Here is a 144,179-nt window from a genome sequence, read left to right on the forward strand (position 1 = left end):
AAATCACGTGAAAGATTCATAAAGCTTCAAAGCAGTGTTTTGAAATCGGCCATCATTAGATATTGTTGAAAAGTCGTTATTATAATATTAAGATTGAGTACCTTGAGTTTAGTACCTTTCTGGATCTTCAGAGGTTCAGTGACATTGCTGGAAATAGAGGCCTCACTGAGCCATCAGATTTCATCAAAAATGTCTTAATTTGTGTTCCGAAGATGAACGAATGTCTTATGGGTTTGGAATGACATGAGGGTGAGTAATTAATGACAGAATTTTCATTGTTGGGTGAACTAACACTTTTAAATAAATAAAAGCTACATAGAAATATTTAAGAAAAACCTAAAACTAATAAAATGACAAAAGCACATAACAAAATTACTAAAACTTGAAATAAAATTGAAAACTGAAAATTTAAGCTAATTCAAAATATTAATAAATACTATAATAGTATATACAGTGCTCAGCGTAAATGAGTACACCCCCTTTGAAAAGTTGAGAATCACTCTCCATCCAGCATCCAGTCTCTAAAAGAGGTCATTCTTGAGGAATGTAAAAAGACAGATGTTGCAAAATGTCGCCAACTTGTTCATTCCATGCGTAGAAGACTTGGTGCTGTCATTAAAAATCATGGAGGCCATACAAAGTACTAGATGTAGTAGTTTTTGTTGTGGGGTGTACTCATTTGAGTAAAATTTGAGTAAAACTGAAAAATGTGTAATCTAAGTTAAAGGTGCTAAAGAAGAAGAAGAAGACGAAGTTTTATTTATATAGCGCCTTTCCATAGCTCAAGGTCGCTTAGACGCTTAGAAGAGGATCTTTTCGTCGACTGAGAAACCAAAGACTGTTACTGAGTTTTTGAAATGAGCGCATGCGTAAGAACAACCCCCCTCCTTCGAAGGAACGCCTCCCAAAACTCGTAAACACTCGTATTGGAACACGAGTGTTTACCACCGGCATTCGCTGTGTTGTGTTAGTGGATTCATTATGTCGGACTCACCGCAGGTAACTCATAATCTGCAGTTGTTACTCCTGTCTCCGGACAAAAACACTGCATGCGGAGCCTGTGGAGTGTGGAAAGTTCCTGGAGTGCGCAGCCGCGCTCGTCTCTCACAAGGAACGTCATGGCAGTGATTGACAAGCCAGAGGGCCAATCCGCGCACGTCTCTCACAAGGAACGTCATGGCAGTGATTGACAAGTCAGAGGGCCAATCGTTTACACGATGATCGCGTAAACGATTGGCTGATGTTTTTAAGGCCCTACCTGGTGCACAGATGATGTATATTAATATTATTCCTTTCAGTGCACCTAATAAATAGTCTTTTATCAGTTAGTAAAGACAGTTTCAAGTAATATTGCAAAAATGTATAAAACAAAACATCCTCTTTAGCACCTTTAAATTATTAACCTTACTTTCATGTTAATATAAGTTAAACAGATGTTATATTAAACTTAGTCTTGTCAACATTTTGGAAATTGTTTTTGTGTTCATTGAGATATTGTTTAAAATGTTACTTTTCAAAGGGGGTGTACTCATTTACACTGAGCACTGTAATTAGAATAATAACACTACACCATATGGACAAAAAACACAGACATTTTTTAAAATAACTTATTTTGTTTTCCACAGAAGAAAGAAAGTCATAAAGAGTGTAAGGTAAATGATGAGAGAATTTCATTTTTGGATGAACTAACCCAATAAATATCTACAGTTCATGTTAAAAAAGCTTCAGTAGTTTTGTTAGAATTATTTGTATCATAGCAAATGGATTTCAAATTTAGCCACTGAGGCTGAATAACTGACGAGCGAGTAGAGCGTCTGTGCCGAGCTGGTGGATAAGTTTTGACTTATTGTCTCCCTTCACTTGTGTGCTGTCTGATTCTTTAACTCCTTTTTAAGCTGAGCGGATGTCAGCTGTGCCTCCAGGTGTCCCTGCTCTCTCTCACTCCGTCTCATTAAGAGCCTGTAAAAAAGTTGGGGGGTGGCATCATAAAATCCGCACTATAATGAGTGTTTAAGTGCAAACAAACAAACGCGAGAGAGCTCAAGGGCAGCTGAAACACAACACCCGTAGTGGCCTGGCAGAAAAACTGCAGACGTTCACACACCAGGGTGACCGTTCCCCAATCCTCTCTGACATGTCCAGGGCAGAGAGTGATTACTGCAGGACAATAGGGCAGCCTGGGACAGACAGACCACCTGTCAGGAGGTGGGGAGGAACCTTAATCAAAATGAAAGACTCTAACGGCATCATGCTGATTAATATAAACCACCAGACCCTTTATAGACAGCCGATCCCCTCACTCGGAACGGCCCAGGTTGGCTCACGGGTTGCTCGGCAACAGCGAGACTGAATGAAGTGTTGGAACTGCCGTGATTAAAGCTCTAGAGCGCCGTCGGTTCGACTCCGCTGTACCGAGCAGCTGTCTCGCCACAGGAATTCAGCAGCCTGCAAATCCCACTCAAGTCTGCGTATGTTGTAGGCTTTGCTCAATCTGTTGTCTCAGATTAGATCGATTTCAAAGAGCTTTCACACTTTTATTAGGTACATATGTTTCATGTGGCAGCGGTCAGGCTTAAAGAAGCAGTGCACCATACACTGATCCATGAGCGAGACTGTTTATTTCGATTTTAGGCAGTTCTGGCCCTGTTAAAATGTCTATAAGTCAGGGTTGTGAACTGAAGAATTGACTTCTTTTCGATTCATAAGTGTGAAACTGAATTGGCCACATCTCAAAGGAAGTTGAGCCAGAATTGAAATTCATTGAATTGCAATTCAAATAAATTCAACATGTATATATACAGTGGTGGAACAGTGGTGAACCGGCGACAGGGTCATGGGCGGCCAAGGCTCATTGATGCATGCGAAGGCTGGTCCATGTGGTCTGATCCAACAGATGAGCTACTGTAGCTCAAACTGCTCAAGAAGTTAATGCTGGTTCAGATAGAAATGTGTCAGAATACACAGTGCATCACAGTTTGTTGTGTATGGGTAGCCGCAGACCAGTCAGGGTGCCCATGCTGACCCCTGTCCACCGCTGAAAGCGCCAACAGTGGGCACTTGAGCATCAGAACTGGACCACAGAGCAATGGAAGAAGGTGGCCTGGTCTGATGAATCACATTTTCTTTTACATCACATGGATGCCCAGGTGCGTGTGCGTCACTTACCTGGTCAACACACGCCACCAGGATGCTCTATGGGAAGAAGGCAAGCCGGCGGAGGCAGTGTGATGCTTTGGGCAATGTTCTGCTGAGAAACCTTGGGTCCTGCCATCCATGTGGATGTAACTTTGACATGTACCACCTACCTAAGCATTGCTCCAGACCATGTACACCCTTTCATGGAAACGGTATTCCCTGGTGGCTGTGGCCTCTTTCAGCAGGATAATGCGCCTTGCCACACAGCAAAGGGGTTCAGGAATGGTTTGTGGAGCACAACATCAAGTTTGAGGTGTTGACTTGGCCTCCAAATTCCCCAGATCTCAATCCAATCAGGCATCTGTGGGATGTGCTGAACAAACAAGTCCAATCCATGGAGGCCCCAGCTCACAGTTTACAGGACTTAAAGGATCTGCTGCTAACATCTTGGTGCCAGATAATACAGCACACCTTCAGGGGTCTAGTGGAGTCCATGCCATGACGGGTCAGGGCTGTTTTGGCAGCAAAATTGGGGACTTGGTCATAATGCAATGCCTGATCAGTCTATATTGCTAATACCGGTATATTGCTACACCCCTAATTAACACGATAACGATATTTCATTTTTGTAAATATCACGGTTATCATCAACACCAATATATCGCGACATATATAAGCCTAGATTAAATTATTAAAATATTTGATTCATTAAACATTAAATTATTAAATATATTGATTCATGTAATCTATCTATATAGGCCTTTGCTTTTTTAGTTAAAATTTTTTATATGAATTTCTTTGAATTTAAATTTATTTCCATTCTACTTCTTCACATTCAAATTCAAATTGCAATTCTGCATCCTTTTTTTTTTTTTTACTTCAGTTTAAATCATATTAAGAATTTAAAAGGCATTCTTCTCAATTCTGAGATATGCACAACTCTGCTGTTTGGAACTTCTGTCAGAAGTCCTTAATTCTGCTGAGGATTTCGGGGAGCAGGTGAAAGTGAGACCACAGCACACATGTACACGTGACTGTGCACGTCACTCACCACTTCCCGGTGTTTAAGTTTTGCTTATGCAGCTGACAGACCCAAACCCTTGTTTATCAGTCCTTAGCACATGGCAGAATCTTCATCTTCTCCTGTCTCCTTCCCGCTTCAGTGCCACAAACTACCTTGTGCACTGCTGTTTTAATCCTCTCCACTCCAAATAAGAGTATTTCATGACGCAACCGCCTGCTTATAGGTCAGCTCTGCACAATAGCACATCACACCATTGCCTGCACTGGGATCTATCGTCTGTGAGGTTTATGGGTGGAGAATGTGATGGGATCAGGATGGATGAGAGTACATGGAGCCATGTGGTCCACTCTGTAATGCCTCTTGGAGCAATAAGGTCCTGTAATAAAAATATACTGTGTCTGGTCTTCTTAAATACTCCAGTGTCAGGATTAGACAAAAGTAGCGCAGTTAGCATCCATGCAGCCATTTACGCTGACTACTTCCATGTGTGATATTGCAGGCCTCACACATTTTCAGTTACCTTTGCTCCTTGTCGGCGTGGTGCACCTGCCCGGCTTCATTTCAGGCTGCTGACGGCTTCTCTCATCGGCCGTCGCATAGAGTGACCAAATGACCTCACCTCCTCTTCCCCGCTCCCCGTTAGAGCTTGTCGCTGGGACTAATTTATCAGAGGAGTAGGGGGCACAAAGAGGGGCTTTATTCTGTCCCCCCTTCCCATATGAAGATCAACTCCCTTGGAATGTCCACCCCCCACATCGACAACCACAGACTAAACCATGTTTTATCCCTTGCAGCCGAATTTACCAAAGACTACTCATTAATGAATAATCAAGAACAAAAAACGGCTGTTAAATCCCTCTAATCTGAAAAGCGACCTCCCTCTCCAGCAATACTGGGCACGAAAAACTGCACTTTACTAGAAGGAGTCCTCCAAAATTTATGGCATTTTTCCCCTCTGCACCCATTGTGATTGATGGAGCAGCCACAACAGGGGAAACATTGGTCCACCTCATATTCTTATAAACATCAACACGCTGGTTAAGAAAAGCAGGCCTCCCCATCCCACTGCCAGACGTGTAAATAAGCTTCCCTGTGGGAGAAGAGGGAACCACTGCACTGTGCAGCGCTCTCACGTACACCAGTGATCACCACCATTGTTTATGCTCCACAGCACACACACACACACAAAAAAAATTCAAGGATTTGTCTTTATGTGGCCATGGCATGCATATCAACTGAAAATGCATCTCAGACGTGCTAAAACAAAAGACACGCAGTTTATTTGCCCATATGCATGTGGCTCTTATAGCACTGACTCCCTCTAGAGGATCACAATGGAACTTCCTCTATTATCGCAAACACGTATAGCCAGCCTGTTAATATTATTGAGATGTATTTGAATATAAAATTAATATCTGAAAAATATGAAACCTGAGAAAATTATATAGTGTAATGTATTCCAAATACAAGTAAAAAAGCCTTAACTAACCTAATAAATACAAAGGTTACAGAAATGAATTTGTAATTGATTAATTTCTATCTATCTATCTATCTATCTATCTATCTATCTATCTATCTATCTATCTATCTATCTGTCTGTCTGTCTGTCTGTCTGTCTGTCTGTCTGCTTTTTCCATTCAAGTTCTCGAGTTTTGGAAAACGTGATATAATGAAAAAAGCGAGTGTTGGTAGCCCGTGGGGTGTCTGACGTGGGGGGCTCGCCCTCTAAATAAACTTTGGAGTTCAGAGGGGGGAAAGAGACGGCAGAGAGCTGAAGTCATCAGTTACCAGACGAGCATACGAGCTGGGAGCAGGCGAGAGAAAGGGAGAGATAGTGAATTGCTCAACCGTGAAACTGTGAGCTATAGAGATTGAACAGAGAAAAGCGAAGTTTCGGCGACTATTTACAAATCAAGCGCCAAAGTTTCACTGAAAGTTCCTCGAGATGATGAGGATGACGCGAGGACCTCCTACATGCCAGGCTCAATAAATAAAGTAACCTTCACACCTGGACGTGTCGTGCTGGATCACAGAGGGGAATACATACAGTCATTAAGGAAGACAATCCAAATTTATCACCATGTCAATCTAATTTGATTCCCTTCTCCCCGTTTTGCTTACAGTGCGCTGGATGGAGAACTAACACTTTCATTGTTTCCATGGAATGAGTGGCTCTCTCTTTGGATATCTCACAGTGGCACATATGTGGATTGCCTCCAATATGTTACTGCCGAATCGGCCCAGGTGCATTTGGGCCATTGAAAATTCTGTTCCTCTTGCGCGTGAGCAGAGCTGGGGCTTCTGCCCAATTTAGGAATAACATATTGAGTTTTGCACAGATCAAAGTGCGAAAAGGGACATTGAAATTGACAAGACAAGCATCATTCCCCTGATTACTATGCAATTACAACTGATCTCCATTGTTTTGATCTTGCATTGTATGGAATACACAAACTGTCAGCATCACGGCTCCAGGCACCGGCAACACAAACGTAAGTTCTGCGCGCGGCTGATCTGATGCTTTGCGCACACCTGCACCGTGACTTGTACTGGCTGTTTGTGTCAATCGCTTTTTTTGTGGTCATCATGTTTTAAAACATATGTCATACTTTTTCTCATTTTAAAAGACTTTAAAAAGTCAAATTATTGTTTAGCTGTAAGTTCGCTTATGGGAGAATATTGATATGGCAAAATGATCAGGTGATAGGAAACTGATTAGAGTAAAGGTTTACTACGAGAAAGAAACATTTTTTTTTATTTATTTTTTTATTTCTTGTCAATGAAGACGCGCCATTGCAAAAAATAAATAAATGAAAAATAATAATCTAAAACTCAAAAGCTAAAAGGAAAACCAGCGGAATCTCTTTTGTGGTTCGGCATATAGGCAGCTGATAACTAAAGCAGTTAAATATTTCCAGCCAGCTGGACGGACTGTGTTTGAGTTATTGTTATCGAAATAGATATGCTATTTTTGTTCTTATGACAACAGGAGTATATCGCTGTTTTCTCCGTTTGTATTTTGTGACAAACTGCCTGGGTTGCCAAATGCGCTGTTTCCCGCAGAAATACTTCACATTTGTGGTAGTGGGTTGATTTTATTGAATTTTTTTTTTTTTTTTTTTTTTTTTTTGTGGTGTGAGGGTTAAATGGAAAGAGTGTTTTGTTCAACCAGCCAACAACAAGTTAAATTAATTATATTTTATGTAGATATAGGCAGACCATCTGTGATTAAGAAATAATTACAGTGAATGTAGTGAAACAGTAAGTAGGCTATACCTTACTCAGGGTAGATGCCGTATGTTATTTTATGCTATTCACTAGTAGTCTTATAGGTCATGTATTGTCTAATTTTATTTTCTTCTTCCTTTGGCGGGGAAATGTATTTTTCTCAATGTTGCACCACTGAACAGTCTGTATACGTCTATCTCCCACAGCCTCGTTTTCATTCGGGAAAAATTCAATATGGTCTCTACTCTGAATGAGGTCCATATGAAGTAATAGCAGCACTGTGTACATTATCCAAGCAACCCTATGCCCGGTTACATTTTTATTGCAAACTTCGAAAATAGTCAAATAAACTTAATGTTTTAATATGTTGTTTCAATGTTTCAATACTGCGTATAATACTGTAGTTTGCTATCGGTTTGTTTTTAAGGGGTTTGGTCTTATAATTAGGATGGTTTTAGAATAGTTTGTTACAAAGACCTGGCAACCCTGCCAACTGTTGCTTGAGATGAGCCCGTCTCTCAGTGAAACTGCGCCTGTCACTAAAGAGTGTCTGTGTTCCTCGTGGTTTCGTTTTGATGGCTTCATTAAGTGCTATTTCACATTTGTGTCACTACAGTCCGTTTTGGAAGGGAGAAAACAGCTAGGCTACTTAGACGTCCTAGATAAACCTCTGATGGGAAATGTTGCGCTGAGGTAAAAGTCGAGTTAGAAGATAACAGCGCAAGTCACGACAGATGTTTTCTAGTAGACGCTTGTCTGGTTTGATTTGGACACATAGCTTAGCCTACATCGGCGAGGAACAGACCGCTGGTTTTACAATGTGATTTAAATCATGTATTTGGCTATGATGCAAATGTTCTTAAGTTAGCCTAACTTCCGTTGACAAATAACGTTTTGCTTTACAGTCTCGTGCTGTTATTTTAGTTAGCACAGCGAACATGAAAGCATGAATTTGTTCACTATTATTATTATACTTTCGTTGTGAACTGTTAGTCTAGTATCTGGCCAGTCCAATTTCTTGTTTGGATCGCTCTCTAGCGGCCACTGCATTACGCTGAAAACCCTTTGTAGCGCGCTTGGTCCGTTTTACGCATTTGTTGACTGTTCCTGCTCGCGGAGACGCGACATGTAGGCCTATCACTAAGTTCAGTATTGATAAAAAAAAAACTGCGCTTCCAGATTCTTCCAGTTTGTCACAATGTTGAATAGCCTTCACAAATTTTTAAATTTAGTTACACATTTTCTGTCCCGAACCTCTCTCACGCCTTCACATGGCCATTGGGGCATCTTTGTAGTTGAGGACATAAAAGACCTGCTTCTGGTACATGTTTTATCATTTATAGCACAAAGTTTAATAGTTTTAGTTGAAGGCAACATAAGAAATTCTTTCAAAAGGCCATTTTAATCAGAAGCATTAAGTCAAGGTTGTAACCAAACACTCAGGATTGTGGCAGACTAAGTGTAATTTGGAGGTCATGGCCCCCCTCACTGTCTATGGTGGTTATGACCCTGGATGAAGTGTTTATATTAACATTTTTGGTTTATATGGGAGAAAAAAACGTAATTTTGGGAAAACTCGGCTTTGAAATAAGCAATGCATGCATGACAGGCTTCAGGACTGTGGAACTGAGTATGATTTTTATTTTAATAAGAAAAAGTAATTTGCAAATATGGCTTTAAATGCTAGATTATAGAATGATTGTATAAACATGTGGTCCAAATTAGCAGTGACAAAGCCAGTTAGAGCAAGAGAATAACTTTTGGTATCAGGGAGCCACAAAAATGCCATCATGGCTATGTGGTGTTCACTGGGTTATTTCAAGTCTGATAGAAGAAAATAATATTATGGAATTCAAAATACAAAACCCTTAGGCATATTTTCTGTTTAAAACTGAGATGATGCCAGAATTGTGGGCTGTGGTCAGGACATTGTATTTGGCATACTAAGTATGTGCTCTTATGTGGCATATAAGAAAAATATGTGTCTAATCTGACTTTGACAGCTATTTAGTTAAGCACACAACTGTCATTTTGAATTTAAAGAGGAAACAATTTTGGGTTATCCTTAAAGAGCAGAATCTTTTTTCATAATTTTGGCAATATTTGAACTGTTAAATGAGTGATCTTGAGATGAGTCCCTTTAGTCATCCAATTTGACTCTCATATGCTGATGTAATATATATTATAAACTTGACGTGATTTTTCTAAAATGTAGTTTCATCACCGTCTTCTCAGTTGTTTAAAAGATTAAGGCAGTTATCAAAGTTTAATAAAAAAAATATAGTTTAATTTTCCAATAAAATACATATTTACATGATTTATTACATTTAATTACCCCTAATTAGATTTTGACTAATATATCAAAATATTCCAAAGTGATGTTATTAATAGATACAGGTGTGCAGGGTGATGAATCTTTAAATGCAAGGTCAAATCTTTGCTGTATAACACTTTGACAGTGAAGTGTGACAAACATGATGACCGCTGTCCTCTTGTATGCACCAGCCATCATCAGGGCTGCTAATTAAGAGACTTTGAAATGTCTGTGATGGACAGAAACCTGGGTGAATGACCAAGACTAATTTATCAGTTTACAGCGAGTGACCAAACGGTCATCTGACCTCAAACACTTCCTGTGTTCTGCGTGTGCATTTCTGTGTCTCTGCAAGTAGAAGCCACAAGGCTTTGATTTTCATGTAAAATAGACACCTTTTAATGCCAAAGTATTTGTAACATCTGATACTTATAATGTCAGAATGTCTTCTATGCATATGACTGCTTTGCAAGAGTATTTATTTTTAATGTGAGTGTATTTGTGGTACAGGAATACACTTTTTTCTAGGTCACAGATGATATGAAAGGTGAGGTCACCATTTAAGTTTAAAAAGAAGCCTTACAAATAACGTCCCACACAGCTTTGTCAATGACAGTATGTGGTAATTAATTTCCTTGTGAATCAAAGCATGGCTGTGTTTTTTAGTAAATTATCTCTGCTTGTGTGTGGCCTCCCCATGTTGTAAATATCCCAGGAAATTAATTGTGTCGGCTTGCCTCACCAACTCAGACCACAAGTCTTTGGGCAATAAGCAAATGCTTTTGTTTAATGTTGATGTCTGACATTTTGTTATTTAATTAGGTTTTAACTCTGCCGCTTTACCATTAGATTCTGGGAATGCTTGCTTTTGTGGTCGTCGAGTTTGAACCGTGGCAAAGCGATTTCGAACGTTCGGATTTCAGGAGTGCTCGTGTGGTTGTTATGCAAGATGACCCAGGGGCTGTGGCAGTGCAAGGGCAGGCAGAATTCCTCTGTGTAAAGGGTTCTGTGAATTAGAGAGCTTTGGCAGGAACACATGTGGGCAAATGGACAGCAGTTGTAAAGATTGCTTAGATATGTCAAACAGAATATCCTTGATCTATGGCAATCTGGCAGCCAAGACCGAACTCTGAAAAATCAGGGGAGGGAGACAGGAAAAAAAACAACAATGATGCCCAAGTTCAGTAGTATGGAATGTAAGAGCAGGTTGAAAACAGCTCTATCTATCTATCTATCTATCTATCTATCTATCTATCTATCTATCTATCTATCTGTCTGTCAGCATCGACATATGGAATTGATCAAACTTGACAGTAAAGACATTTTAATGTTAAAAAATGTATATTTCAAATGTTATTTTGAATTTTCGATTCATCAAAGGCCCTGTTTTCACCTGTTATTAAAGGATTAGTCCACTTTTAAATACACTTTTCCTGATAAATTTACTCACCCCCATGTCATCCAAGATGTTTATGTCTTTCTTTCATCAGTCGAAAAGAAATGAAGGTTTTTGAGGAAAACATTCCAGGATTATTACTACTTACGGAACGAACGTGGTGCCAGTTTCGTTTTTTTCCGTAAGTTGAATAGGGAAGGCGTAGGACATTCAACGTAAGCGTTATGAAGAATGCGGAAGCGGAGAGTACGTTCAAGGCGATATATTGTTTATAAAGCATAAATGGTTGTATTTTTTTCGAAAATGACCGATCGATTCGCTAGAAAAGACCCTTATTACTCATTTGGTATCGTTTAAAGCCCTTGAAGCTGCACTGAAACTGTGATTTTGACCTTCAACCTGTTGGTAGCCATTGAAATCCACTGTAAGGACAATAATCCTGGAATGTTTTCCTCAAAAACCTTCATTTCTTTTCGACTGAAGAGAGAAAGACATGAACATCTTGGATGACATGGGGGTGAGTAAATTTATCAGGAAAAGTGTATTTAAAAGTGGACTAATCCTTTAAGGTGCATTTTGGTCAATCGGATCACAAGTGGACAACGCTAAATACAGGTGTAAATGGGGTGTAAAACATTTTGAGCTTGTCCACTTTCGACCACTTCCAGAGGTAGTTGAATACGCATTCGACCGGATTGCCTTCGTAGTGTAGACGCTCATGTGGTTGAATGTGTTCAAACTACAGCCACTAAATACCGCCTACTCTCTGCCTAATGACCTAACATGTAAACATTATGAGAAGCGCACAATCCAGATGAGATTTAAATTTTACCGGCTGGAGACCCAAGTTTGGTTTGAAGACGAAAAATGTACCAAGCACAATGTTCTCTAACCATAACGTTTGGCGTGGCTATCAGAGCAGAAATGAAAGTTGGTGCTCTCTGTATGTTTTTTCGTCATCTCTGGGCGCGTTCATATGTAAATTGCGTGAGCTTATTTTGTCCATTAGGTTGAAACATTTAAAAAAAAAAACATACATTTACCCGCCCATAGACCATCCCCTCAAAATATCAGGACAGAAGTGGTTGAAAGTAGACAAAAGTGATGGATTACAGTTTTTCTCCATTGGTTTGGCTCATTTCTTGAAACAGAAATTACATTCTCAAAACTCTAAGATCATTTGGCAAAACAGTCTTACAGTTCAGCACAACACTATAGCTCACTTGCAAAAGCTCATATCTCTCCCAAAACTGTTCACTCATGTGTCAAAACTAAATTTCCTTCTCATTTAAACAGTCAGTGCCCCCAAAATGCTTTGTCCCTTTGGCATTGTGTAAGCACTGCAAGTCAAAATGTTTAGATGTTTTATCACTATGGCAGAGGACCATTAAAATATCCCTCACGTCTTAGCCCAGTCCTTCATTGACAATGGTTACTACTGTTTTTTTGTCTAGCTAACAGAATACAATTGTGTATAAAACTAAAAAAAGAAATAGGATTTTAGGGTAAGAGTAGCCTCCAAGGTTTGACATCACACATTGCACTCATACTGCCAAGGAAATTGTAACCATTATCATTCACACACATAAAGTAACTTCCATACATCGGAGTAAAAAGAAAATGTATACAGCATAATATACTGTAATATAAACACACAAACAAAAACAATGAAAATTATATACAGCCTACAGTGCAGTAAATAAAGCTCCTTCGTTAGTCAACTTCTAGTTTCACCTGACTGTTAATTGCTGTAATAAATTTATCAAATGTTCCAAGGATTCATATATGGTATTCATGGTATTATGTTCTTGACTAATTTTGACAATTGAACAGACTATTGTGCATGTGATGACTTATACAATGAAATGACGCTGACATGTTTTGGAGCGAACAACCATTAGACTGAGAATCAACAATCAGTTTAAATCAACAAGATCTATTCTCTTGGAAATTGTGATAAATGTAGGCTACCTGTACTTAATCATTTGCAAAGATGTACTGAGACATTGAGACATGTACTTAGACATTTGCAATCTGATGAAATTAATGAGAAAATCAATTCTGTTGTGAACAATTGCCAAGTGGTTTGGAGGTTTGTCCATGTTGTTTTGAGAATGTAATTTCTGTTTCAAGAAATGAGCCAAACTAATGGAGAAAAACTGTAAAATACCAGGTGGAAACGGTATGTGTCTCCCTCGTCTACTTGTGATCCGATTGACCAAAACGCATCTTAATACCAAGTGGAAACGGCCTCAGTTTCCACAAAAAAACACTGCAACTGTTTTCATCATTGATAATATAAAATGTTACTTGAGCACTAAATCAGAATATTAGAATGATTTCTGAAGGATCACTGAAGACTGTTGAGAATTTTGCTTTTTATTTTTATTGTATTTTTGATCAAATAAATGCGGCCTTGATGAACTAAAATACTTTAAATCATTTGAACAGTAGTATGTGTATGTATAAATATACTGCCTACAGTTATAATTAGCTTTTACTTGGTGAAATAAGTGTTTATTCAGATTTTTAATTCTAAATGTCACAATTTGTTGAACATGTCTTTTATCATATTGTATATTGAATTTTTTACAAGCAAAAAGACTCTTTGTGAGCCTGTGTGTTACAGTGATGTTGGGGAGCATAATTTCCTGCTGCCTTATTGTTTAGATTTACTGATGGTTGTAGAAATCCTCACTATGTAACATCCTTTCAAGCCATATCATTTCAAATTACATAAGTGAAAGTAGAAGCAGAAGCTATTTTTTGCCTCTCTTAAGTTGAGCTAGACCAATCTATGTTTTGCCCCTACCTCACCCTCATCCAGATGCTGAGACCGGGTCAGTCCCTTCTAAAATGCAGAGCCTTTAACCATCTGAGACTGACCTTTCAGGGACACCTGGAACCGATTGACTTTAATCAGAGATGCTCCCTGAAGCACCTTCCTTTTTTTTACCTTGCCGAATTCAGTGAGGTACTGCACTGTACTTTACAGTATGATGCGATTAGTTCAGTGAACGTCTGTTCTTCTCACAGTAACTGTGAACTCGATCACTTTTACTTCTTCAGTTCCCGAGCCAAAACAATGAGGCCATAGTGCATGGACATTATTCACAATCCCTGGAGGAAAAAGCTGAAGAAAACGTTCTCTTAATCCCCTTGAACACAGTCAAGACTATTTCTCAGAAATATCATCTCTCTTTCTTTCAGATCCGTTCTGTCCAGAAGGTTGTCAGGTCGTATAACAGGTCAGCGATCGACTCTATAATTTAAGGGTAGATCTTAAGGGATTTGTGAGTGAGAGTGTTTTCTAAATATGTCACTAGGACATTGAGAAAGCTCTTCGTCATGCTTTTGTGGTGGGCTGCTTCAGCACGAATTCGCAGCTGTAGGTCTCCAGTGGAGACGAGTTGATTCTGTCTGGGGTTTTGTCACAGTGAGGCCGCTCTGTTTGTGCGCTTATGAACACAAAGGCTACTGTGCTGCCATTTGCGTGCAAACCCCGGTATGCAACGTGTCTCTGTTGATTAGTTTCTCTGCTGGGAGAATCCACAGATGACTGTGCTTCCTGTCGTGTTTATTATTACACTACATTATGGTCACTGTTGTAGCCTTAATTGATGGCTCTGTTCTTTCCTCGGAGAACCTGGAACCATTTAGTTGTACCCACCATTCCTGTTTGCTCTTATAAATGTTGAGAATGTCCAAGTAAATGCCAAGTATGTTTTGTTATAACTAGGTGCTGGCAGGAGAAACAAGGTTTTCTGTTCGGTTTTCTAGACTCCCAAAAAAATTTGATTCCTACACATTATATCTTGAAATGTGAAACTGTTTACTAAAGTGTCGTTTTATTGCAAATATATTTCTAACATTTTTTAGAGGAAGTGGACAGAGGACAGGAAATTATGAGAAGGGGGTGGGGTTGCATTGTAATTGTCTTTGCTGTCACTTTTGATCAATTGACCGTTCGCAAAGACCCGCCCTCTTTAGTTACTGTTGCTACATCCGACAAGCTGTGCCGCTCTCAAGCCACACACCATGTTCTCACGCAGTGGCAAATACATCGGAAAGCAAAGAGGACACTGACAACTCGTCGACAGACAAGACAGAGCAGGTTACTTTTGATATTAAACAAAGTCTTGAATTTCAAATTTTGTAATTTTTTTGAAAGAAATTTAAACAAAAAATACCGTTTTGTGCCTCTTTAGTGTTTCGTGACAGATCGCTGTAGCGTAGGCTCGTGAACCGATCATCTCTTCCTACTAGTTAATTTATAGCATCAAATAAACATGAATGAACATCAGAAGGAATGTTGTTTCAACCGCGGAAAGACGTCAGTACACACCATTTTTCAAGTTCAAGTCCACCGACGTTAATCTACTTACTCATGAATCTACCCCGAGTGCTTTGTCGGACAAAATGGCGGATTCGGCGTTATGATTGGTTAGATCCCCTGTCAATCAAACTCCCGGCGAATGGTGAATTTATCGCATTATTTTCTTTTTAAAAATCGTATTGACCCCAAACTTTTAATTGATAAGCCATGGCATTAAATGTGAATTGATATAACACGCTATACACATTCAAACAAAACTTTAAATAGCTTTCAAATATCTGATGCCACTAGTCAAACTTTAGCAGTAATACAGTGATTATGTAGTCCTCAAAAGCATCTTGAATCAGTGACATTATTTACAGGCAGTTGGATAAAAAATAAAAAAAAATCCCTTGTGCCATTTACTCTTGGAAAGTTGCGTAAAAGCAGCCAATCAGGTTAGAAGTAGCCAGAATGAGAAAACAGGCTAGTGAGACTATTAACACTAACATGAAAACTTTTTGTGCAACTATTGGTGGTGCAACAAAGTTAAGTAAAGTTGAACTTTAAAGGTTCTCTAAGCGATCCTGAGCGGAGTAACTTCCTGTTGACGTTCGAAGTGTTGTCAGACAAAACAGAGGCTAGCTAGACCCTCCCTCCGCCTCCTCCTCCCCTCCCATCCGTGCTTCCTGAAACAGTCATGAACGCGCATTTAAAATCATTCTTGTCGGTTATTGGCTGGAGCATGTTTATTATGTTTCGTGGTCCAGGCTGCACCAGTTTGTTTTTGTTGCCGTATTTGGAGCTTGTGGCGACTATAGAGACCGTTTTTTTACAGTGTGTTCAGGGGACAGGCAGCTAGCGGATAGTGAGGAGATGTTTGCTGTATGTGACAAAAAATGTTTTGGCCTAAAAACGCGTGACATCGCTTAGAGGACCTTTAAAAGAAATAAGCTGTGATGATGCAGCAACTACTGCTTGATAAGAGAAAACTTTAAAATAGACAAACATATAATATACATTACACACAGTAACAGAATAAACATGCTAGATTTACTAACATCTAAATATGCTAGATTTTAAAATAATATTGTTTGTCTTTTTTTGCATCTGTCCACATCCAGATTTTTGCTTTAATTTGCAATGATGACAAGCTGACTGCACATTTTCTCTTACATAATATATAACTAAGTAATATAGCTGTGCAAAAGTATGTTTTCCAAAACTTTAAAATAAAAGAAAAGGCCTAGACTGACACCAGTGACTCCATAAAATACATATATTATGTGTATCCATTACACATCTCAGATCTTTACATTTTCAATTTTGAGCACACCTGTTATTTGATCCTAATGTTTCTACCACAGAGGGTTCAGGCGTGAGCACCCAGGGATGCCAGGGAGGCTGTCAGACCTGCTCCGTTTACAATGGCTGTCTGACGTGCAAACCCAAGCTTTTTATTCACCTGGAGAGGGACGGGATGAGGCAGATCGGAGTGTGTCTGGCCTCCTGCCCCAATGGTTTCTACGGCACCCGTTCCCCCGACAGGAACGACTGCATAAGTAAGACACGTTTCACCTCAGCTTCTCCTTGAAATATTTACACTACAGACGACTTTGTCTTAGTTACGGTAATGAAGCTGTGGGCATTGACATTCATGCTACAGCATTCTCTTCTCAGTTCAGGCAATGTGGTAATGAGTGCATAACCTGTCTTTCAGAGTGTGGGTCAGAGTGCGACTCATGCTTTAACAGGAACTTCTGCCTGCGCTGCAGAGCGGGATCCTACTTGCACAAGGGCAAGTGCATGGAGAGCTGTCCAGATGGGCTGGTGCCCAGCGATACCAAGAAAGAGTGTGTCCCTGGTGAGTTCTCAGTTGATAACCACAGATGTGATAGATCGTTTTTAGCTTCCTTTTTGTGTGGTCATCAGTATTGTGGAAGCTACTTTGAAACTGTAGCTTTCCAAGCTACAAATCTAATCATGATTTGAAGCAGTAAAACTACAGTCAAGCTACTGTTTTGCTACACAACAAGCTATAAACAAAAAGTAGCTATATACATTGATGTTACTTGTTGTAAGGGTAAATCTGGTCTGTCCAATGTTATAATTGATCATTTAATTAGAGCTGTAGCTGGCACAAAAACAATTAGGTGTTTCGCATAAGTGAAATGAAATTATAATGAAATTTAATAAAACCCTCATTTACACAACTGAGGTGAAAATATACTATATAGTGTATGGATATTCATTGGTGAATAATTTTGATTTCTTCAACCTTCGATTTATTTTCGTGGATAATCCAAATGAACTTATCCACTAGAATAAATAAAATGATTAAACACTACATATTAGAGAAAGAACCTTCTGAATGAACGGATTCACTAAAATGAATCAGATTTTCAAAAGGTACATATTAGAGAGAGGACTATCCGAATGAACTGATTCACAAGAATGAATCTGACATGGAAAACTACATATGAAATAGAGGACAGTCTGAATAAACTATTTGTTAATCTCTTTATTTACATGGACAACCATTACATGGAGTTTCAAAATCTACATATTAGAGAGAGAACCATCTGAATGAACGGACTCACTAGAATTAATCTGACATTGAAAACTACATATGAGAGAGAGGGCCATCCAAGTTAACCGCTTTACTAGAATGAATGCAATTATTAAAAGCTACAAAACATCGCTGTCGGGTGGAAACCTTGCATGTATCTCCAAAAATGCTACTTTTCAGAAATGTTGTATTTTTTAAATAATTAAATACCACGTTGTCAAAGTTGATATTGTGGTTTATATATGGTCAGACATCTGCATTTATCATTATTATATTATTAACATTTTACCAAAATCAAGCTCAAATGGAGTTACAACGTTTTTGACCACCAAATTTCTGAGAATTTCAGAAGTGTTTTGTCCATCATTAGAATGGCCGCATTGGCCTCATTTCTGCCCGACAGCAATGATATTAAAGAGAGGATCATCTGAATGAACCGATTCACTAGAATGAATGAGACTTTCCACTGCTACATATAAGACAGAGGACCGTATAAAAACAGCCATGTGCACTGTAAAACCGAACAGTGAAATTAATTAAATTAAATGAGTTTGTTTCACTCAAATAATAATGAAAGTTCATTGTACCAAATAGAAAAAAGTTGCATGAACTCAAAATTTCATTGTAGTAAGCTGAACTTAATATGATTGAGTTGAGCTGCAGCAGATTTCTAATTAGCATGCTTTGCGTCAGACCATATAAATAACTGTTGAAATTAAGTGTTATTTTGTGCGTTTTTGCACAAGATTAACATATGGAGATATAAGTTAATGTTTAATGTTGTGTTATGTTGGGATTCAGGGGGTTCTGTTATGTTAGTTTTGTAGGGTTACCACTGTGGTGAAGAGTAGAGCCTGTGGTTAGGTTGAGGATGAGCTGCAAAACATTTAAGACCACATATGTTGTTTGATTACATATATGCAAGTATGTAATGATAGTTATAATAGCATGTGTTATTTGCTATGTAACATTTAACCAAGATCTGAATGTGATGTTTATGTAAATTAACTGTATGTAATTAACATTATGATGAGTTGGGAAAGGGATGCTGGTGACGGGATTGTTAGTGAGAGACACCTGTGCACCACACTGGCCTTGATCCGCTTCCATGGCTCTCAGCCCCGCCCCACTTGTCACAAAAATTTTAAGTTCTACCAACTTTAAAAAAATGAGTTAGTTTACTTAAATGTTTTGAGGTAATAAGTTTCCTCAAATGTTTTGAGTATTCTGAACTTATTGGGTTTTACAGTGTGGAGTTTAGATGTGCAACACCATTACTTGTTGGAAAAAGTAGTTTAAAGTACTAAAACTACATGTCATGAAAATAGCTTAACTATTTAATAGCTTTTTTGAAAAAAAAAATTGTGTAGAATCATTTTCGCACAGGCATTTCTAGCAAATTTTACAAATAATTACAAAGAAACTTCAAGTAACACATAGTATTAAATGTGAAATTTTGAAGTAGTAAGACTGAAATAGTTTATTTCTTGTAAAATATGCTCCATTAATCTGTTTTATAAGTTCGAAAATTCATTTTTTACAGTGTACTGAAAAATGTTGTCCATTTAGTAGTACCACTACATTTAGTTAGTTACTCCCCAATAATTCTAGTGAATTTAATTGTGTGTGTGTGTGTGTGTATGTGATGGTTTCACAGCATGTCCTGTGGACTGCGACTCCTGTCAGAACAGTGACACGTGTACGAGGTGTGTGCCGGGACACTTCCTCCTGCATGGGCAATGTTATCATGTCTGCCCGGATGAGTTTGAGCCCAACAACTCAATGGAGTGCATCCCAAAAGGTCAGTCTTTGACATACTGTACACCTGCTGTAAGACCCAGTGCTGTGTGTGTGTTATGTGGCTTCACTGACTTGTTAACTGTGTTTTAGCGCACTGTGAAGTGGGCGAATGGGGCGAGTGGAGCCCCTGCTCACGCTTAGGGAAAACCTGCGGCTTCAAATGGGGTGAAGAAACAAGGACCAGGAAAGTCCTACAGAATCCCTCTCCAATGGGGAGCCAGTGCCCGCAGACTTCTGAAAAGAGGGATTGCTATGTCAAAAGAAGAAGATGTAAGTGGCCAGTGTAATTATTTACAAATAGACCCAATTGTTCCCTGAAAAGTCTGATCACTTAGAAAAGTAAAAAGAAGCATCCTTTGATGTATCATTCATGTTTGTAGAACTAACAGAATGGCATGAGGTTTACACCAAAATGTAATACTAAGAACAAACCCTTAACTCTATGCATAAGAAATAATAATAGTGATGCCTGACTTAAATTGACTTTGGAATTACTAGTAGGCTGTTATCCAATTTCCACATCTTTAGTACAAAAAACATTGACTCTGCTCATTTTATTATCATATAAAAGCTTGTTTTGTGTCGTCTGGATTATAATTCTAAATGAAAGAGACAGAAATATTTCCCAACCGATGAAAAACAAATACATGAAGCAGATTCAAGGATCTGTGCAGTTGTAAGCTTAACCATATTTGGCCAGTTATGTTTTGAATGTTTATTTGTGTTGTGGTATTTGTGGGACATTGCTGCTTTATGACAGACAGCAGGCCAACTCGACGCGCCATCGCTCTCCACCTCATAAACGCTCAGGGCCTCAGCACAGAGAGAGGGAAGAGAGGAAAAAATAAAGGAGGTGGAGATTTACATGTGAACTTCTCTGACTCCAAAGAACAATGAAAAACACGAAAAAACACGTCACACTTAAAGGGTTAGTTCACTTCAGAATTCAAATTTCCTGATAATTTACTCACCCCCATGTCATACGAGATGTTCATGTCTTTCCTTCTGCAGTTGAAAAGAAATGATGCTTTTTGAGGAAAACATTCCAGGATTTTTCTACATATAGTGAACTTCAACAGCTACCAATGGATTGAAGGTCCAAAGTTTCAATGCCATTTCACTTGACTTAGTCTTTGCATGTTTGCTTTGTAGACACTGGATTGGTACTTTTGCCTACATCACTCTTGACCTTTCCAACGTGATTACGTAATGTGTGGCGCATCGCAGAGCAGTGCAAGATGAGCATTTCTGGTTGAAAAGTATATCATTTTTTAATTTTTTTTAGAAAATGACTGATCGTTTCGCTAGATAAGACCCTTATTCATCGGCTGGCGTCATGTAGAGCTCGATGAAGCTGCATTTAAACTGCAATTTGTATCTTCAACCCATTTTACCAGTGAAGTCCACTATTTGGAGAAAAATCCTGGAATGTTTTCCTCAAAAACCTTAATTTCTTTTCGAATGAAGAAAGAAACACATAAACATCTTGGATGACATGGGAGTGAGTAAATCATCAGGACATTTTAATTCTGAAGTGAACTAATCCTTTAAAGGCCTGTTCACACCAAGGATGATAGCTATAACTATAACAATAAAGATCAATTCCAAAAATCATTTTAAATGTAAAAGAATACCAGAGTCCACACCACAACTATAACAGCAATGGCACAGAGAAACGGTATTGTTGGAATTAACCCTTGCATTTAAAGCGCTAGATGACATAGCGCACACTTAGAATAAAAAGAATGATATCATCTGCTGGTGTGGACACTAATATGGTTATCTCATATATATATACAGTGGGTACGGAAAGTATTCAGACCCCCTTAAATTTTTCACTCTTTTTTATATTGCAGCCATTTGCTAAAATCATTTAAGTTCATTTTTTTCCTCATTAATGTACACACAGCACCCCATATTGACAGAAAAACACAGACTTGTTGACATTTTTGCAGATTTATTAAAAAAGAAAAACTGAAATATCACATGGTCCTAAGTATTCAGGCCCCTGGGAAAGATGCAACAAGTTTTTCACACCTGGATTTGGGGATCCTCTGCCATTCCTCCTTGCAGATCCTCTCCAGTTCTGTCAGGTTGGATGGTAAACGTTGGTGGACAGCCATTTTTAGGTCTCTCCAGAGATGCTCAATTGGGTTTAAGTCAGGGCTCTGGCTGGGCCATTCAAGAACAGTCACAGAGTTGTTGTGAAGCCACTCCTTCATTATTTTAGCTGTGTGCTTAGGGTCATTGTCTTGTTGGAAGGTAAACCTTCGGCCCAGTCTGAGGTCCTGAGCACTCTGGAGAAGGTTTTCGTCCAGGATATCCCTGCACTTGGCCGCATTCATCTTTCCCTCAATTGCAACCAGTCGTCCTGTCCCTGCAGCTGAAAAGCACCCCCACAGCATGATGCTGCCACCACCATGCTTCACTGTTGGGACTGTATTGGACAGGTGATGAGCAGTGCCTGGTTTTCTCCACACATACGGCTTAGAATTAAGGCCAAAAAGTTCTATCTTGGTCTCATCAGACCAGAGAATCTTATTTCTCACCATCTTGGAGTCCTTCAGGTGTTTTTTAGCAAACTCCATGCAGGCTTTCATGTATCTTGCACTGAGGAGAGGCTTCTGTCGGGCCACTCTGCCATAAAGCCCCGACTGGTGGAGGGCTGCAGTGATGGTTGACTTTCTACAACATTCTCCCATCTCCCGACTGCATCTCTGGAGCTCAGCCACAGTGATCTTTGGGTTCTTCTTTACCTCTCTCACCAAGGCTCTTCTCCCCCGATAGCTCAGTTTGGCCGGACGGCCAGCTCTAGGAAGGGTTCTGGTCGTCCCAAACGTCTTCCATTTAAGGATTATGGAGGCCACTGTGCTCTTAGGAACCTTAAGTGCAGCAGAAATTTTTTTGTAACCTTGGCCAGATCTGTGCTTGCCACAATTCTGTCTCTGAGCTCTTCAGGCAGTTCCTTTGACCTCATGATTCTCATTTGCTCTGACATGCACTGTGAGCTGTAAGGTCTTATATAGACAGGTGTGTGGCTTTCCTAATGTCCAATCAGTATAATCAAACACAGCTGGACTCAAATGAAGGTGTAGAACCATCTCAAGGATGATCAGAAGAAATGGACAGCACCTGAGTTAAATATATGAGTGTCACAGCAAAGCGTCTGAATACTTAGGACCATGTGATATTTCAGTTTTTCTTTTTTAATAAATCTGCAAAAATGTCAACAATTCTGTGTTTTTCTGTCAATATGGGGTGCTGTGTGTACATTAATGAGGGGAAAACAAATGGCTGCAATATAACAAAGAGTGAAAAATTTAAGGGGGTCTGAATACTTTCCGTACCTGTACTGTACTATATATATATACATATATGATATAATGCAAAAAGAAGAAAGTCTTGATAAAGAAATCTGGTTGTTTTTAGTATAATAAATTCAGTATAATTAATAACCAACAGAACTGTTTTACCCAGAATATATTTATGCATATTAAATTGTCAAGTCACCTGTATGTTATTTTGTGAGTTCCAAATCAGTCACTTATGCATTTCCTTTCTATGTAGGAACAAAGCTTACATCTCATCTTAGACGGTTGTTCCCTCTTTCATCGCAACCTTTGCTTGTGCACAAAAAGGCTTTTTGTTCCATGTTAAATCAAAGTGAGGAGTCAGTGCAGTGTTGATCCGCCGGGGGCCACGGCTGAGGGGTGCGTTTTATACATTGCAGGCTCGGTTATCGACCTCGCCCCCGCTTGTGATTACCCAGCTGCCCCAACTCCTGGAACATCAACTGCACGCTAATTATCTGCCGGGGTTCTGTCCTGTCCGTGTTTATGTTCCACATACACCAGCAGGGTCAGTGGTCCGACCCCCGCCAGCTCAAAGTAATCCCAAGCCGCCCTCTGACACTGATACATCCTCCTTGTCCGCCCCCCACTCCCGATACACACACACACATGCAACTGCTTTACTTGTTGTTGCCCCAGCCAAATCCATTCTTCTCCCGTTACTTGTCATTTGTTTTTCTTTCGTGTTCTCCCCCTGACTAATCCTGACCTTTTTCTTACACAGCTTGTCCAAACGCAACCCTGCGTCTGGCCCCTGTCCTTTCCCTTTCAGGCTTTACGACTCTAGACTCAATTCCTAGTGTCAACATGTGCTCATTGAGATTTTTAATATCGAGATACAGACAGACAGACAGGCAGATAGATAGATAGATAGATAGATAGATAGATAGATAGATAGATAGATAGATAGATAATTGAAATCCACCATTGTTGTTTTGTGTGTGTGTGTGTGTGTGTATGTGTGTGTATCTCAATCGTCCACTGAACTCTTAGCCTCTGTATGAAGCCATGCGCGCCTCTGCCCTGCACACTAGCATCAACCTCCCTAAGAGAGAGCAGCTATACTGGGCCTTCAAAGCCCGGGCATTCCTCCTGTGGGACAAGCCAGAGCCCTTAATCCCCGCCTGGCTCCTGCCAAAAGCCCCCGGACGACAACACGCCTTCCTCCACCCTACCCCTCCCCATCCCTAGGGTTCATTAATGAAAATGTGCCCCACTGCACCCGACATCATATCCTATTTCAACCACCTCTACCTCTGTGTCCTTAACAGCAGCAGACTGGATGAATTGGGTTGTCAGGGTTGATTTTAGAACATTTCACGTTTTACTGACTGTGCAACAGTTACACCCCCACTCTTCCATCTGTCCTGACACACTTTTCACCCTCTCATCTTCCTCCTCCTTTCAGATCTCCTCCTTTTCTCCCCTCTCAATCACTCTTTCAAGAATATTGTATAATCAGAGCCAGATGACTCCTCGTTTCACCTATGTTGAAACATCTAGATAGACACAACTATGATAGACACAAAAAACTTGTTCCAAACCATTCTTGCAACATCATATCTTAGAGGAGGATGGAACTGCAATCCATTGATTCATCCAGAAATGATGAATAGACACATTATCATATGGCTATTTTCAGCTGTAGATATAGCACCTGTAAACTTATACTCAGAAACAACTTTATGGAACTTAATGGAAGCTCTTTGCTGTCACAAAGTAAAACAAACATTTTTTTTTTAAAGAAATTAATATTTTTTTAATTCAGCAAGGATGCATTAAATTGATCAAAAGTGACAATAAAGACATTTATAATGGCGCAAAAGATATATCAAATAAATTCTGTTTTGTCTAACTTTCTATTCATCAAAAAATCCTGAAAAATATGTCTAACACAGTTCGTATGTAAGGGAAGAAGGAGGAGGGAACCGGCGAACATTCAACAAAACTTTAATTCAAAATAAACGAATACAAAACGAAAGTAATGCCGGCAGACCCTCGTGGACGTCTGCCGGCCACACAAACATAATAAAACATAAAATAATATCCAGGCCTGGTCCTCTCTCATCCTTCACTGTTGTCGCTCCTCCTTTTATGCTTCCGGAGCTCCTCCGTGAGAGACTCGATCCGGTGCGCCTCACAGGTGAAGAACGTTAACACTCGCGTCACCGGCCTCGAGCCGTTCCCTCACGGCTCTCACCCGCCCTGCTCGTCACAATATGTATTCAAAAAAATATTAAGCAGCACAACTGTTTTTAACATTGATTAAAAAAAAGAAATGTTTCTTGAGAACTAGATCAGCATATTAGAATGATTACGGAAGGAAGGAAGGAAGGAAGGAAGAGCATATGACTTAAGACTGGAGTAAATCTCACTTTTAATTCTTATTTTGAACTTTATATTTTTTACATTTTAAATGTACTTGTTTTTACCCTAAGGCACAAACAGGCTTTCATAACTAAAGAAGTATCCCATAGGAAAGGAAATTCACAAAAGAATCTCTTTAATATCTCAATAGTTTCTCCAGATAACAATGAGATTAAATGGAGACTTTTCCAATGAGAACAACATCTCAAACTCTTCTCAATGTCCTCAAGATAAAGTCAAAACTTTCGATATATCATATATTTTTCATCAAATTTCTTCAAGAACAAATTAACTGAGCTAAGCTTCCCATTTAAATAGTATATGACACTGTATTTATACTGTATGACATAAATTGTTTAATTTGTGTCAAAATTGATACGTAAATGTAACCATGAACTAACTCAATTAGGTCTCTTGCATGAGCTTTGAAAGAGCAATCTCTGAACCATGACATTTTCCTCTGGGATTGCATCTGCTACTGCAGTGGTGACCAGATGCTCAAGAACATGGTCCATCCCTGAGGAAATCACTTGTATTCAGATCATCGCTTGACAGTTTATTGAAAAACTTAACAGCCTTCCAGATCTGAAAGGGTGGCAATAAACATCTCCATAAAAATATCGCCACAGCGCTCTGGTCATGTTACGCCTTGGTTTATGGGAAAGGCAGAGGATTACGCCTAATCCACTGATCTCCCAATCATTACGACAAAGACAACAGTGTGCGTGGAGGGAACTTCCTGTGTTTAAAGAGACGGCGAGAGGGGAGGTGACGACAGCGGGTGAAATGTGTGTGCGCACGTGAATGTTTTGATCGGTCAGACACCGTACATGAGTCAGCCCGTTGAGAATGCACAGTACAATCACAACATCCTCAAGCCCACGAGAGGTTGGGGGGGAATTTCACTTCATCCTCCTGAACTTGTTTCAGTAACAAAACAAGAGTCATCATCCTCATGGGTGAGTTTATTTCGACAGCCGGGGCTGCGGTGGCCCCCACTAGCCCTGGCTGGACCCCAGGAATGTGTGGGTTGCAGTGGGCAGGGAGTCCGGAGAGAGTCCGGCTGATTGATAGAGCCTGCTTTAGGGGGTGGGGGGAGCAGAACGGTGAGGCTGTCCACCTCAGCACTTTTCCAATCCTCATCTGTGCCCCACCGATAAGCCTCTGACAATTGGCTAGCCGTGAGTGTTGAGCAATGGCGAGATAAAGTAATATTAACAGAATTTGTATTTTAAGTCTTTCTATTTATGATGTGGTTATCGGTTGTTAGCTTATTCTGGTGTCAAACATTCAGCTGGGCGGCTTCATCTCAGTTGCTCATCTTGACAGGTTTATTCCAAAGAGACGTACTGTACGCTGATTGCAGGATTCGTGTTCCTGGAAGAAACCGGACTGGTTGCTCAAGAGCACAATGGTGATAAAATTCTCTGACTCTGCAATTGATGGGTCACCGCCTACCTTTTTGCATTTCCAGTGTCTAATTTTTCCAAGAAATGAAAATGCTGTCATCATTTATTTAACCTCAAACCTTCTGAAACAATATGCTGTTATTTTTTGTTAAAGGTAGGGTAAGTAATTTTGGAGAGGCTAGCAATAGCAAGCTAGCTTTGAAAGCATAAGATCCCACCCTCCCATCAGCCACGCCTCCTCCAAAACACATGGGGCCCTATAATACACCCGGCGCAATGCGACGCAAGGCGCAGCGCAAGTGTGTTTGCTAGTTTGCGTCCGGCGCCGTTCGCGTTTTCCCGTTCAGCGCCACGTCCTTAAATTAGTAAATGCATTTGCGCCAGTTAGTGCGCCCATGGGCGTGCTGGTCTAAAAAAGAGGTGTGTTCAGGCGCATTGCCGGCGCATTGCTATTTTAAGGAGCTGAAAATAGACTGCGCCATAGACCAACTCAAACCTGGTCTAAAGTCTAAAGTCAATAACGCAATATTTTTTTGTTAGAGCGCGTTGGTAGAAACTGCGCCTCTGGGCGCGTCCACAGTGCGCGTTGACTTTGCTTATTACACACAGGGATGCGCATCACACAAACATGCCAAATATTAAAAACAAAAGGATTACAGTGTAAAAGAATATTATTGTGTAGGCTACATAAATATAAAAATGTAATGATGAATAGTCATTGCGTGTATTAGAATTAGGCTACCTATTTTCAATTCAGCCTATTACTACTTATAATGATGGCTAATTAATTGAACAATCGTGCCAATACACACACATATATATTAACTGACATGTAAATAGCAATCCGCCATGGCGCGAGCGCATCTCGCTCTTAAAGGGAATGGGAGATGACACTCTGATTGGTTTATTGAATGTTACGCCCATTACTTATTAAGAGAATAGGGACAACCCATTTTAAAAATGCGCCCCGGCGCACGGACCGTTTTTCCGTCGTTAAAATAGCAAAAGTGGATATGGACACGCCCTGAGTGCACCTGCGCCGTGCGCTTTACACTTTGCGTTTAGATCGTTAAAATAGGGCCCATGAACGCGCACAGCCAGAGCAGAGTCTGCAAAACGTTACATTATATCATGTCTCAGAACACATAACATTACAATAATAATGAACATAACTTATGGTGCTTTTCCACTACAGGGTACGGCTCACTTTAGGGGGGGTTTACACTGTGTACAGTACCTAGTACCTGGTACTTTTTTTAGTACAACCTCGGTTGAGGTTCCAAGCAAGCCGTACCGATACTAAAATGTGATGTGTAAACACTGCAGATCACTGATTGGTCAGAGAATATCGTCACTATCAGCGTCATTGGATTTGCGACACAAGACACCAAACCCGCTAGATTTAAATAGTCAGCAACAGCCACCGCAATATCATTTGTTCGCATTACTTTTTAAAATGACTTTCCTTAAATGACTGTTGCACGCAATTTGAAAAAAAAAAAATGTCTGTATCGTGGTCAGTAGAGGAGGTGGCGACCCAACTGTAATGATCAATCTATAATCCCACCCACTTTGAAGCGGTACTAAACTGTAGTGGAAAAGCAAACCGAGCCATAGTCGTGTCGAGCAGCGTCGTACCATGCAGTGGAAAAGCAGCTTTAACGAGCGCTGTCTTGTATACTACCTGCCTACTGCAGTTTCATTTTGGAGTCTGAGGACTTGAACCACTATGAATAGAATGTCACGGGCTTCCATCTCGTAATTACAGTAGTTATGCAATGGACTCAGCATAAGTTTGTTGTTTTAGTTCAGGAGGAACTGTAAAAGGTGGCTGCTGTTTGTTTGAGGTGCTCGGTGACTGTCTGTCTACAACTCTGCATAGCCTCATGGAACGCGCTGATGACGTGATGTCTGCGCAGGTATGGAAATACATAGGTCGACAGGCAGGACATTCTATCATTGCATTCAGACTGAATGTAAACTGAATGTTTAGACCACTACTTCTATTATTGATTGCTATCAGGATGTGAAGAGAGTTTCAACCAGGATAACAAAAAGTGTTTCTGAAAAACATTGCCTACTTTACCTTAAAGAAGAATCTTTGAAGATCTTCACTTCTCTGTACAACAATGTTCATAGTGACCAGATTTAGTGACCAGATTGGTCCAAAAAGGGCCAAAAACACAAGAAGAATCGCCATAAACATAGAGCACACAACATTTGCACTATATTCTTTCTGAAGGAATAAGTAGCTGTGTGAGAAACTGAAATGTATGATTGTTCATATCCCCATAAACACTCGACACCAGGACTGATGTTGTTTTCATTTTTAGTATTATTCTTGTATTATATATATATATATATATATATATATATATATATATATATATATATATATATATATATATATATATATATATATACTTGCTTTCATTTATTTTTATTTCAGTTTTAGTTTTAAAGTAATGGTGAGAAAATAATAGCAGAATGTTCATTTTTCAGTAAACTATCCCTTCAAAACACTGATCAAGCATTCATTAACAGTGTTAAAGAAAGAAGAATTAAATGGAAAAGGATTTTGTACAAGACTGTCATCTTGTGGTAGACCGGACACAACCCACCAGATGGTTCTGCTGTTTCACAACTTTATAAATGGGTCTTCATCCTGGATTCACTCAAACTCTTAATAATCTATAAAAAATACTTTTAAATAGAAGTGATGATTGCTGAAGGGATGTCTCCCAACTAAAACAGCCTAAAATGAAGAACAATGGTCATCTTAGGTTGAATGAGTAATGCCATCTGGAGCCGGAGAGAAATGAGGGATGATGGGAAAATCACTAAAGCCTGATTAATAGAATGATAGAATGATTCAACATGCCTGAATGGGAAATAAATCAGCCCAGATGCCTGCCAAACTCTGACTCTTCATATTATGTGTGCACTTTTTCTGGTTACAATACTTTCTCGTATCCCAGATTAATGTGCAAAGACATTGTAAGTCATTTTCCTGTAAACTGTAAACACTGCGGTGCTTAAAAACATCGTGATTGTTACTTTTGAACACACTCCAAACCGTAAGTGGTAACGTGTAACTTGTTTGTGCTGCGGACATGAATGATACACTACCGTTCAAAAGTTCGGGATCGGTTAAGATTTTGTGATGTTTTTGAAAGTTTGTTATGCTCACCAAGACTGCATTTATTTGATACAGATAAAACGATAATATTGTGAAATATTATTACAACCTTAATAGAACTGTTTTCCATTTTAATATATTTTAAAATGTAATTTATTCCTTTGATGGCAAAGCTGAATTTTCAGCATCATTACTCCAGTCTTCAGTGTCACATGATCCTTCAGAAATCATTCTAATATGCTAATTTTGTGTTCAAGAAACATGTTAAAAACAGCTGTGGTGTTTAATATTTTTGTGGAAACCATAGTAATTTTCAGGATTCTTTGAACAGAATGATTAAAATAACAGCATTTATTAAATATATATCTTTTGTAATGTTATAAATGTCTTTACTGTCACTTTTGATTAATTTGATGCATCCTTGTTGAATAAAAGTGTTCATTTCTTTAAAAATAAATAAAATAAATTACTGTCCCCAAACTTTTGAACTGTAGTGTAGGCATCAGATCATGTAGTTTTTTTAGGAGAGGTGTACTATTACTTCTCTAAGTGATCAGATTTTTACCTGGCAGATGATAAAATACATAGAATTATATTTTATTTAAATGTTTAAAATGGCTCACACTGTCACCGATGGTTCTTGCAGGTAAGCCAGCGAAAGGCCAGCGGCGGGGAGAGAAGAAAAAACGCTTTAACCTGCAGGAGAAAGAGAACTCCGAGGCCCGCCGAGAAAGGAAGAGAGAACGAGAGAAGGAGACGATCAACCGAGAAGATTCGGAAAGCCGGAACAAAACTGAGCACCGTCGCCGGAGGGATCAGAGCAGGGACGCTGGAACAGTATAAAGAGATGCTGCTCCTCGCTGCTCCTCTGCCTTTCTTTCCCCTATCAGTCCGTGTCACCCCCTCACCCTCTTAACCCCTCGCCGAGGGGGTGTTGCTGCTACCTGTATAATTTAAACGTATACTGTATTATGCACATGAGAGAGGGGGCGCTCGTCATCCCACAAATGCAGACAGTCAGGACGCCCCTCGAACTTCTCCTTCAGAGGGCACCCTTCACCCCCCTTGGGCCCGGTCTGGTGCTGGATTGAGGCTGAACTGTGTAGCGTGGGGCTGGGCATGTCCGATGATCCGTGGAATGGTTTTTTAAAGGGGGTCCAGGTACAGCACTGTATCATGGTTTGAATGTAGGTTTTTGTGACATTAAAGTAGAGTTGTTGTATAAACTTCTGTATTTTTGGGGGGCTGAGTAAATTAAAAATGAGCATGCTTACTGCCACCGTGGACATTGCCTGCCGCCAGAGGCTGAGACTGCATGTTGATTGGTGTAAATGGCTAATGAACTGGCTTTCTTCATACTGGATGAGCAACAACACTCTCGCTGCAACGTTTTAACTTCAGTTTTCTCCGAACAAAGTGTTGATTTGCCTGTCTGTATAAACAGGATCTGAGCTTTCCATTGAAGCCATCTGACCAGAAATCAAAAGCACCTGTATGTCAAATAAACAATACTGAGTTTGTATTTGTTTGTAATTTATTTATTGTCTCAACAAGCATAAATATACATCACACACAACAGTAGCTTAGCCATAAATGTTTGGTGAAGCATAACACTTTTTAAAGATGCAAATATGTGATTTTTTTTTTACATCATTTATTATTTATCCACATTTAAATTTCTCTGTGAATATTAATACACAGATAGATAGATAGATAGATAGATAGATAGATAGATAGATAGATAGATAGATAGATAGATAGATAGATAGATAGATAGATAGATAGATAGATCTACATAGATCCACATCCTTTGTTCTAGGATGCCACAAAATTACTTTAACAATAACAATAGGCTATTAAGAATAATATTCAAGTTTGTAAGAGTTTCAACTGTATAAATACATAAATTAAAAATAAAACACACATACATGTAATTAGAGAAATTGATACTTTTAATGAAAAAGATTTTTTAACCATTTTTGTTATACATTTCTGCTCTAAAATAAAGTTTTCTAAACTATCCTCCATCGTTATAATAGCTGAAATCTGGCCGAACATATCACAGTAGTTAATACCAGTAAATACAGCGTTTTTATAATAGACCCTTTTCACATTTCCGGGTTTCTCAGAAGTGGAAGTCGCCATAGTTGGGTAAAATTCAATTGTGGTGAATTAGAGATTACATGAAATATATTTTTATGTTTCCATTTGCTCAAATAGCAAAAGAAAAACACCACAATGGTGTTTTCACAACTTTCAAAAAGAGGAAAAAATAGAGAGAGATTGATAACGGCAGTCAGAAGAGAGAAAGATGTCATTTTACTGTCACTCCCATAGCTGCTATATTAGAAACACCTTCACAGCAGCGTTAACTAGTTTTTTAATTTAGTTTAAGTTAATTTGATGCAAAGGTAATAATACTAAGTATAGTGTTATTTAAGTATAGTGTTTTTTTTTTTAATGAAACTATTAAAAACTGCAAGATTTACGATATTGATGACCGTTAAAACGCGGGTTTTAGGGTCCATTTTCACAAGATTGGCTAAAAGGTCAACAAGGTCGTTGTGCGCGTCTCATCCAGTCCAGTAGGTGGCGGTGACGGTCTTGATCATGATCCTTCATCACCGCCGGAGCATTTGCGCGAGTAAGAGAGATGTCTCTAGTCTAGTAGATGACAGCATTCGTCGTTTTCAATCCGTGAACTTTAGTTTTACGTAGATAAACATACCAATATTTTTACTCTAATCATTTAGCTCGCTAAATGTATCGGTAATTAAAGTACATGTAAGTATTTGAAACTAGTTAACTTTGTGTGCGTTTTTTTTTTTATTGAGATGGCTGCGTATAACTTTTTTATTAACGTGCTGTGACTTTTATGGTATAACTTCACAGCGTCCGATTTTAAGTCGTTGCCTCGGTTTTAATGATAAAGATCAGGAGCTCAAACGATCATGTCAGTGACAGGTGAGTTAGACTCGCGCCATCAGTCCACTGATCTGACTGAAAGGACACTGACACCAGAAGAGATGGAGAAACTCAGAAATGACCGGGTTTTTGTGTCAGACTTCAAGCAGCAGAAACTCGAAACGGATGCTCAGAAAAACTGGGACTTATTTTATAAAAGAAACACGACGAACTTTTTCAAAGACAGACACTGGACCACCAGAGAGTTTGATGAACTGAAAAACTGCAGAGAGGTAAAAGATTTCGCACGCATTGGTGTAACATGTTTGAGTTTGTACGGATGATTGTAACTTTCTATTCTTTCAGTCTGAGGGACAGAAGCTGGTGTTGTTGGAGGCTGGCTGTGGGGTTGGAAACTGCATTTTCCCCCTTCTAGAAGAGGATCTCAATATCTTCATCTATGCCTGTGACTTCTCTCCACGAGCTGTTGAGTTTGTGAAGGTAAAAGAGGCGGAATTGCGTTTCCTTTCACTTTAAAACCCATATCTGGTAACTTTTTCCAACCTTATAATGTCACGCATTCATATGCTAATTAATTATGTTGTGTGTACTCTGTCTTTATTGATGATTATTCATTATTATTGCAGCAAAATGCCTTGTATTGCACCGAGCGATGCCTTGCGTTTCAGTGTGACCTCACTAAGGATGATCTTCAGGCTACCATACAAGTGGAAACAGTGGATGTAGCCACATTGATATTTGTTTTGTCTGCTATTCATCCTGAAAAGATGCAGAAAGCCCTGGAACAGATTTTTAAGGTACTGTTGTTCACATTTTGGAAGACTGGAACTCTATCACAATGCATCAATGTGTCTTATAACTGATGGTGATATTTCATAATCATTCATAATTTCTGCTTCCTAAACAAACTCACAGGTATTAAGACCAGGAGGTATTGTCCTCTTCAGGGACTATGGACTGTATGATCATGCCATGTTGAGGTTTAAGTCAGGCAATAAGCTGGGGGAGAATTTCTACGTAAGACAGGACGGGACCCGTTCCTTTTTCTTCTCAAGAGGTCAGTGTAGACTTTGATTTTGATTATCTGTATTACTGCATTGATGTTAACGTGTTGTTTTCTTTTTTTCTTTCTTCCATCTGTTCTTCTCATAGAGCACTTGGCTGGTTTGTTCCAACAGGCAGGATTTGAGACTCTTGTGAACGAGTATGTGTTGAGAGAAACGGTGAATAAAAAAGAGGGTCTGTGTGTTCCCCGAGTGTTCCTGCAGAGTAAATTTCGCAAACCCGTTCCCTCATAATGATCAGCATAAATAAGCCACATTTTTGTACATTTTTTTCCAAAGTCTTGTGTATTAATTTATTGACTTTCTGCAGCAAATGTTTTTTACTATCTCATAATGAAATAAAATCTTCAAATTGTTCAGTTATTTGGATTTCTTAATTTAAGACTTGGGTATAGTCAAGTCACCTTTGTACAATATAGATTGTTTTAAAGCAGCTTCACAGAAATAAACATGAAAATAACAGTATCGATGCAAACGGAGTTCAATTTAGCTGTAAAGCAGCTCTAAAAAGAAAATGATGTTATTCTGCTGGGGTCCGCTCAGTGTTTTTTCAGTTCCATTCAGTAACTTTGTAAAGATCATCAAATATGAAATGAATTCAATTCAACTAAAAGCAGCGCTGTACAAAACAGTGATGTCATCGTTCGGTTGTCATCCGATAGTGTCAGTACAGTCAGATCAATAATATTGATGGATATTATATGTATTATTGTGTAATATACAAAGATAGTGTATGGTGTGCTGGACAAACTTTGCAAATGTGTCTTCATGAAGTCCCTGGTGGTCTAGTGGTTAGGATTCGGCGCTCTCACCGCCGCGGCCCGGGTTCGATTCCCGGTCAGGGAACGATAACTTTTGCACTTGCGAATACTTTTAATAAAATAAATAAAAGTCATATAATTTCAACATCACCACAATTGTGCTTCCTTCAAGTGGAAAGTTCCTACATGCCGCATCTAAAGTCGCGATTAAGTACTTGTCGCGTTCAAGTAACGTTACTTTGTTGTCGGAAAGAACATGACTCATGGAGGGCACCGAGTATATTCTTGCCTATTTTGGGGGGCAATCGGATCTATGCTCTACTTTTACGAAAATACAAGGCAGTGTTGGTGTTGTGGGGAAAAAACTAATGAAGAACAGGCTACACTCACAGCAGCGACCGCTCTCTCCTCCGCCATGTTTAAAGATGGGTACAATAATGTTTAGTACTAGCGTTTTCACACTAAAACAAGCCTTTTTAATAGATAAATATAATGTACTTATTTGCATAATAAAGGACCTTATGGTAAGGTTCAGGTCTGCAAAGATTTCAGGAGGGAAAATCATTTCATCAGCAGCCAGGAGGGGGCAGCATTGATTAGGCAGTTTGTTCTTTATCACAGATATTCTTACTGCCTCACGAGTCCTTTAGCCCTTGTTTTTGTACAGCATTAGCATGTCGATCAATGATTTTTTGGTCATCATGACGACACCCTCTTACAGACAGCTTTATTAAATGTTGGACTGATAAAGAAACACTTCAACACAAAGGGTTCAACAACGCAACATGCCACCTTTTTGTGCAAACCCCGTTTTCTCCCCCAGTCAACCACGGTCATTGTGTTAGAAAACTAAAATGGGTACAAGAAACACGTTGGAACATGTAGCACGCGTTTCCACACTAAAACTTCTAAACAGATAAAGATAATGTACTCTTTTCCTCAGCACCGCAAAAAAGTATCAAGTTGTCGTGGCCGAGTGGTTAAGGCGATGGACTAGAAATCCATTGGGGTCTCCCCGCGCAGGTTCGAATCCTGCCGACAACGTTACGTTTTCGGTTCTACTAGCACCAACCACCAAACCGGAAGCGTCATGTCCGCATGGAGAACAGCAATAGTTTTAGTTTTATTTCATTTTTGTAAGCATTTCGTGAAGTAATTCAGTAATGACAGATTTACTTACATTTGATTTATTTGACTATAATTATGTAACAGGAATTATGTAATTTATGACTATAATCTGTAACAGGAACTGTCTTTTTTTTTTTTGAAGGGCCTGCAACTGCTTAAAGGTGCTACAGAAGATGTTTCGTTTTATACATTTTTGCAATATTACTTGAAACTGTCTTTACTAACTGAAAAAGACTATTTATTAGGTGCACTGAAAGGAATAATATTAATATACATCACCTGTGCACGAGGTAGGGCCTTAAAAACATCAGCCAATCGTTTACCCTCTGGCTTGTCAATCACTGCCATTACGTTCCTTGTGAGAGACGTGCGCGGCTGCGACATAATGAATCCACTAACACGACACAGCAAATGCCGGTGGTAAACAAACACTCGTGTTCCAATACTCGTGCATGAGTTTTGGGAGGCGTTCCCTCGAAATGAGCTGTGAAGGAGGGGGTTGTTCTTACGCATGCGCTCATTTAAAAAACTCAGTAACAGTCTTTGGTTTCTCAGTCGACGAAAAGATCCTCTGTAGCACCTTTAAGTAACCTAGTCTTGACCTAGTCTTGACTAGTGTACTTATGTTTGACGATCACGAGTGGGACTACAAACGTCCTACAAACGTATCTACAAAAATATCAGGAGGGAACATCATTTCATCAGGATGGGGCAGATGTTTTACTTAAAGGATTAGTTCACTTTCAAATTAAAATTTCATGATAATTTACTCACCCACATGTCATCCAAGATGTTTATGTCTTTCTTTCTTCAGTAGAAAAGAAATTAAGGTTTTTGATGAAAACATTCCAGGATTTTTCTCCATATAGTGGAACCCGGGCTCCATTAAAGTCCACTATATGGAGAAAAATCCTGGAATGTTTTCATCAAAAACCTTAATTTCTTGACATGGGGGTGAGTAAATTATCATGAAATTTTAATTTGAAAATGAACTAATCCTTTAACATCTATGTGGTGTTTTATGTGTGTCACATAACCCCTGATTGGTAAAACATGTAAATCTATGTGAGTTGTCGGACAGCTAAACTATTCCTAACGATTGTCACAAGTCCTAACACACTCTAAATAAGTCCTAACAAATTACAAATAATTCCTAACACAAGTCCTAACAATCCTAACACTTTGATATCACCGTTTTGTCACGTCAAAATCAAACTTGAAATGGCCTGAAAACACGTTGACTGGTTTTTAGTGAGCAAATGTATAGTTTAAATTGTTGCTGCCAATAGTTGTTATTTTGAAATATGTAAAAAAACAAACAAAAACAAAAAACACAAACTTTATGAAATACGTAGTGTAAAAATAGAAAATAGAGTTTGTATTTGGTCTCTATCATGTAATGTTTATTTAGCCAGGAAAATTAACCTCAACAGGGACATAAATTTACATTTGATATTTAAATAAAAAAATGGACTTTGCCTCATTTTAAAACACCACCGCACATCACTGGCAAAACTATCAGGAGGGGGCAGCATTGATCCGTGTATCCCACTGTAGCAGATGAGGCATTTTTAGACTGCCCCACATCCTTTCACAGCATCAGCATGTCAGTTAATGATGTCTGTTGAAGTCCTCATGTCGACCTCTTACAGATATGTTTTATTAAAAGTTTAGACGGGCTGTTAAAGAAACACTTTTGTTTTCCTGTTTTCCCTGTTCACTCCTAGTTCGCCACAGTCATTGTGTTAGATAATGGCTACAAGAGAACACGCTGGAAAATTTTTAGTAAATATATTAATTTGCTTCGCAGTTTATGTGACTTTTTTTCCCCGATTTGTAAAACAGTGACCGACTGCATCAATGTTCTTACGTATGAGTTGTCGTGGCCGAGTGGTTAAGGCGATGGACTAGAAATCCATTGGGGTCTCCCCGCGCAGGTTCGAATCCTGCCGACAACGTTACGTTTTCCTTTCTAGAACTTACACCAACCAGCAATCCGGAAGCGTCGCATCTGCACGGAGAACTCGTTAGTAAGATGTTTACCAGACATTAAAGTTGATTTTGTAAAATGTAACCAGTTATATGAAGCTTTTCTGAGCGGACAACAAATAAATAGTCCACACGTTTCTATGGTAACAAACGTGGCGTTCTCCACCAAATAATCATGGCGGATGATTTGGACGATTTACTTGATGAAGTCGAATCAAAGTTTTGTTGTAGCACGTCGGCGTCTAAACAGTCAAGTTATGTTTCAAAACAAATGGACCAAATGTGTACGAATCTCAAGGACAAACAGCAGTCAAGGTAGTAGGCTAGCGGGATTAGCACCCGAGCTAACGTAGCTAAGACTAATGCAAATAATATAAAAGTAAAACCTTTATGTATACAGTATAGCTAAACATTTTTAATGCGTTGTAGATGTGCACTGTTTTATGTTACCAATCGGACTTAAATGCTAAAAAAATATTTGTTATGAGGCAAACAAAACTGTTACATTACTATAATGTATAATTATCATACAAGTCTTATCAATACATCCTTAACATCGTCTCAAAGATCTAAACAAAATCAGATTCTTCCGAGTCAAACTTGTAACATTTCGATTTTTTCAGAAAAAAAGAGCTGCACATGAGAATGAAAAGAGCTGAACATGAGAATGATGATATTGACGCTATGCTACAGGAAATTCTGGATGATGATGATGATGTTTATCAGCCCATCAGCACACATGTAAGTCAACAAAACCTTGCCATGATCAGTGAACAAAGTAATACTTTTTTATTTTTCAAATAACACTGAAGAACATTAATATTGCTAATGATTTTTAACAGTGCACATTAATCATCTGTAAAAAATCTCTTTTATGATCTGAACAGGAACCCATTTCAGCAAAGACTTCCACAAGTGATTCATGTTCTCAGACTATGCTCAAGAAGTAAGTTTTTGGTTTCATTGGGCCTGAAAAAATCCAAACATGCATGTAGAAGTTGTACAGGAGAAACTGAGCATTTCAAACATGAAACATCTAGATTCAATATATATAAGATGTGTTGTCAAATGATTAACTCTTGTCAAATTTTCCTCAAACAGATGTTGCCCTGTGTTTCTTGGTGGAAGCTCTGTACTACATGGCATTGGAACCAGCATTTCTCAAAGGTGGAAATAACATCAGAATCCATCTTGCCTGGACTTGTGGGCCACATGCATATTTTAATTATGTTCTAATGAGCACAATAATAACAACAACAACAACAACCAGTAACACAATGCATATAGGCATTTTCCCCATTGAGAAAGCACTTCTGACCAAGTAATTCAGTCATGACAGATTTACTTAGATGTGCAAACGTATTCTGACTGTGGTCTGTAACAAGAACTATCTTGTTTTTGAAGGGCCTGCGACCGATTAAGATGTACGTCTTGTGACTTCAGCGTACTCATGTTTGAGGATCACGAGTGGGACTCGTCCTGCAACTATTTATTTTTCAGGTAAGGTATCAGCAAAACTATCAGGAGGGGGCAGCATTGATCCGATGAGGCATTTTTAGACTGCCCCACACATCCTTAACCTTCGTTTTTGCACAGCATCAGCATGTCAGTTAATGATGCCTTTGTTGAAGTCATCATGTCACCCTCTTACAGATAAGCTTTATTAAATGTTTGGACGGGCTGATAAAGAAATACTTTTCAACACAAGCGTTCAACAACGCAACACGCAAACCCTGTTTTCCGCCGGACTGCGTCATTTCCTTATTATCTTCAGCACAGTGTCTTGCAGCGTCTCACTCAACTTTAGCATCAAACAGACAGTGAATCATTCGTACCATGTCTTTTATGTACTTATCTTCCATATTTAGGCCATGATGCACTTTGCTACATGCTCAGACAGTCGAGCTCTTAAGTTGAAGGGCCTTTGTGTTTTAATGATCTGCTTTTTCGAGATGTTCAAGCCTGTAACTTATTAATTAGGAGAGCATGTGGTTGAATTTGTCAATGAAGCTTTAAAATCTTCAACTTACGGCTTCCCCTTTTAAACAGGTGATGTAAAGGCTCATCAAGAAACCATGTGTTCAGGATTATTGCTTCATTTTACATTGCTTACATTACATGGTGTAGTTTAAAATAAATGATAGAATAGTATGAAAAGAACCCTTTATACTTCTGAAGTATAATCTCTTCAAAATACTTAATGGGTGACAGTCCATATCTGGAGTTAACCACTTAAATAGATGCAGATTAAAAACTGAGGATATTTGGATAGCTTGAAATTTTTTAAACCCTATGTTTATAATGTCTTCATACTAATAGTTCTTGTTTTTAAGATCCAGGTATATAGAAGAAAATAAAATAGTCTTTAAAGGGATAGTTCACCCAAAAATGTAAATTATCCCATAATTTACTCACCCTTAAGCCATCCTAGGTGTATATGACTTTCGTCTTTCAGCCAAACACAATCAGAGTTATTTAAAAAAAAAAAATACCCTATTTGTTTGAACCACAAGAGGCGTCTACTCTCATCTAAGCTTACGCTACTCCTACGTCATGCTTCGGGTCAGAGGTCACTCTTCGGCTGAAATTAGACTTGCATACGGCCGTTACCGAAAGCCAGTGATTATAGTTTATAAATAGATATTTTTCTTACAAAAACACCTCATGTCACTTCAGAAGGCCTTAATAACCCCCTGGAGCCGTATGGATTACTTTTATGATGGATGGATGGATGCACTTTTTTGGGCTTCAAACAAAAAAAGGTACCATTTACTCCCATTATAAAGTCATATACACCTAGGATGGCTTGAGGGTGAGTAAATTATGGGATGGTTTTCATTTTTGGGTGAACTAACCTTTAAAAAGGTCAAGTATGTATGATTTTTTATTTTAAAATACATTCTTTAAACCCAGTTTATTGTTCATTGACTATTATTAGTATGCCATTCATGGGTTTAAATAAAACCCCCAGGCACCATCAAAACATTGAGAGCGGTCCGCTCAGATCTGTCAGTCTCTATCCAGCTCAATCATTAGCGTGAGTTTGGGGCTTGGCTACTGTAGCAGGGACCATGGCTGGGTTTGCACAGGAAAAGACATTCAGCTTTGGGGTACATTTACACAACAACGATGTACTAAAAACAGAAAACCTTTTCCTTTGTGTTTTTCACGTACAGACGACAGTTGTCAAAATGATTTGAGAACAAGATTAAAAACACTGTAATATGCATGTCAGGCCAGTAGTTGGCGATGCCACTTTGCAAAGAAACTATGCGCTTATAGACTGAATAGGTAATAAGAACGGCCAAAATGCATAAAAAGTTTTCAGTTTTTAATTGAAAACGGTGTTGTGTAAACGGCCAGAGTTTTTGCTTATGTAATCAGTGTTGGGGTAACGCATTGCAAGTAACTTGAGTTACGTAAGCAGATTATTTTTTCAGGTAACTAGTAAAGTAACGCATTACTTTTTCAATTTACAACAAAATATCTGTTACTTTTTCAAAAAAGTAACGCAAGATCATATTTATTGACTGACAGCTCTCCTGTCCCCATGTTGAGAGAAATAAAGTGCAGAGGCATTGTGTGCGCTGTGTAAACATGCTGGTTATTGTAGTTCTAGACTAAATGCGAGCGTTTAGTTATCTCACTTGCATGAAAACATTCGCTATTCCTCAAAATGAATAAAAACAGTGAAATGAAAACTCAGAATTTTACAAACCTGTAATAATTAACTATATTAAATTACACAAATATATTTTATGTATTTAATCTCACTTTATTAACCAGTGTCTTTGCAGCTTAAATGATCTAATTCAACCACTAATAAGCAAAAATTACTTAAATATGAGTGTTGAACTTCCTTCTCTTCTATCCTATTCTTCTTTAATCCAGAATGGCAGCACAGCTGAAAGGTTTGTTTGAGCTGCGCCCTCTACTTTACAGGTGTAAATATGCATTTCCTTCAGCCTGAGGCTTATTCATTTCACTTTTGGTGTGAAAGAGCCTTTACATTTGCCAAAAATAGAACTTTTTTTGTTATTTAAAAAAAAAAAAAAAAAAACAAGCCCAGGTGAGAAAAAGTAACGCAAAAGTATGCATTGCAGTAATCCATTGCTTGTCATAAAAAGTAACTAACGCAATAAATTACTTTTTTAAAGAGTAACGCAATATTGTAGTGCATTACTTTTAAAAGTAACTATCCCCAACACTGGTCATAACACATAGCAACACAGCTAAAGGTATTCCTAATATGTTGGAACCTTTATTGAAAGTAGCCTAATTTTACCTGTTGAGACACGCCTTGACAAACACTGGTAAGAGCTGTATTTGTGTTTGAGTTGCAATAAAGTGGCCTTTTCAAGGTTGTTTGAAAATATGCTTCACTTTTGTAATTGCCCTTAGGTGCCACTAGTGTCGCACTAGTGTCACAATAACTTTATTTTATATACAGTCGTGCTCAAAATTATTCATACTCTTGGTAAATATGACCAAAGAAGGCTGTGAAAATAAATCTGCATCATTAATACTTTTGATCTTTTATTTAAAAACTCTAAAAAAATCCAACCATGGGAGGAGAATTATTTTAAATGGGGGGAAAATCTTACCAGAGAGAAATGTTTTTCTCTAATACACACTGCTCACGATTAATCGTACCCTTTTATTCAATACTTTTTGCAACCTCCTTTTCCCAAGATAACAGCTCTGAGTCTTCACCTATATTTTTTTTATATTGATTTTTTTATCTGTTGGTATTTGATAGAATCCGTGATACCATGTAACTGAACAAGATGTCCAGGACCTCCAGGAGAAAAATAAGCCCACAACATTAAAGATCCAGCAGTATATTTCATTGTACACATGGGGTACTTTTTACCCCTGTGTGCACCAAACCCATCTTAAGTGTTTGCTGCTAAAAAAGCAATTTTCTTCCTTCATCTGACTATATAAAACACCCCGTTTGAATTTCCAGTAGTGTCAGTTACTTTTCAAATGTTCTATGGTCAGATGAAGAAAAAAAATTGCTTTTTTAGCAGCAATTATTGGATTCTATCAAATACAAACAGATAAAAAATTAAAACCTGACTGTCCCTGTTAGAAGTCATATAATGGGCTGTGATTGGATCTTCCATCAGGACAATGATCCAAAACAAACATCAAAACTAACACAAAAATGTGTCTCTGAGCACAAAATTAAGCTTCTGCCATGACCGTCCCAGTCCCCTGACCTGAACCCTAAAGAAAATGAGTGGAGTGAACTGAAGAGAAGAAGCACCAGCATGGAGCTGGAATCTGAAGGATCTGGAGAGATTCTGCATGAAGGAATGGTCTCTGATCTCTTGTCAGGTGTTCTCCAAACTCATCAGGCACTATAGAAGACGACTCAGAGCAGATATCTTGGGAAAAGGAGGTTGCAAAGAGTATTGAATAAAAGGGTATGATTATTTGTGAACATAATGAGATGAGAAATTATTATTCTCCAATGAAAGGTTGGATTTTTGTGGATTTTTGTAGATTTTTAAATAAAAGATCAAAAGTATTAATGATGCAGATTCATTTTCACAGCCTTCTTTGGTCATATTTAAGAAGGGTATGGATAATTTTGAGCACAACTGTGTATATATATATATATATATATATAATATATGTGTGTGTGTGTATTGCTTATATTGCTTTTGCTTTTATTATTATTATTTTTATTATTATTATTATGTTTCTGGGGTGAAATGAGACCTGGACAAAAAGTCTGGGGTAACTACTCAACTTTTGTTCAAAACAGCCAGTTCTTAAAATGTGTTCTACAATATGGGATGTGAATGTACAAAAAAAAAGGTTTGCAGTCAGTGATAAAGTTCCAGAGATAACCTGAAGCATTGAGCCAATTGTCTGACTGGGTTAAATTGGTAATCTGTGAACTACAAACACAGAAATATATTCAAATCCTCACAAAGCTTCTGCTCTTTTCCCTTTCTTTAGAAACAACATGCCAGACTATCACAAACTAAAAGGCAAACTGAAGAAGAGAAAGGGTGGGTGTGCATATGCCTGCCAGTGTAGCTGGCACTCTGCCCTGTCCCTCTCAGACCTGAGGGAGCAACAACAGCTAAAGTGGGTTTGTGGAAAACACAAAGCATGAACTCGAGTCTGCAACTGTTCTCCCTCGGAAATCTTATCTGTGTCCACCAGCAAGTGTTGTGTGCTCTCCTCCTCCTCACAAAAGAGAATGCTGGCCATTTTCAAAATTGTGTTTTGTGCAAAATATTTTCTGTTTTCTTCTATAAGTGTAGTTTTTTTTTTTTTTTATGTGTGAAGTAAGTGTGAGTCTCGTTGTCTACACTACATTCTCCCTTAGAATGAAGCACAGTGGATGGTTTATATTATGTGGACTCTATTATTTTGAATAATTAAAGGATGTAATGTGTTGTAATATTGTAAATACTCATGCAAATTTTTTAGACATTTTGCACAATTGAGAATTATAAAAGAATAATGAGATTGGATCCATCTACAAAGGTTAATAATAGAATGCTTGATCATTGTTTAGAATGTTTATTATAATATAGATGAACAATGTTGATTTATTTTTCTGTTCTTCCAGTATATTTCTTAAGAAACACTCAGGTATTGCAAGGGCCCATTTGTGTTACATTCCACGGTTTTCAGGGAGAATCATCTGTCCAAAATGATAAATGCACAACATTGTCCACAGAATAAAGAGAATAAAAAATAAGGAGAATGATCTGTGCTTTTTGAAGTTTTTTTTATACTTTACCTGCTGAGAAAAATCTCTTGCAGTTATTGTGCTGAATTCACCAGGTTCCAGTGTCATCATAGTCATTATCGGAAGATGCAGCAGAATTGTCCTCCATATCATTTTTAGATGGTACATTCACGTACGATGCCTCTGATGCTGTACTACTACTATCTGTTTCTAAAATAAAAAAGTCAGTGTTAGTATTTTTGTTTTACCAACAAATTGAGTCTGCTTGCTTTAAGGCTCAAGGTTGATGTACAAAAGATCCAGGTTCAAAAGAGCTAGGGGATTTCAGAAAGGAAGCTCTGTGAAAAAGAAACACTGTCACATGGTTAAGTACAAGAGGTACCTTGACTGAGGTTTCTAGGTACGTGCTGGTCTTCGTAATCGTCAGTACTTTCTGTCATCTGTGCAATGTGGGGATTCTGAAAAGACACCTCAGGAAGTGATGGGCTTTCCTCACCTTCCAAAAACAAGAGAGGCGAATTACTGTAACATGTTTTTAGATGTTTTTGTAACTATTAAGCTGTTTAAAAAGTGCAACTAGCATTATGTAAATAAGTCAAATATACAGTGGTTTCCAGATCTATTAAAAAGAGTTTAAAATATATATTGAAAATGAACAAGTTTGGGGTCGGTTTTACATGAAGCCTCTTATGTTTGATAAAAACTACAGTAAAGACAGTAATATTGTGAAATATTATAATTTAAAATAACTGCTTGAATATATCCTAAAATATTAGTTATTCCTGTGATGGTAAATTACTCCAGTTTTCAGTGTCACATTCAGAAATTATTACAATATGCTGATTTAGTGCACAAAAAAAAAAAGTTTTTGTGAAAAATGATCATTTTTTTAAGGATACATTGATGAATAAAAAGTTCAAAAGAACAGCATTTATTTGAACTTTTTAATATTATATAAAAATATTATAAATGTTTTTAGGGCCTATTTTGATCAATTTAATGCATCCTTGCTGAGTAAAAGTATTAATTTCTTTTCAAAAACAGAAAAACCTTTTGAAAAGTTGTGTAATTTAAACAGGGAAATAACCAGGGTTTTTAGGATATTGATAATTGTATTTAAAACAAAGAAACAATGACAAAATGACAATAAAATATTAAAAATTCTGCACTATTTCTAGGGCAAATACAAATTTACAGATTTCATGTTTTGAATTTCTCTCTCAACTTTACTCAAAGTGTTTTGCTGATAATAAAATTATATTAAATTAGAAAAACTGTTTGTTTATTGTAATATGGTTCATTCATACCATAATAAAGAAGGGCGTTTTCACCAATCTCTGTGTTCTGATAGCACTCTTCAGATGAAGTACTGTCTGAATCATTCCCATCTGCAAGGCAGAGAAGAATTTACATGCTTCCTTATCAAAATACACTGTTGTCAATATTGTTGCTTTGTTAAATCAAAAAAGGGACCTCGACTGTGGGCACGAGGTACATGACAGCTGCTGTAACCAGCAGAGTTTCCTGTCATCTGAGTGCTGTGGGATGTCTGTAGTGATTTCTCAAGAAGCGATGGGCTTTCCTCGTCTTCTGCAGAAATCAGATGCCTAAGGTTTAGCTGACGGAAGCCTCATTGAACACAGCGATCAAGCTTCAATATAAATTGTTTTACATAAGCCTACCACAGTGGAGAACATTGTCCATGTCAGTCTCTGCTGTGTTTTGATAGTACTCGCCAGAAGATGTACTGTCTGAATCATTCATGTCTACCGCTGAAGACAAAGAGAATTCATGAATCTGAAATGTATTTCCCGACTACTACAAGATACTGTTTACCCTTAAAGGTTACACTGATAATCAGGGCTTTACCTTGACTGGCACTATAAGACAGAGGTGCAAACTGTGAATTTTCATGCAATGATGGCACTTCTTCACCTTCACGAGGGGGAAAAGAGATCAAACATTAGTAAATACACCTAGACGCATTCTCTCTGGATTAAATGATTCAAATTAAACCAATGTATGATTTATTTTTGCATACGTGACTTGAAGTAGTTGTCTGTGTCGGTCTCTGTGTTTTGATAGAACTCTCCAGAAGATGTACTGCTTGAATCATTCACATCTACTGCTGGAAACAAAAAGGGGTTCATCAATTTGAATTTTTTTTCCCCCTACAAAAATACAATTTTCCCTGTAATGCAATTTCTCACAGGAGAAATATTTCAAATCTGAGGTTTCAATCAGCTTTACCTTTACTTTCAGTTCCTGGTGAGGTATGGTCATCAAAAGACAGGAGTGTGAATGGTGATTTTTCATGAAGTAATGGTGTTTCCGCACCTTCACGAAGGAAAAAAGTTCAAATGTTAGTATTTTATGAATATTCACACTAATAATAATACAAATCATACTATTTTATTATTATGATACATACATCTAGACACGTTCTCTTTGGATTAATCAAATGAAGGTGCATCAAAATATCAAATTAACCCGAAATATGATTTATTTGTACGTACGTGACTTGGTAATGTCGGTGTCAGTCTTGGTGTTTTGATAGAACTCTCCAGAAGATGTACTGCTTGAATCATCTGTGTATAGAGCAAAGAAAAATATATGCATTCCAGATTTATTTCCTTACTATAAGCTGAATAAATACGGTCACATTAGATCAGTGTACCTTGACTGTAGATGTGAGGGGCAACAAAAGACAGTGGAGCCAGTGGGGGTTTATCACCTTCAAAACAAATAATGATAAAATATTGGTTGATTAAAAAAAGATGATCAATTTTAGGTAAGAGTAAAATATTGAGTGAATCCAATTATGATTTATTTGTGCATACCGGACTTGATGGTGCCCATGTTGATTTGCACGTTGTGTTTACATCTTTCTCCAGAGCTTGTACTGTCTACGTCATTCATGTCTCCTGCTGGACAGAGTGGAGAAGAAGAGGTTCTTCACAAGTCACTGTTTACCCTTTAATGCTCTTTAACTTTAACAAGAATATGTGATATGAAAACAGGAAAACTAGTGAACTATTTTGCTCTATACTACAGTTCAAGTTTGGCGTAAAGATTTTTATTTTTTTTAAAGAAAGAAATTAATAGCCTACTTATATTCAGCAAGGACACCTGAAATTGCAAACAACGGTTTTCAACAATGATAATAAGAAATGTTTCTTGAGCACCAAATCAATATATTAGAATGATTTCTGAAGGATCAGGTGACACTGAAGACTGGAGTAATGATGCTGAAAATTCAGCTTTGTCATCACAAGAGTAAATTACATTTTAAAATATGTTAATATAGAAAACAGGTATTTTGAATTGTAATAATGTTGTTTTTAAAGTATTTTGAATCAAATGGTAAGCATTAGAGACTACCAACTCCAAACTTTTGTATTTGTAATAGTGTACATCTAGTTAATTTACTATTAATTACATTTTTCACCATTTCTCTTCACATTCGAAATGTTAAGCTGCAAGCAACCATGTCGGCTAAATTATTTCCTGTTTTGTCTCTTTATAGTACTGAAATGAAAGTGTTCCACTGAATTGAATAGTATCTTGAATACTGAATTGTTTATGTGTGAAAAGTAAAAATAGGAGCATATTTCTGATACCATATAGCCTAGCAGGGGTCCTCAAATAGCAAACCGTGCTCTGGTTCCAGACCCTGGCTTGGTTCCAACTTCCAACCCCGACCGCGAGACAAAATGACAACGGTAACAGCATTTTACAGTTTCTATAGTTTAAACTTTAAAGCGAGCAGCGCGTCAAAACAACGCAATAGTACACACCACAAGGTATAATGATCTTTCGGCGCTGATATTTTTATCTAGAGCCAAACGCGTTTCATTCAAGCCTTTTTCCGTTCCATGTGCGATGCTTCTCTCTGCCGCTAAAGACGGAAAGCGCCATATTTAGAGCTGCAGCAAACGCGGTTATTTTAACAACAGTAGAAAACAGTAATAGTAAACAGCAAAATAGATTGATACTTACACTAAAGTTGCAGAAAACGAGAATGTAGCAAATACAATTATTTTGATCTGTCATACGTTTGACTGTTCAATTAAAGACCTTTTTATCTATACATTTAGCATCATTAATCAGCATGTTAAGAGCATGAAAAATATTATAGTAATTTATAGTAAATATAGGCTACTATAGTGTTTTTGAACCATACTATACTAAATTGTAGTATACTGTATATATTATAGTATTTACAACACTTTGTTAATGAATGCTACAGCAAACTGTAATATTAACTTTAGTGAACTGATAAACTGTAATAAATACTGTATAGTAAACTTTAGTTTTTACTACAATAAACTAGTGTATTGTAGTATATAGAAAGTTTAGTACAGTATTGGGTAATTAGCAACAATAGACCACAAATTAATTAATTCAAGTACTTTACTAGAGTATTGTTCAAAAATACTATTGTATTTACTGTCGTATTTTTTCATGTGGCTCATAATAAACAATGTTATAATTGGGGAAATTATTTGTAGATGGCGAGGAAAGACAACTAAAACTTTGAAGTGACTTGTCAGAAGCAGAAGTCGTGCACAACAGTTGCACTGACAGTGGTTCAGTAGTTTAATGTGAACCAAAGTACAGAGAGAAACTATTTTCCATCACCGACCCGCACAGACTCTTTTTTATGTAAAAATGACTTATTCCAGTAATATATGTTAGCTGATACTCTGTAAAGAGACTTTTCTTGATGTAATTTTAAATAAGGACTGACTATATATTTGTGGTCATTTGCAGTAGAAGTGTTGTCTGCTAAAGCAGCATACTTGGTAAGTTGTTTAGATGCAGTCTTTGCGGTCGATTGCTGTTGTGATGTTCATGCTCCGAATCAGTGTCAGAGTTGTGAGTGGGTTGATTTGATCTCTTGCTGAATTTACGGCCATAGTTTGAGCTCATTCTCGGGCCAAGACTTTCTGAAGAATGATAAACAGAAAGTGCACATTTGTGCAAAATTGAAAGTTTGACCATTACAGAAATTACAAAACATTTCATGTTTATGACATGATATAAAAGTTGTGTAATTTTATGTATATTAATCATTACAGATCCAATGCATAAAAATGGAATCACTTGTTTACAGAAATTGAAAAATAATGCAGTTTAACCCATATATTGTGAATTAAAAAAAAAAAAAAAAAAAATCAGAAAATCAGAAAATATAGGTTAAAACTAGGACTGGTTATTGACACAAAATTCACAATTCCAATTCAATTAACAAATTTTTTATTCGATTCAATTCCGATTTTGCTTCAATATTGATTAATTTGGATATATCAGGTAAAGTATATGGCAAAAAAATCTCTCAAATGCTGTAAACTATAGAGGGAACCCTGTCAGTTGGTACATTACTATAATATTAAAGGTTAAAATTAACTTAAGTGTATACAAACATTTAAATTAGCGGTTTTATTGAAGTCTTTCCATGGTTGAAACACTGATTGAGCATATGAGACATGAAACCAATTCAGTAAGTTGTACTGTATCGTTCAACATACCTTGTGATGTTATTCATGTTTATTTTGTGCTATAATTAGCTGTAAAGTGGAAGAGATGATCAATTCACATGCTCTCCACGCATCTCTTGAACGAATAAAAAAGCGATCCGTCATGCCACATTAAAGAGCTCCAAAAGAGGTATTTATTGATTGAATTGCGTAATTAAATTAACAACATTTTCAGTTCATCAAAATGAGAATGGATTCAAATCGACAAATCGATATGTACAAAATACTAATAATAGATATAATCATTTATGAGGATGTAGAAATAAAAAAAAAAATTATAATACAAACCATACTGATGCCCCCTGGCAGCCGGGACAATTTGTGTGTTATAGATTCCTATCTGTTCATTGGACTGGTCCTCCAGGCTCCTGTAGGAACTACTGTGATGTTGGTTAATCACACATGCTGTCGGCAAAGAGGACAAAAAAGAACAGCTTAAACTCCCCCATGCAGCACTAAGCCTCTGCCTTAAGCTTTTGTATTGCTGTAGTAGCTAATATCAAAAGAAATATTTCACAAAAGGTTTGACTCTCTTCATGTTCTATGAAAAAGCATTTCCTGTTATTTGAATGGAATGCACTGAATGCATACAGAAATTGGCCAAGAAGTGAGTACATTCATTTGAAGTTTATGCATAATAACAATAAAATATTTTTTAAAAACCCAAGTGTTGTACTACTACTACTCAGAGATGTTCTCGAAGCTAAGCAATGATAAAAATAACTACAAGTCTGTTTGTTGTAGCTCAGCTCTATTTGCTCATTTCCATTTCATTTAGTTCTAAGAAAACTTATACGTTATTTCTTTCTTATTAGATTTTTTAATGTGAGTAAACTGTCTAAAATAGTCTGAATATTTTTTGGTGGATATATTAGAACCATATTAGAACATTTCAATGGCACCGATTCCAACAAAAGAAATGACCGATGAGTGCTTTTGAATATAAAAAGTGCTTATACTGTACTTGCCCTTTGCTCTTTTAAAATGCACATAGAAAGCAGAATTTATTATAATACACATAAGCAGCGCAATAGATAAGATGATGCAGCCAATCACTCCTGCTGAAACTCCACTGCTGCGTTCTGTTGCTGCCACTGCGGTTGACACTAAAATAAACAGAGAAGGTGTTATTAACAGAAATCATGTCACCATTTTTTTTAATTTTTTATTTTCTCTTTTAAAAAACTGAAGCATCACCTGCCACCGGTGTTGTTGACTCGATTGTGCAGCCTGTGGTTGCGATCGCAACACTTTCTGTATGAAAGAGAATTAATCCATTGGATACAAAGGAATACAAATAACGAAGACCTGTCACTCTGGATTTCACAACAAGACACTTACAAGCTGAAGCTTATAAAGTGTGCTTTGACATTTCAAAAATACTGTTGTAAGCCTGCCCTTCTTTTAACCTATTTTCAGGCCAACTGATGTGGAAATACGTCCCACCACCCCAAAAAGTTAAATTTGACCTACAACTGAGACTAAGAGCTGAAACAAATTATGTTAATGTTCCACCTCAAGAGGTCACATACAACCTCAAATACACACAGGAAATTCAGTTATTAAGCAATACATTTGGCATAAAAAGTTAGTTCCTGTGTCCCAGTTTGCATACTATCCATCCTAAATAGTATTCGAAATTATAATTAGTGTCTAAAAATCATAGTATATTGAAATGAGTATTCCAGAGATACCTGGATGGTCTATTATTTCCGAAGTACAGATTGCACATTGGACGAGGATTCGATTAGAACTACAAACACAAATAAACTGTGGCGGAATTGCGAGACAGATGGTTGAGTAGAGGTTTAGATAAAGGATTTGAGTGATTAATAATCAGCATCTAACCTAGTGAAAAAATATTTACTCATTGTTATCCATATTTCATCAGCAACAGCATTTTGAACTTTTATAAATATAGATTTGGACATTATCTTTTAAATGCATCATTATGCAAACACACAAGAAGAGTTCTCTGCATGTAAGACACATAACTGGCAGATCAAAGTGCTTCTACATTTCTTTCCGTAATGGTAGAAAATTAAATCAAACTGAATGTGGAGGATTTTAACCGTGACAAGATGATTGACAGGGCAGTTTAAATGGTGACAGGATGAAACAGAGTGGTCCGTTAAAATTATGACAAAGTAGTATGTCCCAAAACTTGCCTACTATTCTGCTATGTACTCAAAACTATGTACTTTTTCTTCCAAAAAGCAGAACATACTTTTAAGACATAGTATAAGTAGGCGAACTGAGATCATGTCTACACATTGAAATGTTATGATGCTAAAGTCAACATGAAGATGAAATTGCCCCTTTTTACTGCGAATGCATGTTATTCCAAACAAATTCGTCCCCTTGGAATTATAAGGTTCTATCTGCATTCTGAGCAGTTTTGAGATATTAAGCTTCAAAGTTTTTGCATTCCATTGGACTTTGTAGATACAACCTTTTTGTTTTCTAAATAAAAAGTCTCTAAATGTACTCAACATTACCAAAAACATCACATAATGTAAAGAAGCTGTCACAGAATAAGAATATGTGAATAACTCAATTTTGACAAAAAATGTCAGATAGAACCTTATAATTCCAAGGGGACGAAATGTCTTTGTAATCTTTAATCTGTAATGTTAATTCAGGCCATATGGACTGCATCAATAATGTTAAACAATTGCCAAATGGCTATTTATTATTGTTTAAACAAACTTGCATTCTACATTCTGGTATGTAAGGTCCACGTTTCAGCATCCAAACAAATTCCTGATGAGTAAAAATTCCCACCCTACATATTTTCTCATTGAAAATCCTGTGTCACTCTGAAATATGCCACATTACGGCAGTAAAATGTGTTGCAAACTTTAATTCACCTTGACTTCAATGTTTTTTGTGTAGAAAAGAGTACATGTGTATAGTACCTGAACACACAATGCCAGCGTCTTCCTTATGTCCACAGTAACCGGCAGTGTTGTTGATGGGGCCGCACTCCCATAAGTTTCTCTCTGTGCCATTACATTTGATTGATCTGATGTGAATGTCTCCACGGCCGGCCCCAAAAAAGTCCACTCTTTTTGCACTGCCACATCTCAGCTGGGCACATACTACTTGTCCACTTATGATGTTAAAATCATCATCACACACCGTTCCCCATTGCCCAGAATGCAGCAGCTCCACCCGTCCAGCACAGCGATCATGTCCTCCGACCAATCTGACCATCTGGTGCTCTGGAGGACAGAAGCCCAGTCAATTCACAATTAAAGCAAAGACAAAAGTAAGGCGCTTATCAAAACATCTCTGAGAAGATCTCAGATGACTCACCGCAAATTACTTCAGTTGCATCTGTGCAGTCGCCTTCTGCGGCTGTATTGCAGTGCAGTTTTGAGTTGTTCAAGGTGCAGTCTGCAAGACAAGTGCCATTGTGCACTGTTGCAGTCTTGCTGAAGTTAAAAATGTGGCCACAATTAAAATGTTCACAGATTTGGGTTGGATCTTCATTTGTCTGGGTGAGGATCACGTTGACTGTAGTGTTCTGGTGAAGAGCCCTGAGTGCGCCAGAGCAGCCATTGGACAGACTTAGTGTGGAGAGCTCAACTAGTTCTGAAGGAAAAACAGGTCATAATTGATTTCATTTAATCAACTACCTGAACTCTACCTTAACTGTAGTCACATTTTTATCTTCACAGCATGCTGGGTTGAGTCAAACTTTTCCAGCATCGCATCCTTGCGATCTTATCTGACTGTTAATTCTATTCTCAGTGTGTATTTCTAGCAAATCAGATACTAGACTTTTATTTAGACCAAAACACCAAAGTGAATGTGTAAACTGTGGGGCATTGTTTTGTGTTGCAAAGCGTTGTAGCAGTACACTGCAACAGAGCCACATCCCGTGAGTCACTTCCTGTGGAAATGTCATATTGTAGCATGGAGGACACTGGGGAAAGAACTTTTTTTTTTAGAAAGTTTATGACATTGCCTCCGCAGTGTGGTTTAAGTGCATGAAGTTCTCCCGATTTATGATTACAGGATGCAGACTGTGTCTGTTTGTGGAATTATGACTCATTCTGAAGGTCTTTCTTTGGGGTGATTTCTGAAAAGGGTCAGAGGTCACCGGTCTGATGTTCCACACTGTTGGAGGTGAAACACACTACAATTCAAACGTTTGTTTGTTTGTTTTTTATTCCGAAGGGACATATTAAAATTAAATAAAAGTGACAGTTAAGTAGTTAAAAAAAAAAAAATCTATTTCATATAAATGCTGTTCTTTCTATTCATCCAAGAATTCTGAAAAAACGTATCAAGGTTTCCACAAACTGTTTTCAACAGTGTTATTAATAAGACATGCTTCTTGAGCACCAAATCAACATCTAAAAATGATTTCTGAAGGATCGTGGGTCACTGAAGTCTGGAGAATTTTTTCATTACAGGAATAATTGCATTTTAAAACAGTTATTTTAAATTGTAATAATATTTTACAGTATTACATTTATTTTTTGCTGTGTTTTTAATCAAATAAATGCAGCCTTGGTCAGCATAAAAGACAGCTTCAACAAAACAATAAAAAATTTAACAGACCCCAAACTTTTTGTAGTGTAGTTGATGACGAATCATAGATATCTGTCACATTTCACAAATAGGCTACAAAATAGGGTCTGACACTCAAAAAAAGTCTTCTAGTTTTTTGTTTGTTTGTTTTTTCAACAAACGGACGATGACAGGACGTGCTTAATCTGTCAAAAATGTTAATACATACTCATCAACCTTAGGAGAGGTTAAATATTAAATATTATATGAGCGTCTTTTATTTTCTGTTCATTTTCTCAAAGGTTTGCAACTTTTACAACCATGTTAGCAATTTAGGGTGTGTATAAATAAAGCAATAAGTCCCAAGAAGCCTTGGTTTACAGTGAATTTAGAACAGCTAAGAGGTGTTGTTAGGCACAATGTGTAGTGGAATAATACTGTATAAAGTAATACTGATGTATTGAGGTTTTAGAGTAATTTACAACAGCTTTGAACGCGGCTCAACCAATCAAAAATCAAGAACCGGAACTATCCGTTTTATAATACTAATTAAACCTTGATTTATTTAAACATTAAATAACCATCAACATGAAATAGGCACAATGTATAAAATAAATAATAAAAAAATAAATACTTAATAGGGGCTTGCTAGTTTGGAAGCAAATGTTGGTTTGTAAATAAAATTACACTTTTAAAAAGATAAAAGAAAAATATAATTTTTCACAACTTTAATAACAAGGTTGATGAAAACCACAAACACAGCAATATTTGAACAAATTGGGAAAATGGAATGAGATTATTTACTTGTCTTCCCATAATGGTGTAGAAATTGTCAAAATTGTGTTAAATATTATATAAAATTACATTTTTTGTAATTCATTTTAATTAGTAATTACATAAATTCAACAGATTATCAAAATTATGACATTGTTATGTTTAATTGTTGGATACGGTCGAGAGACAAGGGTCTCCCAATTAAGCGTAAGGACTTTCTGTGGGACTCCAGCTTTTCTTTACCTTCTTTATGTCTGAGGTCTATGCGATTCTGTACAACATGCAATGCAAAAAAAAAAAAATGAAGCGGCTGTCTCTGGGGTGGTAGATTGCTCTCACAGCTTTGTGCAATCTTGCTGATCTCTTGCTCTGTTTGATGATAGTGGCTTGGTCTCAGCAGGCCTACCCCAAACAATGTTATCATGCATATTGTTCAACATCTTGATTAACTGCTTGATTCCTCTGTGGCCCACTTTTGAATAAGTGAGCTTTGATCATCGTGAGATTGCTGGTAACTGCACCCACTGATAACACTGATCTAGACGTGATAATTTCAAAGGAAAGGCATGAGTTTTCTTAAGAGTAGTAGAAATCATTCAACTCACTCTGTTTGTCAGCATGCATCTGTCGGGCATCTGTACCATTGAGCCCTGAAGATGAAAAAATGAACATCGTGAGTTTTTCTGAGAATATGTTGCTTAAGGCCAGAGGCCAAAAACTGTCACTTCAGTCTAAAGTGTAAAAGTAGAACAGAGTGCTCAAATCTACGGTCTTGCAATCTGCTGTAAGTCTTCACAGTCTACAAAAACAATTATCATCAAAGACAACAGCAATCAGACACTGTTGAACAAGATGCATTAAAAGAGCTCAGCTCAACAGAAATACAACAAAAAATCATGTTCCGCAAAACTACGCTAATGTTTGCGTTGGGTTACAAAAATGTCTGAATTTAGTTCGCATCTGAAGATTTTGTCAAGGTATGAAAAATTAAAACACATAACATGGATTAAGTTTGAATATCCAGTGGTGTGAAGAAAACATGTAGATATTTGACAGTTTTACACAATATGAATGAGACTGTGAGATGAAATATGTACAAGCTATCTAATAATAATAATAATAATGTTACGTCATTGTAGTTATTAAGTCAATGCAGGACTATTTATTGAAACCCTGCTGTGTTAAAGAAGACTAAAACGGCTGCTGATTGCGTATTTTAACAGCATGGTCCTCTAAATTTGTTTCTCCATATGTCTTACATGAAGTAGTTACAAACAGTGCAAACTCGGAGCTGATGCTCGTCTTGGTCATTAACACATACTCAAAAAAGTCACAGAAAGAAACTGAGTCAGAAAAAAAAAAAAAAAGATAATTGCATTTGTGAATAGTATGTTCTCAGCGAATCCCCCCCAAAAAAATTTTCTTACAAAAATAGCTTGATGTCTATGTCCGCTTTTGGTACTTTATTTAGGGGGAAAAATGACTCTCACAGGATAAAATAAATGTAATAAATAAGTTTAAGTTTACAATTAATAATTTAATATGCTCTATGATACTAGATTTGTTGTATTACAAAAGGAGAGAATTATTCATTAAAAATTAACAAAATGAAAAAAATAATTTGTGAGATTTTTTTCTCAGATTAACAGTTATTTTATATAGACCAATCTTTTTTTTTTGGATCCTATCTGCACTATGCATTCTTTACAGCAAAACACTTCAGAAAAATATAACATTTGCCTTATTCTATTATTGAAACACTTTTATATAAATGTAAGGCCTTGTAAATGTCTATTTGTCATGTTAATAACATCTGCAGCTTGTTGTACGCAATCTAAATGGACTCCATATAATCTAAAACGGGCTATTAGGAAAATTCAGCTATATGATTTTTTTTTTTTTTAGCCATCTTATGCATTTGACTTACAAATAAAGTCATCTTTCTTCATTCAATCTCCTGTGAAGTTAATCTTATTTACTTACCAATGTGTCATGGTGCACTGAAGTGCATAAACGAATCTCTGGTTGCACTTTGTGCAAACAGCGCTTTGGAAAAGCGTCGTAATGAGCCGAGGCATCTGTGTACTTTCTTTTGTAACTTTAAAAAAAAAAAGCCTTCAGATTGCATAGTGCTGCATTAGTTAAACTGAGCTTTGTTTTAACCACAAAGCATGTCTTACAACAAGTCTTGAAAGTGCACATTTGATTTTCCATCTATGATAGTGATTGTCTCTCAAGAGCTAGTTAGATGGATTGTGCAATAGCCTCTGAGAATTGTACAACCTCTCTACTCAATTTAATAGACTTTTTAAATTAAATATTAAAATATGTTTTAAACATTTTTTTAGAATATAAAATATAACACATTGCAGTTAAACTCAAGCTCTTTAGATGAAAGACCCGGCCTGCCAACACAAAGCATACATCAGAACCATTTTACCTTGAGACACGGACAAAGCCTGAAGAACAACACACAGCAGCAGAAGCGGCATCTCTCAGTCAGTCAGCCTAACAGCCAAAGATTTCTGTTCGTCCCTGACGGAGAGTTACTCTGACTGATGAACGTGACCCTGCACCTTCAGCCTTTGGTGTCTGTGCAGTTGCTGCATGTGGTTTCCACTACGGGGCGAATTTGAGCATCATGCCTCACACATGCACTCACTACCACAAACACACACCCTACTTTGCTACCGTCACAGCCAGGTCAAGTGCACATTTGCGGTATTATACCCAAACTTTCACTTCATATTTCACCTCATTTTGGACTGCTTTAAAATATGTTTCAGTGGATAATGGAGTTTCGATTCTAGCATTAGTTTTGTAACCAAGCTTTTTTCCTTTCCATTTCCCTCCAGTTCATTAAAGACTTTTGGAGTTTCTTTGAGTGTTTAAGCAAAAGGCTCAAGCTAGCGAGAATCGATTAAGCTTCCATCATGAAGCCCAATTCATCAGTCATCAATTCATCATTGGCCTGGCATGCAATTAATGAACTGAAGGGACAATGAATAGCTGTATATAGATGAATAGTTTGTTGTTATCGTCAAGCCTAAATTACAAGAAAGTGTTTTAGTTTGAGACGTCAAAGTAGACCCCCCTGCACTTTCCCAGACTTCATGCAAGACGTACATTAGCTTATTCTATTGGATTTCTACTGCATTACAGAGAAACTGGTGGTCATGTCCCAATTTTATTTGATTTTTTTTCTGATATGGGAGCAAGGAAAATAACTAAATGTAAATAATAGAATCCATCGAACAAAATAAACAAGCTTTTAAAATGGAGGAGAAAAGGTTTCTCATATCTTTTGTTGTTGATATCAAAGGCCATGTGTCCAATCAAATGTTTTTTGATGTAGGCAGATGCCAATATGGACAGGTTGCGCAACATACCTTCAGCTTTAAAAAGCAGGAATGAAACTGCACAAGGTAAAAAGATAATATGACCCAAACTGCATTAAGTTCACTTGCAATGGAAATAACCATGTTTGTGCCAAACGCAATGTGTTTTGTGGTGAATTATTGGCTGCCAAGAATAAGATACCATTGAAAATGAAGTTTCAATTGTGTTGAAAACAAACCAGTTTTTTTGTTTTTTAATTTTCCTATCCAGCCACTGCACATTGTACACTGTTGAACCTATGTATGATAAACAATAGTAATGTTGCGTCACCACTTGTCTTTCCAACTTAACTTTTTTACTTTGCAACTTTTCCCAATGTCAAACCATTTTAGAACCACAGTTATATGGCAATATTATTAGACAGCAACTTCTCTTTCAAAAATCATATTTCATATGTTACAAAAACAGCCTTTTTCCACCTCAGAAACATCGCTAAGCTATGAAACTATCTGTTTCTGATGCAGAAAGGCTAATTCATGCATTCATGACCTCTAGACTGGATTACTGTAGTGTAATGCATTACTGGGTGATTGTCCTGCATCCTCAACAAGCTATAGTTAGTCCAAAATGCAGCTGCTAGAGTTCTTATCAGGTCAAGAAAATGATTATATGACACCAATTTTATAATCTCGACATTGGTTTCCTTTTAAAGGATTAGTTCACTTTGAAATAAAAATTACCCCAAGATTTACTCACCCTCAAGCCATCCTAGATGTATTTGACCTTCTTGTTTCTGATGAACACAATCTGAGTTATATTAATTAACCTCCTTCCATATTCAACTTACGATACGGAATAAATACGGAAGACGGTCTGGCAGAAGCTAGATATTTCACTTTATAACTTATTAAATATGGATATTTTTCTTACACAAACACATCGTTTCACTTCAGAAGGCCTTTATTAACCCCCCGGAGCCGTGTCAAGTATGTTTTGCTTTGGATGGATGCACTTTCTTCAGCTTCGCACTCGTTGGTCCCTTTCACTGCCCTTATAAAGCTTGGATGCGTCAGGATATTTATTAATATAACTCCGATTGTGTTCATCAGAGAGAAGAAAGTCAAATACACCTAGGATGGCTTGAGGGTGAGTAAAGCTTGGGGTAATTTTCATTTCAAAGTATTGCAAAGTATTGCTACCTATAAGGCCCTAAATGGTTAAGCTCCTGTGTATTTGACCAATCCTCTATCGCTGTACAATCCATCACGCTCTTTAAGGTCACAAAACTCTAGACTTTTGGGAGTATCTAGGATATCTAAGTCCACTAAACAGGGAGAGCATTTCCCATTTGACTCCTAAATTTTGGAATAGCCTTCCTGATAATGTTCAGGGCTCACAGTTTAAAGTTTAAAGGATTAGTCCACTTTTAAATACACTTTTCCTGATAAATTTACTCACCCCCATGTCATCCAAGATGTTCATGTCTTTCTCTCTTCAGTCGAAAAGAAATGAAGGTTTTTGAGGAAAACATTCCAGGATTATTGTCCTTACAGTGCATTTCAATGGCTACCAACAGGTTGAAGGTCAAAATTACAGTTTCAGTGCAGCTTCAAGGGCTTTAAACAATACCAGATGACTAATAAGGGTCTTATCTAGTGAATCGATCGGTCATTTTCAAAAAAAAATACAACCGTTTATGCTTTATAAACAAAATATCGCCTTGAACGTACTTTCCGCTTCCGCATTCTTCATGACGCTTACGCTGAATGTCCTACGCCTTCCCTATTCAAGTTACGGAAAAAAACAAAACTGGCGCCGCGTTCGTTCCGTAAGTAGAAGCGGAAAGCCCTTAAAGCTGCACTGAAACTGTAATTTTGACCTTCAATCTGTTGGTAGCCATTGAAATCCACTTTAAGGACAATAATCCTGGAATGTTTTCCTCAAAAACCTTCATTTCTCTTCGACTGACAAAAGAAAGACATGAACATCTTGGATGACATGGGGGTGAGTAAATTTATCAGGAAAAGTGTATTTAAAAGTGGACTAATCCTTTAAAGGGGACCTATTATGCAAAATGGTTTGGATATAAATGGTTTGGATATAAATGTGTGTTGGCAGTGTGTGTACACAACCACCCACTCCTTTTTTTTTAATCCCCATAAATCATAAGCAGTGTCTCCCAAAGACCTGTTTTCAGCCATGGTACTAATGTGACGTCACATTAGCCACAGGACCCGACTACGAATGTTGATAGACACTGCCGTTTTAACATAGAGCCACCCTGAGCGAGTTCACAGCGAGTTGTACACAGTCCGCCATTGCTGCACTGACGAGACTGTCTTCCAAGCGTTTTAGGTGTTCTGTAGCTGGATATATTAATCCACATAGCGCTCTCCATTTACTCCCAAAATCTGAGCCGCTGAAGACGAGGTGGATTCATTTTGTTTTCGAAGAAAATGCTCCCTTAACTCCACCGAAATTAATTTATGCTTGCGCAATTCATTTTACACTAGACTTTGTGAATGAGCGTCAGTATAAAGCAGGTTTGCACAAAAGTTGCTCCTGAAGGATGGAGCAGTGCCAACTGTGATCCAGCTACACCTCCAGAAGTAGTAAGTAGTATCACGCGTTTTTTTCCCAAATTGCCTTTCTGAAGAGCTTCTTGGCACTCTGTAAGGCTAATGTTGCTAAAGCTACCATAAAAATTGCATATAAAAGCAATGTGAAGTCAATCGCTTGAATCTGTCAAGCTCATAATCACATGTGGGACTTTTGTGATAGCACGCGATGGGTGACTGTATGCACAGTACAATCAGATGACTGACTTTTAAATCGAGTATGTTTTCTGTAAAGACATCAGGCTTGTACTAATAGTGGAATGTTTATTTGCAAAGGCCAGCACATCAGAACAGAGCAGACAAACAAGGGATATAGCTTGCCAGACAGACGCAAAATTGCTGACCTGTTTTGTTATTGCTGTCATGTCGGAGCATGAGCTCTAGAAGCTCCTCCCTCACCTGAAAAGGGGAACGAGAGCACCAGCTCATTTGCATTTAAAGGGACAAACACAAAAAAGCGTGTTTTGGCTCATACCCTAAATGTGGCAATTTCAACAAGCTATAAAAAATTATCTGTATGGTATTTTGAGCTAAAACTTCACATACACAATCTAGGGACATCAGAGACTTATTTTACATCTCGTAAAAGTGGGTATAATAGGTCCCCTTTAAATCTAGATTAAAGACAAACTCTTTAGCCAAGCATTCACATAATACATCTCATAGCCTTGTACTCCAGTTATATCAGATGATTATCTTTTGCATGAAATTGTGTGAACAGCAGCTATGCTAATTATTTTCCATTTGCTTTTCCATTTTATCTCGGGATGCCCATCCCGAGGTAAATAGAGATTATGCCAGCTCTAGATTGGATCCAGCCTCTTATGAAGACTTAAGATGACCCAACACCTGTAAACAGATGACGCCAACTCTGAATCAACATACACAACTGCCAAATTATCTATATATTGTAATCATTATGATCACAACTTGTAATAACTGCTTTAATGAGATCATTGTTTGCCTAAATGAATACATGATGTTAGCTAACTGCATGATTTTAATTATCTTAGAACTGTTCATTTCTGGACATACGGACATTACTTGGACACAGTCACCTCTGAAAACAAATTGCTAATGTAGAAACATGCATTTTCTGTGAATCTGCTTTGAAATTATATGTATTGTGAAAAACACTATACAAATATATGTGAATTGAATACAGTTGTGGCCAGAATTATTAGCCCCCTTCATAAATATGATCAAAGATGACTCTAAAAATAAATCTGCATTGTTTATCCTTTTGATCTTTAATTCATAAAATTAGCAAAAATCTAACCTTTCATTGAAGGAAAAGAATTGATCAACAATGCAGATTTATTTTTAGAGTCATCTTTGATCATATTTATGAAGGGGGCTAATAATTCTGGCCACAACTGTATAATTTCTAGCTGCTAGTACTGGAAAACTGTAGCAAATTTTCTATATAGACTTTGAAATGAAAATAAAGAATAACTTGACCTTTCTTTCATGTGGACTTTCAGTGTGGTGATCTAACCAGATTTTTGGGGATCACTCAAACTGAGACTCACAGAAACATTGCAGATCTAATGAAGATTTGAGTGAAGCATTTTAGGACGTGGCTTAGTGGTTAAAGACCGTTTCTCAAAAGCATTGTTTACGAAGTTGATCATAGAGACCATTGGTGACAACTGCATACGATTAGGCTTATGATGCTTTTAGGAAATGCAGTCCTGGGCTGGTTGCTGGGTTAGGTCATATATTTGACCCCACAAGGGATGAACCTTTTAAGGATTGTACCTTAACACAGGCGACTTAATGTGAAATCATGAAAACAAATCTCATTAAAGGAGGAACCCAAACCAATCACAGAGACTGTTTTGACAATAAGCAACCACGGAAAACCAACCCTCTAGCACAGCAACAGCCTGACAACCACCTACAACATCATGTCATTGTGGCAACAACTTTTGGGTGGTCAAGCACTTTTTTTTTTTTTTTTTTTTTGATAAAATGTAAAAATGTGAAGTTCTTCTGGTATACTCTTTAGCTGCAAATCTGTGCATAAGAGGGAAGCTCTAATGGTATTTGATTTTCTTGAAGTACAGCTGAAATGGGAAAAGTATCCACCATTCATTTATCACCTTTAACTTTGTGTATTTATTTCAACATCCGTTTCATGTTGGTAGTGATTTCAGGTCGACTGCTGTGGCCACACTGTCAGCCACAGGAAATAATATATGCTGGTCGAAACACTGCTGAGTAAAAAAGATTTGCGTCCCCACAGCACAAATGCACTGAGATCTTTCTCTCATCTCTGCTAATAGAAAACGCAACAGGTTATGGCTTTCTCACCACTATAGGCCTCTCAGGATACCTTCATGCTAACAGTGCACAGTCCTAAAAGCAAAGCTGTTCAAGGACAACATAAATCACCCAGTTTTTCCCCTTGCCAGGTTATATTTTTAGATATACAGGGAAATTTTACAGTCAGCCAGTTATTAATCTGATCTTGTCAAATTTTACCACTCTTAGACACCAAGGAGTAGCTGTATAAAACCTGAACAAAAGAACCAAAAATATTTTCTTCAAACTAATCAACCTAAGCAGTATGCTGTTATCAGGTTAACTAGTTACGTCACATTTATAGCTTCAATTATATAATGTATATATATAATCAAAAGTTTGGGGCCTGTAACACTTAAAGTAAAAAAGTAACATTGTGAAACGCAGTTTTTCCTCTTTGTCGCCATCTCTGTTTGAAACATGTGATTGCAGTCATATGCGGAACAGTCATCTGTACATGCGTTGTGCTTCGGCACAGCTCGTCAGCGCGGATGAATCTAATGTTTGCTGTCAGTCACCGCACCGGTGTGGATACTGAACTTCAGAATCACAGACTCTACGTCTTGAAAGTATGACCAATATAAGAATTTTCACTGGAAAATATCATCTGAACAAGTAAGTAACATTTCTGCCACATTTAATGTATTAATTTCTTAAAATAATAATAATAAAAAAAAGTACCCAAAACAAGATTGTTTGCATGTTATCCACTTTGTAACATATATGATGTATAATGGATTTTTGCTTTAATAAAGCTTAACAGGATGATATTTTAGGGCTGGGCGATATATCACATGCGATTGTCACGCGCATTTCGTCAGTAAAGCCGGTTCCCTGATTACCGCTAAATCGCCATCACCTGCTTTCAAATGGAGTGGCATTTAATAGACAGAGCCGTAGTTCACTGAAATGCCACGTAATATCGCGTTCATAATGAATAATCAGCGAACCGGCTTTCTGACGAAATGCGTGTGACAATCGCATGCGATATATCGCCCAGCCCTAAATTATGTTTACATTTATATAGGCTATATACATAACTTCATTTGCAAAGACAAGTTATTTTTTCTATGGGATGGGCTATTTTGCTTGCATTTACATTTAAAGTGTTAGTTCACCCAAAAATGAAATTTCTGTCATTACTCACCCTCATGTCGTTCCAAACCCGTAAGACCTTCGTTCATCTTCAAAACACAAGATATTTTTTATGAAATCCATGGGGTTTTTTTTAATCCCCCATACAAAGCAACGTAATTACCATCATTCAAGGTCCAGAAAATTAGTAAAGGACATGGTTAAAATAGTCAAGGTGACTACAGTGGTTTAAACTTAATGTTATGAAGCGACGAGAATACTTTTTGTGCGCAAAAACAAAACAAAAATAATGATTTTATTCAACATTATCTTCTCTACCCTGTCAGCCTTGTACGCAGTGAACGCAGTTCAGCGCTTCTGTGTTTACATCCGAACGGCGGCTCAGTATTGGCTGTTCACGTGAGCAGCACAACGCATGTGTGTGATGCTGACACAAGAGCCGGCCATTAATGCGCCGCTGAACTGCGTTCACTGCATCAACTGCGTACGAGATTGACAGGGTAGTGAAGAAACTGTTGAATAAAGTCATAATTTTTGTTTTGTTTTTGCGCATAAAAAGTATTCTCGTCGCTTCATAACATTGAACCACTGTAATCGATGACTATTTTAACGATGTCTTTAATACCTTTCTGAACCTTGAATGATGGAAAATACGTTGCTTTCTATGGGACAAAAAAACCTCTCGGATTTCATCAAAAATATCGTAATTAATGACAGAAATTTCATTTTTGGGTGAACTAACATTTTAAGATATCCCTCATGCTGTTCTTTGTGTCTAGCCATCTCTCAAAGAATTTATGCTCACCATATAAATTAAAATGAATACTAATGCCCTCCAATGCCATTTTGCTGTGGTAGGTAGCTACGCATTTAGAGCCACAAGATGGCAACATTGAGCTACTCTAACTTGCTTTGGCACGAAAGGAGTTATAAGAAAGACATAAAGTAGATGGGTATGTTGTCATGACCAACGTTCAGATATCTAGTTTAGTGCTCAATGGCACAACTGACCAATAAAAAACAAGTATTCCAGAGACCTGTTACCTGAATATCAAAACCACATCTTTAATAATTCAGTTAGATAAAATGAAAACATCTTGCTCTACAGATGAAAACATAAGCCCTACAAGAACACATCAGAGATGACAGGCCCCTTCTGGAACTCGTTTTCCAAGAGGCATCTTCAATAAATCCACTCACTGGAGGTCATCATGCCACATCTATAGACCTTACTCAGGCCAGCACCATGACAGGTATGAAAGCGAGGCTGTGAAGGAGAGACTTAGCATATTTTCAAGGGCATCCACTGTAAAAAGCTGTATAAACCTCCTAGATCACATTTATCACAGCTCATGTTGTCCAGAGTTTTTGTCTACTGAAATCACTTGTAAAGATATTTTTGCAGTGTACAGCCCACTGAAGAGATGTATTGTATGTCTATCCCTCACGGCCTCGCTTTCATTCCCGTTAAATATCAAAGATGTCGCAGCTGTGAATAAGGTCTATTTGTATTGTTTAATTCATAAAAGACATCAAAGAACACAGAGACCTGACCACTCACAATAGGCTACCAAACAACAAATTACTGTCAGGGAGTGAAACAGATTTACTGTCACACTAAATGGGCTGAAATTGCAGGTCATTTTCATCAGAGGTGAACGGCTGACAGGCAAGTGATTTGACCGACCCATGAATCTCTATAAATGTCAATAATAAAACTTACAAAAAAAAAATCAAATACAATATCTGGAAACATCCCTCTATAAAATATTCTGATATAACCAAACAAACATATTCATATGCTGCACATCACACCAGGAAAAGCGACTGTTTTTCAAAAAGTTGTCGACAATTTATTTTTGTGTGGGCTATTACTCTCAAGAGTAGATCTGGTTTTAATGAAATCCTGCAGGTCAAAAAAAAAAAAAAACTTTCTTTCCATCAAACTATGTGAAGACCACTGGCAGTGGTTGTATTTTTTTTATCCAATACACCTACAGCTCAGGGCATCCAGGTGACATTTCATTATTATGTATAGACTATTATTCTTACTCAGACCCCTCACAGAACAAGCAAATTCATAACAATCCATAATATCATTTTATAATGTCATTTTCTACTATTCAGTAGGAGTTCTCTGACCTCAATTAAGACATCTAATGCTGGGTTCAATCACATCTCTTTTCACAGGCAATCACTATAGTCTTGTAATTATTTATTTCCTGAGATCCGAGTGAGTCAGGAAACACACCTTGACCCTTATTACTAGATTCGATGTTTCTATGAAACACCCTGTATCTTCACTAAAGCTGGTTATATGTGGCTGGTTCAAGCTAGATTTTGTGTCTGCAAGTGTCTGTTTGATACAGAGAGCTGTTCAAATGCTAGTAAACAGATAAGATCTAAAAGTAAAATATCTATTGGAAAAAAGGATATGAACAGACATAAATAAATTTTGCTAAAATAAATGAAAGCTTGTTTCTGAAAACTTAAAAAAAAAAAAAAAAAACTGAAAAGACGTGCCTGAGCATGTCAAAATCTTCCGTATTTTAAATAATATCTGTGTTTACTGTGCTAAAGGAGTAAAATTGGGTCAGACTGAAATATATTAATTGACCAGCTTATTAATCATTAATACTCTAAATGTAAACAAACTTGTTTACATTTAGAGTATTAATTATTAATAAGCTGGTCAATTAATATATTTCAATCTGACCCAATCAGCCACCATCCTGTGGGATATATTTTTTTTTGTCATTTAAACTGTCCATTCTGTCACTTGTTTGGTCCAGGTTCTTCTATGAAGGCATGACAACAAGCAAACTGTCCAAATGAATTGGTCTCTACAGACTTTATTGTCATAGAGCTGGTGGTGTTTGTCTCTCCATAGACTGTCCATGGCTAATTCAAATGCTTCTTTCTTAATTATCATGACAATTAGCATATTGGTCACAATATGCTAATTAAAACAGGACACAGTATGAACATAAAAGGCTCTTGAGATTCCTCAAGCATTCCTCCAACCCTCAAATGCCAAAGAGCGGACCACCACAAAGCATTCATTAAAAATTAATAATTTAATAAATTATTCATACACCAGTGTATAGGGAGAAAGACCCTGACCATTATTTGAAGGATGAGACATCAAACCCATTTTTTTCAATTTCACTATATTAGCAGTTTTTTCTGTGTCAACTCATTGTTTACTGACCCCACCAAACCAGACTGTGCAACATTTCTGCTCAATGTCAATAGTAAGCATCAAATAATGTTATTAGACCCAGAGTTGTAACTTCAATGAAAATATATACAGTCCCACATCATACTACTAATGACAAGGTAGGCCTATATAAGTGACTCTATACTACCAAAATAAACAGCCTAGGACACTAGGTAGAAAGGCAAGAAATTAACAGTTTGAGCTAGCACAGAAACAACTGTTTACTGGTAGTAGTCATAATCGAGCATTCTTTCCATAACTGGCTGGCTCACTTTTGTGTCAGTGAGCACACTGCACTGTTTTTACATTCCAAAAAATGGTGCAGATGGAGGCTCGCTTTACAGACCCTGATAACAATCCCTGTAGAAGTTAGTGCGCGAGAGTGATATGGCTTTTATACCAAATATTAATATTTAATAACTTACGTTTTTGACACTATGTTGTCCATTTCTGCTCCGCAGACAGTAATCATTCCAAACGAAGCCACAACAGTATCAATATTTCAGTCTCCGAGGAACACAAATCATGTGCCGTTCATGAACGAATCAGAGTGAATGAATCGGTTGACTGAATGATTCAATTACTCATTAGGATTGTTCGAGATGCATCGGAGCTGCGCAGACCGATCGGCGTATGGCAGTACCGCGAGAGCGACTGGAGAGCAAGCGACTCCTCTTAATAGGCTTGTTTGAGATGAGTGAAATCTGCGCAGAACCGATCACCATTGATCACTGCGAGATGCATGCCGGTTAGAAATGTGTCCAAGGGTGGGCCGCCTTGCTCTGATGTCATGCCGACGTGTGTCAAAAACCTCTCGCGAGCGTGAGGCGGACGTGTCGGATTCTGCAGTCGAGCGCAGTTGCTCTCCACCGACTGTGCTGACCAAAAGCACAATGGGAACAGGCCCGGTACTAGGCTTGCTGGACTGGGGGGGCAATCACAAATTTTGGTAGGGCAGCATTTTCTAGGCTAATATTCATAGCTAACTTTTTGTTTTTTTGATTCATCAAGAATCGTCTTGTGGCTAACAAATTATAGGCTATAGCCTAATTTGTACTGGCTATGTAGGCCATGTGAATTATTTATGGACATAATAAGGGGCGGAGCCAGACATTGTAAACATTCGGGGCTTAACCGAAATCTATATTTGTCCAATGACATTTTAATTTACTGACATGAAAGGAGCGTTTTTTGTAGTATTCTTGGTTAAAGTTCATAAAATGTACATTATATATCATCATCTAGGGGGGTCCGGGGGCAGGCCCCCCCGGTTAGAAATTTTTGTGTATTTTAAGGTTAAATGCATCAGTCTGGTGCACTTTGGAAGCTCAAAACTGAGAGCTTCAACCCATGTACAGAGTGCAAATGGAACAAAGAAACAGCATTGACTTGTACCTGGTCATGAAAGAGGGCTCAAACATCTTTTTAGTTGTGATATAGAGTCTCAGTCTACATTGTATTTTCGGATGCACACTTCTCTTTAAAACACGCAGCACAGAAACCTCAAACCTGAAAGATTCAGGGCTTTTGGAAAAACATTTGGGGTTCCAGCCCCCTTAGCCCACCCCTAGCGCCGCCCCTGGATATAATGTTCAAATTATTCATTGTTAACGAAATTACTGAGGAAATGTTCGCTGACAGCTATCTCAGCATGCAAATATGTTCGGCTGATGCAGATGTGATCCTCATTGTGATATTTTTTTTAGGCTACTTGCTTGAAGATTAGGTGTACACTTGTTTTCGACGTGTTTTCTGATTAATGTTCGTTACTTCCCAGTTCGCATGTTTTTGGATTTTAAGTCCATTTTTGTGAGATTAAATATCATTATAAGCATAATATTCACTTTTTTTTCTGTGATTAAAGTGGCCGATCCTTATTCAATAGATAAGACGTTTTTAATGTTTATGTAGGCTTATTCATTTTTTGGGGGGCACAAGGAAATTCTGGGGGGCAATGCCCCCCTAGCCCCCCCCTAGACCCGGCCCTGAATGGGAAACGACTTGCTGACAACACAGCTTTATGCTTACTGGTTTAAACAACCTGATGTATTGATCTGATTTAAAATGTTTGATTTTAAAACTCTAATATCATGTTTTTATGTGTAAAAATAATGTGTGAATATTCCCAAACTCTCTGACACTGTGATCTCTCTATGGGTTATGTGATTGTTGTCATTTATAAAAAAAAAATATATATAAAAACATGTCTATAATTAAAGTAAAAATGATTGATACACACATCTTTCGAATGGAAATAAATAAGAAGTACTTTGGGTGTATTGTTCATTATGTTTATTTTCATATAAAAGCAACAGAACTTAAATTACATCCAGTTTATCAGCAACACAGCGCACGAGTGTGAATCCCGCCTTTGATCTCATAGGTTCTGATCCACTACGAGAACAGAGAACTGTTCGTCTTGCCTGCACTTTTTTCACTCCTCCCCTCACTGCAGCCGCCTACTCTCGGCTGAACTTCAGGCGAGGCTAGGCGCATCCAAGCGGCAACCTCCCCCAGTTTCTCTTGAGGCCAATACGGAATTGACTTAAACTGCAATTCATCGACTGACAGCTAGGGACAGGCTCCAAAAGAGAGCAGAATCTCATTGAGTCCCATGTTAAAATGGCCAATTTTACAGCAGAAAAAAACATGTTTACAGGTTGGTACAAATTGTGGTTTTGGTCTATACTGCTAATGTTGCCCTTCATGACAACTCTAAGGGGGGGTGAATTTTTTTTAAAACTCATCCGTTTAGATTATATTAAGCCTTAAAGTTAATTTCTTGAATAACGATGATGGAGAGCAGATCATTTAGAAGAAATGTGATGCAAACAATGGATAATATATTAATATTTCATGGATTTATGTGGACAAAAAGTACTGTTTTTTTTTTTTGTTTGTTTTTTTCCAATGGACACTCGTGGACATTTTACCCAAATACAATGGATTGGATTTATTTCACGATCACTATTTCATTATAAAGGTATGAAGTCCTGTTTGATTTTTCGTGTTGTCTTGCAAACCTGACACAAATTTCAATTAAATTACGTGCTGGAGCATATCGAAAAAAGACGCCGTAGATTGACAGTAAACCTTTATATCTTTCTAATGATATAACTTATTAACTAATGAAGATAAGTTATATTATTAGAATATTAAAGGTGTCCTAGAATTAAAAATTGAATTTATATTGGCATAGTTAAATAACAAGAGTTCAGTACATGGAAAAGACATACAGTGAGTTTCAAACTCCATTGTTTCCTCCTTCTTATATAAATCTCATTTGTTTAAAAGACCTCCGGAAAACAGGCGAATCTCAACATAACACCGACTGTTACGTAACAGTCGGGGTGTACGCCCTAATATTTGCATATGCCAGCCCATGATTGAGGCATTACACAAGGGGAGTTAGTATTACACAAGGGCAGAACATCTGGATGTGCACAGCTGAATAATCAGACTAGGTAAGCAAGCAAGGAAAACAGCGAAAAATGGCAGATGGAGCAATAATAACTGACATGATCCATGATAACATGATATTTTTAGTGATATTTGTGAATTGTCTTTCTAAATGTTTCGTTAGCATGTTGCTCTTGTACTGTTAAATGTGGTTAAAGTTACCATCGTTTCTTACTGTATTCACGGAGACAAGAGCCGTCGTTATTTTCATTTTTAAACACTTGCAGTCTGTATAATTCATAAACACAACTTCATTCTTTATAAATCTCTCCAACAGTGTGTAATGTTAGCCGTTAGCCACGGAGCATAGCCTCAAACTCATTCAACATCAAATGTAAACACCCAAATAAATACAATACTCACATAATCCGACGCATACATTCAGTATGCAAGACGAACACTTTGTAAAGATCCATTTTGAGGGTTATATTAGCTGTGTAAACTTTGTTTATGCTGTGATAGAGTCGAGAGCTCGGGAGGGGGCGGAGAGTGCGCAATTTAAAGGGGCCGCAACCTGAAATCGGCTCATTTCTAATTATGCCCCAAAATAAGCAGTTAAAAAAATTAATTTAAAAAAATCTATGGGGTATTTTGAGCTGAAACTTCACAGACACATTCAGGGGACACCTTAGACTTATATTACATCTTTTAAAAAAAGGTTCTAGGGCACCTTTAATATTTTAGATAGTATCTCCTTTGCCTGCTAAAATGGTCACTTCGAGCTAGGTGGCATTTCAGTAACCATGGCACCTCAGTTCAACTCAGTTCAAAATGGCCTCTTTGCCCATTTTCAGTTATCCGGGAGTGACGTGCAGTGACGCGCAGCTAAGATGGCAGCGGCCTCATTTTCGCCTCAAAACTGCTCTTCAGAAATCTACGGGTGACGTCACGGACACATACTACTTTACTATTGCACAAATAGTATGAATACTAGAATAATATTGCACTATTCCGAATTCAGGGCTGCGTTCAGCCCCAACAAAACGTTGCAAAACTTTTTTTAAACGGAAACGGTGGTGCATTGAACACCCTGTTCTGATGACGCAAGAGTTAAATTTTTGAAGATTTTTTGGAGCCTGATGAAATCGGTATAAATACGTGTTTAATACTGCAAAATACGCTCGATGTTACAGTCACTGCCCTTACTGTCCAGAATAAAAGAGATCATCAGAAAGCACTTAATTACCATTGTGTATGAAATTTGGTAGGCTACGGTTCATATTTGTTTCGTGCTTACGTTCACAGAGACGATCAGAATGCGCATCCTGGTTCACTGTAAAAAGTAAAACATTGGTGTTCTTCGTTTGATATATTTTTTTTCATTCCAATAGCCTAAAATTATTAGATTGTTAAGTAAAATTACATTTTGTAATTTATATGTGTCTTTCAATCTATTTTCTTAGATCGATACAATATAAAATTATAACATAACAATGAAATTTAAATTATACATTCGATCAAACGACTTTTATTAGATTAAGCATGGTTTGCGCATGCTCACACATGAAAACTCGAGAGAAGGTTCTGGAAGAGACCGAACGCAGCAGAAGCGGCAGAAGTCGGAGGAGGCGCGAACGGGCGCGAAGCGAACAGGACACTTTGTCAGGTAAGGGAGGAATTAACCAAAATTGTACGTCTGTGTTATCCTTGCCCTTTATTTCAGCACTCACACTATAATTTTTATAAGGTAACTAGTTCAGTTTTTATAAGGTGACTTCCTTGTCACTGTTTTACTGATAGCCAGTCTAGCGCGACCTATCTAGCATAACGTTAAAGTAATGAGGAAACTCATCCAGCATTTAAATACTTGAATAGCATTAACGTCATATCATTTTAATGAACAGATACGCAGATTAGAAGTTATTATAACGTTAATTTTGACATTAGCGGTATAGCGTTAAAATTGCGCCATTTTACAGCTAACGATTTTCCTGGGAAATCCAAGAACTTAATATTATAGACCGATTGAACGGATATTATGAAAGGAAAAAATATTTTTTCGCTCTGAATGTTGTAAAAAAAAAAAAAAAAAGTTGTATTCATGACTAAAGCTTGAGTATATTGCATTTCTTTGCCGAAAGAAATGAATCGCCTCATGCGAGTGACGTGTAACGTTTCCCGCTCAGAGTTTAGGCTTAACGTTACTGGCTCAGCTCCGGGCGCTCAATGCCATTATGAACGCTGATTTTATATGTTTTATGTTTTAAATTTGCGAAGGCAGGAAATGAATGTGAGGAAAATTAATTTACACTTTGAAACTGTAAAACTAAAACGGATTAATGTTTGGATTTTAATTTTAGGAAAGCTGCTGCTTGGTAGGCCTAGTTCCTGGTGCCAGTTCTGGTTGTCCAGACTTCGCTGACACTGGTAAGTTGTTTTTGCCATGGAGGGGAGGGGGTTGGGGTCAGTAGGTGATTCGTGCATTACATTCAATACTGATTGCACTGATTCAGGGCTGGAGCAAATGATTACATATGCTGCGTCCCAATTCGCCTACTTATACTACGCCCTAAAAGTATGTACTCTTTTTGTGGAGAAAAAGTATAAACTTTTGAGTGTGTAGCAAAAAAATAATGTAAGCCATGGGAGATACTACTTTGTCATCTTTAACGGACGGATCTGTCGCGTGCATCCTGTCATCGTAAACTGGCATGTCAATCATCTTATCACAGTTAAAATCCTCCATTCAATCTATTTTAATTTCCTACCTTTTCGGAGAGAAATGTTGTAGCACGTTCATCTACCAGTCGTGTGTTTTCCATGCGGAGACTGTCCTTGTGTGTTTGCAATTTGAATATAATGATTCATTTAAAAGTTAATGGCTTAACGTATCTTTGCAAATGTTCAAAATGCTGCTGCAGTTGCAATATAATGTAGATAACATTGAATAAATAAATTTTTGCCAGGTAAGATACTGATAATTAATTTACTTATGTTTCAGAAAGATGACAATTTAATATTTGACTGGGAAGAATTGCAAATGTTGTGGGAGAGGTGGCCAGCACTTTTTAAAATGGAAGAGGTCAGTTTTGGTGCAAAACTAAGTTGATTCTTGTTCATTTGGTATTCATAACAGTAATTTGATTACAGCTTTTGTTACTAATTTAAATAATTTGGTCAACTATTAATCCCAAACTTTGTATTTTCTGCTGTTTTCATTTTTTAGATCAGTGCTGAGTTCATGAGAATCACAACGGAAAAATGGTGGCGTGACAAAGGAAAAGAATGGCAGGATTTTACATCGTTTAGATGAGGTATGTACAATTACGACTGAGTCAGACTGAATCAAATATGTTTGATATTACCTTAACCGGTCTGTTCTATGGTCGCTATGACAGGGTTGTACATGAACTTTTTTTGCGCGTAACACTGGTGCTACAAAGGTTAAAAGATTTTTAGCACCAGTAGCCTGAAAGTTGTCAGCACAGACAGTACAGCCCTGTATGATACCAACATTAAAACCCTGACAACTCAATCGTTTGTGCTCAAAACGAACTCCGTCTAACCACAATGAGTGAAGATCTGAGCATGATGCCCCTAACACTAACATTGTTAGCCTTTTCAGTGTGGTATTATATGGAGGCAATCTGCATGTGGCTCAGCTGAAGTGTTATGGATGCCCTGGTTGTTTTAAAGGGATAGTTCACCCAAAAATGAAAATTTGATGTTTATCTGCTTACCCCCAGCGCATCCAAGATGTAGATGTCTTTGTTTCTTCAGTAAAACACAAATTAAGATTTTTAACTCCAAACGCTGCGGTCTGTCAATGGTATAATGCAAGTCAGCGGGAACTTGGACTATAAAAGTAAATAAAACACGACAGACAAATCCAAACGAAACGCCACGAACGCTTGTGACGACACATTGATGTCTTAAGACACGAAACGATCGGTTTGTGTGAGAAACCGAACAGGATTTATATCATTTTTTACCTCTAATACACCACTATGTCCAACTGTGTTCATCAATCGATTCATGAAGTCTGATCACGCTCTGACAAAAGCAGTGATGTCTCGCCCATATACTTCAATGAGTGCTAGACATCACTTCCGTTGTCGGAGCGCGATCAGACATCACGAATCGATTGATGAATACAGTTGGACATAGTGGTGTATTAGAGGTAAAAAATGATATAAATACTGTTCGGTTTCTCACACAAACCGATCGTTTCGTGTCTTAAGACCGCAGGGTTTAATTTTGGATTTGTCTGTCGTGTTTTATTTACTCTTATAGTCCAAGTTCCCGCTGACTTCCATTGTACCACTGACAGACGGCAGCGGTTGGAGTTAAAAATCATCATTTGTGTTCTACTGAAGAAACAAAGACATCTACATCTTGGATGTGCTGGGGGTAAGCAGATAAACATCACATTTTCATTTTTGGGTGAACTATCCCTTTAAAGGTTGTATCAGCGATTGCAGGCCCAAACATAAATGATCATATTCATCCTTATGATCTGCTAGCTGCACGCCCCATAAGCAGGCCGTCAAAAAACGCCTTTGTAGGCAGCCTAGGGTCTGAGATCTGTACACAAAGACAATAGACCGCAACAGTGCTATCAACCACTCAAAACCAAAATAGTGTTTAATTTTCTGAGATACTGATACACTCTTTATTCATTACTATGTATTGTCTTGCCAGGATATGCCAGGTGATGGACTGGAGCAAACAATGGCCGTCTTAATCTGTGAGACAGACAGACACCAGGGTTCTCATTGAGTCCACAGAGGTCCTCAGTAACGTGCCCTCAACCGCAGCTGCTGTAGCAATGCTGTTTGGACTAACATATGTGGTATACCTCGAGTATCCAAAAGAACTGAAATTCAAAGTTTTTTCTGAAAGTTTTAATGGAACTTGGCGCAAGAAAAATGACCCCCAAAATATGTCGCCTCTCCACTCTGCTGCATAGTCAATGACTGACTGACAGCCTCCATTTCAGTGCTTTGATGAACACAGGATGGCAGAAATTCTTTCACCCCAGTCTCCACTACATCGTATTAGTAGTTCAGTAGTTGTTTGTTGTTTACTGGATGTGGCAATATCTCTGTTTTGTATTTGATTTACATTTATTTCTCTGAATTATATTTGTATTTGTAAAACAATGTTTGTTTTGCCAAAAAAGTCTAATCTTAAAAACAGTGATTTAATAAATCTTTTAAAATAATGTTTGATCTGACTCATTTAAAATATATATATTTTGAGAGAATTTAAATTTTTTAGATTGTCAATTGTGAAGCATTTTATATTACTTGCAATGAATACATATTTCAGATTGAAGAAAATTAAATTTAGATCAAGTCTCTTAAAAACCTTTTTTTTAATTTAAGCCAATTTAAAATATTGATTTACACCAAATTCATAAAAGAGTTTGCAGGAAATCAAGTCTGTTAAAAAACGTGTTTTTTTAATTTAAGCCAATTTAAAATATTGATTTACACCAAATTCAGAAAAGAGTTTGCATGAAATGCAGAAAATTAGTTTGAACTGAATGGTTTCTGAACATTAGGTCAATGTAAAATCTTTATTGTGAATGGTTACTTCAATTTTATTAAGTTAATCCAATGTTTCACTTTTTACAGTGTTGTTTTCATTTTACAAAAGCACAACGTTTTCTGTTATTGTGAGTTTACAGAAATAAAACTAAACCCTTTACACTTTGTATTACTCTTATCTGTATGACCAAAATGACGGAGTAGGCTATTTTAAAGGTGCCCTAGAATCAAAAATTGAATTTACCTCAGCATAGTTGTATAACAAGAGTTCAGTACATGGAAAATGAATCTCATTTTTTTAAAAGACCTCCGGAGAACAGGCGAATCTCAACATAACACAGACTGTTACGTAACAGTCGGGATCATTAATGTATGACCCCAATATTTGCATATGCCAGACCATGTTCAAGGCATTAGACAAGGGCAGCCAGTATTAACGTCTGGATCTGTGCACAGCTGAATCATCAGACTAGGTAAGCAAGCAAGAACAATAGCGAAAAATGGCAGATGGAGCAATAATAACTGACATGATCCATGATAACATGATATTTTTAGTGATATTTGTGAATTGTCTTTCTAAATGTTTCGTTAGCATGTTGCTAATGTACTGTTAAATGTGGTTAAAGTTACCATCGTTTCTTACTGTATTCGCGGAGACAAGAGCCGTCACTATTTTCATTTTTAAACACTTGCAGTCTGTATAATTCATAAACACAACTTCATTCTTTGTAAATCTCTCCAACAGTGTAGCACATAGACTGTAAAAAACGGGGGACGGATTTCGACAGCTGTGTATTTGCCAGTATATCTTAAACTGATGCTGGTTAAACTCCATCCACACACAGGATAGAATAAGCATCTTTTAAGTCACTGCATCAACATCTTTCATCATTATGAGACACAAAACTTGGTTGGTTAATTTTATTTAAAGGTGCCCTAGAATTAAAAATTGAATTCATCTTGTCAAAGTTAAATAACAAGAGTTCAGTACATGGAAATGACATATAGTGAATCTCAAACACCATTGTTTCCTCCTTATATAAATCTCATTTGTTTAAAAGAACAGGCGAATCTCAACATAACACCGACTGTTACGTAACAGTCAGGGTGTACGCCCCCAATATTTGCATATGCCAGCCCATGATCGAGGTATTACACAAGGGCAGGACGTCTGGATCTGTGCACAGCTGAATAATCAGACTAGGTAAGCAAGCAAGAACAATAGCGAAAAATGGCAGATGGAGCGATAATAACTGACATGATTCATGATAACATGATATTTTTAGTGATATTTGTAAACTGTCTTTCTAAATGTTTCGTTAGCATGTTGCTAATGTACTGTTAAATGTGGTTAAAGTTACCATCGTTTCTTACTGTATTCACGGAGACAAGGAGATATATCATTTATATGTATCAATGCAACATTTCCTCAATGCTGTCTAGCAATAGCAGTGACGTAAATGAAAATTATTGACATGATTTGATCAGCAGCTGATTGGACAGATTTGACCCAAATATCACATCTAACCAATTACCTGCTTATTTATTTTTTTATGGGTCAATGAGGGTCTTTTTTTTTGTTCGCGCTGAAGTGAATTTAAAATAATAAAAAAAATAGTCTGGCCAGTCCGGGGCCCCTGCACACGTGGGGCCCCAAGGTAAGTCACTCAGAAGCGAAGACTTTTATATTGAAAAGACTTAATTGTTGTGAACACAGAACAATATGCAACTGACAAATGCTTTGACTAGAACTGTTAAAAGGACAAGATATTGCAGCGGACATTCAAACAGATTTTTTTTATTATGAACATGTAAGATGAGACAAAGATAAACTTATTTGGTTCAGATGGTGTCAAGCGTGTGTGGGGAGCTACAGTTCATTGAGGGAACCATGAATGCCAACATGTACTGTGACATACTGAAGCAGAGCATGATCCCCTCCCTTCGGAGACTGGGCCGCAGGGCAGTATTCCAACATGATAACGACCCCAAACACACCTCCAACCACTGCCTTGCTAAAGAAGCTGAGGGTAAAGGTGATGGACTGGCCAAGCATGTCTCCAGACCTAAACCCTATTGATCATCTGTGGGGCATCCTCAAATGGAAGGTCGAGGAGCGCAAGGTCTCTTACATCAACCAGCTTCGTAATGTCGTCATGAAGGAGTGGAAGAGGACTCCAGTGGCAGCATCTGAAGCTCTGGTGAACTCCATGCCCAAGAGAGTTACGGCAGTGCTGGAAAATAATGGTGGCCACACAAAATATTGACACTTTGGGCCCAATTTGGACATTTTCACTTAGGGGTGTACTCACTTTTGTGGCCAGCGGTTTAGACATTAATGTGTAGCAAAGTGTCATTTCTTCAGTGTTGTCACATGAAAAGATATAATATTTACAAAAATGTGAGGGATGTACTCACTTCTGTGAGATACTGTAAGTGACTGTCTTTATGAGTAAGTTTGAGTCATACAGAAAATGTAAAAAAAAAAAAAAAGAAAAAAAAAGTGGTATGTGCAAATAAATTATGCTGGACAGTTTCTCAGAACTATCACATATATCCCTATAGGTGAGCCCTATCAAAGGCTGAGGAAACAGATTAAGGAACTGTATGTCTGATTTGACTTTCCATCATGCACTCAACTCATGCACAATCATCTAGATCTCACCATCAGGCTACAAGAACACTGCACTGCCCAATTTGTCTTTGCTCTGAATTGATGTGTAGTTTACTTCAGCATCTTGCAAGATACACAGTGCTGTCAGTTGCCATGGTCTTTGTGGTTGTTAAGCGTTACACTATGGTTCTGCAAAGAACATCAAAAACAAATTCATCCAACTTGGCCTGCATTTGGAAGACCACCTAGCGAGAGAATTTAATTCACTGTGCTCAGCAGCATTAGTAATGAGTCAAAAAGGTCATATGATCATAACACCGGAACTGACATATGCTAAAGCATAGCAATTAAAAATAAAATCTGAATGACCTCGTCAGAAAAAGCTACATGTATCTGATAAATGCATAGAAAGTACACTTTTTACTTGGTGTTTTTTTTTATGTATTCAAAGTCATGGCTTTGAGATAAGCTTCAATTTTCTCCTATTAAATACTGAAAGCAAAAAATTACAACCAAACTAGAAAAAAGCACAGCAGACTCCTTTCACAATAATTGCATTCATTTCCTCTTCTGACTTTGTGGCAAATGTGTTCAATTTAGGCTGTAATTAGTGTTTTATTCCTCCTGGTGATGAAGATTAATTGTACAACATAGTAATTGCTTTTTTTTTTTTTTTGAGGGCACTTGATGTCAAAGTCCCACTTCTTTATAGCTTCGAAACTAATGCTATTTACTTGTTCAGTAAATCCTTTATATCCTTAATACACAGTTCCCCTGGCAACCCTGTATGACGCTAAAGGAGAATTCTGCTTGTTTTTGATGTTGCCAGAAGTGTGAAACAGTGAGATTGAACTCCCTCTGAACTTTCTTAACTGAACTTTCAGATTACATTATGAGCATATTTTTTTCCAGGATTAAATTTGATTTGATCTCAGATACTTTATGTGATCTCAGACTCCAATGTATGTTTAATGATTCTTTATTCAAATCCATTTTTGTTATGTTCTGTTTTGTTCTCACTGTGAACAATACAGTAGGAAGACAAGAAAATGCATAATTTTATTAATTTACAGATGTATTTACAAAATATACACTGTAAAAAATTATTTTCATGATTTGGTATCACAACATTTTTTCTTTTGTCAAATCAATGTAGATAATTAGTGTGGCTCAGATAACATAATATATGAGTTTCTGTTAATTAAACCAATCACCTTCATTGTATTAACTCAATTTTTTAATTTCAATGAACTCAAAATTTTAAGGAAACTAGGTAACTTACTTTTTTAAGTTAAACCAACAATTCTTTTTTACAGCGTTCACTAGTGTTCAAAAGTTTAAGGCTTAGAAAACTTTAAAACATATTCAGCAAGGACACATTAAACTGATCAGTGAAAGTGACAGTAAAGGCTTTTATATTGTAAAAGTAATTCTATTTCATAAATGCTGTTATTTTGAACTTTCTAGTAATCAAATCCTGAAACATGTATCACATGCAGTTAACATGAAAATATTAAGCAGTACAACTGTTTTCAACATTGATAATAATGAGAAATGTTTCTTGAGCAACAATTCGGCATATTCGATTTCTGAAGGATCATGTGACACTGAAGACTGGAGTAATGATGCTGAATCAGGCCATCACAGGAATAAATTACATTTTAAAATATTCAATGATATTTCACAATATAACTGTGTTTGCTGTATTTTTGATCAAATAAATGTAGCCTTGGTGAGCATAAGAGACTTCTTTTAAAATCTTCCCAACCCCAAACATTTGAACAGTAGTGAAAGGTGAATTTATTGACTTTAAATAAAATATAGATGCAAAACTTACAAGGACAAGGGCAGGTGAGCTGAAATAAACAGAACTATCCATCTATTAACCAAGAGAAAGAAAACTTCCCTGACTGCTGATGAAGAAAAGAACAACATAGTTTTTCATGTCAGCTTCTTTACTTACTCTACATGTTTAAAATGCCTAAACAAAAGCAAAAGCTGGGCATACAATTGCCCTTCTTCAAGCCTCCACAACAGGTCCCAAAATGAACAGGTTTTGTGGTTTATTCTGATGCAGACTCTCACAGTGTTTCAGAGCATTGATCAGATGCCCTGATATCTTTTTGGACAGGTTCACATCCCAACAGTGATTTTCCTCACCTTCCTGCAATGGCAGAGGAATTTGGAAAACACATTGATGTGGTATAGAGCTGAATACTGACCAATGACATTTTAAATAACAAAAGCAGTTTTAACTTTCAGCATCTCTTCTGCCTTATCGTGATGGCAACTTGCAAACAGATAAAAACACACTTGCCATAACTTCACATGGCAAATTATGATAATAACCTTATGCTCAGTACAGACAAAAAAATATGGGGTATGCACCACTGATTTAATTTGGTTCATGATAAGAGCAGCTTTGCTTTTATGGTGTCTGAACAATGAAACAGAACATCACAGGCAGCAAAGTGCAACTGAATAAGGGGAGAAAAGCATCCGCTATGGCGAATGCAGCAGTTGGGTGACTTTTAGTATAAAACCTTGATCAGAAGTGGGAAGAAAGTAAAGTAACAGGATGAAAAACTCAGAATGTACCTGTTTATCATCCAAGGCTTCAAAGTAACAGTGCATTAGACCACAGACCAGGATATAGATTGTGAAGGACAAATGACAAATGTTTACTCTCAAATGGCCAATGCTGTTCGCTGGACTTCAGCATCTGCTGAAAGCTTTTGCAAGTACCGTTGATGTGCACTTTATTGTTAAGTTCCTGCAGTAAGAACTCCTCTAAGAACATTTTTGATGACATGATTGTGTAACAGTAAATGTGCAGTTGTAATGAAATTTTAAATTACAGAGCATGCAGTTTCTGGGTATTTTCACACAGATTTCAGGTAACCAAACAAGAGCTAGGAGTGTAAAATTGGTGCTGCTTTGAGGTTTACTGACAAGTTGGGTTAAATATGGACAAACCCAGCGGTTGGGTTAAATATTTGGCTATTCCTATAGGCTATCGCGTGCTTAACTTGAACCCAAAATAGGTTGGAAATTAAAGGGGTCATATAATGCCACTTTTACAAGATGTAAAATAAGTGTCTGTTGTCCCCAGAATGTGTATGTGAAGTTTTAGCTCAAAATACCCCACAGATAAATTTAGCATGCTATAAAAATTGTCACTTATTGAGGGTGAGCAAAAACGCTCCGTTTTTATGTGTCCCTTTAAATGCAAATGAGCTGCCGCTCCCAAAAAGAGGGCGGAGTTTAGCAGCTCCGATTACCTCATGCAGACTCACTGAAATTGTCAGAAACTGTTCAGCCGGAGTCGGACAATGATGGAGAGACTCAAGAAGTGACAACATGTAGAATGCAACAGGACGTTTCTGAGTGGTTAGTTGATGAATTTATGTAGCTGATGTGGAGTAAACTATCTTAAAGTTATTGATTGCATATTCTGTCATGATAATCTATAAATCGTGGGAACTGTTGTAAAATGCCTAGAGAACCAGAGAATATATGCTTCATGAAGATAGAACAGGTATAGTTTAGTTTAAATACGGTAATAACTTATGTTGTTGTCTAAATACGGTAATAACTTATGTTGTTGTCTTGCTTTTATGACGTTATTGCATTTCTGTTATGTATAACAGCAATAACATGGCCTCACCCCTTTGTTGCGTGTTCTCAGGGGCAGAGTTTATGTAAATTTTTGGGTTAGTGATGTCACTAACCCGGGAAGGTTTTAGTCCCTACCAGCCGCTTGTTGTAGTCCTTAAAAAGTGATTTCTTTAAAAGAAAATATTTCCCTTTGCTTTGAACTTTGAGCATCATAACTTTGCAAATGTTGTTTATGCTCAAACAGCAACATTACACACTAACTAAAGTTAAGAAACGTGAAATCATAATCAACCACCCCTTTTTAAAAATCAGACACAATTACTAGAGGCAACCTTAATAATCAAAAGGTGAATATTTATTAATACGCAATTTAATAAATGTTTATTATTTAATTATCATTTATTAATAATTAGGCAAGCAATACTGTATAGTAACTTTTAAACAATAGTTGAGTTAAATAAAACTAGCCAGCAGGTTGGGTCAAACATTTAACCCAACCACTGGGTCAAAACAACCCAATCGCTGGGTTTGCAAAAACAAACACTTCTCACAGAATAAAATCCTTCAAAAATAGAACTCTTAACAAATACCCCCAAACTACAGAAAAAAACAGATCTCTTGGGATGGATGGATGGATGGATAGATAGATAGACAAAAAGACAGACGATAGAAGGTACCAACTGAGCTGTTTGTGTAAGTTTATGCAAACATGAATATTCCCAGTTGCTCTGTGTAGCCTATAGAGGGTATGTGTTAATGTTGTAACCACTAATTAGGTGTTATCTCACAGCTTTTAGACAGAGAGCGAGATCATTCCACCCACCACCTGACATCGCTCGAGCTGATGTGAAGTACATCCTTTGCACTCTTTCAGAAACGCACACAATTATACCAGTCACGCACTCCTCTTCTGTCTGCCATACAGCACATTCCTGACCTACTAATTACCGTAGTCTATTCTTCCAGCTATTAGCCCTTAATGTTAACATGGATTTGGTGAACTGACAAGTGCTGCGAAAACCTTTTGTCAACATCTCACGCTGTCAGTTTGATTTTGGACTCTTGGGGGGGATTCTCCATTTAACCCTGTCTAAGGCAGACATTGTCTTTACAAAATAAATTACCATGCATTGTGCCAGTCTGAACAGTACAACCTGACAAAATGACAGGATGAGTAACGTTTAGTTAACCTTTTTTTTTTTTTTTAAACACATACACGTTTCCTTCTTCAAATTTAAGGCCCACACTAGTAGAACAATAAATGCTTTATTCATTTATTGGTTCAAAGTGCAGAGAGGTATAAATCAGTAAGGAAAGGTAATCTAGGTGTATGAATGTGAAGGCAAAGTCAGGAAGCGTAACGCATGAGAATGACGCCAATACAACACTTCTCACACTTTAGATTTCTGCAAATACAATTTCTCTTACACAAGACGTGTTGCCTTTGATAAGATGGCATTCATCAAGCTGCAGCTGTGGAGCTTTTTTCCCATCGATTCCTTCTGCAGAATCTAAATAAAGCCACACACCGGGGCACTGCCACGTTATGACACAGTCAATCACATTTTCTTGCGGAAAAGCAATTTCCACACCATTATCCACAAGTTTCAGTGGATTCTGCTTTACATGAAAGTTAATTGCTTTAAAATTGTGTTTGTTCATTCAAAATATGGTAATTTGGTTTTTGGGAAATAGAATAACTCGAGTGATTACTGTGGTGGATGATGAATAAGAGAACATTATTGTTTTGGGTACTGCGTGGAATATGGACATTTTAAATAATATAGGTGGTTCAAATAGAATTCACTGAATATTTTAACTCATCATACAAATAACTTCAAAATGAAGTATGTTTACTTGAAGTTTTGTATATTAATAAAGTATATGGAATATTACATTGGAATAACAAAACACTGTATCTGGGGACAAGAATAGACAGTAAGCTTAGCTGGCAACTCCCTAAACACCATCCAATCCACCCTAGCTACCACCTAGCAGTCCCATAGCAACCTGCCACAACACATTAAAGGTGCCCTAGAATCAAAAATTGAATTTACCTTGGCATAGTTGAATAACAAGAGTTCAGTACATGGAAATGACAAGAGTGAGTCTCAAACATCATTGTTTCCTCCTTCTTGTGTAAATCTCATTTGTTTAAAAGACCTCTGAAGAACAGGCGAATCTCAACATAACACCGACTGTTACGTAACAGTTGGGATCATTAATATGTACGACCCAATATTTGCATATGCCAGCCCATGTTCAAGGCATTAGACAAGGGCAGCAAGTATTAATGTCTGGATCTGTGCACAGCTGAATCATCAGACTAGTTAAGCAAGCAAGAACAATAGCGAAAAATGGCAGATGGAGTACTGTTAAATGTGGTTAAAGTTACCATCGTTTCTTACTGTATTCACGGAGACAAGAGAGCCGTCGCTATTTTCATTTTTAAACACTTGCAGTCTGTATAATGCATAAACACAACTTCATTCTTTATAAATCTCTCCAACAGTGTGTAATGTTAGCTTTAGCCACGAAGCACAGCCTCAAACTCATTCAGAATCAAATGTAAACACCCAAATAAATACTATACTCACATGATCTGACGCATGCATGCAGTATGCATGACAAACATCTTGTAAAGATCCATTTGAGGGTTATATTAGCTGTGTGAACTTTGTTTATGCACTGTATAACTGCACTTATAGTCACTCGGGGGGGCAGGGAGCACGCAATTTAAAGGGGCCGCAGCCTGAATCGGTGCATAGTTAATGATGCCCCAAAATAGGCAGTTAAAAAAATTAATTAAAAAAAAATCTATGGGGTATTTTGAGCTGAAACTTCACAGACACATTCAGGGGACACCTTAGACTTATATTACATCTTGTAAAAACTGGTTCTAGGGCACCTTTAACACCCCATATCAATGGTGAACATGATTTTTTACCATCTACAACATGTTTCTGGATTAACATCTTTATTGATCCTGGGACAACATTCCAATCAACCAATCAGATTTGAGAGACAAGTTTACAGTTGTCAAATTTAGGCTTATAACCAGGGTTATTTACATCAGTGTTATTCACCTATCATTTCCCTCTGATTTTAGGGGTGTTATGCCTATGGGTAGGGTTAGGTTTAGGGGTAGGGATAGGGTTAGGATGACTACATTTTCAGAAAGGAATGTTGTTCTTACATGTCTTACTTGGCAAAATCATGATGACCCCATAGCAACACTATGGCAAACACTGAGAACAATAGCATTGTTGGCCAGTTTTGCAAATCCAAGCATGCCATTTTCTTCAGAAAACTTATAAATCTGTTGTAAAATTAACTCATATTTTCTAGAAAAGAAAAATAATTTGAAATTTTTACATCCAATTAACATTATCTGCCAGAAACCTTTCAATTACATTCAGTCAAGCATATTTCTTGTGCTAACTGGTGTCCTTCAATATAAGCTATGTATGATAAAGAAATAGTTAAGCTAAAAATATTGTTTCAATGCTGTATATTGTTATTTTCTGTGGAACACAATAGACATTTTGAAGAATCATTACACAGCTTTTGCCATATAAAAAGTTCACAGCATTGTCAAGCTCCGAAAAGGACCAAAAACAACTACAAAAAGCAAAATCAAAATTCAAAAACTGACGCCTATTATGCAGTGTCATAGGGGGTCGCATGCTTCACAAAGCAAAGTAATATCAGAAAGCCCAGCCAGCTCTAAATTATGCGGTCACAGAGCAGACTATTGCATAGTAATGATGGGTGTTAAGGAACAGAGAAAGATCCTACTCTCCTCATGCATTATGCTATCAGACACAAAGGGCAAAAGCACATCCAGCATTTTTAAAAGATGAACACAGAGATGAAAGCCCCATATCCTGCAGTGTGTGTGTGTTTGTGCACTTCCTCTGATCATTGAGGTTAAAAGAACTCCTCCTAAGGACTGATGTTGCCTTAAAATGCATCTGATTTGGGCAGTCGCTACTACCAAGTCACACATTCAAGTCATAGGCTATAAATAAAATAGGGAAGGTAAACTAAAATAAATAAGCAATTTTTTGTTTTTCGGTCATACCAGTGGATAAGCATACAACCTGCATCACAACAACACTAGATATCCATGAGCAAGATGTGTTCTCTGTTATTTCTGTGACATAGTCTGTACTTAATACTTTTGGACATGCAGAAATTCTGATTACAGAGCCTTTACAGTATTTTCATGTGTATTTGCTGAGACTGAACACTACATTACTGAAGTCAAATTTTCCTCACCAGTCTATTATTGTAGTTTCAAACGTTACATGTTCGTAATACATTCTCTTTCTGTTTAAGGTGGTTCCTGGACTTGACGGAATAAAGTTAAAAAATCATGGAAAAGTCAAAGTTTCCCAAGAAAAAGAAAGAAAGAAAAAAAAAAGGATGCAACTGTTTGCTGCCAGCAGGGAGCGCACTTTAGCTATAATTATGAAGCACACTGTAAAACTGACATGGTGAATCTCATTCAATCTGACATTCTGTTAGTTTTTTCCCTTTCCATCCACCTACACAGCGCAGAACTCAAACTCATTGAAATGCATCTGATAGAGGAAGCGCATTCTGTCAAACTTAATAACTGATGCTTGATAACTTATGCAGGCGAATCAAAAAAATTCAATTTTGATTTTTCAGCTCAAGGATTAAATTCGAACATAGAATGAGTTGTTTGCAGTAACTACTGTGTGAATTGCATACACAAATATATTTTTACTGCATTAAATACTTAAAGTGGAGTTCATTAAAAAAAAAGTACATAAAGTACCTACATAAAATACATACGACTCCAAGCCTTCTATTCAAATAGGCCTAAATCATGAAAGTGTCAGCGACGTAAGACCTGGCAGAAATGTATGGCAATTTTGAATGCACAAAGGTACGAATGAGATTTGAAAACTACTGTGAATAACATCTTTATTTTCGGTAATTTTTTTAATTTGAATTTTAGCATATCAACATAGCAGTCATATGAACAATTTCCCAGCATGTAATTGAGATCAAAACTTAGTTTGTGTTTGATGGACGAAAGACAGGCCTACGTGTTAGGAACGACATGAGGATGATAGAATTGTCATTTTACGGTGAATTTTTCATTTAAAAGGTATAGTTAAACCAAAAATGAAAATTATGTCGTCATTTAGTCACCATCATATCGTTCCAAACCTGTATGCCTTCCATTCTTCTGTGTTGGAAATCATACCGTTTCGGTTACCATTGACTTGCATTGTAAGCTATGGACAAAAAAAAGCTAACGTTATATTTTAATTTTATGGTGAGCTATTCCTTTAAAGGGTTAACGTTAGTTCACCCAAAAATGAAAATGCTGTCATTTATTACTTACCCTCATGCCGTTCCACACCCGTAAGACCTTCGTTAATCTTCAGAACACAAATTAAGATATTTTAGTTGGCTCCGTGAGGCCTCCATAGGGAGCAATGACACTTCCTCTCTCAAGATCCATAAAGGTACTAAAAACATATTTAGTGATGGCCGATTTCAAAACACTGCTTCATGAAGCATTGGAGCAAAAATGAATCCGTGTATTGAATCATGATTCAGATCGTGTGTCAAACTGCCAACGGCTGAAATCACGTGACTTTGGCGCTCCGAACAGCCGATTCATTTATGATCCGATGCTTCCTGAAGCAGTGTTTTGAAATCGGCCATCACTAAATAAGTCGTTATTTTGTTTTTTGTTTTTGTTTTTTGGCGCACCAAAAATATTCTTGTCACTTTATAATATTAATGAACCACTGTACTCACATGAACCGATTTAAATATGTTTTAGTACCTTTATGGATCTTGAGAGAGGAATTGTGTCATTGCTCCCTATGGAGGCCTCACAGAGCCACCGGATTTCAACTAAAATATCTTAATTTGTGTTCCGAAGATTAACGAAGGTCTTACGGGTGTGGAACGGCATGAGGGTAAGTGATAAATGTCATTATTTTCATTTTTGGGTGAACTAACCCTTTAAGCTAGTCTCAATGTTGAGAATGTTACAGTTCGAAGAATTAGTTAAATGAACTTTACTTTAAACACATCAACTTATTCTATTAACAAAAAGCACTCGTCTTTCCTAGTTTTTCTAGGAAAAACCTGTTTTTCCTGTTTCCTTTTCAAAATGGCACTTTCTCTGAGACTATGGGGGGGAAATTTTAATCACCATGACAGAAGGGCAAAGGGCAAATGATTTATGAGAGAAAACCATGTGATTGCAGAGTACAAAGAGCATTCCCATTCCCCACACTCATGATAACCATGGTGCATAATAATCTAAATAGTGCTTTAAAATGCATACAACACCAGCAGGGTGTGTATATCTTGTTTCTGGAGCCTTAAAACATGATTGTCCATGTGTATAATATGGTAAACTCTAGTATTAGCACAGGTGACCAGAGATTACTCTGGTTATGGTCAGTTGGTTATTGATTTCACTTTCCAAAAGTTTAGGGTCATATTAGAATGTAAAATCCTTGAACTCGTTTTAACCCTAGCTATCCACACACTAACTGTTTGTATTGTGAAGATTTGTCTTGTCGCAACATGCACGTGATATATAATCGCTTATATCAGCATGCATAATCCCCATGTGCAGAGCAGAAGGGTTCAACATCTGCAGCTGAAGGCCCTGAGAGAAACCAACAGTCCCAACAGGTTATTATACACCAAATGATCTGCAGTGAAACCGGTTATAAATACAGACACACCCAAATATTCTTCCCGGTCTGGTGATCAGGGTAATTTAAAATTTCCCAAAAATCTCACGGCGGTTCAGGGATTAAGTACGTCATACCTCTAAAGCTCATTTAAAAAAACAGACGGTCAATTTGATGAAGGCATTGAGTGGCAAATGACCGAATAATGTTGACAGTCATGTCACAGCACTCGGGCACAAATGAGTGATTAAACAACCCATTTATTTCCACACTTGTCAATCAGCTGCATAGAAATGTGTGGTTTTTGCATTTCAGGCTTCAGTGGTTCCAAGAGAGTGCCATAAACCCAAGCTTACATAAACAGCTAGATTTTAGAGACATTTGTGACCATTGTAGGCCAAAATTTTCAGAACAAAAAATCATGTTAAATAAGGAATTAAATTGGCACATTAACCCCAGTGACAAGTAATGTTGCAATCCCTTATCCATACCGCATGACATCACGTGGCATGGATATAAAGGTTGACACAAATAGACTAAACTGTAAGACAGATTATCCATCACAATGATACAGTGGCTACACCACTGTACAAGGCAATGTTCAGACTGCCAGCAAAATTCAGAATTTTTGCATATCCAGATTTCATTCAGATGGGTTTGTAAAAATCTGAACAATCTGATTTTTTCAAATCTGATTCAAACCACATATGGAGGTGGTTTGAAAAGCAATTCCAATCAGATTTTTACAGATGTTTCTCAGTTTGTACACAACCTAGCAGTTCAGTTTGGTTCTGATCCTAGGAAGTCTACTTATGGTGACATGCAAGCCTTATTCAGACTGTCATCCAAATCCGATTTTTTTAGAAACAAGGATATGTTGTTGTGAAGAGGTTCACACCTCTTTGAATTTTAAGAACCGGCGGAGATGGCAACATGGAATAAAGCCATGCATTCCAGCTTCCTACATTTCTTAAGCTGCCTCATAAATCTAGCGTAATGACAACATCTGTATTGCAAACTCTGCTGCTTTTTGGCATAGGCATACATACCAATGCAACACAGCAATTATAATCAGGCACTAAAAATACAACGCATTAAAAGTCTGTAGAACCAGTATGATCACTCTGGGTCCTAAAGGAGACCCCATTCCTGAGGGAGCTTGATTTCTCACCACACCGGACAAGAAGAAACCGCACTGGACTACAGCATCTTATGAGGCAGAGGCAGAACCGTAGGAGGCTGGTATGTGTGGCTTTATTCTGTGCCGTCATCTCCGCCCGTTACAAATCATGTCTCCGTTATATTGTCATTTTCTTCTCGTCTGGCACTAACCATGCAAAATCCGATCAGAGCAGTCAGACTGAAACGGAGATTTGAATAGGATTTAAAAGCACATATGAATGCATCTCGAAACGTATTTGTAAAAATCACATTTTATTAGATTTTTGGTCATTCACACTTGATAAATCTGGTCGGATTTCTATCAGATATGGTTTATCCGAAACCGGATTTGGACTGACAGTCTGAACTTAGCCTAAATACTCTCTGCTGCACATGCTGAGCCGTACGAGTACTTGGATTTGGCAAGTATTACAGATAACAAGACACAAGAGTTTAAGCAATGCGTATATTTCCTCAAAATTAGTATCTAATAATGATGATATAATGGATTACATTCAGTTTTCAGCCCTTTCAGAGTTTTACATGAGAATTAAAAATGGCAAAAATGTACAAGAAAACAGAATATCCCCAAAATTCATTCAAGAACAGACAATCATAAATTACATGTTCAAGAAATTGCAAAAGGAAACATATGGAAAGTAAATGTCAATCCTGTTTAAACCTCTACACTGATGTTTTGCTCAAATTATTAAGATCTTATATTTGCAGGCCAGATATGTGAAGACATGTAGTCCCCGGCCACATCCTACACAAGCCCCTCCCCACTCAGGCCCCACCTCTCTCTTGTGGTTTGCAGAGAGAGTAAAGTGCTGGTAGCTGATCCAGAGGTGTTCAGGAAATGCATACATGAACCACACGGAAACGCTATGAAGAAGAAAAACAGCTGCAAACCCAACTAAGAGTAAATATATATCAAAAAAACTGTACAAAGTTTACAACATGAAAAATCATAACAATCATCTCAGAATATTACAACTAAAGCAGAATATTACAACATATAAGTCCAATTAAAACAAAGAAATCATCTCAGGTTAAATTTGGAACGATTAAAACAATTCATTAAATCAAACGTTATGCAATATATAACTATCCTGGAATCTCCCGTCATATTCCAAAAGCAAGATTAGATTACCATAAGTCAATCACTGTAAACCTATTTCTAAATCTCAAATAAGTCTCACATAAATGTGTAAAAGCAAAAAAAAAAAAGTGTATGTCATTGCATATGAACTAGACAGTCGGAGCAGACTCTTTAGCCAAAGTTAGGTTCCCTTTTCAATGTCAGTTTTGTTATTCTGACACAAGCAAAAAATAATATCTTCACAGGGGATCAAGTATTCAGTACTGAGACACAGTCTTCAAGAAGTTTAGCTGATTCTCCCACCAGCTTGACTTGTGTAAAAGTAAAAACAACTGTAAACCTGGCAGTTCGTTGATGAAATATACTACTGCATCTCTCTAAAGAGTCCAACACCACTAATACCACTGTATAAAACACCACTTTGGAAAGCTGTTAGTGCAGTTTTTCTTGTGCTGAACAGCCATTAAAAAAAACAAAAAGGTGGCTGTGTAGCTGTCACTTCCTCATAATGCTTTCGATTCCCGTTCAAAATGTGTAGGATTGACTGTCATGGCCTGACATGTGACCTCGCAAACATAAAGACCCCCAATGAGAAAGGGCCAATATAGCGCGTCCTTCGCCTTAGTGACGTGCGATTTCTGCGAACTTCACGTTAGCGTGTATATTTCTATAGAGTTAAAGTCAGGGCTGGAGAGAGACACCAGTGTAGTTTAGGACATGTGGAGTACAGATGCAATATACTGGAATCGTGCTTCAAATGGGATCATTGGTCTAAAAGCTATTTGGATAATACAATGATTTGGACTGGACTGTCGGTCTAGTTTTGATCATAACTTCACTCATATGGTCACTGAATGCCTCTAAACAGGATATGTCATGTGGTGTGGTATCAAAAGGCGGCAGGTGTCTGAAAGTAAAAGAATCGACCCAAGTCAAACTGTAGTCTAAATATTTTCTCGCTTCCAGGATCTACTTCCTGAGGATAAATAAGGCACTGAGGCAGCGACGACTTTGTCAGATGAATTATGCAATAGACTTTCTACACCACAGTACTATATACACATTTACAAGCTTAGTAGCATCTATTTGATTTGTCATTTGCAATTACTAGACACTGACTAAAGTGAGAAACAGAAGACCTTCACCCGAACATACTTTCATGGTTTGTTAGTGGTTAGTTGTTCAAAGCATTAAATGCAGCTCCTTGTTTAAAACCTAGTTATAATGCACTACACAGTTTCACCTGAGGGAGTGTATGCCTAGGAACAGCCCGCAATCACATTACCCAACATTCTCTGTTCCAGCGAATAGCAGCATAGTAGCAGAAAGAATAAGGTAGCAAAAAGGAAGGAAAGTTGATGAAAGAGCACCATTGCCAAACAAAAGAATCTAAATGAAAGAGGTTAAAATGGTCTATGAGAGTGAAATTAATGTGAAAGTAGAGCGAGCAGGCAAGTAGTGTTCATGAATACGCAGGAACATTTCCCATCAAACCTTTTGTTCATGTGTGCAGGGCCTTTATTTGTTTTAGGTAAGTGTTATTGCGAAAGGAACCTTTGCAAACCCTGAATGAAAATTAGAGAGACTAAAATATCAAGATATTATCTGTCAATTGTCAATATTCCTAAAAGTGACCCTTAGTCACTGCTGTCGTCTTCATCGTCGTCATCCGACATGTTGCCGGAAAACTCCGAGTTGGGTGGAAGGGTGGCGCCCGTGGAGAGCTGCTTGTAACAGAACTCGCACACGCGCACCGGTTTGGATGACTGACTGGGCAGCAGGAACTTCTTCTCTGAACAGGGGCCGCACACGACAAAGCCGCACTTCCGGCAGTGGTGGCGGCGGTTGACGGGGGTGAATTTCATCTTCTGGCAGCGCATGCACACGGTCGCCTCCGAGTCGGGCACCCAGACCGCTGCGTGCTCGCCGGTGGGAGATTTTCCGCTTTTTTCCAGCAGGTCCGAAACACACTTGCTGATGTGGCTCATCCACTCGGACTTCTCCGTTGCTGTTGCAGCATAGACGGCGAAGGATTTGGTGGGCGTTTTAATGAGCCAGCCATTGCGCAGTTCGCCCTCATCCTCCACAGTGTCTATGGTGACGCTCTCCAGAGGGATGATGTGCTGCTTATTGTATTTCTTCTTCAGGATGACGATGTTGCCATACACCAGGATGTCATTGAAGAGGAAGAACTGCCGGGCTTTGGGTTTTTTGCGGCACAGCTTTGTGAGAACACCCTCTCCGATGAGCACTCGACCTGGGATGGCCAGCGGTTGACCTGCTGTGCCAAAGCATGCTTCCACAAACCCGATGCGCTTAGAGTTGGCCTCACTGTTTGCCAGGCGGTCCACCATCTTTCAGATGCCTGGGAAAGTGAAATAGAAAAATAAAGGGTTATAATGAGAGCAGGAACAGAAACTGATTATAATGACTCTGACAAATTAACCACACAAAAGAGAGTTAAGGCAAGAACGCTTCTGGTTTATCAAATCTTAACCAATGCTTTGTGGCTATAAATAATTCCCTGAATCTTCTCAATTTTGAGATTAATCAGTGGCTACTTATATAAATTCTAATGCTTTTGTTTTAAACACACAGAGGTCCTAAAGTCTGACACCACTAAATTTCAATATTCATTTACTTTATTAAATGCCTCCAAGAAAGTCATCAGCATATTTTCACATAGTCAAGTTTACTTAGTTGACAAGTCAGTTAAACTTTTTTTTTTAAAGCAATTAATACATTTATTCCATAAAAATGCATTAAATTGATCAAAAGTAGCAGTAAAGACATTTATATTAGTTTTTTGCTTTGGTATCGAAATAAATTCTGGTGAAATTTTACTTTTATGACAAGGCTACCAAACAATATTTTGTGGCTAACATTGACTAATAAGGTTATAGGGCTGTAACAACTATTCATGAAAATAATCGACAATGAATTTGATCATCAATCAGCCGCATCTGCACGTTGTGCTCGGAAACCATCCAGTCATGTCGCTTTACACTACAATAGTGAATAACCCATTTCTATGGACAAACGCATATGGAAAATAGTGGAGGACACGGAGTGAGCTGCTGTGGGAAAGGTACATGATCCAAGTTGTCTGAAACATGAGATTGCTTTATATTTATAAGCACTTCAAACAAAAACGCGTTTACTGCATCTTGCCCTGTCGTGCTTTGACAGAGGCGTGTTTTTATGGTTATATTCTTATCTGTAAATGTTAGAAAGTCACATGAGTATTTCCATTTTGCACATTCTGCCTACAAGCAAGTCTAGCTGAACTTCAAAGAACGCGTGCCGGTGGCTGCATGCGTGTCAAACAGATGGAGAACAGTAGAACAGGAGCACAATAATTCTGACTAAAATACAGATTTTGCTAAAATATTTGTTATAAAATAAGAGTAGAACCAAGATCATACATTATAAATTGCAACCCTTTACAATGCGAGTAAATCACTCGCATATGCGACAGCAGATAAAATTTCATTGCCTACTGAGCTGTATGCACTGTCATACGCGCACTCAATGTGAGAGAACGAGATCGCAACCAACAATGCATAATGAACAGCATAAAAAAAAAATATCCATTTGTTACTGCCCAGCTTCACAGACAAGGCTTAAAGGGTTAGTTCACCCAAAAATGAAAATAATATAATTTGTTCCTCACCCTCATGTCGTTCTACACCTGTAAGACCTTCGTTCATCTTCCGAACACAAATTAAGATATTGTTGATAAAATCCGATGGCTCAGTCAGGCCATCCAAAGCCATTCAAACTCTCAAGGTCCATAAAGGTACTAAAAACATATTTAAAACAGTTCATGTGAGTTCAGTGGTTTTATCTTAATATTATAAAGCGACAAGAATACTTTTTGTGCACCAAAAAAAATCTAAATAACTTTTCAACGATATCTATATGGGCCGATTTCAAAACACTGCTTCATGAAGCTTCTGAGCTTTATGAATCTTTTGTTTCGAATTAGTGATTTGGATCTCCTATCAAACGGCTAAACTGCTGAAATCACATGACTCTGGTGCTCCGATTCACTGATTCGATTCGTAAAGCTCAGAAGCAGTGTTTTGAAATCGGCCCATATAGATATTGCTGAAAAGTCTTTTTTTTTTTGGTGCACAAAAAGTATTCTTGGCGCTTTATAATATTAAGGTAGAATCACTGAACTTACACGAACTGTATCAAATATGTTTTTAGTACCTTTATGGACCTCGAGAGTTTGAATGGCTTTGCTCTCAATGCAGGCCTCACTGAGCCAATGGATTTCATCAAAAATATCTTCATTTGTGTTCCAAAGATGAACGAAGGTCTTACGGCTGTAGAACGACATGGGGGTGAGAAAATAAATTTGATTATTTTCATTTTTGGGTGAACTAACCCTTTAAGCCTAGTCCCAGACTAAAATGCACGTTTGATCTGTCTGAAATCAACTAAAATCAACTTGCACTGACATATTTTAAAATATGTCAGTGCCGTTTTGACTCAAGATGCACACCAGTAATGTTTTTTTTTTTTTTTTGTAAGATACGTTTATAAAAGCTACTTGAATATCCTAACTGAACTAAGGCCTAATCCTGGCTTAATCTAAGCCCAGTCTGCAAAACCAGGCCTATACCTGCCAGAAGTCACTGAAGAGCAGAATGCCAGCTTAACGAAAGAAATTACGGAAATAGAAATAAAAGCATTAATAACAAAGCTAAAAAGGCCCAGGTATAGATGGATACACATCTGAATGGTACAAAAGCTTTCAAAAACAGATAGTCCCAAGACTCCAAACTGCATGCAACTGGGCTCTCCAAAAGGGGAAGATTCCCCCTTCCTGGAGGGAAGCTACAATCAGGGTCGTACCCACCACTGAGGTCACTGAGATCTGGAACTCAGTATTTTTCCAAGAAGTAGGCCTATAGTAAAGATTGTGAAATAACTGCCTAATTTTAACTCTGCTTTGGTGCTGCAAGGATATTGCGCAACGCCAGTAACCAACCTTCTTATGAGCTGCCTCAACAGGCAGATAGCTCTCATCAATGTCAAAATGTTTGAGATGACAAATCAAATCAAAGTAGGCAGGCTTTATGTTCACAGAAGCTGCTAAGCATGAATTCCAGCACAACGCTTCAGTTAAAAAAAAAGAGAGAGATAAGATGCAAGTAGCCAAACTAAACATTTAATATTTTGACAGTTTTACGATTTAAATGTTAAATGTTAAATAATCAAGGATGCAAACTAATACACTTTTGTAAATTCACTTGATAAAACATACATATCAGTTCACCCTATGTTTACTTCCTTAACTGACAGATGAAAATTAACAGACTATCAATCAAAGCTCAGTTTGGGTGAGGGATGAGATACACGCCAAGAAAAAGGAGACGGAGTAAAAGAAAGAAAGAAGGTGATGGAGATGAGAGAAGAAGAGTATTGAAACATTTCTTATTTAAGGCAATTCCTGTTTGGGCTATCCGATTGTGTATTGTCAACAATAAACAAACTAACCTCTTCTATTTACAATTTGAAGTGTGGATCATTCATTGCAACATTTAACCTGATTCTCATGTTTAAGAGTTATCTGCTTGACAAATCATTTATGCTGCTGCTCACTGACATGGTTTTAAAGCTATTGTTAGTTATCCCATTTTTTTGGCCTTCAAACATCTTAAAATGTAGCTAGATCAGGGAAATCAATATTTTCTCCCACTAGCAAGCTCCATTTTGGGACCTCTGTATTTTTTAAAAAACCCTGCATATGGTACTGGCTACAATTACAATTATTTTAACAGATTGTAGACAGGGATGTCCATGTTCCCCACTTCTATTTGCTTTATTTTTAGACCTGCTAAGCCAAAATATAAAACAAAATACAGATATTAAGAGAATATATAATTGCAGGAGAACAGAAGTTATCTTTTTTCAAAGATGATATATTCGTTTTTTAAGACAACTACACTAATCATTAGAAGTCCAGATGGAATTATCAGGCTATAAATTAAAACTCAGGTCTTAACTTTTAATTGTCAACCATATGTATTTATTTATTTATTTATTTATTTATTTATTTATTTATTTATTTATTTGAGAGTTTAAATGTGTAGAGGATTCTTTGAAATATTTAGGGGTTCATATACCCAAAGATATCACAGGCTTATCCGATGTAATTTACAAGCCACTGCATTATAATATGAAATCAGATATACCTCGTTGGAATCTTCAACCATATCTAGGATTATATTCTAGAATTGAATCAATTAAGATGAACATCTGTATCTTTTCCAAACACTTCCTATAGAGATAATTAAACAACATTTTACTGATTTGGATAGATTGATATCACAATTTATATGGCAAGGGAAAAAAACAAGAATAAAATTCAAGACACTACAATTGCAGAAAGAAAAAAAGTTGGCTTTGCCTCATGTTTAGAGAAGTATTAATCATGCGGCCCAATTATGATCTTTATTATGTATATGCAATCCAGATTTGAGGGCCAGATGGAAAGAAATAGAAAATGCTCATCTTAAAGGCACAATATGTAAGATTTTTGCTTTAAAATCCCCCCCCCCCCCCAAAAAAAAACAAGACAAAAAACAAACAAACAAAAAACACGACAAAAATGTTATATATTTACTTTACTTGTGTTATCCCAAATCTTCCAACAATGTTTAAATGCAGAGAAATCAGCTATTTTAACCAGTGTAACGGCCCATGTCATTCACAATTCATCAGAGTTACCCTCAATTTCCAGTTATACTTTGGTAGAAACCATTGAAAAACCCAAAAGACTCTAATATATTTTGCAACCTCCAATACAAGCTATAATGGCAGATGATTATAGCTGTTGACAAGTAACTTATTAAAGATCTGGCAAGATCTATCAAGAAGAATTTTTAATGTATAATAATTTTATACATTAACAGATTAATCAATTATCAAAATTATTGTTAGTTGTAGACCTAGTCTCTTACATCATCACAAGAAAGACAAGTCTGTTCAAAGGAGGAAATGTGTGTTCCTGCAGAACAATATACATCATTGTGGACATTTTGTTGTTGGAATCGCTTTCAATGTGCAGATTGTTTGATGGAAAGAATGAGCCAATATGTATAATGACAAGCTTTTAAAATAAAATGCGGAATATAAATTCATTTTTTCCATTTCATCACAGAAAAAACAACAGATTATCAAAGTACTTGTTATTTGCAGCTCTAATAGTAATCCTCCAATAAATTGAAACCAACTCAAACTGCATCTTTTTGATCACTACTTTATCTCAGAGTATCCTTTTACAGCGCAAGAGTCAAACAGAGCTACATGAGCTATTCAAGGTAGGACAGCAGGATCTGATCACTCTCACATTACATCCTGTCTGTCCGCCTCTGCAGTCATATCTGTGCTGGTCTAAGAAATGAACTGCACCAGTTTAAAAAAAACAACGACAACAACAATCATGTGACAAGCAAATAACAAACATCTCATAAAGCTACTGATTCATTTAATAAGCAGGTGCTAAAATCAAGCTAGTGTGTAATACTGCAGTGTCACCCTTGTTTATTCACTTGCCTTTGGACGTAAACAAATGACATAATCCAAAGCTTCTTCAGATGGCAGAGCAGATCATGACAAACGCACCCTGGTTTGGTGCCATGCAAAAGCTACTATTCACATATTTGGTTTCACATAATTTCCTCTTTGTGAATTAGAAATTATCAAACCGGGTATCGCCATCACGCTAACTGGGTGTTTGAAAATGGAGAATCCGAGATCTGTAGACGACTAGGGTAGGAAGAGATCATTGTAAAGCTTGGTGAACTCATAAGATCAGTTAAATGCTGGGGGATTAAGTGACCAGGAAACAGTACTTGGTGTATTTCCATTATGCCATGGATAAGGTAAACCCCAGTTCTGGTTCTGTTATGACTATTATATAGTAATCTGATGATATGGCACACAAAACCAGCCCCTTCACCAAGAGGGGAACACCATGACATTTAATACATCCTACATGTTGACCTCAATGTTGAAAAACAAAGCTTGCCCATGTACAAATTCACACTTCACGCACAAACCACATATTAATCTAATGCAATCTTCTCCAATCGCACCACCCCCTGAGCAGGAAATATCATCTAACCTTCCACAACTAGACTTTCTACTAGTGATAAACCAATTCATCTTTTGTTTTGTTTTTTAGATTATTTAAATTGGCTGATAACTGGCTTGGCTGATTAACAGAAACTTAACTTGCCCTGTTTTAGTGAATTTTAAGAAAATATTATGAGATGTGTTTAAAAGGATAATCCATCCAAAAATGAAAGCCGTGCCATTATTTACTCACCCTCATGTTTAAAACCTGTATTACTTCTTTCTTCTGCGTTACACAAAAGATGACACACAAAAGTTGTGTCCATACAATGAAAGTTGACGAGGTCAAAACAACTTTGGACCCCAGTAACTTTAAATGCAAGGACAAAAATGACTGAAATATTGTACAAAATAGAATAAAGAAAGTCATACAGATTTGGGACAACATGAAGTGAGTAAATTATGACAGAATTGGAGGGGGGGTGAAATATCCCTTTAATGTCAGCAAATTGTATTATATCAGACAATATCTTACCATGTGCCAAAAGGAAGTGACACTTGAACAGAACGCACAGGTCTCAAAACATGCTTTTAAAGGTTAGACTATTTTTAACATGAATGTCTTAAAAACGGAGGGACGCTCAAATAACTGCACAAGACATGATGCAACTGCACCAAGTGACTGTGCTTTTAAATTAAGAGGCAACTTTTCCAAGAAGGTTTTACTGCAACTCACCAATTCATTAAGTCAGCTGTAGAACAACTAATCAAGCATTAACCATTTATACAGTTTACTTCCACATCCACAGGACACAGAATGGTTTTTGTCTGGGGAACAAACAGTTGACTTACGAGTTAGCGATATTAAACCATAAAGGATATAACAAAAACATATCACGCTATCTTTAACAGACACTCAAAGGAGCTCAGCATTAATTTTGAAGTAACGTGATGGGCAGTAATGAAGCTCAAGTGTGCCCGAAACTCAGTGAAAGGACACCACTGCCTCCTACACAGCAGCTCTTTCCTGACTCACTTCCTCCTTTCTCATGAAAATGAAAACTACTGCAAAGTTACTCCACACATGCTGTGGGCAATACTACGTTTAGAATAGCCAAACATATTTTATTTTCCACAGTGAAATCCAGTGATACTTTGAGCATTAGAAGCATTGTGCTTTACATGTTTCTGCAGTATTATCAACGCATTAACCTAACAAAAGTCAGTAAACACTGCACTACAATGCCACAGACAACTGCATAAACATTCTAGACAGAATTAGAGGTCACATACCATAATGTTATGGCAATACTACAGATGTAGGGAAACTCTGCCCACAAAGCCAAACAAAAATGTACCTGCAAAGACAAATTTAGACCTTGTAGACAAAACCAAACACTAAAATACCTTTTCCCTTTCTCTTGTGAAAAGATCCAGTTTCAATGTTTTTAAAAGTATAGTAGTTTACCTCATGTCGTTCCAAACCTGTATGACTTTCTTTCTTCTGCAAAAGGAACAAAGATATTTTTGGTCCATACACTACAAACAACTTTGAACTCCACTGACTTTCATGGTATGGACAAAATTTATCTTTTGTGTTCTACAGAGAAAAAAAAAAAAAAAAATGCAAAAAATTTGTCATGTGCTCCTAACACCCACTCTTCCCTAAACCGGCCTCTGGTTTAAAACTGAGAAGCACAAAGCGTCTTAATAGCTGCCTTTTAAAAGGTTTGCTCTCTTGTTGCTGAGTGACATAAAGGTCAATGATGAACACTCTTAGCAATGACACATTAAGCAGCTAAAGCTTCTTTCTTTCAGGCATTTGCAAGTGACACCCTCTTGCCAGCACATGAGAATGTCAAGCATATAAATTCTTCATCCAAGTCCAAAGAAATAGTAACAAATCAGGATTGGGAATTGCTGTGTAAAGCCTAATTTTACCTGAAATCAGCCTTAGAAAAACTGCAACAGAAATGCATACTGCACAAAAAAAAAGGCACGTTCCACGTGAAATCCTGAGAAGAACGATATAGCAGATGTTTTGAGATAGTCCCTGAGAAGTCCCTTTCAAGGAAAATCTGTTCACTCTGTGGTCATATTTGCAACACCTCCAGGCAGCTATTTCAGGCATTCAAGACCAAGTCCTATCCATTTGAATGAGGGAATCCTGAAATCTCAAAACTGCTTGCCGAACTCACAATTAAATAATATATTTCAAATCAGCAAACAAATCTGACATTAACTATCCCATATGTTGTTTCTTATGCTCAAACATTGATAAAAAAGCAAATTTTTCAGGCTAGGCGAGCCAATGCGCATGTGTAGTCCTAAGCACGAGTCTCAAGTTTTTATGGGAACTGGAGCTTCTAACGGCAGATGCAGTGACACAATCACTTTTTCAGGCTCTGTTACTTAGAAGGCTGGACATATTCCGCCATATTGCGCACTGCAGTTTCTCCCATTCATAACTAATATGAGTGAACCGCCATTCTATTTCTATATCTATAATCTTTGACTACACTACAAATTTAAATTTTATAGCTTTAAGTATTAATATGTTAGCCTCAAGGTTATGAATAAGCTGGTGTGTTCCAAAACAATGACAAAATTCGCATTTAGGAGATATAAGCATTCAAAACTTACAGTCTCTCACTTCCGCTAAAATGGATCACGGATTTTCATGACATCACATCGCACTTCAGGTTCTCATCAAATCTTCTGTCCAATCAAATGCTCTCTAGAATCTGAAGTCCCGCCCACTCCAACACTATAAACAGACGCTGAAGCTGCAGCTGAAATTGGTCATTTGTTCACACATTTACTAGTTTCTACATGGTGAATGGCACATAGTGCACTACATAGAGGATAGAAAACGATTCAGACAGAGTAAATTTGCTTTCCATTGACGCGAATGAAGTCCGTTTTCACGTTAGCGTCAAGTGAACTGCTACAGCGCAAGCAGTCTGCTCCGGTCCAGAGACATGAGAGCACGTAGCGGATCATATGCGTGAGTTAGCGCAGACCACAAAACATATTGGACACATTTGAATTCTGTACAGAATGCTATATTTTAAAGCGTTATAGAGGAGATCAGGAGAAGAAACGCTTAGATATTAGAAGGAAACCAAAGCTTTACCAAGCTCAGCGGCTCTGGCCAAGCTGTGATATAAATGAAACGCTATTGGTTGTTTTAAAAAAGGGGCGTGGCTGTACGATATATATCGCCCTGTCTTCCTGTTTCAGTTGAAATTACGGCAACTCACTGAATAATGTTGCGCGTTCCAAGACACTTCAGTGGGCCTTTAACATCAAGTTAAAAAACACACCTGTGTTGGTTTACATGTCAGTCAGATGGTCTCCTCCTGTTTGAGCGAGCAGTTCATGGCCAAAACAAGCTGTAATTTATATACTATTATTAACACTAAATTTGAATGTATTACTACAATATTGATGGGGTGGGGACATTCTTGTTGCAGAGATCAATACAAAGTGCTTAAAAAGTGTGTATTAAAGGTGTTAAAGAGGTTCTTTTTGTCGACTGAGTTTTTTAAATGAGCGCATGGGTAAGAACAACCCCCCTCCTTCACAGCTCATTTAGAGGGAACGCCTCCCAAAACTCGTGCACGAGAGTGTTTAACACCGGCATTCGCTGTGTTATTAAGCTGGGCACACATTTAACGACTAGCTAAAACATTATGACTGAGCTCAACATACAGCGATTGTTTCCTGCTCCTGAAGCAGATTTATATACTTTCACATGGAATTTGAACACCGACTGTAATCGCAGACTGAAAGCAACTGGCTCTGACTGGACGCGTTTAAGCGCGATCAGTCATAAGTATCAATTTACATTCATAATCGGCCTTACAATCGTTAAGTGTGTGCGCGACTTAAAGCCGCGCACACACTTAGTGGATTCATTATGTCAGACTCACCGCAGGTAACTCATAATCTGCAGTTGTTACTCCTGTCTCCTGACAAAAACATTGTATGTGGCGCCTGTGGAGTGTGGAATGTTACTGGAGCGCGCAGCCGCGCGTCTCTGACATGGATCGTCATGGCAGTGATTGACAAGCCAGAGGGCCAATCCGCGCACGTCTCTCACAAGGAACGTAATGGCAGTGATTGACAAGCCAGAGGGCCAATCGTTTACGCGATGATCGCGTAAACGATTGGCTGATGTTTTTAAGGCCCTACCTCGTGCACAGATGATGTATATTAATATTATTACTTTCAGTGCACCTAATAAATAGTCTTTTATCAGTTAGTAAAGACAGTTTCAAGTAATATTGCAAATATGTATAAAACAAAACATCCTCTTTAGCACCTTTAAGGCCCCGATATACTCGCAGCCAAGTTCTTTTTTCTTCTTCGTTTAGGGGTAAAAAGAAGTTCCACGTCAAAGAGGGAGGAGCTCGAGAGCGCACTGATCTATTACGTAATCACCATGGACCAATGGTAGTTCGAAGGTGTTTCCAGAAAGTTTACTTTGGCAAGCTGTTTCGAACTCCCCCAAAAAAACGAACTTCATTTTGGCCTGATTTTCTTCTAAATTACATCACACCAGTTTGTTCTTCGATTTCGCTTGAAGTATATCGGAGACTTCAATTACTGTAGCCCCTCAAAGCTCAAAAGATAAACAGCCATATTTACTGTCCGCTTCACTAGATTGCTCAAATGCTTATTTCCGTTGCTGAAGCATATGAGTCTGGTTATTAAGTCCCTGACCGAATTCGCTTAGATGGCCTGCTGGCAACGACTAAGTGAATGTGATCTGGAAGAGAAGCCTGGAAGGCCTACTCTGGATGTGCTGGCCATATAGAGAGATGTCATCCTAATTCTGCCAGCCTTCATGACGAAGGCTGATGGATGGGTGCCTGTCTCCATAATTAGACTCGCTCTGGTATGACTCACTAAAGCATTAGCCACAGCATCTATTTCACTCAGTTCGCAAACCCTGCAAAAAGCTCTTTCATCATTCAACAGGCAGGCACCAAAGAGAATGTTTATCAAGTGTTGTCCAATCAAATATTTGCAATAAATATGCATAAATTATGCTTACTGTCACTTTTTATTTTAAGATTTCTCAGATCATGTTATACTTATAATCATGTTAGTTATAATCATTGTTACACAAATATAGTGTGCGTCATGTGTTTTTCCTCCATTTCCGACACAGTTGCTTTACAGTACATCAGCTGCTATGTGAAAAGCACATCTTGGCACTTTCGGACACTTGTACGGGAGATCAAAGACAGCAGCAGGTGGGAGAGGAGCTCTCCCTTTCTCTGCAGAACACCATATTGCAGGTCTAACAGCCAGCACCTGGCCCTCCAGAAGCCAAGCAATTTGACAGTCCATCTGCCGGAGGAAAGCGGATCTGTCAATCAACAACAAAAACAAAACACAAATGGTCTCTAACTGCTTTGTAGATGCAGATTTATGTGATTATGAGACAGTACTCTCAAATTAGTGGCAAATCACAATGGTGTGCTATGGATGAAATGACACATATTAGCTCAAAGTATCCCAAGACTGAATGTGCTTGGTATGACCTGGTTCCCATGCCTCCTCAAAATGTGTCAGGAAGGTGACATAGGGTGGGAATGCGATGGAAGAGGCAGTGAAAGAAGATTAAAGTCTAACAGCTTGGAGATAAGACAACTGAAGGCTCAGACTACACCAACTAATTAATGACGTGTTTAGTTTCCATGTTTATCCAAGCACGTCTGGAACATACTAACAGCAATAAAATGATACAGAAAAAAAGAAATAAATGTAGATGCACTGATATTTAAAGATGATTGCTGATCAAAATAAAACCATCAGCATATTATTGGCCATACTAAAGTTGCATGATGAAAGTGTTTTTGTAAATTACAAACACATTACATTTGCCTCTGATCTTTCCAGACTGTCCACATTTACACTGAAAGTGAAAATGCTGCATGATGCAACATGCCAATGAGAACATTTTTGATGTTTAATATACAGCTATGCAGTGTGGGATTTTCATCCAGTGATATTTCACTTTAAGTGGGGCTACCAAGCAAAATGAATAGAAACCAAGTGATCGAAAATATCTAATGCTTTATTGCATCACACCTGGTTAGGACACGGATATGACTGATATAGACAGACACTTTTACAGCTAAATAATAAAATGCCACAACAGTGTAGCCTAAAAACTACACAAACTTCACCAAATTAACAAATCTCGACAAAATCTGCATATCATGCGCTTCATAAAGCTGGAATTTACAGGGCTGCAGTTTGGAAAGCATATGTCTCCAAGGCCAATGCAGATCCAGTAAAAGAAGCGCAAAACCTGAAGCCTTGAGAAATAGTAGTAAAATGTTCCATTAAGTCTTATTTACAAAACAATACTATTTCGAAAATAAAGATGGGTTTACATTTGAATAGCCAAAGAATTTCTTCAACCCACAATGTCTGTGGCCAGCTGTTAGAAATGAACTTGTTATTGTAGACAGCAGTCTCCTGAGAATCAAGTCAAATGATTTAATGATCATTAGGGATGCACCAAAATTTTGACTACAAGTTTCGTTTTTCGGGTGAATTGGTTTTGAAGGGCCGAAATCATTGGCCAAAAAAGTGATGTTTAATTAGCGGTTCCTGATGGCACATTTTGACTGTTCAGCATCTATTTCACGCACACAACATGAATAAACTACAACAGTTAAACGTGTCAGCTGTGTGGACTCTAGGGGTGGGTTGACAATATCGACTTCTTGATTTTAATCAATACCGATAATAACATGGATTCTTAAATCTCAAGATTGATCTTTTAGGGTACGTTTAAATGACAACAATGTACTAAAAACGGAAACGTTTTTTTCTTTGTACAGATGACAACGTTATCAAAACTATCCCGTTCACACGGATCCGCAAAAATGACTAAAAACACTGTATTACGCATGCCAGACAAATAATTGGCGATGTCACTTTGTAAAGAAAGATTACACGCCTTCCTGCGCATACGCATTCTTTTACAGAGCACTTGCATCCAACGTGCATGCCTATCCACCTTATTTTTATAGTTTACTGCACTTTGATATTCTTATTATTTCCCTAAAACAGCTAATAAATCGGAAGTCTCGCACATTCACAGAAATACCTTAATTCCGCATTGACAAATAAGGTGGATAGACTAAACACATAATACGCATGTGCATGCCATCACCATTTTCACAGATTTGCGTTTTTGCAGTTTACACGGAGATGACAGCGGTGTCGTTTTCAAAAACGTTCACTTTAAAAAACGTTTTCAAAAGTTTGCATTTTCAGGCCACCAGGGCCACCATTTATGCTGTGTAAATGAACATCCAAAATGCATAAAAAGTTTTCCGTTTTTAGTTGATAATGGTGTCGTGTAAACATTAGTCTATGCTGTTTTCTGCTGATGCGTCAACAAAACTTCCCTAAACATTTGTAGCACACCTGCCCTTCAATAATCTCAATATGCTTTGTGCCTTGTTACTTTTAATATGAAACAAAATTTCAACTTTCAAATTTTGTCGATTTTATCATGAAATTCAAAAAATAGATGTCATTTTAGTGCTCTTTATATGGCGTGACAGATCATTCGCTGTCAAAAGCCATCCAATGTCCATAAAAATAACTTTAGAGAGCAGCATTTTGCTATGCACTGTATTACATTCACTACGGTACATTTTATTTAACCTAGTGATGTCTTTTCATTTTTTTTTTTTTTAGAGAGAGAGAGAGAGAGAGAGAGAGAGACTTTCTTCTACAAACTGGCATAATATCCCACTATGCACTCAGGACTAACACCAAAGAGGACTGAAGCAAGGGAAGATTTGCTGTGCTTGTCTAGGGGCTGCACATTTTAACCCAACATTTTGGATTATTAGGATTTTTTATAAAAACATAAGAAAACCAGAAATATCACTATTGTAATATTTCACTGTAAAAAAAAAAAGTATTAAAGAAAAAAAAAGTTTAATTTTGTTTTACAGTACAACTATAAAATTGCAATACTAACATTTACAGAATGTGTCTTAATATCCTTCAAATGTTAAACCATCAAAAAAAAAAAAATATATATATATATATATATATATATATATATATATTATATATTTTTTTATATTATATTTTTTTTTTTTTTTTTTTTTTTTTTATATATATATAAATAATGTGTGTATGATATGATGATAGTTTTATCAAATGAAGTGGTGAAACACTAATTAAATGACTCTCAGAGCAGGTCTGAAAAGGAAGGTCATTTGGAGTGTCCTCATAATGAGACTGCAAACACTAAAAACACCACAAGGATCACGTGTGCTTGAGTATGTGTAACAGATGAAACTATGCCACTCATTCACACAGAGACGTGCAGAACATGCAGGCTTTATATTTAAATAGCAGTCTATATGCAGTTTATTATTCACAGACTAGTCTATATCATGATTTGATTAATTGTACAGTCTTACTTTTGATTTATTCTTCCTAATTTTGCCGAATTCTGTGGCATTTTGCATTATACATTAAATTCCTTTTGACTGAAGTTCACATTTCTGTCTGCCAAATCATAGGAGTCTACATGTTGTGTTCTTAAATGTATATTATAAGTGACTCAAACTCAGAGCAAAGATGAGGTTCATGTGGAGCAGCATTTACTGCAAACGATGCTGCTCTGAGTATCATATGCTCAAAACACAGTGCCATGCTTCACTTTGAAACATGCAGCATATATATTTAATTAAATTACAGCCCTTGCGATTTGATACTGAAGTGTATTAATTTGGGACTACATTTCTGTAATTAAATTTTACTTTAATCTAAAACCAGCATTAAAGTCAGTGCTGCAGACAAAACGTAGGTAATGGCTTGTGTGACTATTTCTGGACTAGTCTCGGAGCACTACAACTCAACCAACCTGTCCAAAGCACCTGTAATCAGCAGTTTTGTACAGTAAATGCCTGACCTTAAAGGGCACCTATTATTATCTAAAATTCACTTTTACATGGTGTTTGAACATAAATATGTTAACAGTGTGTGTACACAACCACCCTATAAAGATAAAAATCCACCCACTCATCATTTCTTAATCCCCATAAATCATAAGCAGTGTCTCAGAACAAGCCGTTTGCAGATTCTGGGCAAAGTGACGTTAATTTTAGCACAAGCCCCAACAACAGTTTTATGACAACTTCATAAAACTCATCAGTATAGTTTTGGCCATCATCTGGACGGGGTCCGCTACAACAGGCTTGTAATAATAGTGGATAAAAGCAAGATGACAATTTATAACTGTAATTAAACTAAACTATACCTGTTCTATCTCCATGCAGCATATATTCTGTTGCTCTGTACACATCATTGTCCAATTCTGGTTCGAAACCGAACAAAGCTAGCAACAGTTTTGGACATTTTCAGTGCTTGAGATTGTCCTGTTTGTTGGTTGCATGAGCTTTTGAAGCTCCGCCCTCTTCTTGAAAGCAGGCCGGGAGCAGCAGCTGATTTGCATTTCAAGGGACACACACAAAAAAGGTGTTTTTGCCCATCCCCCAAAAGTGGCAATTTTAACAAGCTATAAAAAATGATCTGTGGGGTATTTTGAGCTAAAACTTCACATACACACTCTAGGGAAATCAAAGACTTATTTTATATCTTGTAAAAAGGGGCATAATAGGTGACCTTTAAAGTGCCCCTTTTCAAATAGTACCTTTCATGCAATGTGTAATGTAGCTCTCAGTGAATGTAAACAATCCGCAAAGTTGTGAAGCCATAAGTGCATGATAAATAAAGTTATTGCCTCTCAAAAGAAAGAATCGACTCTGAACAGCCTAAACGAGTCAATTCAAATCCGACTTCCGTGACGGGTACACGTCACTGGGTAGCACATTTGCATAATGCACGCCTATGTTCTTCGTTGTCTACCTGCAAACAACTTGACCCGTCCTCAAACACTGCAGCTTTTTCGTGTGATTAACATCATGTCGAGAAGATGCTGTGTCCTACACTGTGAAAGTTTTATTTTCACTTTCAAATGATGAGGCTGCGAAGGAGTGTTTTTTTCAACGATACCACAGCAGTACAATCTAGGGCTGGACCAGAATATTTGATTGTTCCGATTTCAAATCACTGCTTCAGGAAGCATCGGAGCATAATGGATCAGCGTGTCGAATCAGCTGTTCGGAGCGCCAAAGTCACGTGATTTCAGCAGTTTGGCAGTTTGACAAAACGATCCGAATCATGATTCGACATGCTGATTCATAACGCTCCAAGTCTTCATGAAGCAGTGTTTTGAAATTGGCCATCACTAAATATGTCGTTATTTTGTTTTCTTTGGGGCACCAAAAATATTCTTGTCACTTTATAATATTAATATTGAACCACTGTACTCACATGAACTGGTTTAGATGTGTTTTTAGTACCTTTATTGATCTTGAGAGAGGAAATGTCATTGCTCCCTATGCAAGCCTCACGGAGCCATAGGATTTCAACTAAAATATCTTAATTTGTGTTCTGAAGATGAACGAAGGTCTTACTGGTGTGGAACGGCATGAGGGTGAGTAATAAATGACAGAATTTTCATTTTTGGGTGAACTAACCCTTTAAGTGTTTTTTGACTTTGCATGCATGCAAACCTGTTGTAGGAGACTCCCAAAACAATATTAAGAATAGAGATGCACTGATTGCAATTTTCTTGGCCGATTCCGATTTATTGTTAGATCTGCCCATCTACCGTTTTTTGCCGATTCCGATTTTCTAAGAACTATAATTGACAACATATACAAACAAAAATCTACTATTCTTCAACACAAAGGTTTTATTTGCATTAAAAAAAAAAAACACACACAAGTAAAAAGTCAGTAATAAAATATAAACAGCTCAAATAAATGCAATAGAATAAAGAGAGCTATGAAACTTTTTCAGGTTAACTGGGTTTTTATTCAGGTAAGAAATACTACAGAAATTAAAGTAATCAAATGTAAAATAACACATTCAGTGTTATTTTGCATTGGCTACTGTGGCAAGGGGGGCGTGGTTTAGCGAACCCTGCAGCGGGGGAGAGCGTCAGGAGAGGCGCGGTATGTGAGTGGGTTAAGTGCAAATAACAAACACCTGTGGAGACCGCGAGATTTAAAGGGGCCACAGCCTGAATCGGCGCATAGTTAATGATGCCCTAAAATAGGCATTTAAAAAAAATTTATAAAAAAAAAAATCTATGGGGTATTTTGAGCTGAAACTTCACAGACACATTCAGGGGACACCTTAGACTTATATTACATCTTGTGAAAGAACGTTCTAGGGCACCTTTAACGATTCAAAACTGACTGTGTTTATCTGAATACTCGCCAAGATTGCCTGTGCCGCTGGTTTTGAAATACTTTGTATGTATTTGACAGTTTAAGCGCAGTAAGTCACTTATTTTGGTACTTGTGAGTGTGACTCTGTTTGACTTCTGTCTTGTGGCTTGTCTGCTCCACCTATATAGATCAGTGGTGCCCGCGCTTTTGGTGTGAGCGCAAAACCTGCGGGAATGACTAAAATTATGTGCAATACAAGCACCATTTAACCGGAGCAAATGAGATGAGTGAGAGAGAGAGGAGGCGCCCGCACAGGTGTGTGTCACTTCACCGTGACAGAGAAGAGAGCAAGAACGCACAGATGATCTTATTGCCTGTGCCGCTGGTAACAAAACGGATCGGCTCGGAATCAGTAAGAAGTGAGACTGATCGGCCGATCACCAATCCGGGCCGATCATGAGGGAAATCGGCCGATTCTGATCCCTGGCCAATCGATCGGTGCATCTCTAATTAGGAACCTTAAAAATGGCATAATAGGGGCATTTTAATGCAGCCAATAAACCATTCTGGGCAAATTAAACAGTTTAATGATACCAACATAGTGCCTTTCAGTAAGTCAAGATTAAGGAAGTACAGCAGAACTATTCACAGGCTACACCACAGAATATTTTTATCTGTTAAAAAAACTTTAACTACTTCAGATCTTTTGGTTTCTCCATCATCTCAAGACATAAACAAGATCTTCAAAGTCAACCGTTACGAGCTACGCTAATCTTTGTGCCCACAAAATTAGATTAGGCCCGTTCAAAAATACAGACATTCACACACAAATTCTAACCATACATCCTGTCACATCAACATACATAAATAACCCACAGGAAAAACAAGAGATAATATCATCACATTGAGGACCCCAGCTTTACAGATATAAGGAAAGCAGCAATGAGTAAAATAGGCATTTAAAGGCACTCTGCATTCTGCAGTAGAGGTTAAACTCATAATGCATGGTTCCCTTGCTTTAATACTGCCAACTAGGGTTGTCACGGTACCAAAATTTCAGTAGTCGATACTAGAGGACAATATACAGTATCTCCCGTTTCGATACTATCACGATACTTGGGTGCCGATTAGGGATGTCCAGATCCGATCACGTGATCGGAAATCGGGCCCGATCATGTGGTTTCAGACTCGATCGGAATCGGACGTTACCTCCCGATCAGGACTCGGATATATATGTATATATATTCTCATTATTTTTAACACATCTATAGTGATGCGGTGGCACAGAGTTAGGCCCGTTTCACACTGCAAGCGTAAGCGGCGCGTGAGTAGCGCATATTTTTTTCAGCGTGCATGTCAACCAACGGATGCATTCACACAGGCAGCAGGAGCAGCTCGTAAAGCGTCAGGCAGGAGCGTCGCGTAAGCAGCAGTGCCGCGATCGTTTCGGCACCGAGTCTATCCCTGTGTCTCAATCAGCTCCCTAGCTCTTTAGGTTGTGAATCAGTATATAATGAAAGTGAATGTGGCTGATACCCTGATCAGTGCCCTGACTACTGAACTAGGGAGCTGATTGAGACACACGCTGCGCTGCTGACGCGTAATTAAAGTGAAAGCACACTTTTGATGGACAAAATAAATATAATTTCACACAAAAAGTGTTCAAAATGCACACAATACGCATGTCTAATGTGTTTTAACAAGAATTTGAGTATGACAGAAAAGAAAATTAAGAATCAAAAATAATAATAGAAGATTTACCCATTTAAACTTGTTTTTTATTATTCAGTTTGGGTTAAAGTATGGTGTATTATAAAAAACTAAAGTAAACTAGCCAGAAAATATGATATATATAAACATTATTTTAGTTATTACACAGACTGCAGCATACCCAAATCAAACCAAATATATTTGTTTTTATATTAGCCTTTTTTATATTTACTGTTGCACTAAAGTGAAGTGAAGTGAACAATTTATGTTATTTATTACTTGATTGTTCAAGCTACCTCACAGAAGTGCTCTGTTTGTAATTAAATAAAAAATAAGGAACGTCCTGGATCTGTTTTTTTCGCTCTTCTTTAATCCTTTTTTGGAGGAATTATAGAAGTATCGGATCGGGACTCGGTATCGGCAGATACTCAAAATCAAATGACTCGGACTCGGAGGCAAAAAAACCTGATCGGGACATCCCTAGTGCCGATACAATATGTATTGCGTTTTTTTCAAGAATTGTGATTCTACAAGTATTGGCATTCCATATTGCAATGTATTGTGATTTTGCTTTGTTTTTTTTTAACACTAGATCATGAGGAAAAGTTGAATCATACACTCATACAGACTGTAAATGATGTATTATGAGTCATATTTGAGTCTTATTTCACAAGCATCATACAGTACTACATTCTCTAAAATAAATGATTCATTGACAAACATTTTCAACAGCTATTTGTCACCACCTAGTGGCAAAAAATAAACGATACAGTCGTTATTTGAAGCGCCATTTTCAAAAGGTGGTAACCTTAATCGCTACCGTAGATATCAGTAAACTTTTATCCCTGTACTTATATGATAATTTGAACTATTGTACCACAGAAATAAAGAAACTATGAGGTTGAAATAATGCTCTCTCTGGATTAGCGGCAACGCCAACACAGATTTGATACTGTCTTATACTTTCTCTCTCAGCATTGATATCTGACGCAAAGCGTAGCCTATATGAGTAGTGCGAGGGATTTTCATTGCATTCATTACTATGTAATATTCATGAAGTGAGACATCATTTTTAAAGAAAACAGCACTTCTCCCACACATCCCACAGGACCGTTTTCGGAACAGTTTAAATCTACAGGTGCTGGTCATATAATTAGTAGGGGTGTGACGAGATTTCTCGTCGAGGCGAAAAGTAGTCTCGTGATGTTGCCATGACAGAGTGTTAGGATGATTAGGAAAGAATATGCCACCGCTACATTTACATTACGCCGCCACTGTCCTTTTGCTTTGTGTTTAAATAAAAAAAACATTTAATTAAGTTGGATAACGGTCGCCGCCGCTCCATATTTAAAGAGTACGCGCGATCGCTGAAAGTGAAAGTAAATGCGCGCGCATTCAAACGCGATTTCAGTACCCCGCATTTTGAAAGCGCCTCCCTGATGCGTGCCAATATCTCTCAATATGAAAGCTATTTTAGGCTGGGCAGAGTAGTTGTAACCATCTCTTAGCTCTGTATCAAAGAAAAAGTTGGTCTTATTTGCACTTTGAATATTGAGAGGGTGCGATTATGGTAACTTGCAAAGTGTTACCATAAAAATGAATAACAGTTTTCTCTTAATCTTATTAAGCACAAACAGTAAGGTTTCATTTGTTAACAATAGTTAATGCACTGTGAACTATCATGAACTAACACTGAATGACATTCATTATAAGATGATTAGTTAAAACATTTCAAATACACCTGAAGAATATTTTTTCTAGTCATGTATTTCGCCATTGAGGATTTCTTAAAAATAGTGCATAAAGTCTCGTCTCGTCTCGTGAACTCAATCTCGAGTCTCGTCTCGTGAGATACCCGTCTCGTCACACCCCTAATAATTAGAATATCATCAAAAAGTTGATTAATTTCACTAATTCCATTCAAAAAGTGAAACTTGTATATTATATTCATTCATTACACACAGTCTCAGATATTTAAAAGGTTTTTCTTTTAATTTTGATGATTATAACTGACAATTAAGGAAAATCCCAAATTTAGTATCTCAGAAAATTTGAATATTGTGAAAAGGTTCGATATTGAAGACACCTGGTGCCACACTCTAATCAGCTAATTAACTCAAAACACCTGCAAAGGCCTTTAAATGGTCTCTCAGTCTAGTTCTGTAGGCTACACAATCATGGGGAAGACTGCTGACTTGTTGTCCAAAAGACGACCATTGACACCTTGCGCAAGGAGGGCAAGACACAAAAGGTCATTGCAAAAGAGGCTGGCTGTTCACAGAGCTCTGTGTCCAAGCACATTAATAGAGAGGCGAAGGGAAGGAAAAGATGTGGTAGAAAAAAAGTATACAAGCAATAGGGATAACCACACCCTGGAGAGGATTGTGAAACAAAACCCATTCAAAAATGAGGGGGAGATTCACAAAGAGTGGACTGCAGCTGGAGTCAGTGCTTCAAGAACCACTACGCACAGACGTATGCAAGACATGGGTTTCAGCTGTCGCATTCCTTGTGTCAAGCCACTCTTGAACAACAGACAGCGTCAGAAGCGTCTCGCCTGAGCTAAAGACAAAAAGGACTGGACTGCTGCTGAGTGGTTCAAAGTAGGGCTGGGCAATATATCGCATGCAATTGTCACGCGCATTTCGTCAGTAAAGCCGGTTCCCTGATTACCACTAAATCGCCATCACCTGCTTTCAAATGAAGCGGCATTTAATAGACAGAGCCGTAGTTCACTGATAAGCTACACAATATCACGTTCATTATCGCAGATGAATCACCTTCGATAATGAACGCGATATTGCGTAGCTTATCAGTGAACTCCGGCTCTGTTTATTAAAAGCCACTCCATTTGAAAGCAGGTGATGGCGATTTAGCGGTAATCAGGAAACCGGCTTTACTGACGAAATGCGCGTGACAATCGCATGTGATATATCGCCCAGCCCTAGTTCAAAGTTATATTTGATGAAAGTAAATTTTGCATTTCGTTTGGAATTCAGGGTCCCAGAGTCTGAAGGAAGTGAGGAGAGGCACACAATGCTCAATGATTGTAAAAAAAACAAAAACAAAAACAAACATGCTGTAAATAGAAATCTGTTTGCAGAGAGCGTTTATACCTAATATACCCAGTACTTAGTACTAATGGTACTGCAGAAGTCCTGGTACCGCTAACAATGTTACACCATCATCCAGCATCATTAAATCGCTCAGCATAGTCTGTACATGAAATCAGTGACTTTACACTAAATTCACAAGAAGTGTTCACATGTCTGTTAGCTGAAAAATGTCTCTGCAAATGAAACCTGTTGTTTCAGACTTAAGGAGTATAAAGCATGTGCTGCTTAGTGTAATAACTAAAACAACTCGCCTGGTAAGAAGCCATAGATTAACCCTCACCACACAACACATTCAGAATGGAGGGTACAGTTCTCATACGGCCTTTTGCGGCTTACACAAGGTTTATTGGAGTGTTTTGGAATCTTGCCCAACATGCACTGTCAGCTGAAAATACATTTGAATAATCTGTGTTCAGGAATGAGGTCAATCACTATTTCCAGGTACTTAGTTACGTTGAAGACCTAAGCCAATTTCCTACTAACCACTGGATCTGTTCTATAGATTAAGTAATAGATACTTTTTGTGTCTACTGTCTAGTATCTGTTAAAGTTGTTTTGATTGCATGCCAATGGGTGGGGATCTTTAGGCACCTCCTGATTCAATTCAATTTTGACTTGGGAGTCACAACTCGATTCCAAATTCTTCATTGGCTGATAAATAGAGGTTGATGCCAACAATAAGGAGGGGACAAAAGCAAATGATTAATAATCACTTACTGAAGAAAAAAATGAAATTCCAGATACAGGTTATTGTGCAACCAAATGTTCCTATAACCACATAAGATTAACGTTAAGTCTTTTAACTATAAAAAAGGGACTGTGCTCCTGGCGATTCACAAACATCTCTTTCAATCATCTGTGATATTTTACAATATAAAGACAATAAACACACTCTTCATCTATTTTTCCAATGTTGCACACTGCACGGAACTTGATTGTATCTGTAAAGTTTTGTCTCACCTATGCTTTTAAATCAAACCAAATTGTTTCTGGTGGATCAATTCATAATTGTTTGAAAAAGAATTGCATTGCAGTAGTGATGTTGTTCTGGTCTTTGTAATGAGTAGAGCCTTGAATTTAGGCAATGAAAATGAAAATACATTAAACTGTGTGTGCACAGCTTGTAAGACGAGGGGTTTAAACAGGTCCTTGACAGACAATAGGACATAATCTTTGGCATATAACAAAACAAAAATCACTTAAGTAGCTTTTGCTTAATTACACTAAATAATGTTTCAATTTGACCTTTCTGCCTGTCTTGCTGACACTGCTCAGACATATGCCTATACCCATTATTACAGACATGACTAAGTTAGCAGCACCATTTCAACAACCTCTACTTTGACAACTAAGACAGACTTGCATAAGCACAAGCTGCTCCTTGGGAGTATCATATTATTATTTGTTGTAAGATTCATTTAGAGCATTATGAATGGTTGACTCAGCAACTTCTTTAGAATACATATCGCTTTTACATTTACGATTTTTGCTGAAAAACTTATTCTGCAAAATCACAGCAGACATGGGTTAATGACAAATTAAAGGATTAGCTCACTTTAAAATGAAAATTACCCCAAGCTTTACTCACCCTCAAGTCATCCTATGTGTATATGACTTTCTTCTTTATGATGAACACAATCGGAGTTACAATACTAAATATCCTGACGCATCCAAGCTTTAAACTGGCAGTGAACGGGACCAACAAGTATGAAGCTGAAGAAAGTGCATCCTTCCACATCCATCCATTATAAACGTAGGTTAATAAAGGCCTTCTGAAGCAAAGTAATGTGTTTGTGTAAGAAAAATATCCATATTTAACAAGTTATAAAGTAAAATATCTAGCTTCCGCCTGACCACCTTCCGTATTCAACTTACGAAAAAAGCGAAACTGGCGGAATACAGAAGGCGTAGGACGTAGCCTAAGCATTTTGAACTGCGAGAGGCGTTACACTTTCTTCGTAAGTTGAATAAGGAAGGCAGTCTGGCGGAAGCTGGATATTTTACTTTATAACTTATTAAATATTTTCTTACACAAATGCATTGTTTTGCTTCAGAAGGCCTTTATTAACCCCCTGGAGCCATGTAGAGTATGTTTATAATGGATGTGGATGGAGGCACTTTCTTCAGCTCATACACGTTGGTCCCATTCACTGCCATTATAAAGCTTGGATGCATCAGGATATTTATTAAACTAACTCAGATTGTGTTCATCAGAAAGAAGAAAGTAATATACACCTAGGATGGCTAAATCTTGGGGAAATTTTCAATTTAAAGTGAACTAATCCTTTAAGCTTAAAAAAATATATATTTTTAAAAATCTTTTCAAAATTGATGTAAGACATATTTTTGACTCACGAACGTGTTTAAACAAGTTTCAATTGTTAAACAACATTTCAAAGTTTTAAATTCATTTTTTGACAGTTTTATTTTGTCATGTAGCAAAGTAACCCTTGAGTGTCTGCAGTGCCTAACACATTATTTTTTTGTGGTTGAGTAGCCTATTTTATTCATATTAATTTAGAATTATTGCATTCTATAGTGGCCAGGTATTTAGTATCTTTAGAATCACAATCCATTTTTCAGCCATTTCTTCACTTTGACCATTTGTTGATTTAAATCAAGAATTTACATGGTTGCACCACCTGTTGAATATCAGCTGTGCCACCAGACAACATTAATAATGATTGGGAATATGCTGAATACTTGTTTTTTTCTTTCTTCTTCATTTCAATTACATATAAAAAATAAAATACAAGTGTTTTAGTCAACAGTCTCTATTGAAGTGAAAGTAGTAAGACATTCATCGTCAAGTGGTATCATTTCAAGCTAAACAATTCCAAACAGTCTTATATATGACTGTTAAGACCTTATTGTCCAAATGTACTTAAAATTTACCAGAAAAGTTGTTTAATTCACACTTATCTATACTCTCAAAAAGAAACACCCAACTCCAGTGGCCTTTTTAAAAGTGCAGGTGTGAATCAAACAGCCATATGAATGCAGAAGTGAAACTCTCACGATATGATATATTAAACATTTCTGAGGGCTCGTTTAAAAAAAAAACTCTATAATGAATGCTCAGTGTGTGGTTATAAGAAAATCATGTACATGTATTCCTATTGTGAAGCAAAAAAAAAAAAGAAAAAAAAGAAAAATCAGTCTAGGACTGCTTCCTTAATTCATGGATTTACAGCAACTAAAAAGTAAAAAGTAAAAAAAAAAAAAAAGTCCTCTACTGCTAAAAATGTTTGAACGCACGAATTTTTTGTTGTTATTGTTTTTTTGTTTTTTTTATCCTTGATCGTGCACAGTTGGACGCTGTATACTATTATTACCCATGTCATTTCGTCCTAGTGTATCCAAACCACCACAACTGTGTTACTAGCAAACCTACGAGACCTTAAATCTAAAGCAATTGCAAATGTAACGTTACTCGATGACATGCGATTTGTGAAAAGAAAATCTGCTACTCCTCAGTTTTCCAATTACTACTACTGACTGCTGTCAAGCTGTTTAGGTTAGGAACGGGTTGGGTGGTTTTCACTAGTTTCGATGACTCACCGATCACTAGCTGTCAGGCGAGGTTAATAGTAAAACTTCTGATGTTTCGTTAGATCAAAACCCTAAAGTTTGAAACCGGATTGAATAAAAGTACTTTTTCATATAGTTCTATTTTAACTTCTTTTTTGACTTGATAGTCTTAACTTACTTGTTTTGACACACTGACAGCTCAACCAGGATAGCAACCCCCACAGAGTTTGTACAAGAACTTGATATTGACTGACTAAAATGAGCTATAAATTAGAGGAACATATCTAAACCACAAACCACCTAAATTGTTGTTGTCAATTCAGTTTTACATTTTGTCTTTGACAAAGTTTTCCCTCACGTTAGCATGCTATAAGCTAACAAGGCGCATGGACTGTCCCATACCGCACGAATAGTTCCTTGACCTCCTCCAACAGCTTTCAAACTTAACTGACTGAAACACGTTTCACTAACACCACTGTAGCCGAAATAATAAAAAATAAAACCACGGTAAACAAGTAACAGTACAACAACTACAACTTGCTCTGACAGCGCGAATGGAAACTAGACTATTCTCGAGCTCCGCAAGTTCAGGCACGCGCGCACTTACCTCAACGCAACTGATCAACGGCTGTAGACGCAAAGCCACAATCTCTGGTAAGTTTTCCAGTAGCAAAAATATTTAAATTCCAAATGCAAAAAGCGTCAGTTTGAGGTTCGTCCGCCACCTTCCCGGGCAGCCAAAGTCGGAAACTGCAGTTTCAATATGGCTGAGGGCAGGAGCAGGGAATGTAAGCGTCACTAGCGTGACTCCGGGTCGGGGTGGTGTGGGAGAAGGGGCAGGGACTAATCTGGATAAACACTGATCCTTGTATTTAACGTAGTCTAGTGTTCCTGTAGTTCATTTCACTTTTCTTTCCCGCTGTAAACATGCACTTGCATGTTTCTTAGGAATAAACCGCAGATTTATAACTGCCTCATATGGGTTGTGTGTGTGTGTGTGTGTGTGTGTGTGTGTGTGTGTGTGTGTGTAATAAACAGTGAATTTAATAACCAAGTTGAGTAGTAAAAATAGTCCCAACTGATAACTGCAAAGTTATAAAGTCATAAACTTTAGTTTTACAACTGGGCTATTGGGTTATAATGACAATTAACCTATATTTTCTTTAGGTTCACATGACCTTGGTCTTTCTCAGGTAAGTTGGCATGCATAACAACAACAACAAAAAAGTTTTCTAATTTCCATCATTAAGTGTTTAATGCCATGTTTTGCAGTTTCACAATGCTTCTAGCTGTTTATGTAAAAGATATGTTATAAATACCAACTAGACCCACCTTTATTCACTCACATAAAGACCTGTAAATATGAACCTTTTGTCTCATTGCATTTTGTTTTTTCAAAAAGACTGAAAATCATTAATGTTGTATATTATATTGTGTTGCATACGCTTCAGTTAAGTACTCCAGTAAACACAAAAAAGTGGCAGCAAGCATTTCTCTGTTTTCATTGTACCAAAGAATCCCAAGAATGTTTTCCTGTGTTGTGTGAGGGAAGTGGCCGCTGGTGATTCAGCACATCTATATTAAGGCCATTCACTGTATTTCTTGTTTCTGCAGAGAATAGCATTGTCATGTATATGCAATACCCATGTACCACACTGAAACTGTAACTGCTTTGCTGATTACAATGCAGCAATGCTGACAGCAGGTTGGATGTCATGGAACAGCCTGATTGCTGAGGACACAGCACAGCTCTGTTATAAAGATTTTCATTTTTCATTTTCATTGTTGTCAATTAGGTTGCTGGTTATTTCTGGTGTGATGAAGCGATTGGAGTATGTTTAACTTTATATTATGAAAAAATATTATATATATATATATATATATATATATATATATATATATATATACACACACACATTAACATTTTATTACAGATTAATATTAATTAAACATGTTTAATGCAATAGGCTATTTTTATTGCTTTACTGTTTGGTCAGAAATGAATTCTTTGACACTATTAAGCATAAGAATTAAAAACCAAATCAAATATATATAAACTACTTAAAAGATATTTCTGAAGATAATTTTAGGGTTCACATGATTGATCCACCTTTAACACTGAAATGCAATTTGCAGTGAAACTCTCTGCTGCCCCCAGGTGCCTGCCAGTTTGCACACAAAGGTATACACCCCTGTCTTATTAGGGTGCAAACAAAATAATAAAACGTTTTTGTTTTATCGGGTATTTTTAGATTTAACTTTGTTTATTGCATTTAGTTGCAATTAAATGATTTTCTTGCACACCCCTTCAAAAACAATTTCTTTTTTGCTAATGGCGTGGTGCTCTAATAACTGAGCGCTAGTTGATTACCCATGATGATTGATCATTTTATAGCTTCCCTAATGCTTATGCCTACATAGTAATTGTGGGAAAAGTAAACAATAGCCATTGGGGAATCCAGTGACTGCAACAGTGCGCGTCAGACTGGTATTACTGCACGCGCTCAACGCTGTTCGTGCACAAGCGGAATGTAAAGAGCAGTCAGAGAAAGGGGATTGCAGAGGACATTTCCCCATTTCTCTAAATGCAAAACTAAGGCTAAGTTGTGGGGGGTTGCTTATAAATTGTGAAAAGATTTTCCAAAAAAGTCTTCATAGAATATTCGGGACTCCAATAGAATATTTTCTCAAATGTGCTGAAAGACGACGAGAAGTTGAAGATTTGGATTTTCCTTTGAAGGTATGTTCACATCAGCTGTACCTCATTACAATAATGCTATATGCATTACACACATCTAGCCTATGTAGTAATTGCTCTCGCAAATGGTCTTTATGCTTTTACTTTAATCGTGTGGTGTTTTCTGATAGTACTCAGTGTAAATTTTGTGAGCGTCTTTGGGTCATTTCGACAAATGGATGGCTATTACATTTTAAAAAGCTGGTTGCATCTGATCCATAACTTCTTTAACCAGACGTTTTAATAAAATGTAGCCTACTCTAAAATCCAAAAACAATATAGAGAGAATAAATACTATTTAGAACTAAAAAAAAAAAAAAAAAACATAGCTGCAGACAAAATAATCATTATAAATAAAAAGGTATACTGTATTTTTGTAGATGTGGCCAGAATGCTGGCAGTAGCCTAGTAGTAGTAGTTGGTGTCAGCTTTTAATAGTTAATGTCTTGTGTACAGATAAAAATGAACCATTTTTGTTGAATATCCTCTTCATGAGAAGTGTTGCCATTTATTCATAACGTTATATTCATCATTATATCATTGCTCTTGGCAGGTGTGTATTTCTCAATTTGGACAGAGCACCATGCGTAGGTTGCCGTGCCTTGCCTCCGAGCCAAGAGGAGAAATCCCACTGTGCTACTGACAGGAATTTACGCGCAGCTGAACAAGGATGCCAGAGGAGCTTGCAAACTGCAGTGTGTGTTGCTGTACCACGACCAATAAGATACTCATGGTGGTCTTCATGATATTACTGATACTTGCCATACTCTTTGGAAACCTCTTGACATTAGCAGTGGTCTTTGGAACTAAACATTTCCACACTCCACAGGGTTATTTAAAAGCCTCACTGGCCGTGGCAGACCTGGCTGTGGGAATTTTTGTGGTACCCGTTTCAGTTTATGCTGAAATATCCCTCATGATCTACAGTTCAATGCCGGAGTGGACAGCGCGCAATTCCCAATCCACACCTTTCCACCCGTGCAGTTTCATCGGACCCGTGTTTGCAGGATGCACTTTAGTGTCCATTACAACCATTTTCCTCCTGACCATTGAAAGGAGCATAGCCGTTTTGAAGCCACTGCACAAGGAATCTGTCATAACTAAAAAAAGAACAAGCATACTAATAGTCTTTTCCTGGATGGGCAGTTTTTTCCTGGCAGTATCTCCAATGGTTTTCAGCAATGAAATCGCCCTGGAGTACAATCCTTGCAGCCGCATGTGCAATTACGCGCTGGGAAGCGCAGACTTCCCATCCCAGGCTTGGAACATTCTCTTACTCTTCCCTGCCTTTGACTTCACGCTGCTCGGAGGTACTGTTGTCATCAATATCATATCGCTCACCACAATCCGCCAGCATTCAAAAAGAAGAAAACATCTCGCAGAGACAGAGAGGCAAAGCGCAACGAAACCAACCTTCTCCGACATCAAGGCTGCCAAGACGATAGGCACTCTGACGTTGGCTTTCACTGCTTCTTTCACTCCCATCGCCGTGTTTGTAGTTGGAAATGTGTTGGGAAACGAATGGTGCACTTTTTCGTTTTTTGCCTTTTGGATTTTAACCACGAACAGCTGCTGGAATGTTATTATATATGGTGTGAGAGACCAGAAATTCAGAAGTCGTGTGTATCAGCTGCTCATATCCGCTCATTTGAACACTGCGCCCAAAAAAACTGAGTATGAAAACACTGTAAATGAGGGGAAACTCAATGAGGAAATAGTCAAGCAAACCTAATTACTGATCAGTAGTGCTACTGTATTTATAACAGTCCCCTTAAGCTAGTATCTGGGCATTACATGGAGCAAGCTGGTTATTAGCTGGCGTACCAGCTACAATGTTCCATATACTAGCTTATAAAAAATAGCTGGTTTGTTACAACTTCAAGGTCCACCTTAGAACAGCCGTAACCATACTAAACACAGCCGCCACATTAAAGGGTTAGTTCATCCAAAAATGAAAATTCTGTCATTAATTACTCACCCTCATGTCGTTCCACACCCGTAAGACGTTCGTTCATCTTCGGTAAACAAATTAATATATTTTTAATAAAAATAAACTGCCAAAGTCACATAATTTCAGTAAACGAGGCTTCATTACCTCATAAGTGTTTCGAAAAGTTTCTAAATTTCAATGGTTCACCACTGGGGGGGCATGACTTTGGCAGTTTGATACGCGCTCCGAACCACTGATTCGAAACAAAAGATTCGTAAAGCTTCATGAAGCAGTGTTGTCAAATCGCCCATCACTAGATATTGTTGAATAAAGTCGTCATTTTGTTTTTTTGGCGCACAAAAAGTATTCTCGTCGCTTCATAACATTAAGGTTGAACCACTGTAGTCACTTTTTAAATGTCTTTAGTACCTTTTTGGGAATTTGAAAGTGTTAATTATCTTGCTGTCAATGGAGGCCTCACTGAGCCATCGGATTTCAAAAATATATCAAAAATATCTTAATTTGTGTTCCCGAAGGTGAACGAAGGTGTGGAACAACATGAGGGTGAGTAATTAATGACAGAATTTTCATTTTTGGGTGAACTAACCCTTAAACATGCCAGCTTTTCCAATCTCCCAGGATCAACTTGAGGTCAAGTGTCTTTCTTAAAGACATATTATGGATATGGATCATCCCTTGTAATCAAACTTACAATGTTTTTATTATCAGCCTAAATGTTCAACCATTAGGTCACAATTAAGGTGCCTATGTGATTTAATGCCTTCATAACCACCTGTAGAGTGGCATCTGCTGCTATCCTCAGGTCAACTCTTTTGATTTATTCTAAACTTTGCATGACTTTTCATTGTCACAAGATTTCACCATGCATTTGAATATATATAAGCATGGATCACGAAAGTCCCACAAATCTGCATTTGTGGTATGTATGGTTATGTCTGCATTTGTGGTAAGTATGGTTATGAGCTGTTCATCTGCAAAGTCCTTATACATACTTGTAACATGGATGCTTCTGTAGGATACTGATTTGCTTTTGTCTCTTTTTTCATTGATACCGAGAACTGATATTTCAAGATATTGTGTGGCTTAAATAAAATGTGTGTGTGTATATAAAATACACTCAACAAAGAACTGATATGTAAAGGATCAATGTAAACTCTTGGGAGCTAAAGTACAAATTAATATAGGGTTAATTGTTCATTGGCTTATGTAATGTTTTTTTTTTTTTTTTTTTTTTTTAAATCAGTGCTAGAAGGGTGTCATACAACACAAATGCATTTCTCATCAGTGTTTTCGCATAGTTTGTTTCTCTTACAAGGGCCAACACATTACTGTATAGTATACCAAACTATGGTTGATATTCAGTGATTGATTGATTTATTCAGAACATTATTCTTTTGCACAGTTTTGTACTATATACAATAAAGCATTCTTCATTAAATTTCTGTTTTAATTGATTTAATCCCAAACCCAAGTATTTCTTTGACCATGACAATGCACTTTAATTGTCTGTTTCTTAAATTAGCTAAACATATAATCCTCTAATACAGTGGTTCCCAACCCTGACACACCCATTTCAGGTCTTGAAGTCTCGACTATTGAGCTGGTGATCTGAATCAGGCGTGTCTGATCAAGGAGACATGGAAAACATGCAGTGTTGGAACGTGGTTGGGAACCCCTGCTCTAATAGACTAATTAACTATACTATACTATACATATTTTATCACAATTACAGACAATATACTGAACAGCTCAATCTCAGTGCTTCACACGTGCCTTAACGTTTCAAATGGACAACATGCCCGTCAAAACCTTTAATCTCTCATCATACAAATACACTTACACAGATGTGTTGCAACTACATGATGCATCTAAAGATCCAGCAGAGTAGGCAAATGTTAATCTTAAGTCTGAATTTTACTAAGCTGTCTTTAATCTTGTTTCTGAGATTACTGTCTGGTGAAGCTCCAATCATTTGCCCCCTCATAGATGTGACAAGCCTGGAGGGTCCAGTTTTGAACCCAGGGGCTGTCCAATTCCCATAAGACCTTGGGAGGAGGGCAGATGGCCTGGCTTTAGCATTTATTTATTTTTTTCAATGTCATTTCAGCAATAGCAAGATCGTTATTTATCACAACAAAATATGGCAGCTGCCTTACTCATATAGGGCCTCTGGTAAACAATGTGTTTATTTATTTATTTTTTTCACTACACATTTTGTAACGGAGGGGAAGCCTCTGGAGTGTGTGCCAGTCACGTGTATGTGCAGGAGGCCAGTACATATGTGTGTGTATGTTCACCTCACTTTGAGGTCATAGGATACTATATAAAACACACTCATGCTCTTCATGCAATAGGTTCAATGGGGACTCAATTTTAAAAAACCTTTTATGCCAAAATGGTTAGGGAGAAATTACTAAAATGATTGTACAATATTTTCGTGTTTAATGGGTTATTTCATTTTATATCCACTGATAATGTATGGTTACGCTGTTTAATTCATTAAATGTAATTTTAAATTAATGATGGGAACACCTAAATAATTATGAAGAACCTGACAGAACCCTTTAAGATTTTAAATAGCTATAAATATAATTGAATTTAGTGCTGGTATTGTATAGTTCATCTTATTTATTGCTTATTTTATTCTAACAGAGTTGATGCAATGCTACATTTTATGTAATTTTTTGTGCAAAGTGGTTTTCATTAATCCTGAGTTCCTGTTTGTCCATTTATATCCTGCAAAACAAGTCTATTTAAACTGACGTTTATGAGGTCATAATGAAGGATGCGTGTCTGGCATCCATAAAAATTATGACCCGGAATTGCCTCTGTAAAACTGGCACATACTAGGAGGAAGGTCGCATTACTCTAATTTGCCTTTGCTGGTGGCTGTTTGCTCCACGGAACATATGAAAGTCACATACATGCATGATGTATTGGTTTAATTTGTGACACAGTTACATACATTAAAATATAAAACCTCAGAAAACTCTTTGGAAGAAAAAGTTATGCATATTTGCATGCTGTAAAATGAGCAACGACCAAATCCAGCAGCATTTTAGCGGTTCTTTTTTTCCCTCTCAGATTCCATAACTGCTCTATTTGGACAATCAGTATGCAGTTTTTACAGGTCTGTCCCTGCTTGAAGAAAATTACCCTAAATATACCACTTCAGAGGAATCCATGCGAAGATAAGAAATGGCAACCAAATGTCAGAACAATTGATCACAGATACAATACCCCTCATTATACACGGCAGAGATGCAAGGGATAAAATGCATTCGGTGACTTCATATGCCAGTGATCTAACACGATAATAGTGGCTGAAAGAATAAAAGACATAGGGTGATGATATTCAGTGCTGATTCAGGCAGGTAATAATCTAGATTGGCTCTCTAATAATGTAGACAGTTAATAATCTTATAAGAAAGTTTGGGCTTTTGTGTGCTACATATTACTAATTTAAATCCTTTTTAAACTAAAGAAGAATTTGAAGTAGCAAGAATGGATTCTTTTTAGCTTCCTAGACTTAAAATAGGGGGAAAAAATAGTTCACCCATAATTGCAAATTACATTATTTTGTCTGTTCCTCACATAAAGCTATCATTAGACTTTCAATATAATCATTGAACAACCTTTTATAGTGCCTTTTTTGTCATTTTGTATTTCCCATTCACTTTTTAGCATGTGGAAAAGAGTGGCCAGAATATTAAAACATCCTCCTTTTGTGTTAAAGAAAGATGATGAAAGAATTTCCACTTCTTTCATGTCTTGGCGAATTATTCCTTTAAGCTTTTAAAGGGGATAGTTTAGCCAAAAGTGAATATTCTGTCATTGTTTACTCACCCTCAAGTCATTCAAAGTATGACATTCATTCTTCTGTCGAACACAAAAGAAGATATTTTTAAGAATGCATCAACTGTTTTGGTCAATTTAATGAAAGTATAAAAAACAAACTTGGAACCTGACAGAGAAAAATGAAAAAGCAAGACTGCAACAATCAGTGGAAAAATACCAAAGGCTTTTCTCACTGTTCTAAGATAATAAAGGTCTCATAGGGTCATTGCGTCACCTTTTAGAAAATCTTTTTTACAGAAAGATAAGAGTATTGCTGAGGGGCTTTATCTATATCATTGCTGCACAAATCCTTTGTCTATGGTAATTCTATAATATTCAGAGAACTTAGATGGCGATTATAATTTGTTCTTTTCATGATGGAAGACACAATCATAATTGCTTCTATCTCTGCTGAAACTCAACAATAAAGTACATCAGAGGACAAAGAAATGCATTTCTGCTCATCCAAAGAATTTGGCCTTTACTCTTAAACAATATTTCATAGAGATAAATGGACATTTTCCCAGTTATATTGGTGTCAACAAAATGGTGAGATCACAAACACTTAATTTGAACAGAGATCATACTGGCATTCAGCAGCAAACCAGGTTTGGATGGGTATTTAATGGTTTTGACATGTTTTGTAGTGACAGGTGTTTCATTTGTAGTCAATTATCTCCTTAGTTGATAAATAGTTCTTGTCACTTTATAAATAATAGACATGCCATTTGCCTTGGGTCATAAAATGAACAGCAATTCACCTCAATCACCTCAATCTCAAGATCTGAATGCGAATAAGAGGACCGTGATGGGCCAGCAGAAGCTGTCACTTCCATTTTATAGGTGCAGTGCAGCAATTAGAAACTGTTTTCAAAATGCATCACATCTCCATTGGCCAAAAAAAAAAAAACCCTAAACAAATGAAAGGTAAGAACATTATCTAACTTCTGAAAATAACCTCTCCATCCTCTCCTAATTCTTCTCGATGGAGAAATAGATAGAAGAGAATGTCATGTACATTAGACTAATGAGGCACAAAAATAAATATTTTATCATATTTGTAGCTTTACATTAAATCAAGAAAGATGGAAATCTGGTGGTAGCCTAAACAGGGAAGACAGCAAAACATGCTGCTATAAACCATTGGATAAGATTTCTAAATGGGCAGGAAAAGCAGAACTCCAGTCTTAAAAGAACATGTCGGGATCAGAACGTCTCAACACACTTTTATTAACACAAAGATTCAGTATGACCCTGACATATCTCAGTGAAGGAGGCGATTATTTGCAAGTTTTTCCAGATGATAATTACTTGAAATGTGTCTCTTTTCACTTCTGCTGCTCTATTCAAAGGGGCAGAAATGAATCACTGACCCCCAGCTGACTAAGTAAGATTTGGGAACAGAAATGAGTTTTAAATGTTCTTATTATCTATGAGCAAAAGTAGACTAATGAGCTCCAGACACAATTTGTGTTTTACAGTATGTGGAGATTCAGCATGTGCTTTAAACCAAATCAATTAAACTCTGTGGATAGGAGCTCATGAATAATTCATACACTTTACACACAATATTAGAATGCATATTATGTATAAATATTTTCTAATTATGTTTATAATGAAAAAGCATTTCTAGTTTCTTTGTTCTTATGTCTAATGAATGAGATAATTTCAGTGGTCTTGTCACATTTGGTAATACAATTCTGAAACTAAACATCAGGAAACACATCAAAATCAGCCTAAACTGGTCTTAGCTGGTCTCTCAGCCCTGTCAAGCTGGTTTAGCTGGTCAGCAAGCTACTTTATTTACAGTATATGGATATACTGTATCTGGCTACGAGTGTCACACACATTACCGAACGCAATGCTTACATATATATATATATATATATATATATATATATATATATATATATATATATATATATATATATATATATATATATATATATTTTTTTTTTTTTTTTTTTTTTTTTTTGTTTTGTTTTGTTTTGTTTTTTACTTTAAAAAAAGCAGTGAGTAAAGCAGAGGAAAAAGGACCTCACTCCCAGCAAAATATTCTCTGCAGTTCAAGAGCAGTCACAAACAGCCCGGAGTTGTTTTCTTGTCGATCAGATGAGAGCTTTTGTGGCAGAGGGAGGACTGTATTTTTTATGACTAAATAAACTCATGATTATGCCACTAAAAATACACCACCTTGCATCATGAAACAGAACTGGTTGACCTTGCCTATAATGAGGGGCATGTGAGACATTCCTCACCTATAAATATGTAAAATTGTTGCCAATTTGTTTGTAAATGCCTTAAATACTTTGATTTATAATGAAACACGTTTCACAGGCCAAGTTGTTAAAATATCTGTTTCAATTCCACCAACTATGCAGATACCTTAACAAATTCAAAACAGTTTGACATTGTATTATCTCTCAAAATATGTTTTGCTGTTATTTGTTGCTGAGTTTAAACACATTTTAAATTAATGTGATGGTCTGTTTTGGTTGTGGATATTTTCTGTGAGCCTTAGTAATTATTTAGTAATCAAACACTTTCCTTTTCTGTATACCAGCACGAAAAAGGACATGAACACATAAAAATTGTCAACATACAGTAGCTAGATGATTTATTGCAAGTGCTTGGCTTGTTTGACAGGGAATTCATCTGAAACAATCAGATGGTGTTTTAATCAAACACATCAATAGATCTTCTTCCATGATCGTAAATACAGCTGAAGGGGCATCATTGGATTCCTCTTCTGTAGGCTGGGGTGAAACACATCGAAATCTACTTTCCTCACTTTCTGCAGGTAGTCCTCCAAAACAACCTGTGGGACAGGACACAAAGACGCTCAGAAACTCTTAGTTTAATTACTTTTTTTGCAAGCCTGGAGGACGATACATTATTGAGAGAACTTAAAAGTTTAAAGAAAAAAATGATACAGCTGGAAATTTAATAGAAAGTGGTGACATTACACAGATTTTCTCTTTTAAAATCTTTAAACAAAAAATGGAAAAGATCTTGATGTAGGGTTGAGATACAGCTGCAGGAAAAGTGTGTGAACACTTCGGATTTATCTGGATTTGTGTATAAATTTGTTAAAAATTTGCTTAGTAAAAAGTCACAACAATATAACAATCAATAACACACAAAATACATTTTCAGGTCTTCACTGAACGTACACTACCGTTTAAGTCTCTTATACTTCTATAAGACAACAGTATTAGTGAAACATATTTACAATTTAAAATAACTATATTCTATTTTAATATATGTGACCCTGGACCACAAAACCAGTCATATGAGTACATTTTTTGAAATTTGTTTGTTAGGATTGGACAATATTTGACCGAATTACAACTATTTGAAAATCTGGAATCTGAGGATGAAAAAAAAAATCAAAATATTGAGAAAATCGCCATTAAAGTTGTCCAAATGAAGTCCTTAGCAATGCATTATTACTTTCAAAAATTAATTTTTGATATATTTACGGTATATATCTTCATGGAACATGATCTTTACTTAATATCCTAATGATTTTTGGAATAAAATAAAAATCGATAATTTTGACCCATACAATGTACTGTTGGCTATTGCTACAAATATACCTGTGCGACTTATGACTGGTTTTGTGGTCCAGGGTCACATATTTTAAGCTGAATTTTCAGCATCATTACTCCAATCTTCAGTGTCACATGATCCTTCAGAAATCATTCTAATATGCTGATTTGATGCTCATTGCTTAATCTTTTATTACTATCAATGTTGAAAACGTGCTGCTTAATATACATTTTTTTCAGGATATTCTGATAAATAGGACATTTAAAAAAGTATTAATTTAAACTGATTTTTTTGTAACATAAATGTCTTTACTGTCACTTTTGATCAAGTTAAAGCATCCTTGCTGAATAAAAGCATTTCATTTCTTTAAAAAAAAAACAACAACTTGTTTTTAACAACATAGTTTACAATATAGTTTACCATGTAAAGATTCACAGTGGAAAATGGGAACACATATGTAAATTCCTAGGTTATTGCTAACCTGTCCTAAAAGATTTACAAGAACACCTACTTTTTCTTGCGACTGTAATACAAAGTGAATTCCTCAAATGTCAAACCTTACAGTAAAGTCCTTTCATGAGCACACAGTTACGGTTAACACCAGCCAAAACAAGTGGAGCGCAATGTGTCACTAGATGGCCTGTGGGGAATGGATGGCTTTAAAGAATTCGAATGGCAGTTAAACACAGGGATGTGGGAATGGAAGATAAGAGCAGATTATTACAGTGACAGAAAGTGAAATAAAAATTCTTTACAGGCCATTTAGTTCATAGAAAGCATTTAGCTGGCTAAAGCATCAACAACAGCCTGAAACTGTACTGAAAATTACAGTGTTTCCCTATGCTTTGCCTCGTAATACGCTAAGAGTTATTCCCTCAGCTCTTCTGAGGCGGGCTTCCTTTAAGAGAAATGACTGTAAGAGAGTAAAAAAAAAGGCTTAAGATGTGTAATCAGACCATGAGATGGTAGTGGCGCCTCCAGGGAGCAGGAGTCATGCGGGACGATGAGGCTCCACCTCTTTGAAGGCAGAGTGAGGATAAGCCATGAGCTTCTCTGTGTCACAACACATTAGTGAGGCATGGGGAGGGGAGAGAAGCTGAAAGAGATGAAATTACTTACCGTTTGCAGGAAGGCGGGCATGGCTGCATGTGGAACGTTCTCGCTGAATGATCTTGCCTGTAAGACAATGCAGTAATGAGATATCAAGATGCAACTGTGCTGTATAGTATATCACACAAACCTCTTAATTAATGGGTGAGTCTTACGGTGAATCAAAGAAACCCCAATATAAAGAACTTTGCTTAAAGAAAATTATACTTTTTTGTTGTTGTTGCATTGTGAATTTATTTTTATGACAAATAAGCCACGGTTCTCTAATAATTTTCCATGGTAGTCTATACTGTACTGTCTTCTTTTATTTTTTTTTTTTTTAAAAAGGTCTAAAATAAATGTATTATTTTGTAAGAATTATTGTATTTAATAAAATTGTATGTATTTTACAGTACTTTCTCATTATATTCTCATTACTTTAATAAAGTGAATGTTTTATTATATTACGGTAATGAGAATTACCATTGAGAATAATAGGAATTACAAAAAAAAAAACCCATACAAGTAAAACATCTAAATGACTTTTGATAATGCAAATTATGAGGGCGAAATGTGCTTAAAGGATTAGTCCACTTTAAAATAAAAATTTCCTGATAATTTACTCATCCCCATGACATCCAAGATGTCCATGTCCTTCTTTCTATAGTCGAAAATAAATGAAGGTTTTTGATGAAAACATTCCAGGATTATTCTCCTTATAGTGGACTTAAATGGCCTCCAGACGGTTGAAGGTTAAAATTACAGTTTCAGTGCAGCTTCAAAGGGATTTAAACCATACCAGACGAGGAATAAGGGTCTAATCTAATGAAACGATTGGTCATTTTCTAAAAAAATACAACTGTATTTATAAACACAAATGATCACATTGCACACACTGTAAAAAAAATCCCAGTAAAATTTACGGTAAAAAACCAGCAGCTGTGGTTGCCAGAACTTTACCATAAAAAAATACAGTAGCAATGTAAAAAAAAATCTGTTAAATTTACGGTAAAATAACGTATTTCATTAACTGATATAATGTTAATTTACCAACCTAATGAAGTACTGATATCTGTTTTGTACCTTTATAATACACTGACAGTCACCAAACACAGTAGTGATAAGAGTCACATGATGAATCAAAGTTCATCACAAGCAGCTTTTCCACAAGCTGAGGAGGACAATACTAATATATAGAAGGTGCACACAGTGTCATTCACACACACACTAAACACCATCATGGTAACATGCATGAAATTTTTAAAATGCAATAAACATTAATTTAACAACATTAGATGTTACATAAAACCCTTATGTACATAACTGATTAGAAAAAAATGAGAAAAACTAAGAAGAAACAGAGTTATTTCAACGAAAATATATCAAATGTGAAGTGTCACGCAGGGAATTGTGGGAATGTCAATTTACGTTTTTTCACTATAAATTTTACAATGAATTGTTATTTTTCACTTCCAAAAACTGTGAATTTAACGGTATTTTACCGTAAAATTACATTAAATGTACCGTTAGATCTATTACAGTTATTCACCGTATATAGTACGGAAACTTTCTGTAAACCAATTGACAGTTTTTCACCACAGCATTTTTACAGTCTTTTACTGTTAAAATCACGGTCATTTTTTTACAGTGCACAAATACATAAAATGTTAGATTGAAAGGATCCAATTCCAGTTTAGCCCTTGTTTGTTTGTGATATTTTAAATGTGGTCTTGACCACTTTGAGTTAATTCAGCGGTAACCTTGAGTCATAGCACCTGAGCAGATATGCAAAGTGGGGTGAGCAATATCTGACAAAATCTCTGAGTAACATTTCCTCTGATATTCCCTGAAACGCTCTGTGGTTACACTTGGCTTTTAATAATTTCAGTAATGAGGAGAGGGCAACAATCAAGGGTCATAAGAGCTGCTGGTGGAGGAGGGGTGCTCTCCTTTTTGAAATTTAATGAAGTTAGTATGCAAATTGGGAACATACAACACAGTCGGCATCTCCCATCTGACCACAGACAATAAACTGAAGAGTTTTGCATACGTGTTGGAGATGGACATGGGCTTGGCTGGCAATGTCATAAATGACGTCCCTGACGTTCTGGTCCCTGCTGCCACGGATGAAGTCCTCTTGAGACGCTCCATGCTGGGTGAGAAACAGTGAAAATGCATTATCATCATCTCTGCCGATAGACAGAATGATGAGCATGATGATATCACAATCTTTTCCTTATCCCTCCATATTTCAGGCACCATCACAATAACATACCTGTTATATTTTACCCCAGAAATCAAAGACATTAAAAAAAAGCACACATATTAAGCACATTTCCCCCTTCAATACTCATTACTGTAATGAAAAAACACACTCATAAGTAATACAATTATTATCTTTTTACTATTTTATTAGAACAAATCAATTTCAGAACAAAAAAAAAGACGTGTCATTTGTACTATTTTACAATTAAAATAACTATATTTTTGGCAAAATTAGAACCTTTTTGCTTTATAGTAGGATACTGAAAATTGGGAGGAGGAGGATGTGCTAAATTCATGAAAGTAAGCATTAAAATAATGTCACAATACTGTCATGGTCTTAAATATAGGCTTCATTTAACAAAAAAATAGTTCTTTTTTTGGGGGGGATTATGAGGTGAAATATGACCCAGACATTTCTTGACAGTTTTCATGAGATACATCTTTATAGATTTTCCAGCATTCAACAAACATTCTTCAACAGCAGAAGAAATTAGTATGCTGGATGAAAATGTGAAAAATCTGTATGCAGAACGTAAGAGGTGGTGTGCTTACAATGAAGCATTCCAAGACTTTTTCAGAAGAAATATTTACTGAAATAACACTTATTTATATTTGTGAAAATACTATTCAGACAAAGACATAAACGAACAAGGGTAAAATTCTTCTTGCCGGTGATATGCCGCAACTGTGATCTAAAAAAACATGAATAAATCCATGATAGCAAGTGATCAATAAACACATACTGCAAAAGCTTTCATTTAGTATCTAATTTAAAAGTCAATTGTTCCTCAAACAAAAGCTGTACGGCAAAATAAAGCAATGGCAGGCAATCAACATCATGAATAACCAGGCAGTGTAATTGGGGTATGGGGCTATTATTATTATTGATCTGATCTAATCCTTGAACGGGGGTTTCACGTCAAGCAGAGCCTTTAAACTCTGACAAAAATGGCTTGCAGACACCCGGAGGCTAGTATTCAGAGTTTACCTAACAAATACCCACAAACACACATTTCATTGTTTTACAAACAGATTTGCCTAATCTTGACAGGTTGCACATTAATATTGTTTACAATTCCCTCAGCAAATATTCACAACTGCAATGAATGTAGATAAACCTTCAAAGACTTTCCATTTCCTTTAATTCAACATCGCACTTGCAATGCATTATTAAAGACATCAATTACAGTTTTATAAGCTTATCTATACATTATTGTCTCAACATTTTTAACTCAAGAAAGGAAGTTTCATAAAGTTAGCTTTAAATGATGAGTGAAAATAATTAGTAAGGCACTGCAATTAAATAAGTAGCTGCTGCAGCGAACCACTAATGAAAAATAAAGTATGGATGTATCTATTTAAAAAGTATTACCCTGGTTTCACAGACAAGGCTTAAGCTAGTCCTAGACTAAAATGCATGTTTGAGCTTTTTTAACTGAAAGAAACTTGCACTGACAGATCTTATAATATGTCACTGCCATTGTTTTGTCTCAAGATACACACAAGTAATGTTTTTTTCTAGGGTATGTTTATAAAAGCTACTTAAATACCCTAATTGAAATAAGGCTTAATCCTGGTTTAGCCTAAGCCCTGTCTGTGAAACCGGTCCATTATGTTTTAAGGCCAGTACACACTGCACCAACTAATAGCAACAGACTTGATGGATAAGTGTGTTATTATTACCCCTGTTGGCGTTGGTCGGCGTTTGTTTTTGCCGACTGAACATGTTGAATATGTGTACTGTTGAATTACGTACTGCAATCTGGTGAACTGGCCTTTGGTGAGCATTTAATAACCTCAGAAACCATAGAACATGTTCACATAATTTATGGTGAAACAACAGTGCCCCCTTCTGGTGAAAGTGCAATCATACAGCAAAACAATCAACAGTAGTGGCACACAGTGATGTCTGGCCTAGGAAAATTGACATCAAAGATTTTTTAAGCATATTTTGTGTCTCATATTGCATAGTGTGTGAGTCTATTGGTTAATTTGTGATAATGCAATGCCAAATTGTGTGGACATTTATCCAGGCTTTCATACAAAGAAATTATGAACGCATGCAAAAAAAAAAGAGAAAGAAACAACAAAGTATTAATGATTATGTTGTAGTCAGTATATGCTTTTTCCTGTAAGCTTTTTGTTTTTCTATCCATTTTTTAACATGTAGCTGAAGTTTACCCCTTTTTTGCCACATAGTTTTTTGAGATATATACCTTAACCAAGCTTAGTGTTTTTTCCTTTCCTCATATTTAAAATATTTAAGAATATAAAATATTTTACTCCTATTTTAATGGTTTAATCAAACTTGTAGGGTCATTAAAAACAAATCCGCAAACCAATTCCCTTCCAGACATCACTTTTGGCCACTACTGTACATACACAAAATTTGATCTTAATACTGGATACGGACCCTAGCTGAGGATAAACGATAGATGATAATCTTTTCTTTTGTTACACTAAGGGAAAGATCTTCTAAATCCCATTTCTAATGGTTTGTTCATGCTGCAATGGCGACAGATGGCTGAAACAAAGCCCATGGGATTGAGCTTTGCAGGCGAGAGGGCACTGGGCAGCTTCATCCACGTATATGCCCACTGGCACATGGATTGTGTTTACTCTGATGTCAGAAAAGCATGGAATTACAGCCAGCTACACACATCACAGGGTGACAGCAGATTTACCCACCAGCATGCAGATGTCCATGGGCAGGTAGACCTTGCGTCTGCTGCTGTTATAAGGGGTTGCCCGCAGGCAGGTCAGGATGCCCTGGGCTTTGCCGATGTGGCTTGCGGCGTGGTCTGCATGGACGTTTTTCACACCTACGTAAGCACATGCACAAAGCACACAACTTCATGAGACCAGGTTTGAGTTTGAACTGATTTGTGTCAAATTGTGAATATCCAATCCAATCTTATATTCCAACTTCAAAAAAATAAAATATGAGTTTTGATGTATTATGAAAAGCATATTCTGACTAGACACTTGTTAAGTCTGATATTTTCAGCTTATGCGTTATATTTTCAGTGGACTGTTTTGTGTTTTTGTAATGCAAGGCTGTTATTAAAGGATGTGGCAAACAATACCCATTAAAATTTTGAGGTTAGTAAGTTTTTTTTTTTTTTCGAACGTTTTTTTTACAAGATGTAACATAAGTCTAAGGTGTCCCCTGAATGTGTCTGTGAAGTTTCAGCTCAAAATACCCCATAGATTTTTTTTAAATAATTTTTTTAACTGCCTATTTTGGGGCATCATTAACTATGCACCGATTCAGGGGCTGCTGGCCCTTTAAATCTCATGCTCCCTGCCCATCGAGCTCGCGACTCTATAATACAGTGCATTTACAAAGTTCACACAGCTAATATAACCCTCAAATGGATCTTTACAAAATGTTTGTCATGTATGCTGTATGCATGCTTCGGGTCATGTGAGTATAGTATTTATTTGGGTGTTTATATTTGATTCTGAATGAGTTTGATAATACTCCGTGGCTAAAGCTAACATTCATTACACACTGTTGGAGAGATTTATAAAGAATGAAGTTGTGTTTATGAATTATACAGACTGCAAGGGTTTAAAAATGAAAATAGCGACGGCTCTTGTCTCCGTGAATACAGTAATAAACGTTGGTAACTTTAACCAACAGTAGCCTACATTAGCAACATGCTAACGAAACATTTAGAAAGACAATTTACAAATATCACTAAAAATATCATGATATCATGGATCATGTCAGTTATTATTGCTCCATCTGCCATTTTTCGCTGTTGTTATTGCTTGCTTATCTAGTCTGATGATTCAGCTGTGCACAGATCCAGACGTTACTGGCTGCCCTTGTCTAATGCCTTTCATAATGTTGGGAACATGGGCTGGCATATGCAAATATTGGGGGCGTACACCCCGACTGTTACGTAACATTATTATGTTGAGATTCGCCTGTTCTTCAGAGGTCTTTTAAACAAATGAGATTTATATAAGAAGAAGGAAACAATGGAGTTTAAAACTCATTGTATGTCATTTCCATGTACTGAACTCTTGTTATTCAACTATGCCAAGGTAAATTCAATTTTTAATTCTAGGGCACCTTTAAGACTTTCAAGCAAGAATGCATTAAATTGATAAAAAGTGACAGTAAAGACTTTTACATTAAATTAAATGCTGTTGTTTTGAACCTTCTATTCAAAGAATCCTGAACAAAAATGATTAGCACAACTGTTTTTCACATTGATAATAACAAGAAATGTTATCAGCATATTAGAACGATTTCTAAAGGATCATGTGACACTGATGACTGGAGTAATGATGCTGAAAATTCCATCGCAAGAATAAATTAAAAAGAAAAAAAAAAACGCTGTCAGCTCCTATATTCCACCTAACATCTCCTCCATTGTTTCAAAGAAGAAAGAAAGTCATATGAGTCAGGTACAACACGATTATGCGTAAATTACAGAATTTTCATTTTTGCTATGTTCATTTTTACAACTATTCCTTTAAGCAGAAGTCAAGGAAAGGCTGCTCACCAAGTGTCTCCAGCAGCAAGTACAGAAGAGAGGATTGTGTGTTTTCACCATAGGCCTCCAGCTCCTGAAGGTTCCTGTACGCTCTGTCCTCCATGTCTTTCTCCTTTTTAAAACAGAATGTTTTAATACGATTGCCAGAGGACAGACAGACTGCGTAATGTGCCGATTTACAGAATGACAGATTCATGTATAGAATTAGCCATGCATGTCTCTCAGACAGCTGTCAGAGTTAAAATTAGTTATTTTAAGAGAACATTCCAGTATTTTCTTTACTCATATATAAAGGACAGAACTTAGTACTTACTCTTTCAGATATGATTCTCAACATCCACCTCCTTGTTAATGTGTGCTTTCTTACTGCCTGAGAACACAGAGCAGTTATAGTATATCAGTGCCCAATATTTGTAAAAACTTTGGGGTCCCAAAAAAGTTTTCAAAATATTTTCTTTAGTGTTACACAGAAAATAAGATATATGAATACACATAAATGTGTGAAACGACATGAGCGTGAAATGTGATGCAGTTTATAAATGTTTAAAATGTAAGTTTTTCAGTTGTCAAATTTTCAGTGTCACATGATCCTTCAGAAATCATTCTAATATGCTGATTGGCTGCTCAAGAAACATTTCTAATTATTATCAATGTTGAAAACAGTTGTGCTGCTTAACATTTTTGAGGAAACTATGAAAAACTTTTTTGATGAATAGAAAGTTTAATAGAACAGAAATAGAAATCTTTTGTAACATTATAGTAAATGGCAACAGAATTTTAATTTTTGGGTGAACTATCTCCATCCCTAGTCATTTAAATGATCAGTTCATTTCAGAATTAAAATTTCCTGATAATTTACTCACCCCCATGTCATCTAATATGTTTATGTCTTTCTTTCTTCAGTCGAAAAAAAATTAAGGTTTTTGAGGAAAACATTCCAGGATTTTTCTCCATATAGTGGACTTCACTGGGGTACAACTAGTTTAAGGTCCAATTTGCAGTTTCAGTGCAGCTTCAAAGGGCTCTACATGATCCCAGCCAATGAATAAGGGTCTTTTCTAGCGAAACGTTCGCCATTTTCTAAAAAAATAAAAGTTTATTTACTTTTCAACCAGACATGCTCGTCTTGCACTAGCTCTGCGATGCGATCATCATGTTGAAAAGGTCAAGCGTGATGTAGGCAGAAGTACAGAGCAAGTGTTTACAAATTGAACGTGCAAAGACTAAGTCAAACGCTGGAGGAGAAAATGAGATGGAGTTTTTCACACTACCACGGTTACTCTGCTTTCATCACGTAATGTGTGGCGCATCGCAGAGCAAGTGCAAGATGAGCATGAGTGGTTAAAAAGTATATACATTTTTTTTTTTTTTTTTAGAAAATTACCAATCGTTTTGCTAGATAAGCCCCTTATTCCTTGGCTGGGATCGTGTAGTGCACTTTGAAGCTGCACTGAAACTGCAATTTGGACCTTCAACCCGTTGTACCCTGTTGAAGTCCACTATATGGAGAAAAATCCTGGAATGTTTTCCTCAAAAACCTTAATTTCTTTTCGACTGAAGAAAGAAAGACATAAACATCTTGGATGACATGGGGGTGAGTAAATTATCAGGAAATTTTAATTCTGAAGTGAACTAATCCTGTAGCTCTTTCATTTAGGAAGGAAGGAAGACCCACTCTCCATAGTTCTGCACTGACGGGCTGGACTGGAGGGTCATCTCTGTAAATGTCTTCCACGGCGCTCTTCCAGAACTGCATTCGCATTAAACCAATGGTTTTCTGGGAAACAGAGTCCTTAATCTAAAGGGAAGAAGCAAATATATGAGCATATACAGGTGTTTCTTACTACTGGCAATTTTATGTCTCATGGCTTGGTTTTTGTACCATGACACACAGTTAGAAATGTACATAAATTAGCATAATCTGAATTGAATAAATAAGACTGTACATTGATTGTTGCACTTATTATCTGGAATACCTGCCTGTGCCAGTTCTACATTGAACGCCCTCAGTGCCAGTGCAGAGCGACGAACAGCCTCAGGAAGAAGCAATGAACATAAAAATCCATCATAGTCCCTCTTCCTATGGGTGACAGTTCAATGTTATACACTACACACTGGGACTGTTGTTATTTACAAAAACTGTAAATAACAAAACTGACTAAGCCTTAACAGAGACTGAAATTTCTGTTGGCATAACAATTTTCATATACATTTATTTGCATCAATGACAAATAAGGATTTACAAAATTAAGGATTTCTGAGTTAAATTACTTCAACGAGGAAAAATGTAAAGGGGATTTATTATAAATCATTTATAATAATACTGCAATATTACATAAAAATAGGAATTGTCAATGTTGATTTCATGGTGACTTTAAAGCATATTTGTCAAGTTCCGAATATTTTATTCATGCTCGTTTCATACTTTTTTTTTTTTTTTTTGTAAAATGTGTATACCATTTTCTAGACTATTTTAATATCTATTAAATTTTAATATCTATTAATTTAATATCTATTCTAATTTTCTATTATTTAATATCTAAAAAGTGTTGTAACCATCAGATAAAAAGTACTAAAATGCCTTGCATACTGAATTTCAAGTAAAAAAATTAATTAAAAAAAAAACATGATTTTTTTTTTTTTCCGAATAAATTTTGTAATTCATTTTTGCATTTCAGGTTAATAAGAATTTTTCTATTTCTTTTCAATATCTGGACAGTTATATACCATGTAGGCATTTCTAATATTAATTTTAACAACAAATTTTAATTTTATTAGAAAAGTTAATTTTGTCCTTTACTGCATATAAATTTATTTTTGAGCAAAAGAAAAAGAAAGAAAAATACGCTACTGATTTATATTCATATACATAAACGGGCACTGGAATAATACTTTGATGTATACAAGTTAAAATTCACTAAGTTGCATAAAAGCTTCCAGGTAAAAAATATTCAAAGTAAATCGATCTTTAAACTCATAACTTACCTTACAATATCAATACAATACTGTTCATTGTGCTGTCCTGTCGAATTTGTTAATGCTCTTGTGCATTTGATCTCGGTTTGCCTCTGGATAAATGTGGGATAGGGAATCTTTATGTGCAGGGAGTTTTTGGTGGTTAAAAGTCCATTCTTTATGTTTACACTGGATGCCATAGCAAACCCCATGCATCCAGTATCCTTGAGCTGAACCTCCTCTTGCGTGTGCGTCATATTACAACTCCCCTGTTCGCAAGAACTTCTGACGGTACGTTCCGCTCCGATGTAAACAATCTGTTTTCATCTAAAAGGAGCTAAGCTACGTTTCAGAGTGAACCACATGGTCTTTATGGAACATACATGTAATTAATGTTCACGTTAATGCAGTCTATAGATATTGAATATGTTCGCACAGTTGTTTGCGCTTAGGGAACAGAAATGATTGACAGATAAGATCAGTTGGCTTGATCATGTGATTCGCATCATATGACCAACACATATGAAAGTCATTTTATCGAAGCAAGCGGATAGAAACGGGACAGTAACTTATTTAATTTTTTATGTTATACAGAGGTCTTATGGCAAAATCGTCTGTGAATTTGGATCAGATTTCTTTGTTTCTAATATGTCTAGGAGCATGTTTGTGCCAGTGCAAAGACATCCGGTAAGGACGTGTATCATGTTAAAGCACATGAAGGTGTGTAATGTTTTCAAACGCCTGGTTGGGATTGAGATTTAGAAAACAGTTTTGTTGGATGTTCTTCTTGGGTTAATGTATTTTGCAGTTTTGAACTATTTTGTAAATCTCTTGCAATTAGCTTTTTTGATTCTAAAAGATGTAACCCTCTATGGGACATGTTATTTATAAAATATTTAATTGCATTTAAAAATACACTAATAATGTTCAACCATTATAAAAATAGTAATAATAATTGTAGTAATATCATATGACAATCCACTTTTGCCAATAAAATTCAAATTTATTTGCCATGTGCTTGACGTTTTTGGCAACAAGGAAGTGAAAGAGGCATTAGCACACGTTAGGTCCCATGCTGTTAAGGCTCCATAGTGAGTTCATTTTAGACTAGTAAATATATATAAATTCCAATTTTAAAAAATATCATTGTACATTCAAATGTTTTTTCTAAAGGTTTTGGTAATTTTTAACACACATTTTGTAAAAACAACTCAAAGACCAAAAAAAAAAAAAAAAAAAAAATCTGTGGGTCATGCATAAATGATCTTTAGGGGATACATATTTTCTATGCAGCTGGCACTATTTTTCAGTACTGGCAGGCAGTATGTCTTTTTGCCTGTGT

General features: G+C 37.1%; 8 protein-coding genes, 1 long non-coding RNA gene and 3 other non-coding genes across 25 annotated transcripts in view; 9 read left to right on the top strand and 3 right to left on the bottom strand.

Moving 5' to 3' along the window:
- The first annotated feature begins 5,918 nt into the window (after window positions 1-5,918).
- On the top strand, window positions 5,919-31,568 carry rspo3 (R-spondin 3). Its single transcript, XM_048153939.1, has 6 exons — window positions 5,919-6,651; window positions 16,780-16,974; window positions 17,133-17,276; window positions 19,639-19,782; window positions 19,872-20,051; window positions 30,693-31,568. The coding sequence occupies exons 1-6, from the start codon at window positions 6,558-6,560 to the stop codon at window positions 30,887-30,889; spliced, it is 954 nt and encodes a 317-aa protein (XP_048009896.1). The 5' UTR covers window positions 5,919-6,557; the 3' UTR covers window positions 30,890-31,568.
- Window positions 31,569-32,624: 1,056 nt separating this feature from the next.
- Window positions 32,625-34,398, top strand: mettl6 (methyltransferase 6, methylcytidine). 2 transcript variants are annotated; one of them, XM_048153950.1, is made up of 6 exons: window positions 32,625-32,830; window positions 32,939-33,243; window positions 33,317-33,451; window positions 33,598-33,768; window positions 33,887-34,028; window positions 34,124-34,398. In XM_048153950.1, exons 2-6 carry the CDS (start codon window positions 32,998-33,000, stop codon window positions 34,267-34,269), a joined length of 840 nt encoding a protein of 279 aa, XP_048009907.1. In that variant the 5' UTR covers window positions 32,625-32,830; window positions 32,939-32,997; the 3' UTR covers window positions 34,270-34,398. The 2 variants fall into 2 exon arrangements, with proteins under 2 accessions (XP_048009907.1, XP_048009905.1); XM_048153948.1 differs by having other exon boundaries at window positions 32,626-33,243.
- Window positions 34,399-34,809: 411 nt separating this feature from the next.
- Window positions 34,810-34,881, top strand: trnae-cuc. Its single transcript has one exon. It is a non-coding gene; the product is annotated as a tRNA-Glu (tRNA).
- An 877-nt stretch (window positions 34,882-35,758) lies between these two features.
- Window positions 35,759-35,840, top strand: trnas-aga. Its single transcript has one exon. It is a non-coding gene; the product is annotated as a tRNA-Ser (tRNA).
- Window positions 35,841-37,800: 1,960 nt separating this feature from the next.
- On the top strand, window positions 37,801-37,882 carry trnas-aga. Its single transcript has one exon. It is a non-coding gene; the product is annotated as a tRNA-Ser (tRNA).
- Window positions 37,878-44,649, top strand: cfap418 (cilia and flagella associated protein 418). Its single transcript, XM_048153023.1, has 6 exons — window positions 37,878-38,228; window positions 38,537-38,654; window positions 38,801-38,859; window positions 39,015-39,080; window positions 39,318-39,413; window positions 43,887-44,649. Exons 1-6 carry the CDS (start codon window positions 38,089-38,091, stop codon window positions 44,044-44,046), a joined length of 639 nt encoding a protein of 212 aa, XP_048008980.1. The 5' UTR covers window positions 37,878-38,088; the 3' UTR covers window positions 44,047-44,649.
- Window positions 44,444-68,601, bottom strand: LOC125243386 (T-cell differentiation antigen CD6). Of its 7 annotated transcripts, none has more exons than XM_048153020.1 (20): window positions 68,471-68,601; window positions 56,072-56,116; window positions 53,490-53,768; window positions 53,090-53,395; window positions 51,369-51,425; window positions 51,140-51,277; window positions 50,460-50,576; window positions 49,434-49,580; window positions 47,472-47,558; window positions 47,309-47,365; window positions 47,148-47,219; window positions 46,882-46,968; window positions 46,673-46,759; window positions 46,501-46,566; window positions 46,314-46,403; window positions 46,105-46,221; window positions 45,939-46,019; window positions 45,014-45,127; window positions 44,683-44,841; window positions 44,444-44,583 (listed from the first exon to the last, which is right to left on the bottom strand). In XM_048153020.1, exons 2-19 carry the CDS (start codon window positions 56,088-56,090, stop codon window positions 44,720-44,722), a joined length of 2,043 nt encoding a protein of 680 aa, XP_048008977.1. In that variant the 5' UTR covers window positions 56,091-56,116; window positions 68,471-68,601; the 3' UTR covers window positions 44,444-44,583; window positions 44,683-44,719. The 7 variants fall into 7 exon arrangements, with proteins under 7 accessions (XP_048008977.1, XP_048008975.1, XP_048008974.1 ...); XM_048153018.1 differs by lacking the exon at window positions 68,471-68,601 and adding an exon at window positions 57,907-58,083 and having other exon boundaries at window positions 47,472-47,555; XM_048153017.1 differs by lacking the exon at window positions 68,471-68,601 and adding an exon at window positions 57,907-58,083 and having other exon boundaries at window positions 46,673-46,756.
- Window positions 68,602-72,997: 4,396 nt separating this feature from the next.
- On the top strand, window positions 72,998-77,080 carry LOC125243388. 2 transcript variants are annotated; one of them, XR_007179040.1, is made up of 5 exons: window positions 72,998-73,110; window positions 73,805-73,871; window positions 74,446-74,526; window positions 74,671-74,758; window positions 76,146-77,080. It is a non-coding gene; the product is annotated as an uncharacterized LOC125243388 (long non-coding RNA). The 2 variants fall into 2 exon arrangements; XR_007179039.1 differs by lacking the exon at window positions 72,998-73,110 and having other exon boundaries at window positions 73,117-73,871.
- A 14,462-nt stretch (window positions 77,081-91,542) lies between these two features.
- plekhf2 (pleckstrin homology domain containing, family F (with FYVE domain) member 2) lies at window positions 91,543-120,787 on the bottom strand. 4 transcript variants are annotated; one of them, XM_048152352.1, is made up of 3 exons: window positions 101,755-102,868; window positions 101,580-101,644; window positions 91,543-94,557 (listed from the first exon to the last, which is right to left on the bottom strand). In XM_048152352.1, the coding sequence occupies exon 3, from the start codon at window positions 94,544-94,546 to the stop codon at window positions 93,830-93,832; it is 717 nt and encodes a 238-aa protein (XP_048008309.1). In that variant the 5' UTR covers window positions 94,547-94,557; window positions 101,580-101,644; window positions 101,755-102,868; the 3' UTR covers window positions 91,543-93,829. The 4 variants fall into 4 exon arrangements, with proteins under 4 accessions (XP_048008309.1, XP_048008307.1, XP_048008308.1 ...); XM_048152350.1 differs by lacking the exons at window positions 101,580-101,644; window positions 101,755-102,868 and adding an exon at window positions 120,548-120,787; XM_048152351.1 differs by lacking the exon at window positions 101,580-101,644 and having other exon boundaries at window positions 101,755-102,867.
- Window positions 120,788-122,159: 1,372 nt separating this feature from the next.
- On the top strand, window positions 122,160-124,605 carry LOC125243707 (beta-2 adrenergic receptor). The gene is made up of 2 exons (XM_048153518.1): window positions 122,160-122,680; window positions 123,231-124,605. Exon 2 carries the CDS (start codon window positions 123,348-123,350, stop codon window positions 124,407-124,409), a length of 1,062 nt encoding a protein of 353 aa, XP_048009475.1. The 5' UTR covers window positions 122,160-122,680; window positions 123,231-123,347; the 3' UTR covers window positions 124,410-124,605.
- Window positions 124,606-131,056: 6,451 nt separating this feature from the next.
- On the bottom strand, window positions 131,057-143,237 carry ndufaf6 (NADH:ubiquinone oxidoreductase complex assembly factor 6). Of its 2 annotated transcripts, none has more exons than XM_048153582.1 (9): window positions 142,868-143,237; window positions 141,863-141,962; window positions 141,558-141,680; window positions 140,196-140,252; window positions 139,892-139,994; window positions 138,060-138,193; window positions 135,157-135,258; window positions 133,137-133,193; window positions 131,057-131,283 (listed from the first exon to the last, which is right to left on the bottom strand). In XM_048153582.1, the coding sequence occupies exons 1-9, from the start codon at window positions 143,092-143,094 to the stop codon at window positions 131,155-131,157; spliced, it is 1,032 nt and encodes a 343-aa protein (XP_048009539.1). In that variant the 5' UTR covers window positions 143,095-143,237; the 3' UTR covers window positions 131,057-131,154. The 2 variants fall into 2 exon arrangements, with proteins under 2 accessions (XP_048009539.1, XP_048009540.1); XM_048153583.1 differs by having other exon boundaries at window positions 141,859-141,962; window positions 142,868-142,885.
- Window positions 143,238-143,250: 13 nt separating this feature from the next.
- Window positions 143,251-144,179, top strand: part of nagpa (N-acetylglucosamine-1-phosphodiester alpha-N-acetylglucosaminidase) — a 36,608-nt gene continuing 35,679 nt past the window's right edge. For both annotated transcript variants that reach the window (XM_048153581.1, XM_048153580.1), the window contains exon 1: window positions 143,251-143,524. In XM_048153581.1, the coding sequence (XP_048009538.1) occupies window positions 143,421-143,524 (104 nt within the window). In that variant the 5' untranslated portion in view covers window positions 143,251-143,420. The remainder of the gene's footprint in view (window positions 143,525-144,179) is intronic.

Source organism: Megalobrama amblycephala, linkage group LG13 (assembly GCF_018812025.1).
Source record: "Megalobrama amblycephala isolate DHTTF-2021 linkage group LG13, ASM1881202v1, whole genome shotgun sequence".
Lineage (NCBI taxonomy): Eukaryota > Metazoa > Chordata > Actinopteri > Cypriniformes > Xenocyprididae > Megalobrama > Megalobrama amblycephala.

Coding starts and splice junctions, on each gene's coding strand:
- rspo3 (XM_048153939.1), top strand. CDS start 6,558: ATGCAATTACAACTGATCTCCATTGTTTTGATCTTGCATTGTATGGAA. Junction 6,652..16,779: donor CAGGCACCGGCAACACAAAC/GTAAGTTCTGCG, acceptor TTTCTACCACAG/AGGGTTCAGGCGTGAGCACC. Junction 17,277..19,638: donor CAAGAAAGAGTGTGTCCCTG/GTGAGTTCTCAG, acceptor ATGGTTTCACAG/CATGTCCTGTGGACTGCGAC.
- mettl6 (XM_048153950.1), top strand. CDS start 32,998: ATGTCAGTGACAGGTGAGTTAGACTCGCGCCATCAGTCCACTGATCTG. Junction 33,769..33,886: donor CCCTGGAACAGATTTTTAAG/GTACTGTTGTTC, acceptor ACAAACTCACAG/GTATTAAGACCAGGAGGTAT. Junction 34,029..34,123: donor TTCCTTTTTCTTCTCAAGAG/GTCAGTGTAGAC, acceptor TTCTTCTCATAG/AGCACTTGGCTGGTTTGTTC.
- cfap418 (XM_048153023.1), top strand. CDS start 38,089: ATGGCGGATGATTTGGACGATTTACTTGATGAAGTCGAATCAAAGTTT. Junction 38,860..39,014: donor TCTCAGACTATGCTCAAGAA/GTAAGTTTTTGG, acceptor TTCCTCAAACAG/ATGTTGCCCTGTGTTTCTTG. Junction 39,081..39,317: donor GGAACCAGCATTTCTCAAAG/GTGGAAATAACA, acceptor TTGTTTTTGAAG/GGCCTGCGACCGATTAAGAT.
- LOC125243386 (XM_048153015.1), bottom strand. CDS start 57,958: ATGCCGCTTCTGCTGCTGTGTGTTGTTCTTCAGGCTTTGTCCGTGTCT. Junction 46,760..46,881: donor ACCAGGAACTGAAAGTAAAG/GTAAAGCTGATT, acceptor TTTTGTTTCCAG/CAGTAGATGTGAATGATTCA. Junction 46,404..46,500: donor GTCTTATAGTGCCAGTCAAG/GTAAAGCCCTGA, acceptor CTTTGTCTTCAG/CGGTAGACATGAATGATTCA.
- plekhf2 (XM_048152350.1), bottom strand. CDS start 94,546: ATGGTGGACCGCCTGGCAAACAGTGAGGCCAACTCTAAGCGCATCGGG.
- LOC125243707 (XM_048153518.1), top strand. CDS start 123,348: ATGCCAGAGGAGCTTGCAAACTGCAGTGTGTGTTGCTGTACCACGACC.
- ndufaf6 (XM_048153582.1), bottom strand. CDS start 143,094: ATGACGCACACGCAAGAGGAGGTTCAGCTCAAGGATACTGGATGCATG. Junction 139,995..140,195: donor TGAGAATCATATCTGAAAGA/GTAAGTACTAAG, acceptor TGTTTTAAAAAG/GAGAAAGACATGGAGGACAG. Junction 138,194..139,891: donor CTTGCTGCTGGAGACACTTG/GTGAGCAGCCTT, acceptor GTGCTTACGTAG/GTGTGAAAAACGTCCATGCA.